The sequence below is a fragment of the Poecilia mexicana genome, unplaced genomic scaffold (assembly GCF_051168715.1).
Source record: "Poecilia mexicana isolate PSO_F unplaced genomic scaffold, ASM5116871v1 scaffold_10, whole genome shotgun sequence".
In the NCBI taxonomy this organism is placed as follows: Eukaryota; Metazoa; Chordata; class Actinopteri; order Cyprinodontiformes; family Poeciliidae; genus Poecilia; species Poecilia mexicana.
Genome location: NW_028263379.1, coordinates 23,865,589 through 23,994,904, shown reverse-complemented (window position 1 = coordinate 23,994,904; position 129,316 = coordinate 23,865,589). Strand labels below are relative to the sequence as shown.

Sequence of the window (129,316 nt, the reverse complement as noted above, 5' to 3'; positions counted from 1 at the left end):
ACTATTTAATAAACTCACCAGCCTTGGACTGCCCAACACACTATGTGAATTAATTGTTGATTTTTTTTTTTTTTCAGTAACGGATCACAAAATGTCAGGAATGGGAAGCCAGACATCGTCATCCATAACTCTGAACTTATAGGTGTGCTACAGGGCTTTGTGTTGAGTCCAGTCGTTCTTAGTCTCTTTACAATGACTGACACCTCCTACCATACACGCACGCACGCACGCGCACACACACACACACACACACACACACACACACACACACACACACACACACACACACACACACACACACACTCTTCCAACACCGTAATCAAATTTCCAAATGATGCCACCCCACCCTCAGGTGTAAATGCAGGTAGGAGACCCAACATCTGGTTGAATGTTGTACAGGCAATAACTTTGTTTTAAACAAGTGGTGTCCATCCAATTCACACCAGTGAGGATCAGACGTAGTTAAAATAGAAAAAAACAAACTGCTAGCCCTGTAAAGAATGCTCAGCAAAGGCTCTTTTCTTCCTGAAGCTGAAAATGGCCAATATGCCATCTCAGCTGTTGGAGATTTTTTGTTGGAGCACTACAGAGAGTATCACTGCTGTACCGAACCTGTTCTGGGTAATAAACACAGCACTACGGGTCACAAGTAGTACACTGCCACCCCTCGACTCTGTATCATGACCGGCTGCAGCAGAAGTCAAAGACTCTCGGCACTGCTGTAACTCACCTGAGGCGTTCACTGATTGACATTCTGCCATGAGGATAGAGATAGCACCTTTTAGATACATGAACTACATGGGTGAGGAACAGATTATTTTCAAGAACAATAACTTCTATCAGCCACACAACCCCATACTGATTAGTGCAATATGACAATACATGGGTTATGACACTATTTATCATCCATCCATCCATCCATCCATCCATCCATCCATCCATCCATCCATCCATCCATCCATCCATCCATCCATCCATCCATCCATCCATCCATCCATCCATCCATCGTTTCTGCTTCTCTGGGGTAAAATTCAGGGGGCAGCAGTTTAATTGATCCCCAGAGTCTGTGGAAACCAATGCTATTGCCCCCAAATTAGGGGTCTCTGCAGATGAGGGGGCTAAGCAGAGAGGCCCAGTTGTTTTTCTTACTGGATTTTTTATCTAGTAAACATCGTTCATTTTGTGAGGAAGCAGGAAATAATTTTAGTTTAGGTAACTGCAATGACGATAAAGTATTCTTTTTTTCCCCCTTATTTTCATTCTACGTTTGATTATTTTTCTCAACTCAAACTCAAGCTGCTTCAGAAGTGTCTGATACAGGATTCTCAAGACCTGTGATCTGTATTTCTGGTGTGTGCAAGCACGGTGGGATCTGCATCAGTCATTTGCTCCTGCATAGTGCGGCGACATGTACCAACCTTCACATACTCTCCCGAACAACAACTCCCAGTGGGGCTACTGAGTGCAGTTAGGAGGACTTGGCTGTCAAATCCTGCCAACTAACCCTGCCGAGGTCTCTCGGCTGGGGGTCTGCATGTTCCTGGCTGTGAGTTGGTTCTTTGACCCCTTTTTCCATGTGTGCAACACTTTTTATTTGTTCCCATTCATTTCTGTCACATGTGCCTCTGTCATTTATAGAAATGAGCACTGGCTGCATGAAGGCAAAAATGATAGCATTGGTGATGTATCTTAAAATCATGCTATTTGTTTCCAATGTCATTTCCTCCTCAGTACAAGAGCTTCTTATGAAACAAGAATTAAACAGTATGTATTTTTTATTTTTTATTTTTTACCAGGCTTCAGCTTCCGTAGCAAATGTCACCACCATAAAGACATCTATTATTTAAAGCTGAAGAGTAAGAACTCAGCACAATTTAGCAAATAAGATGATTCTCTAATGCGTGCAGTCTCATCATTCACACAATCTTCCCTGATTGCAGGGAGAAAGGTGGATGTTCTAAAAGGCTAAGAAAAGGCAACATGAGCAGCAGTCACACAGAGAGAAATTCATAGAAAATTAGCTTTCCTGGAACAGAAGTAGAAATTCCAACCAAAAAAAATACACTAAATAGTCCATCTCATCAATTGACAATAATGAGAAAACATCTTTCCTCATCTGCTCTCTGTTTTGCTTGCCTGTTTATTTACGGCATGTTTTTTTTTTTTTTTTTTTTTTTACTTTTCTTCCCCTTAGGAACACCTGTGCCTCTATTGACACTAAAAGAGACGATGGAAGAAGCAATGAGGGGTAGTCAGTGAGTTCAAAGCTCAATCATTAGAGCTGCAGAATGTGTGCCTACACAGCTTGCAGCTCATATTAAAGAGAACAACTGCATGCCTAATATTAAGGAAAAAAATAAATGCAATTCAACATCTTGTTTTTCATGCTAATTTACATATGCAGGCAAAGTGCTGCTGCTGCTGCATACAGATATATTGCTACTGGTGGGTTAGACTGTCAGCTAATGGTTTGGAGATTGATCCTAGTGTTGTTATTTGCCACGTAGTGTAAGAAAAGGCTTTTAATTAATAAACACGCGAACTCCATATTAGAGATAAACTATCGTACTTTATTAGCACCGGCATCTTGGAGAATGTTTTTCAGCGACTACTTAAGTCTATTTGTCAGAGTTTTCTGTAAAAATTTAATCTACTTCAACAACCAAAAAAAATGGAAGCAGTTTGTGAAGAGGACCAGTGTAGACTAGAAAGTCTACACTGGACCGGTGAGATTTCATAATCAAAGATCTCCCATTTTTGTTTTAAAGAAAGGTGTTTTGAAAACCTCATGTTCAGGGCGATGCTTTCCATCAGGATGATTATCAAGTCTCAATGAGGTTTGGACTGCTGAGTCACTCCTTGTTAACCCACTCGTGCACCTGCAGCACAGCCAATAATCATCTCCATCGTTCCAGTCGACACCAATTTTCTTACATTTTCTTATAAATTTTCACTGGAAAAACTGTTGAACTGATCAGGTAAGCTGAAAGTAGACGGCAGGTGGCCCTGCTGCACTGAGTCATGTAGAGTTACATGGGCAGAATATGGGGTGCATTTAATCATTTGGTCATTAAATTAATCAGTCAGATGAAAAAACTCAAACAAGAATTTAATACACCTGAGACATACAAGGAGATAAAAACACATAAGGCTGAGCCCCGTTTTAATCACGTTATAAAATCTCTGCTGAAATTGCTTGTCTGAGATAATGTTCACTAATGCCAGGTGATCATGCCCATTAATGGGACTCCTGTTATATCATGAGCCAAAAACACAAAAAGCAAAGTTTTAGCCAATTTTTGTCCTTCTAAAAAGACATATTTATGCTCATTTTCTGAAATTGTGTTGTAGAATTCCAGACTCCTTTCTCAGTTGTATTTTTTAAATGTATTGCGCAAATTAGTTAGAGAGTTGTTACACCACTCATAGTATATTTCAAGTTTTGATTCTTGGAGGAAGAACTGAGAAGAAATCAGGCATAATTTATCGAGATCTTTTTTTATTCTCTTTGATTGCTCTGTCGATGCAGGCTTCAGGTCTCCAGAAGAACCATGTTTACTGAATTTCTTTTTCCATTCAACTTTCAAAGTTGATATGTAATATTTGCAGCATAGGCAGAAATGTGATACCCGTGTTCCCAGCTGATTTAAAGATAAAAGCTTATTCAACAGGCTGCACGCCAGGTTGCCTTAGTTTATAAAGTTTTAATTTGATCTTTCTCCTTGTCTGTTTAAAGAAGTTTTGATTAATTCGATGTATGCAGTGAAATGGCTTGAAGATTTACTGGAAAGCTATAAAGCAAATCAGAAAATGTGGCCGTCGTCAAGCAACTCAGCAGGACCCTCTAGCCACCAAAAAGCGCAAAGATGCCCAAGAGCAAATGGATGTCATTTATCTCCGTTCAGGCAACATGTTTACAGTAATTTAAAAAAAAAAAAAAGCACAAAAAATACACTTCCTACAATTTCTTATCCCGGGAGGTATTTTTTTTCTTCTTTTTTTTACGATGCACCTGCTGAAGCGGGGATCCAGCTCACACCTACTGATACATTTAAATAACCCAATTCAATCAATTATGCATTGACGCGTAATTTGTGACCATTTGTTTCACTTTCTCACTCTTTAAATATATCTTTCACAGCTCTCGCGGCTCATTTAACCCTCCAACACACATGCAAATTACTATAATTGTCTCGCATCATTTGGACTCTTCATCATCTCGCTTTGAAAAGGTTTCTTGGTATCCAAATTACGCACATGTGACAGTTTCAGTTACAGGTCGCGCCCGCGTCACAAGAACAGAACAAATGCACATTCCGCGCCTCCCTGGCGCACTTGGACACATATCGAGCCCCGCATTATCAATTTACGGTCTACACGAATGCCAATCGCGTGTTAATGGACTCACCTTTCGCCGCAATATCTACTTTGGGAAACGAGTCTTCTCTCAAGAGTGGCGTGGAACAAGTGGTGTGAAATTCCCGAAGCTCCTCCCTGCCTGGGGTGCGCATCTTGTGGATCCACTGAGCGCTCCCGAGTCAGATCCAGCGGAGTCAGAGTAGGAGTGCGGCGCCAACATCTGTGCCAGGAACGGTCCGCTGGAGATCTGCCCAATGGCCGCGTCCTGTGTGGGCTTCCCGCACACCACAGTTTTACCCGAGGCGTTTCTCTCATCTTCATTTTTATTATGTAGACGAACATCTCAAAGTTTATTGCATTCGAGGTTGTATTTCTAATTGTGGTGATGCACAGTGTGGACGCATCCCTGACACCAACATGTCGTTATTTCATTTCAGTTTATGCTCATCGTCGTTCTGCTCCAGTCTGATCTCAGATGAACGGTGTTCAAGTTGATGTAATCATTTGTTTTCCATAACTGGGATCAAGTTAGTTTAAAGGAACCAAGGCCAGAGCACAGTTTGATTTCCCCTGGAAATAATCACCTACTCCCTTCTGTGAGCTCCATGACAACCTGGAAAAGATGAAAGCTGTTGGACCATTTGCCCTTGTTTTCAGTTTAAAATGCAGACATGAACATGTAGGGACTTCATCAAGGTGGCAGGTCGATAAAAGAACATTTGAGGCCCAGAGCTGCAGACATACTATTCGAACACAGCATGAATCTGAAGGATTGTAAATGCGTTTTGAATGGGTGTCTCAGTCTCTTGAGGACAATTTCTTTGTCATTTCAGTGTGACATACAATGTCTTCCAAAAAGCTTCATATGGTTTCACAGTTTGTTACATTACAACCACAAATTTCAACGACAACCACAAATTTAACATTTCAATTCAACAGATTTTGTGATGGAACTCCATCAAATGGACCAAAAGTGCCAAGAAAAACTTTTACTTCTCTCTCGTCCAACTAAAAAGGTGAAAGGTTTGGCATTCATTTGTACTCAGCCCCATTTACTCTGATATCCTAAATATAATTAATTGTGTGTGTGGCGTAATCTCAGTATAAATACAGTTGTTCCGAACCATGATTGTGGCGCCATCATGGTGTTAGTATGCTTGTCGTCAGGTTGGACAGGGAAGCTGTTCAGAGTTTATGTGAAGATAAATGTACCTAAATACAGGGCAAACAAAGAAAACCTGTTTGAAACTACAGAAGCTTTGAGACGGGGCAGAAGGCATCTAGCTGCAGTCAAAGATGATTCAAGTCAATATTGACTCAAGTACTCATTCTGTACTGCTTCCTGCCACAGTCCAAAAACATGACTTTCAGGTTAATTGGTTTCTCTAAATTCTCCCTAGGTGTGTGTGTGTGTGTGTGTGCGTGTGTGTGTGTGTGTGTGTGTGTGTGTGTGTGTGTGTGTGTGTGTGTGGGTGTGTGTGCGTGTGTGTGTGTGTGTGTGTGTGTGTGTGTGTGTGTGTGCGGGGGTGTGTGTGTGTGTGTGTGGTTGGGTTGTTTGTCCTGTCTGTCTCTGTGTTGCTCTGCGACACAGGGCAACACAGGCGGTGTCCAGGGTGTCCATCACCTCTCGCCCGAAATGTCTCGCTGGAGATAGGCACCAGCACCCCTCCCGACACCACTAGGTACAAAGGTGTAAGAAAATGGATGGATGGATGGATGGATGGATGGATGGATGGATGGATGGATGGATGGATGGATGGATGGATGGATGGATGGATGGATGGATGGATGGATGGATGGATGGATGGATGGATGGATGGATGGATGGATGGATGGATGGATGGATGGATGGATGGAAAACCGGCTATGATTTTCCTTTCACTTCACTAGTTTGGTCTGCTTTGTGTATATTCATCTCATCCAGTTGTTCATTGCACCTTGTAGCATGAATACCCATCCTGAGGTCTACCTCATGGTCACATGACTATGTGTCAGAGTTATTATTTTGTCACAACTACAGAGAAAACAAGAGCCTACAAACCGAAGAACATTTTTACTAAACTATAAGAGGATGTTTTGTATATTTGCTCTATAGAGACTAATTTATCCACCTTCCTGGAGCTGCTTAACAGACATTAAGTAACTGTTTGGGTTCAGGGATTTGAAGATGTGCCCAGTTCTCTCTTTTGCTTTGTTCTCAGAGTGCTGATAAGCCTCAGCCTTATTGATCTGGTAAGGGAGCCATTTGGTCTTAGCTTGTTGTCTTAATAATGATATTCACTAACAACTTCCACATGTAAATGAAGTTGTTTGATTCTAGAGGCTGTAGAACAGCAGGGGTTGTGTTGTGGCACTGAGGAAAGTTTTGGGTGGTCATTGGATCTTCTGCGTGTGACTGCAGCAATCTTTGGTAAACAATCATGGATCAAGCTAATAAATCTTTAGGCTTTTCTGAAGAAAATGTGTTATTATGTGAATTATTTTCTTTGAAAAAAAAAATCAAAGTGTCAAAAAAGAACCGACTTGAAAACTTACTTTCTTTTTAATGTAATCTTTTTTTTTTTCCATTTCTTATGTGTGATGTTGATGTTCTTTCCTCTGAGCTCTCTCATGGATCCATCCACAACATTTATATCTGAGAAAGGTCAGTACTTTTACTTGGTCATTTCAAATCGATAACTTTATTCTTCTTTAGCAACCATTTTTAAAAGGTTGCTAAAGACCTTTTGAAAGTAGTATTGTTGTTGAAAAATGGCACTTTCTTGGATTTAGTTCACAGACTGTGTGTGAAGGAACTTTCTTTTGTCACACAGAAATGCTTTAAATCTGAACCTATTATTTCCATCGGCCGTCTTGCTTGCTTATGTAATCTTTAGCATTCTGGACAAAGGCAGATATCCATGGTCGCTAGGGCCTGTAGTTGCTGTTTTTACTTGTAATATGTTTTTCTTTTTTAACAAGCTGTGCTGCTAGAATGGCCGTTGTTTGACGACCTCTACTGGGGAAGGTGACAATGGTCTTAAATGTCTGGAACTTTCAATCACTTTTTGTAACCTTTCCAAACCTGATGATTACCAACATCTTTTTACTGAGGTCCTCAGAAAGCTTTACTGCAGCCACGATAAACTTCCACAAAGCATTATGAAGGTCAGACATTTATGAGTCCCTGTTCTTTAATGTGACCGTCCAGAGTGTATTATCGCATTCACCTGGAAACCTTTTACTTTAGTTTCACTTTCAAATGATCCACCAGTCCCAAATGTTGCCTTTTTATATTATGCACAATAGAGCTAATAATTTCCCCCTATAAAAAAAAACAACCACCAAATGCACTGCTTTTATTTCTGTTGTTTTTAATGACTTGTAAAAGCATTTACACCCACTCAGCTTTTCCACATTTGTTTTAGTGAGAGGCACGTCACTTGTTCTGGATTTCTTTCAACAATGTAAAGAAATCTAACACACACTCAAAAGATTTGCGGAATGAAAGACTTACAATCCTTTTAACATATTCTTTAAGCTGCGTTTGCTTCTCAAATAAAGCTATGTTTAGGTGGACTTCCTTGTCTAATTGTAAGTAAAAATGTTATGCTACTATAGATGTCTTTACAAGCAAATGTAAATGGGTCATGATGTAACTTCTGCACATGAAATCTGATTATGTTTCCAGAGAATAAGTGGCTTCTCCATGTTTCTTTAAGCTAAAAGACAGATTTATAGTTCTCTTTCTGTGCCAAAGCTGTTCCTCCTTTTGCTGTCTGTGTTTTTCATGAAGGTTACACTGACGGCTAAACACCCTCTAATGCAGACAGATGAAAGTCTTTAAGTCTCAGGTGATTGGACATATTGATTCAGAGGGATGGATAGTCTGTGAAGTTTGCAAATTGGATTCCTGAGGTAAATGTTTATGAGGGAAGTCTCTGTTATGCCTCGGGACTCATTGCAAGAAGTAAAGCCGATCTTGTGTTTTTTCCTCTCTTCCGTCTTTGTCCAATTGAATTCACTTTTAATGGCAATAACCTTGTAGCTTCATGGAGAACCCCAGTGTCATCTCACTTTCAGTGAATTTCCAGGCTTTGGGAGGGAGAGAGGTTAAATTATAGTTAGTGGACATAAGACAGTATTTTTCATTAACTGCACTTTACAGGTGTTGAGCCCACTTTAAAAACCCATTGAACCTTTCATAAAACTGCAAAATCACTCCAAGTAGGACTTTTTTTTAAACACAGAAAAGAATTACAAAAAGCCTGTGTTCCAATTTGTAGATTTTTCTTAGACAGGTAGCTCACTCAGGTCTTCATACTGAGCTAACCAACTGGCTTACATCACTGACAATAGCCTGAAAGCCATGAGAGTTTCTGTTTTATGCACAACTTGGAGTTTTGGAGTCCATGAAAAAAAAATCAGCAATAAAAAAGCAGAGATATTTAAATTAAGCATTAAAGGAATAAACAGTGATTAATTACTTTTCTAGAAGACTTCATTCTTGTTAACAGTTGTGACAAAGCAATGTAATATTTAGCTAGATATAATACCTAAGCCTTAGAGTTTTGATTTTGGACAAGCTCAAATTATTCTTACCAAATTTGCTTTTACAATAAAGCTGTATTAAACCAGTTATGTTCTTTGTGGTAAATTAGCAAGATGTAGCAAGCAGTTCCAACAGTGTGTTTCGGGTATTATTTAAACCTTCACGTCCTTTGTACTATATGTGGTGGCAAAAAAATTTACAAGCATCCTTGTTCAGATCTGTTTCTAACACCATGCGGTTGTTTTAGACTTTTTAATTCTGTATATAGATTTAGGAAGGCAAGTTTTGGCAAGTAGCTATTTCCTTGGGAATTTCTCAGCTTACTTTTAAAAAGGCATGTTCCCATGGTTCCAATAGCTAATGTACTTTGTCATATTTGTACCCTGTAAAGCAAGATGTCATGGGTTCCTGATAAAAGATCCTGCATACCATGTAAAAAAAAACATAAAGGAAAGCCACAATAAAAACTACTTTAGTTATATTTATAGGTAAAAATAAAACAAACAAGAAAAACGTATTTTAATTGATTTTTCTAATCTATTACATGCTATTCTTTGTAGCCTTCCTATCATTAGGATGGGTAGATAAAATATATTGACATTATATATTTTAATGTCATATAAATTATTTTTCTTTTTTTTAAGTAAATATATTTTTTAAAAATCCTTTCAGCATTTTAAAATAATACTTTACAGTTGTCCTTTTTGCTTATTAGTTTGGAAATAAAACCCTTATGAACAAGGCACCACTTCACATTTTGTTATATCGACTTTCTATCAGTTTCGGCTTTCATAAAAATACCTAAACAAAAAATGAAAATATAACTGTAAGCATACAGTGTATTTTTGCTCTTTACAACTCATCATTTCGTGTGAGCGAAGCAAAACAGACGAGAAAGATAATAGATAAACTGTGGCTGACCACTCTCTGACTTCCTTCTTCCGGGGTTCAAATGAACCAATCAAACGTCGGCCTTCATCGTGCGCATGCTCATTTGTGGTTCCCCGAGCACAACAGCAACAGGAAGGAACAGCGCAGGATCAAGGAGCAAAGAAGGAGGGACATTGAAGTGTTTGGACCCACTTCACTAAACAGCAGACCGCGTAAGTTCATTAAAGTGTTGAATGTCCGCTTATATCGTTGTGACATAATAGTTTTGATAAGGTTTTTAGTTCGTTGAACTTCTCATGGGCGGCTATGTGGCTCTAAATGCTAACAGTCACTCGGCAAACTAAACAGTCTGAGCGAAGGCTTTTTACAGTACGGATCATGTGATCTGTCGCTTGCTATCCAGACTTAATCACCTTGATTTGAGTTTACACTTTAAATTGTTTGTTACACATACTCTGGGAGTCTGTTTAAATAACTGATAGCTGTAGTCGAACCTTTTTGCCACGAGTGCATGAAAGGACATGTAGCTATTTAATGTAATGTCTTTAGTTTACCATCAGAGTTTTTCTGCTGACAGAACAAAACCCAGATCACCACCCTGAGTTTCTTCTTGTTTTCTAATCTTTTGCTTTCACTTCCTCAGCCTGGAGAGGAAACACGTCTCAGCATGGCTGCTGCTCCTGCTGCACCTCCTCCCTCATCCAAAGGCAGCCTGAGGGAGGACCTGACCTGCGCCATTTGCTGCGACCTGTTCCAGGAGCCTGTCATGCTGTCCTGTATGCATCACTTTTGTAAGGCGTGCATCTCAAGGTACTGGAGGGGAACACTGGGTCCTGTAACCTGCCCACAGTGCCGCAAAGAGTTCAGGTCCAAGCAGTTTCAGACCAACTACCTGGTGGCAGCGATGGTGGACAAGGTTCGGTCCTCCTCTTCAGACACCTACATCAGGAATCTGGAGGTGACTTCATCGCTTTTGCTTTCTCCTCCGCCTGTGTGTTTTATCATCTGGCTGTCTCACATTAATTTTTAGATTGGTGTGTATTATATCTTATGCAGATAATAAATTGTTCCAAAGTAAACCTAGTAATGATCAGACATTTCCATTTGAGTTGTAAAAGTTTAATATAACCGTCTTCCATGTTTCAGTCCACATCTGTGTCTTATTGACATGTGCTTGACTCGATCAGGCCAAAGTCCACTTCCACTCCCTGTGATATCACTTGGTATGGCAGGATATTTCAATCAACCTAAACAAGGAGCATTGTGTAAAGTCACACCAAAAGAACCACCACTGATGATTTACAAATGTCTCACCTGGCTTACAGTGACCTTGTAACAAGACTTGACTGCCTGGATTGAAAACATTTACATTTTTCTTTTCTTCGTTTTTATGCATTATGTTAATTCATGTTGAAATCCCAGTAAAATATATTGAAGTCTATGACTATGATCTAAAAAAATGTAAAAATTTAATTTACATTTATTTAAACCAAAATCCCTGATTTTTCTTTTCAAACTGCAGCTGTGCGATGTTCGTTTATGTTTTTATATGCACAGCTGGTGCACTCTTATCATCTTCGCAGCTGATGGCAACATTGATTTCTCTTCCAAATCCACAGCACTTGGACTTTGTAATAGTGTGTACCACTGTTGCATTGGGTTAAGATAAAAAACAAGCATCTAGCTTCCTCTAAAATGCAAAGTCATGCAGTGTCACCATAAAATATAGCTTTAAAGGAATTTAATAGGTAGCGGTGAGGGTTCTGATTGCTCTGGCTTTCCTATCCCACTACATTACATTTTATAAATTAGCTTCTCCAGACATTATTTGCATATTGGTTTGCAGAAACAGCTGAGTGCGGCGTTGCAGAGCCATAACTCAAGGAAGGAGGATCTCCTCTGCACCATTCGCAAAGACAGAGACAAGATGGATATCATAAAGGTAGGCTCGACCGAACAGAACCTAATATTTCATTACGCACATTCAGTTGTGTTTTCAGCTGCATTCATAGTCTCTTATTGTGTTCCTCAAATGTCTGAGCACAATTCTGCTTCTCACATTTAACGGAATATCGGTTGTGAATAAGATACAAGTGCGATAAGCAGGTGAGAGCTTGTTCTGTGCTCTTGAGTAGATGAAAAGAAAACCTCATCAGTGCAAACGTCCTGTGGAAGTAAACAAAAAGGATATGTGGTGTTCTGATAAGCATAATCTGCATTTGTGTTGCCTCCAGAAGTCAATGAATTAGTAATTATAATCCACATTAAGGCTGCATGTTTAACCCTAAATATAAAAAGCTATGTGGCAGAGAACACTGGACATCAGCCTGAACACATCATGCCCCCAATGACGCACGGTGGTGAAAACGTAGTGCTGTGGGGAAGATTTTCTTTAGCAGCAACAAGTTAGCTAATCGGAAGTTAAGGAGGAATGGAGCTAAGTATAGTTCTACCTCTAAACTTGTTTGGTGCTTTAAAAGACTTGGTTTTGAATGGCCTAGTCAAAGTTCCACAATAATTCCAATTGAAAAAATGCTTTACAGGATTTGGGAAAACGAATGTTCATTGAAGTTCTCCAGTCTGACTTATTTTACAAAGAAGATTAGACAAAAAACTGTATTTACATGTATAAACGTTGTTCCCCTAAAGTCGTGCAGCAGAAACTGCAGTGGAAGGAGATTCATTCTGCATTTGCACGGTTCTACAAAGCATTGACCTCGTGGAGTTGAATAGAAATCCTGCCACACTTTTCCTTTTAAAGTGTTTATAAAGCCGTGAATCACATTCCTTCAGCTTGCCAATCATTTGTGCTTTGTATTGGTCCTTTAATATGGAATTTAAAATTAAATACTGCAAGGGCACTGTATTTTGATGTATCTAAGTCACTTGGCAATGTCAATGTTCCTGACCTACCAGTACTTTCCCACTTCTCCAGAGAGTTGGAGCAGATCTGCAGGGGTGTGTCAAAAGTGAGTTCAGAGCTCTGCATCAGATCCTGGAGGAGGAGGAGAACCATACGTTGGATCAGCTGAGGAGAGAGGAGGCGGAGGAACTGGAGAAGGTCCAGCGTCACCTGGAGGCCGCAGAGCTGGCTGTGAGGGAGCTGGAAGATAACATAAAGCTGCTGCAGCAGTCGAACATCACGCTAACTGAGGTGGAGCCTTCTCACTCCAAAGTCTATTAATTTTGTAAAGTTTTTTTTTCTTTTCTTGTTCTTAACCATAATTTAAAATATTATGGTGGAATAAAAAACTTGAGCTTGATCTAATTTGTAACTTTTCTGCCAGTGTGTAACATGCAGTTAATGTGATTTCTTTGGTTTCCTTCCTGACAGTTTCCACAGTTGAGGTAAGCATTTACTGCCGTAAGGTGACACAGTAATTGCTCCAGGCCTTTTAACACCAGTCATGTACATATTAGACTTTGACATCTAATTAATGTTATTTGATCTTAGACACCCTAATAAAATGTGTTTTAATCCTCAGGACCTGTGTGGAGGTGAACGTGGCACCAGATTTTGATGTCAGTGCCTTCAGCGGCAAATACTTGGCTCCGTTACAATACATCACATGGAGGAGGATGTTCAAGGCCCTGAAGCCAGGTAACTTCCCATCTGATGAGCATCATTAAACACAGACTGATACTGCAACTTTCAGAGGCATTTTAGAGAAACGGCAGTGCAGAAATATTCATATCTCATCAACCTTTTCCCATGCTCACATCATGATCATAATTATGTTGTAGAAGGAAATGGCAGATGGGTTTTTAATATTTTGAATAACTAAAAGTCAGAAATGTTTGGGGCTCATATGTCGTTAAACCCATTTACTCTGTTAGTCCTGAATAAAATCAGTTTAGTTTTAATTAGTAAGTAGATTCCAGCTTTGTGTAAATGAATTAATCTTACATTGCATTCACGCCAGCATCAACTAAAGGTGTAACAAATGTTGGGATTTTGGTCTCCAGTCGAACAGAGTCGGACTATCAGTCAGACTGTCGCTATTAAACACTGCAGAGTGCATCTGCATCTATAGTATTTTTCTTCCCTCACAATGATGTGTGTTCTTGTTTTTGGTCTACCGCATAAAATCTCCTCATAAATACACTGAATATTGTAGTTGTAATGTGACAAAAACCAAAAAAACATGAAGAGGTGTGAATTAATGTCAAGTCTTTATTTCAAAAACGACATTTGTGCCAGCTCCTGATGAATCTTTTCAACCCAAAGGTCCTGCTGCCTTAACGTTTGACGCAGAGACGGCACATCCCAGCATCCACGTCTCCCGGGACAAAACCGTGGCTGTCGAGTGCGATGCCATGACCCCGCAGCCGAGCAACAGCAAGCGCTTCGTCCAGTGCGTCAACATCCTGGCTTCCCAGGCCTTCCAGTCAGGGCGACATTACTGGGAAGTCGAAGTGGGCTCCAGCCCCAAATGGGACCTGGGCGTCGCCTCCGAGACCGTGGACAGGCGCGCCCGGATCAAACTCAGCCCCGAGAACGGCTACTGGACCCTGCGGCTGCGGAATGGGAGCGAGTACTGGGCCGGGACGCAGCCGTGGACGAGGCTGCAGCTCGGGTCGCCCCCGCAGAGGATCGGGGTGTACTTGGACTGCGACGAGAGGAAGGTGGCCTTCTACAACGCCGACGATATGAGCCCGCTGTGCTTGTTCAGCAAGGGGCCGAGGGGAAAAGTGTTCCCCTTCTTCAGCCCGTGCATCAGCGAGAACGGACAGAAACCTCACCCTATGAAGCTCCTCCACGGGGCTCTGTCTGGATAAAACGGTCGATACCGCTCAGCATTAAGAACCTGTTCTGTTCTTCACCAAAGACTTTGAAAGGCACCCCTGGCATTACTTCACTTTTGGATAATTTCTGTTTTTCTAAGAATTTCTACGCTGTAATTGTTGCAGGTTCACATAATATAGAAATAGATATAACATTTCCTCATAAAAACAAAAACGATAAATAAATATCAGGGTTGTTGTCTTTAGTGTCTTGAGGAAGAGGTTTCCTTTCCATTTTGTTTTTAAATCAGCATGAATGATCTGTGCACTTTACTTTGAGATATATTTGATTAAATGGCTTCCTCATGTTTTATGCACGAGTTTGAAATAAGTCGGTTCTGTCTGTAAGCTTCCCAGTTTCACAGAGCTGAACTGTAAACATTCATTCGTAGTCACTCTATGTGTCTAGTTTCAAACACAAATGCATGCGTTGTGTTTCATTGTTGTATACATGGATGTAAATCTGCTGATGCGGACAATAAACCAAGTCAAAGTTTCTTTTTAAACTGACTGCCTTTGATTCTTTTCAGCAGCTGCGACTTTGCACGCATTCATCACCTCTGAAGGGTAAAAGTCCTCACTACTTGAACCTATCAAGGATGTTATAAGGCATCATCAAAGGAGGCTGCACAATTGCATACTCCGCGGTTGATGGCAGTCCAAAACCATTTAAACCCCGAGACAGTGGCGGCTTGTTGACTCTGCTGCACCTGGACTGGAATTTGTGAAACGTGCGAGCCGTCGCTGACACTAGAGGAGCGAGAACAGGCGGGCTTTCGGGTTATCTCCACAAACACACTAGAGCACCGACGTCCTGTTTCCTCCCGTCAGGTGAAAGGTCAGGCAAACAGAGTGACAGTGTGGCTGTTTCTGAGGTTCTGTTTTTTGACAGCCCTCAAGGGCACGAGAAGCAGGATGCTGCTGCCTGCTCCTCTGAACGGAGGAGTGGCACAATGAGCCACACCAAACGGGGATTTGTGCTTTTTCCTGTGAAATGTTTTGTTAACTGGCAAAAGCACAAACAAAATTTGAACTTTTATTCTGTGGATCCTGTGAGGCTGAGATGTTTGTGCATGTACGCTTCCTTTGAACAAAACTAGCACTCCAGTGTTATCTTTAGAGTCTTCAAACAGAATTACCGATCAAATACAGATTTAAAAAAATGCATTTAAGTTTAGAATTGGTTGCAATACAGTATTAAAAATGAAATGACATCACCTTGTGGGTGGGTTATTTTCCAACTTTTTATGATATGAGCAAAAACATTTTACATCCTGCTTAGCTTTACCTGTCACTGACATGCATATCTGCTGTGTATTAGTCAGATTACCACTGATACTAATTAATAGTACCAAACATTGTTAAGTCACTTCAGCAACTCTGACTACTTGGGGGAAAAAAAAAGATTTTTCAAGGAAAAACTACAGATCATGCCCAGAGCTTACACAGAGACTGAATCAAGAAAAGACCAGGCTCTTTTAATATTGTTTATTCCTTACAAAAATAAGACTAACAAGACAAACCTTTTTTTTCCTCTACAAAAACTTTAAAAATGCAATGATTTGTTGTACTGTGGGATTAATTTGCTGTTTCTTGTACTGCATGGATTCTAGTTCAGAATTACAGTAATCAGTAATATCTGCATAGTTAAAGCCAAAGTTAAACTGAGACCTTTAGCACTACTCTGACAAACTAAAAATGTGACCCATTGTTGATTTTTTTTATACTGTCTATTTTAGAGTTTAACACCTGATTATTACCAATTTATAGCACCTTACAGAAATTAGGAAATATATGCACACCCAGTTCAAATATTTAGCCTCATTTCCCTTTATCATCTTCTAACATGTGTGTTTTGCTTAATTATGACCCAGATTTTCACATAACAAATTAATTAGTGTGAAACTTAGCAGCAGTCTGAAATTAAAATAGTGAAAGCCATCTGTTCAAATGTGACAACAGACAGTAGATCTACAAAACCTCCCATTAATAAATAGGCTGTGTGCATGGTGCTGGAATTGGTATAGTTTGATGCTAATTTTCTGCCTTTTGTACAAGTATATAGACTTCAGTTAATATTTGTTCAAATAGTGCAAATATAATATTTGCTTGGTAATATTTTGAATTGGGACACTTTGCATGAAAAAGTTTCGGACCTACTTCTCAAGCCACGGTTATGTCTTTAAATCTTGTCAGTAGTTGGGAGGGGATTTTAAACATGCAATGAGGGGTTCAAAACATGTTAGGCAACGTAAGTCAATTTATGCTGTAAATATGCACAATTTACTCTCATGATTGATTTTATGGCTACTGATTTTGTGAATGAAAAACTGAGCTCCCGCATTACAAACGCGAACTACTATATGGCTGACGTGAAATTTTGGCTGATGTTCTCAAAGCAAAACAAAACAAAGCAAAACGTTTACTGAGCGCCGCGTAGCTCTTCAAAGTAGCTCAGCGAAGTGGAGTTTGGCCCAAAGGTCCGTGGATGTGAGCTTCGCTGAGCTAGATAGAGCTTTACTTGGTCCACATCCTTCCTATCGTAGTTGCTGTGCGGAGCTGTGGTCTGTTTCCTGACCTGAGGATGGGCCGGATGGAGTGCTGGCACTTCAAGGACGGGTCCTTGAGTTCTTGGATGTCTCTCTGGAGCCGGCGAGATTATTTAACTCCAACCTTTTCATCTGACACAGCAGAGACATCCGAGCCGTCCTTCATGAGGGGCTTTGTTGCCGTTGTCTGGATGTGAGCGGCGTCTTATTAATGAGACCGTTCGAGTCCTCTTACGTGAGCATTATCTGTTTTAAATCCATAATGAGATTTGGCAAGTCCCTGGCCTGAGCTTTGCTCCACTATCAGCACAATTTGGGGTGTTTATTTTCCTCTGAAGCCGACGGCGCTCCGGGGCTGAAACCAGGGGAAAACATTTTAATTACAACCATTCAATCACAACATTGTGTTTTATGAACAGAGGTGGATTGCCTTAAGGGGTCTAGAGGGAAACACATGCCCACAATAACATGCCGTGATCCTCTGGCTCTGTGTTATTCCACACGCTTTGTGTTCGTCATAGCTGAGAATGACAACATATTCACATCTCTGAAAATATTTTGTTCTCTTTTGTCTCATTGTCAGCAGCAGTTTGATGGATGTACAAGGGCTCCCTCGGCTCTGAGGGCAGAGTTAGCAAAGAATCTGGGGTCAGTGGTGGTTTTATTTTTGTTGTAACAGTCTCCAGTCTTTAAGTGGAGATAGAGCACCTCGTTGATTTGCAGCATGTACCCCTGGCACTGGACGGTAAAGATGTGTGGGATGGTTTACACCGGCCTGAACCTGCATTCTGTTTCTTCTCCGCCAGAGGTTTGATCGAAGCTTATGCAAGATCTGGCCGTTAATGAACAAGCTGCACCTGACACTCCATCTCCAAAGTGCACAACCCTGCTACCCTGCTTTGTACTCTTGAGTGTACACTGGTTTTCAATTTGCAAAGATCCCTGCCCGTGAAATAAAACAGAGCTGACAGCAGCTCACTGTGGGGCCCTTCTGCTGCACTCTCGGTTGAAGGTATTCCTTTACACTCTGAAGACTCCCCTGAGGTGATGGATGTGTGGGTGGAGTGGGGTTAACGGGATCTGGACGAGCCTGGAAGATCTCCATGCATTTCATTGGAGACGCCTTTGTACCTCACTCTCTGAATGAATAACTGCAGGCTCTTCATAAAATAAGACACTCCCAAAACTCAGGAAGAATTTGTGTTCATCTTGTCTGAACAGATTAAGTGATCGCTGAAATTTGATCTGAACTGATAAGTGTTTTTTTTTTTTTTTTTTTTTTAAGAAATATAATTCACAAAATAGCATCTAACTATGGAAGAACATATTCTCATTTTGTACAATACAAGGAAAGCTGTGTTTTGCATGTAATTAGTCTCCTCTACAGTGATGCACCTAAATAAAACCCGGTGCAGAAACTGTTTAGTACACAGAGTCTACATGTGAGTATAGTTTGATGTTTGAATAAAAACATCTGATCTGTGAAGGTCTCAGGTTGGTTAGCAAACACTTTAGTAACACAATCAGCATAATTAGAACCAAGTAACTCAAAAGACAGGCCAAATGGGAAGTTATTTAAAGCCGTTTTTAATCATAAAAAAACAGCTAAATGTTTCGGCGTCTGGCAAAGCTCTGCTTAATCCACGGCTCTAAACTGGAAAAGTATGACATAGCAACAAACCAAGACATTACTACTAAAGTCACAGGTTAGTCAATGACAGCATTAATCCAAGAACCTCTGAAACAGTCTTGAAAGGAGACCTGAAACAATCGTCGTTTTACTCAGACAAATCTGGTCTTTATGGATGGGAGGCTGGCAAGGAGAAAGTTATTGCTTGAATGAAAGCCATAAAACATGTGGAAGAAGGTGATTTGGTCAGATGGGACCAAAACTGGACTCTCTAGAAGCAAAACATTGTGTGTGAAGGAAACCTAACACTGCACATCACCCTGAACACAGCGTCCCAAACTTTGAAACGTGGTAGTGGCAGCATCATGTAGTGAGGATTATGTTGTTTATCAAAGACAGGGAGGCTGGTCGAAGGTAATTAGAAGATAGATGAGACTAAAGACAAAAAACATGCTGTTTTTGTTTTTAGCAAAAGCGTGCTTTAATTTAGGTCAAACCTGTATAAGAAAGAAGTTTATACTACACTTGCCTACCTGCTGAGTAACACTTTAAGTGTTACTCTGCCTGACACTTGAAAGTGGTGTGTTTTGCTTCCATCTATATTGGGGCATTTGTTGGCACTTCCTGTGGAGACTCTGACTGCAATTCCCACAGAATCAGGATAACCTACTGAGCTATTCAGGTGCCAGGACTCCTCCACGTACCTTAAACCTGAAAATAAAATCAATACCAGCGGTTCTATACAGCTCTCAATGTGCTTTAATGAGACGTTTACTTTCTTCGCAGTGCGTGTAACCGCTGCAGGTCTTTCACACACAGAGGATGAGACGGATGGGATTTTGCAGGAAGGAAATTTGTCATGGATGTTAGTGTGAACTCCCCTTCGTCCCCTACCCCCAGTCTCTCTTTACACACCTCCTCTCTCCCACACTCCTCCAAATCAGCTTGTTTTATGAACTGAGTGGGTGGGTGCGCTCCAGTCACGAGCAAAGGAAAGGGAAATCATTGTAAATCTCATTCAGTACCTTGTGCATCCTTTTGACAAAAGAGGAAAAGGTTTTTTTCTTTTCTTTTTTTTTATATAAGTTTTTTCCATGTCCTTTCTTTCTCTGAGCACTTCGGGTTTTCCGACACAGAAGCAGCCCGCTTACACGCATTAGACTGACCGAGGTTCACCTGAGCGCACCACGCCTCCCTCCTCTCACTATTACGGATTTGCAATTTGTCATCCATTAAAATCACTTTCAAACACTTTCTAGCTGCATTAACAACAACAACAACAAAAATCCTACCAAGCTCGGGCAATTCTGGACCGGAGATCTGGAGATGAAGACAGATTTCACGCTTTTCTGCCGGACTTGGATTGGAATAGCATACGCCTCAGGTGAGCGACTCCACCAGAAAGACAGAAAGTTTGGCATATTTGAGCTAGTAGTTTAACTTTTTTGGAGCAACACGCATTAAATCGCCATGTTTTTAACCGTAGGATGTAAACTTTCCTTTATTTAGTCAGACTGCACTTTAAATAATAATTTTGGGAGGTATTGAATATTAGTCATTAAAGTTATGTATTTAATTAAAGGGTACTGTTTTGTAAATTTAATGTTCGTGAATTATAAAGTTAAATATTTCCTAAACATAAACCGGTAAAGGTAATCCAGACAACCCTCATTAATATATTTTGTGCGGAGTCAAGGCTCACTTATTACTTTTTTCTTTTTTTTTATTCCTAATTGAGAATAATTATCAACCAAACTGTCAAAAACTGAATTTAGGAAGCTTTTGTGTTAGAACAAGAATTCAAGTTTGCACTCAACTTTAACTAGTTTAGCAACAGAGCTAATGCTATAGTCGAGCTTGCTAGCAAGCTTTAGCTAAACCCCGAGTTTCCAGTGGATGATGCATTTTCTTTTCAGGAAAACATTTTACAGTTTTCTTAAAGTAAGTTTAAAAAGTTTAATGCTATCTCGGTAAAAAATAAGTGGCAGTGTTCAAAGTCAAATGGAGTTTGTTCACCTTACGGCAGTCGTCGCTAAAAAGCAGGACATTTACAATTTACGTCACCTCAGTATTAAGTAAGATTAAAAAATGTTTCTTTCTAATATGGATGGATAAACCAGCTAAGAAAAAAAGGGCTTGTTAATTAGTTACATATGCAATTAACTTAGTAGGTATGTTTTAAAACAATAACAATGAACAGTAATCTTTTTCGGGAACCACTAAGACAGCCTTTATAAATTATGTATGGCGTTCTTCACAGAATGAAACTCAATTAATAAGCAAATGTCACAAGTCTGCATGCAGATAGGCACTAGGGGGAGGTATGCTGTTGTTGTGTTTATTAGAAACGAAGCTGATACTGACTGATGTTGCAAAGAAGTCAGAGGGGTAAATTATAACGGGGTTTACTGTGGGACTTTTAAGACATCGTATGTTTCGCATAGGCCCCGTTTTTAGAGGCACATTTAGTGGGAGGGGAGCCCGCTGATCTGGACCAGACCCATTTGGGGGAATGGGAGGTGGGCTGAGGGTTCAGATCTGTTCATATCCTCCAGAAGTAGGAGTTTGATTTGCATGTGGGCATTGTTGTGCTCCAGTGGAAAAGGCATGCAAGGCTATATAATGCAAAACACATTCCTTCTCTTTACCCCTTTTACTTGCTCCCCTGCTTTACATTACGGGTGTCTGCAGTTTTGCTGAATGTCTTTGTTGACTTGTACGTTTTTGATTGCTGTTTAGCAGCTGTTCATAGGGAACAGGAGAGGGCTCTGTGAGGGGGGCAGTCAACATATGGCTGTTCAGATCATAACTCCAGCTCCTTTCTAATATCTCGGAGCTGCCATGGTGACTGGGATTTATGCAGTTAGAACATATATAAATGAGCTGAGGCCTTAGTTACAGTAGACGTTATGACTCTGATCGTTTTATGATTGGTTTTTCAGTATGAGAAACTAAATAAATATTCATAACATATTCTACTATTAATCCCAGCTCACAAGGTTATAATTTAGGAATAAAAACATCTAGAAGGAAAGAACATAATGGCTGTTACAGTTACAGTGTGGCACAAAAATACTAAAGCATCACACTGCCACCACCATGCTTCACTGTGGGAATGTGCTCACGGTGGGGTGAAGTGTTAATTTTTCACCACACATAGAATTTTGTATAAAAGTCAGAAGGTTCAGTTCTGGTCTTTTCTCACTAGAACACATCGCACATGTTGACTTTACGACCCACAGAGCGCAGATTGGACTTCTTGTGATTTGTTTTTTATTTTTATTATCCTTGTCACCGTTTCATTGTTCCCAGATTTTTGCAGGACATGATAACTAGTTGTCCAGTTTCTCCCTCCTCATCTGTGAATCTCTGCAGCTCCTCCCGAGTTACAATGGGGATCTTTGCTGCTTCTCTGATGAATATTCTCCCTGCCGATCCTGTCACTTTAGGCAGGCAGCCACGTCTTGATGGTTTAGTTGTTGTGAAATACTCCTTCCATTTTTGGATGAAACAAAGCTCTGCGAGGCACTTAAAGCTTGGTTGTTGTTCACTCTTCATGAGTCTATTTGTTTTTTAATCTTCTCTGAAGCCTTCCCAGAACAGATGTATTTATACTGAGTTTAAATTACACACAGGTGGGCTCTATTTACTACTTAGAAGACATGTGAAAACAATTATTTGCTCTGGTTTTTACTCAGTGCTAACAATGCAAAGAGGACTAACAGCAGATACAAAACACACTTTTCAGATTATTAAATCCTTCCAGTTCTAGCAGAAATATTATTGCGCTTTGAGTTGGTTTATCAAATAAAATCCCAATAAATTTCATTGAAGTCTGTGGTTCTAATGCAGCAAAATGTGGAAGTGTGTCCTGGAGGCAAAGCACTTTATATAAGAGAGGAACATTTTTCTAATATAGCCTCACAGGAAGACACCGAGGTGTGATAAATGGCTCACCAGAGGTTAGAGGAGTAGGGCATGTTGTTATCTAAATCAGAGGGGAAGACTGAGAGAAAGTGTACCGCAGACCTGCCAGATCAGACGTCACTGTCACATAAGGTGTAGAGTGGATATCATCTACACGTCAGCTACCAAGTTTTGGGCTTCAAGATGCATCTAGAAACATTTTCTACCATCTTCATATCAAACTTAGACTTTGCTTTAAATTATGTGGGTTTTTGAACTGTTATAGAAATTAAGTTTTGAGGAAATGATGACAAGATAGAGCAAGCTGTTGCTGGAAATTGGTTCATTTATCTTCTTAGTTGTTTTACAGCTAAATTGGCCATTTAGAGGACAGACGGCAGAGAAAAGCAAGAAAAAAAAACCAAGATGTATCAAGATGATGAAAATTTCTGACTAAGATGAAGGACCAGATGATGTTTAGCTCACGCTTTGCTTCCTACTGTTGATTTTTTTCTCTTACAGCAGAGTGTTTTCTGTACGCATACCACCGCTTGATCGGATCATCCCAGAAACCTGACTCTCAACTATCGGTGTTATTAGAGCTGTCAAATCATGGAGGTTGAGTTTTTACTGGCCAACATTACCCCCCTCCCGATATTCTCAGCGCTGATCTCAGAATTCAACCTCAGGACTCGGAGGAGCAAACTCATGATGTCTGACCTTCAATATTTTCTTCTATCAGCTGGAGAGCAGCTCAGACGGGGCTAGGAATGCTGCTGCTGCACCCTGTGGGAAGGTTTCGGCAGGAAAGCCCAAATAAACAAGGTCTCTGGTGCCTCCATTATCACTGCCAGAGTGTTTCGAGGGCCCTTGGGCCTTTGGATGCTTGGTCGTCATGTTAAAGCACCAACAACACCAACTATGACTGGAGAAGAGTGATAAGCTCCCTCAGCACTAGGAATTTGCAGGGGGAAAGCCAAAAATGTGTCAAACTAGGTGTTGGACAGTAGATGAAAACCATCTGTGGTGTTTTTAGCTTCATATTTCTGATTCCTCCTCGATTTCAGTTTAAATTTTTTAAGCCATGTAAATCAGGGCACAGCACAATGAGTGAGTCCAGGTGCTTGTGGATGAAAATATGCAATCAGCTGTGTTTCAGCAAATGGAGAAAGCCCCCTTTTTGCTTATAAATGTAAAAAAAAAAAGTTTCAGGGAGTTTGAATATTATAAATGGTTGTTTTCAGTGTTAAACATGGCTGAGAAAATCGAGGTGACCAAAAGTATGAAAATTAAGATATTGGGAACCGGGTTTCTCTGAGCAGAACGATCTAAAAGTAAAAGGGAAACAATAACAGAGCCATTTAAAGGACATTAACTTGAGACTGACTGGCTTGACAACTCAAGCAAAAATATTATTGTACGCGAGGAGAAGGATTCAAGATGTAATTGTTTTGACGTTGAGGGAAAGCAGAAATTAAGAACAAAGTAGATCTGAAAGCCAAAATTCACGATGGAAGAATAGTTACAGAATAAAACATGACAGATCTTTTATACTGAACTCACTATGAATATTAATAAAGAAGTGCTTTTGACATTAATTGTGCTAAAGTGAAACACCTGGTACTGGATGAGTTAAGAGCAGGAGAATCATTTTTACTGTTTTCATACATATAACTGACTTTATTGCATATTTTTATTTACATTTCTGTATTTTTCTTATTTAATTTAATTTATTTTTGATTCTATTTTTGCTTCTTTCTTTGTATTGTATTTGCACCATTACATCAGAACAGTTGCCTAGAGAACTTGTTTACTGGCTGTGGCAGTAAAATTATCATAATGTTTAATAATCACAATGTTTTATACAAATCTAATTGTACAAAACAATTAGATTTGATTCTCTAAACCATCAATCAACAGTAACAACTCCACAGGTGCTTAAAGGATATTTAACTATGGCTTTCTCAAACATTTCTTGACCTAAATAATGATAAAACCAAACGGATTTAGTCTGACACTCCCAGTATGTTATGTTTCAGTCTAGGTCTTCTTGCCCCCCACATATTTCAACCAGCTAGTAAAAAAAAAATCTAGGGGTAAAACTTGACAAGCCAGTTGTTTTGAAAAGTAACTTTTGTTTTCAGTTTTGTCTGTTGTCTAAAGTAAAGCCAGTCTGAAAAGGCAGTCCATGGTTTTGTTATCTCTAGGCCTGATGTCGGTATCAGCCAAAACTCTGCTGCTCACTTATTGACTTAACTCACAAAACACATCACTCCTTTTATCTCTGCAGTGGCTCTGGGTTCAGGTTAGGTGAAGATACAGTTTACACTGTTGCTGTTTGTTTTAAAGCACTGAATGACCTTGCACCACCCTCTGTTTCTGAACTATTGAAAACCCACCAGCCCGGCAGAAATGGCTGGTCAATATCTGCTGGATTTGTCTGATAGGAGTGGTCTGTTTCTGTGGCTGGCTGGGTTATGTGCCAGCTCTGACATGGTTCTGTTCATAGCCAAACTTAAGACCCATTTATTTATGCTGTTTGACTTTTAGTACGTTTATATTTTCTTTATTTATTACCTGGTTGTATTTTCTAGCTTTTTTAATTAGCGCTCTTTCTGTTTTATTGTGTTCTGTATTTACTCGTTTCATTTTGTGAAGCACTTTGGTAAGTTCAAGATGCAATTAGACACAATATAAATAAAGTTTGACTGATTTGAGTGAATATGTCAAATTGAGGTCCAGCATGTAGCATTGTTTCTACCAACAGGGTGTATATCTTAAATAAATAACTATTTTGTGCTCAGTGGTGGTGCTTTCAAGACCACCTCCCTCTGACAAACAGAAATCCTATTGGTAATTGTTTTTTATTTTATTTTATTTTTTTAAATATTAACTTGTTATATTTAGCACACTAGCAAGGTTTGTTTTTAATTAATCTCTTACTTACTAGTGCAACGTAATCCATATTTATCTGCTTATGTGAACAAAACAAAACAACCCAAAGACATAGCCCTTTCGTTTAAGATAACTCTGCAAACCAATTTTTGGAGTGCTGCAAGTTCAAAAGGTGTGAATACTTTTTAAATGCAATTAATATAAATCATTTTTACTCTCAAAGCTCAGAGAGGTAGAGTTACTGATCTGCACATGAATCTTTTCTCAGAATGTGTTTTTTCAGTTCCCAGAAAGGCAAAGAATTGGCCATCTAGTCTCAGTCATTTAGGTTTCATAAAGTTTTTGGTTTGTTCATGTAGATTGGGGCAGCGTGACTGCAGTCATGCTGTAGATGGTTTTAAGCTGATTATGACCAGAACATTCCAGTGGTTTTTCTATGTATGCGGACTGTTTACCTGTATTCAATCAAGCCGCTTTCAACGTGATTTGCCATTACAACTTGAATTAGCAACAGACCTCCTGCGCCAGAGAGAAAGCTTCCAGCAGCAGAATAAGCCGAGTTACAGTGCTGCAAACTCGTTAAAGAAATGCGTTTGCTCTTAGCAATGTGAGAGATGAACTCACATCGCTTCCTGCTGAATGAATTCACTCAAACACATCTCCTGGATACAAAGCGGTTGACGTTGACATTTTGTGTCTTGACTCTAAAACTTGCAGGGGAATAGGATAACAGAATTGTTATAAAACTTGAATTTGGGATCCAAAACAAGAGGTTAACTTTTTGAAGTTTAATGATGCAAGATGTAAAACACAATTCCAAAAAAAAAAAAAAAAATCGGCACAAAAAAAAAATCACTCTTTTATTGTAGAAGTTGTCTATTCTACAATAGGTAGTAAATAAATTACATGGCCGGACTTCTAAATGTTCATGCATTTGACTTTGGAAGGCAGACCTGGAGCCGTATAATCTGAAGACAAGCCTTTTCCCATTAACAGGGTTCTGGATCAATGTAGAAAAACAAAGTTGGAGAAGTTTGTTTCTGTACGATGGTCCAAAGTACTCAGTGCATGAGGAGATCCAGAGCTGGCAGACGAAAGGCGAAACAACAGTCAGACTTCCCAGAAGTGCTCTGTACATTCTGCTTAGCCTTATCATACGGGGAATTGAAATTCAGAAAGCAATCTGACACGGCAGAGGGAGGGTGACAGAAACAGACGACTCCTTACACCTGTACTTCTTGTTGTCTATAAAATAATACAAATCAATTGTACCGCTCGTAGCTTTGCTGTTCTCTCAGAATCAAACACAGATCCTTCTCTCTAATTACATCTGTCGGCGTCTGTAACTTACGACTCAGAGAGATTATTTCAGATTCATTCAGAAACATTTCAGTATTGACATTTCCCTCAGTTGCAATCAAAAAGCCCTTTATTAGGTCTCAGTTTTGCTTTCTCTTCTTTACCTTCTATAAAGGCACCGCCATCCTCAGAGCAATCACCATGCAGGAAAGGTTTAACCTATTGATTTCTTTCCCTCTTGTGACTCCTGCTCTCTTGGTCCTTTTAAATTCTTCTGGAGTTTCATATTGCAGTGTGCATAAACATATTGTTTTCAAAGTGCTTTGTTTATTGCTGGGTTACTAAAACCTCCCATCAAGGGAAACGACGATGCATTTTATACATAAATCTTTTGTATGCTGAGTCTTGATGAGAAGTGCACAAGCTGATTGTCTGCACAGACGGTAACTTGAAGCAACAAATATGTTGCGTGAATTGATTTTTCTTTATTGCATTCTGTTTTTCACCAATATGAGCCAATAACGGGACATTTATTGCAATTAGTGTAGCCAGACTGTTGAGGAACGTTTCACGGAGGACTGATCTCTCCGCTCGTGATCTGAAACTGAATACAGTCAAGCCGACACTCTAAAGTGACTTTGTTGCTTGGAAACTGGAGTCATTTAGAGTATTTATTAATAGACCCAACCTCAAAAACCCTTTAAAGTCCAGCTTAGTCTCAGCTGCGTACTTGGTGTATATAATTGCTCTCTACGTATTGCTGGGCTGTTGAGCTTGGTTCAAATGCATGGGAAAAAGTTTATTGGCAAAGCCTGAGGAAATTGCCAGCTTTCCTCCCTTTAGGCGTTCAGTACTATAATAGTTGACCCTGCACTCCCTAGTTTGCCTTGTTTTCTTCAGCATCTTAAGCTTCCGCAGTGATTTACCTCACCATGAGATCTGGCATGGCAGCAGAGGCTTATTTTATAGCTTCTGAAACGCTGGGAGTTGAGCAACAAACACAATGATTCATCTGCCAAGACAGTAGAGTTAGAAGGGAGGGAGTGCCAAGGCTATCTTTCATAGGCTGAGATATAAACAGTTTGGTTTATTTAAAAAAAAATCACAAGTACTGAATCTGAAACAGAATATCCTCTCTTTTCCTGTTTATTAGCTTACACAATGGGCTAGCATTAGCTAACTAATGCTGCTCTGCAGCACAGCTTCCTGGTTCAGGAATCAAGGAGTAAGTTCAAAAGCAACCCAGAAACAGGGCATGACGTTGAAAACTCTGAACATTTTGAAGCTGATATGGTTGATATGCATCTTCGATGTTGCACGGAGGACTGGAGTAACACTTGTGGAGTAGCGGACAGGGATGCTTGTCTCAGTCTTTAAGGAATAGGACCAGACAGTGTTTTCCAGCAATCAAGTGATCATACTTGAGAGAGACCCTAGCTGACATGGAGAGCTCTAATTTAGGAGGAGCTATAAGGACTATGTCAAAACCCTTGCTGGCTTGCTGAGGGGGTGATGGGAGCTTGGTTTTCTGATCCTATTTATGGTGCTCCTGAACAGGGTCTTGGGTTTTAGTCGTTGAGAGGAGGATGAGAACCTCAAAGTGTCAGTTTTTGTTTTGGCGGATGATGCGGCTCTGTTGGCATCGTGACCCTTGGTGTTCACTGGAGTGATTCATTACCTGCTGTAAAGAGAAAGGGAAGAGAGTGAGCTGCATCAAGTCTGAGGCCATATTTCTCAACAGAAACAAAGTGGACGGCTTTTTCAGGGTTAGAAGCAGGCATCTTGGTGTCTTGTTTACGAGTGACGGCATATAGACAGACAGACTGGGGATTCGTCTGCTGTAATGCGAGTCCTGCTCAGGTCTATCTTGGTAGAGAAAGAGTTTAGTCAATAAGCAAAGTTTTGATTTATTGGTCTGTTTATACTCACCAATGGTCAACATATTTTATCATGATTCATGTCTACGGATCATGGGTGAGGGCTTTGTCTAAAGTAGACTTCCTCTGTTGGGTGGCTGGACTATGCGGTAGAGATAGAGTGAGGAGTTTACACAAATGAGTTTGTATTTCTTAAAGAAAGTTGGAAACCTTTCAGAGATCATTGCTCTTATATTGGATATGTATAGTGTCCAATTTAGGAGCTTCTGATGTAATTCAAGTCAAATGGGTTGTGAGTTTTAGGAAAGGTGCAGCATGTTCAGATTGTCGAGATCTGCCACAACTTTCTGTGTTGAAGGGGACGAGTTGCCTCCATCTACTGTGAAGAATTTGAAGTATGAACTTTGGAAGAGCAGTGAAAGCCTGGAAAGGCACTGTTTTTACACATCTTATATTTTTTTTCCAAGTGAAATGTCATTGCCAGTTCAGACAGGGCGAATTGTTTACCAGAATGTTCAAGGGAAGCAATTTCTCAGTTACGAAAATGATGACAAGGTAAAATGTTCCGGCACAGAGGAAGTGACTGAGCTGTCCTGTGTGCCTGCGAGGAAGATACAGGAAGTTTTGGTCAGGGACAGAGGTTTTAAAACATAGGAAGCTGGCCCAGATGGCTTGTTGCCGCATCCTTAATTTTACACCCCTCCTCTGGCAGGATGTTGGAGATGCCTGTCCCCGTCACTACAAGTGGAGAGGACGGGGACGTGGTGGGTGTCATTCCCCTCTGTTTTAACAATGAAATCAAAGCTGGACTGCCAGTCAGGCCGCTGCCCGGCTTTGCCTTGGCCTTGTGTCGAGATGACAGAGGAAGCGGACTATTTTATTTATTCTTTTTTGAGAAAGCGGGTGTGTTTTAGAGCCTGAGGCAAGACGGCTCAATGTGCAGAGCACTGCATCCCATTTCACTGCAGATGCTCAGAGTTTTTTCAGAAAAGTTGCAGCCTTCACCATTTTCAGATACTGTGTTGCTGAAGTAAGCATGCAGGCATGGCTGCGCCCTCCAAGTCTGAATAAGTATTACAATTTTATTCAACCTGTTTTATTTTTAAATTTGATGCAGAGACATTTTCATATGTTGAGGATTTATGGCAACAACACAAACTTTTTGTGACTGTTTTGTGTCACTGCTTTATTCCCTTATCACATCTGCATACGTTTCTGAAGAAGCCTGCTGTTCATTCAAGGTTTCTCTTTTCCTGTCACACGATCCGTCAGAAGCACAAGCTACTGAAGAGTGATAGAAACTCTGATGCCAAATGTTTTTTGCTGTACATGAAAACGGGGAGTGTGGGAGAATCATCACTGTGATAAAGAACACAGGAAATTTGCTCGCTGATTTTCTTTTCATACAGGATTTAATGTGCCCCCGTGTTGCAGCCGCGAAGAAAGGAACTCTCCGCTTGCCGCCTTACCTTCTGCACTCGCAGCGCTCGCCCGCTTTCAAAATGCGTGGCTGTTAGAGAAGCTTTACATTTTTAAATGGCTCAAAGGGCTTCGTTGGCACTGACGTTTGACTCTTTCCCCCTTCTATGTCCCTGATTTATCATATCAGCAGGTGTTCTCCGCAGGTTAGAAAGGCTCCTTTCAAAGCTGCCTGAATGTGGCAGAATGATGAGTGCGAGCCGACATAGGAGAATAATCTGAATGCAAATGCATCAAATTTCAAAAAGGTTTAGATTTCTGATGAAGGCTTTATACTAATCCAGTTCAGCAGATGTTATTTAATTTAAGTTTATTTGGTAGGGGCAAAACACACGTCGATAGACAAACTGAACAGAACAGCAGTCCCATGATTGCATCACAGTGCATTTTAAATTGTACATCTAAAAACTTCAAGAAACCTTTTCCTTTTGGATTTCTTGGTGAAGAGTTGAATTCATGTTTATGTGAACTATGGAAAGTATTCCAGCATGAAGTACTTTTTCTGAAATACCGTGTTTGTTTTATTCCAGATGTAACTGGATCCATACCTTCCAAAGAACTTCTGCTTCATGTGTCCACACAATATTTTCCAAAAAGTCTCAAAGTTCATAAAGTCTTTTTTTTTTTTTTTTTTTCCACAAAAGTGAGGCAGACCCTTGTGTTCAGTTTGGTCAGCAGAAGTTGTCACCGCAGAACTGTATTTTATAGATGACATTCTCAGTTGTGTTCATATTGTTGAATCAATAAAACAGCTCTTGGCCTGTAGATGGGTCAAGAGCTCTGTATATTTTAGATGCTGTTCTGTTTTTTGTGTCCTCCTGGAGGAGTCGTCAATGTGCTCTTGGAATAGTTTTGGTGGACTCTCATACCTTCTGCGAAAGTTCACTGCTGCTCCACGTTTTCTCTGTTTGTGTTTCACTGTGGATCACTGAAGTGCCAAAGTCTCAGTAGGACTTTGTAACCCTTTTTAGTCAAATAGATGTCTCTGACTTTGCTTCAAATTAGATGTGTTTAGATCGTTTTATATTTTTCTTATCTTTCATCCTACTTCATGCTGTCAGACATGTTCTGTTGAACTGATTTAAGCCTGGATGTGGATGGTTACATTTAATTCAGCTTTCCAAAAAAAAAAAAAAAGACGGTGTCGTCAACCACAGATAATTTAACATTTAACCACAAGAATACATTTCTCCCAAAAAATCTGACTGATTTGGATAGTTTTCCCTCTAATGTTTAATTTACTCATAAAATTCATTTCATTTGGAAGATTTAAGTGTGACAAAAAAAAAATAAATTGCTCAACTCAAAGAAACCTGTAAGAGACCAAAAACTTTTTTAGCAGCATTGTACCCTAAGGATACATGTATTGCATCTCACAAAATAATGTCTTTTAGTTGTTTTGTGGTTGATTTTAAGTGTGTAGATGATTTTAAGTATGTATGCCTGGATGATATTTGAAAAGTCTAAACATTCGTGGAGCATTCTTATCCATTCCACTTTCATCTTTTAAGTATCTGGAATTTAAGGACTCGGTTGAATTTCTTATCAAATAGTTCTGAGTTGGAAAAAGGTTTGACCAAACATTTACATGTCGGTGGATAAACTCCTTGCGACTCGGCAAGCCCCATGACGTGGTGCACGCTTTGCAGCTGTGGATGCAGCAGTGGGAACGAGGGATTGAAACATGGATTTAGGGATTCCTGCTGCTATTTAGCAGCCACGGGGAAAGTAGAGTGGCGAGTCTTCCCTTTCGTGACTGTTGAGGAATTTTGTATTTGACAGGAGACAGCACGAAGCAGGCAGGAGAGGGGAAGACAAAGACGGATAAAATGTCATGCAGCAAAGATCGGGTTTTACAAGGGATGCTGGTATTCAACCAGGAATGTTAATCACTCTGTGGTTGTTATTTGAACCAGGAGGATGATAGGAAACTGATACCATCCTGCATCTGCGCTGCTGATATACGACATGTTTACACTTTTTATAATCATTCTTGCAAAACACTTGGATATGACTTTGCTTTTCATACTTCTTGGTATTCTGACTTATTGAGCAGAAGTCATGGAGCCGCTGAATATGTTCCTCTGGAGAACGTTGTATACCGGGCGGTCGTGCATTTTTTTAATTTTTTTACCCCCCTCTTCCCGTCAGCCGGGTATGGGAGGTTTGACACATCAAAGTGCCGCCTGACGCACATGCTGAGCAAACAAGCACAATTGTCCTTGTAATACAGGCTTCTGGCTCTCAGCTCACATTTGGCCCTTCCATCAGCACAGAGGCATGCAGCCCGGCAAAGTGTGTCTAATTCAACCATCCCTGCGCGATCCCCGCCATGTCCTCTGCATGTTTGAGAAACACCAAGCAAACTCTTTGTACCGTCTCGTCCTCATCTTTGCAACATTTTTTTTTTCCTATCAAAGAGCATTTCATTTCCTCTTTCCTTGCTAACGCTTCAGGCTAATGCTTTTCATTTCTTCATGTTTACTTGGCGCAGCCAGCTGGACGTGGCGCAAGGTCCACACATCCCTCCCCACAGCGAAAGGAGCTTTTCACGACGACGAAGGGAAATCACTTTTCCCTAGAGCTGTGTTAGATTTTTGTTAGATAGAGATGTGTTCAGTGACCTCTGATGCGAGAAAGGCTGTCACTGAAGAAGTTTTTGATAATTGTTGATGTCAGAATTTAATCATCTGTGTGCTGTTCAGAGTGTCACATCCTGGGAGAGAAGCTTTTATGAAGTCATTAGAGTCATTTAGAGCTAATAAAGGACATTTTGATACCAGTTACTGTTAATATAGCATTTCTTTCTCTCAAACCTTAAAAAAAATCAAACTTCTGTAAATAATAATAATAAAAAAAGACATGGGAGAAATCAGTGAGGAAGTGCATTGTGTTATCTTTGCTGTGCTGATTGTAGTTAGGGGCTAATCTCTCAAAGCTGGGGCTTATCTCTGCACCAACAGCTGGAATGCATGGGAAATGAGGGAAACCAAGCTCAACTACGTTTCTGGCTCACAGCCATGTGTTCACATTTGTAAGCAATCCAATCACTATTCATTTGGGAAACAGAGATATGGCAGAAGACTTCATATTTTACATTTAACCATTCTACAACCACAACCTGCAAAGTTGATTGGGATTTCATGTGAGATAACAAAAAGAGACAGATACATTGCCTTTTTTTAAAAAAAATAAAAACCTGAAAAGCATGGAGCACATATGTAATCATCCCACCTGAAGAACAATCAGGTTAGTTTCACTAGAAATGTTCATACTCATGTCTGACCAAAACAGACCCAGACGTCTTTCAGCAATGGCCAAACATTTTCATTTATGATGTGGAACAGAAACGTGTTTAGCAACCAGCTGCACAGCGTCCATCTGTGTCTCGTTACATTTATATCCAGTGGAAACAGGAGCTATTGTACTACAAATCAAAAGTTTCTGGGCACTCTCATCAAATTAAAAAGTAAAGCTTCAGATTCAGTTTATAGGGATGCTTGTAATAAAGGTACCTAAGATTTCTGAAAAAACATTTCATACTTTTTTCAGAAAATTCAGCCCTTTATTCATCCTTTTATATATTAAATATACAATTTAATGTGTATGAAGCTTCATATTTTAGATTTTACTTCTGTAATTAAAGACACATTTATCTTAAAGCTCCTTAATCGTTATTACCAAGGGTAATTAGTAATGATAAAAGTGTGGGAGCACTGTAATCAGGATGGGGTAAAAAATCTGAGACGGATATAAAATTAAGATTTGCTCACTATAGACTGAACTTTAAAAACTGTTAGTAGAGACTCATTAAATTAAGGAGTCTCAAAGCATTAAAATAACAGACATAAAGTACAACACCTGCTCAACTAAAACTGCTGAAAATGTCACTGAACTTGAAGGTCTTGGATAAAACGGCCCAGCAAACAAGAACTGAACATCTTCAGCCTGTTGGATGAAAATAACTTGTTCCAAGCTCTGACTTGGCCGTGCAGGGGGCCATGATTGAAACATCTTTTCTCTTTGTTCTGTTTTTTTTAGGCTGATGCTATAAAAAGTGTTCTCCCTCAAAATGCTTCAGTCTGCTGTGTATAAATGTAATGTCTTTTAGGGGTCAGGCCAGTTTTGCCTCTTCTTTGAACCACTTGGTTCAGAGTGTCCGGCTGAAACTATAATTTTCAGAAACAAAACCTCCCCAATAAATTGGGCCTGTGAACCTTTCTGAGGTCTTTAACATAAGTTAACTCAGCGATACCAGTCCTAACCATCCGCCCTGCCGGAGAAACGTGTTTATTATCCTAAAAAGACACGTTATCAGCAGTGAAACTCTGGACATGGATGTGTTTGGTTTTCCTTGGCATTCCTTTCACATTTCTGTACGTTAAACTGTATATTTTAGTGAGTCTGACAGAAAGCCAACAATTACTAATGGGGTCGTCATTAATTTTTGTTTTCTCAGACCATTTACAGAGCTGACAGATTTGCAGGCTGCAGAGTCTGGTGATTCACAGTTTGGAAATATAATGTAGACACAGTGTGGCACGCTGAGACCTCTGTCCCTGAAGCAGCAAAGGGAGAAAGAAGAATAATAATAAGAAGAATGTTCTTCTCTTCTTTCATCAATCTCAAGTGTCCAAACAATAAAAAGGTGGCTGGATTTTTTTTCACGCCACTCAGGAAGCCATGACTTTACGGAGCTTTCTTCCAGCATTTAAGAGGGAAGCCACTTAAGGTGACGAGTAATACAAGCGACACAAGGCCTTGACAAGTGCAGTGGCACATATCATCCTCAAACCATCCCTGGTAGCAGGACACTTCAGAGGTGCTAAGAGTTCAGAGCCACACATGCCAGGAGGTTACCAGCTTGAATGATGCGTGGAAATTTTTCTTCACTTTCTTCAAGCTTTTAGCTCCACTCTGTAAAGCCCCCTGTGACGGCCACAGATACTCGACGTCGCAGCTGAAGCAGAGATTCCCCTCTTGTCTTTCCACGCTTCCTCTTCCCTCTAAACGCACCTCCAGCATCTTGATGGTGGATCTCTCAGGGCTCGCTACTCAGCGCTGACATTTGAAAAGATTTACAATTCGCATCCAGTCTGTCGTTGCGTGATTTCTCAACAGATTGCGAGGGAGACATCCATCACCGGGAGCCAGCTACAATAGGTATTTGGCTTGCAGTCCGCCGCTCACTCTGCACACCCCAAAGGCAGAAATAATGTCGTTGCACATAATTAGGTCTGTCCTTGGGTTATAAACCTGAGTTCATGATGTGCAAATTATGTTATTAGATGTAATTACAATAATTCAAAAGTCATCTGAGAGTGTTTGTTGCAAAACCGAATAAAAATGTCACGGGACATTATGCTGGATCTGGGCAGATGGGGGTGCGTTTAGTGTTTTTGGCATCAGCAAGGCGGCCTTTAGAGAGGATTTAAAGGAAATGGTTGTTGCTGCCAACAGTCATGGCTGATAATTTGAAGTTTGACAAAAATGTTATCTAACAAACTTTACAGCGTGATGTTAGTTTTATATTTTGTTGGTTTTTATGGCATACTGAATTTCAAAGATCAACCTTTGATCTTTGAAATCAAAGATCAAAACATAGGTTTTGTTGCACCAAAACCTATGTTGTTTTGGTGCAACATAGGTAATCTAATGGAAATGTAGCTTCCTTGCAGGTAACTGTGAGCGGACAAATAATTATAAGATTTTCTCCCTTTTTAAATGTTATTTTGTGTGCACCAGAGTGATAACATTCCTGTCCTCCATCACACTTCCCCCTGAGCTAACCATTACAACAATGTAACTATGCCAGCAGGTCACTGCACACACCTGTGATTCTTTGACTTTTCCTTAGTTTTGTAGTTTATTGCATGTTTTCTGATCGGTCTTCATAGGAATAAACCCCGTGATGCCAATTCCCTCCTCAAAAAGATTTTGTGAGCTACTTATTGTGTGTTTGTATCAGTTTAATATTTAGTACATGTTTGGTACATGATCTGGTAACAGCTTGAACTTTTGAACATCCATTCCGACCTCATTTCTGACTTTGGTGCTGCTGCGTTGACTAAAGCTCTTCAGGAACTACATGCACTGACACTTTCACCTGCAATTTACAAACCAAATGCAGGTTAGATGCATGTTCCATCTGTAAAAGCTTTTATCACTAAGACGGTGCGTTTGCCTTGACTTTAAAATTGCATATTGTTTATACACAGCACACCTTCACTTTCAGCTTCTCAGTCCCTGATGCTGAGTCTGGATGCACATTCTGCAGCAAACTCCAGCTATGCAGATTTGTCTCCGTCTACTCTCACAAATTGGCAGACTCGCAATGTAAAGCTTCTCATTTTTATTACGTTGTAGTTTGGCATTTTCATTAAATAATGAATTGATTCTTCATTAAGGAAAAAACACCTCAGGTTCAGGCAAACGTATGCTTTCATATGCGCTTTTATAAATATGAACGCAGGCTGAAAGCAGAAGTTTTCCTTCTGCAACAGATTTCTTCTTCTTAAATTCGCCATAATCACGATGTTGCATCTCAAACCAGTAAACTGCAGTCACCTGCCGAGAGCCTTCAGCTGAGTTTAATGGCCCATTTCAAACACTAATGATCTCATGTTTAGATCTGACTATTCCATGATTGTGGAAAATTATCGGCACAAGTGTCGGAGCAATCCTCCAAATCCACCGAGTTAGGAGGGAGAACTGGCTTTAAGCAGGTATATAACTCAGAATAAAATCAGCTTGTTACCTATAGAAAACCACACGACGAGTTAGTAAGGTTGAAAATCTCCACAAAGCTTAAAGGCCCTGCAAAGTTATATGATTAGTCTACTTGAAGCAGGACTAAACATTTATTTTGTGTGCTCTTTTATAATATTTGTTATTTTTATCAGCCTTTTTGGCCCGCTGCGTCTCTCTGTGGGTAATCAAACTAATTTATCCTCCAACTGTGCTTCTAAAGTTCTTTTTATCGATCAGATCGTTGAAAGTTACACAACCACAGACTGAGATATTCACTTTGAATCAAAGTTTGTTGTACCTTGTACGGAAAGAAAGAACGCCATTCAATCTTTAGAAGTGAAGGTGTAGGAGGTATAGAGCTCACAGGTTTGCTGAAGGACATTTGTTTTTCAGAAAATAGTGAAAAGAAAAAAATGTCTGGATCCTTTTGTGTTTCTGAGATTACTCTGTTTAGGTTGATGGCTTTCTGCGGTGTGAAGGAAGAGGGAGTTGGATGTGGACAGTGGAGATGGGACTGAGGGTGGCGGCAGGTTCACATCAGATGTGAGACGATGTGTTGGGGAAACTAATTTGCATTTAAACCCAAGTTAAGAATGTCTGAGGCTGCGGGGGAAGGAATGTCCTGCTGGGCACCAAGCAGGGAGCAATCCATGCACTGGCAGCATTTCCTACTTTTACCTTCAAAATGTTTATTTTAGTGAGCAATATGTTCTACCTTGGTGTCTGTTTTTGGTGTGCATAAACACTCAGACTGTGAAATAGCTTTGATTTCAATCGCAGTTATACTTCCTGATGTTTTTACTCTTAAAACTCAACTGCAAATACATGCATTTGTTATGAAAGGAGAATCGAGGATGATCATGACCACAAAGACATGAATAAATATAAGCTGAAAGGATTCCAGTTTGCATCCCAACCTTGGCTCGTGTACAAGTTAATCGATTATCTGTCAAAGCATCTGACAGGGAAGTTAAACTCATTAAAGAGTGAAAAAGTACTTGATCACTCCTGTTTTGGCTTTTTTGTCATGCTTAAATGTCTGAGTTTGTTAAAGCAAATTTTAGTATAACAGATGTAGGATTTTCTGTCAGTTTTGAACCCTTTCATGCATAGCGGTCACTACAGTGGACAGCTGTCTAAAAGCCATTTTCTTGTGCTTCTTGTGGATTTTTATGTTATAAATCCACACACACCACTGAAGTGGACACTAATGCATCATAAAATACACCATCATCTACTGACCATCAGCTGTAAATGCAAGAAATTATTTTTGTTAAATCCAATATGGCCGACAGACAAAAAAGCATGCCGACCGACCCGGTCCCTCCTTCTACTGTAGACGACTCTTGCAGGTAAAAAAAATATTGTGACCTCAGATAACCCCTAAAGAACAATACTACTGATGTATTTTTCAATAACAACTTTGTATTTGGAGAAAATATATATATATTTTTTTTATCACCTAAAAAAAAAAATATATATTTTTTTTTTCACAGAATTTTTTTTCCTACCTTTTTTATGCCTTAAGAAAATAAAGAAAAAAATTGAAAAAAAAAACCCTGGCACAAAGGATCATAATTCAAGCATGAAAGGGTTAATGGAAAGGAAAAGAAATCTTCCACAAAATGTCATTTTTAGACAGTTTCTTTCTTACTGTTGAATCATGAACTTCAACCTTAATGAGGTAAGTGAGGCCTGCAGAGCTTTAGATTAAATTATTTTAGTTTAGTGTGACAGAAGACTAAAAGAGTAGAAATTTGTGATTGGAGGGAAAATGCTTTCTCATTGCACTGTAATTAAGAAGACACACCGAAACTAAAACAATTGTCACCTTAATTTTCTATATAATAAAGACTATATAGTCCAGATAAAAATGTGTGTTATTTAGAATAGTTTGATAGTGGCTAAGGATAATGTTATTATAGTTTAGTCACCTATTTAGCTTGGAACAATTCATCTCTATTTTTGAATGGTGTTGGAAATCGACAGCCAATGCATTTACTTTCTATTTCATTCACATATAAGACACATTTTTGCCTAAATTTGTATTGTTGCTGAGGACTTTGTACTCCATTCGGCAGTGACCTCTCCAAGCCCAGGGGTATTTTTGAGATTTTGTTGACTTGGAAGGACCTCAGGCTGATCAGTCTTCTTCCAGCGGGATCAGTCGTCACTGTAAACATGTTTGGGAAAATATTTGCACAAGAATAACTTTGCTCCATTGTGCTCCCCGGCCAGCAGGATGTGTTGGAGGATTTGGGTCTGTGTACAAGATAAGCAGCTATCCAGGTTTTGATTGGCAGCGTGCAATTGCAGAGTGTTGAGAAACCGTCCGTGCCTCTTCCTGCTGCCGGTGCCTCGTCCGTCGTCTGTGTTGCAGATTTTTCGAGATGAATAACTAAATTGTGTAAGAATTTGCTGATTCTAGTATTTGACCCACGCTTAATACCCTAGGTATTGAGAATTCATTAGATGTTGGCTTTGAGATAATGAGGATTCTGCTTCTAGTGTCCCGTTTTGAAAGTTAAATAAAGCTGGGAAAATTGCCAATGTGCAGTACATCAGTGTCTGCAACCATTTTCAAATAAACATAGATTCCTTTGTGGGGAGAAATGCCATCATTTACTGTAAAGAAAATCTCCCTGCGCACAACCACAGGGCCTCTCAATCTCTGTTATTGCTTTGTGTTTGTTTTCATCTCTAATGATATCCAGGTGGGGCATAAGTCATGGTGACACATTTATACATAATATGCTGTAGGTGTAGAGTCTTGCTAAATGCTAATACGGCCCTGCAGGGCTTCTGGGATGGCAAAAACATTATTGAAAGCCCACATTAACCAAGCACAATCCAGAGAAGTAGATGCAACAATAATGAATCAAGGCCAAATAGACTTTTGCGGCTGTTTTAGAGGCTATCCACAGAGCTGAGAGCAGCATTATTTCATCATGAGTGAGTGGGTCATGATTTCTCTGTGAAGCTGAGTGTTATTCAGCGCGAGGAGGGACTGAATGGCTTGCTGCAAAATCCCTCGCAGCTTGTAAATGTTGAGAACAGCGTGTCTGATTTCAGATTCCCGATGCGTCTCGGAGACTCGGTGGCCCAGCAGCAGCAGCAGCTCTCCGTCAAAAACCCCTCAGTCCGGACCGACCCGTGTAACGTGAATCTAACGCAGCTGCTCTGTTTGTTCCCACAGGTCTGGTGATTGGTTTGTCTATGACTCCGCCCACGATTGACAGCTCCAAAGGCGATCGTGTAATTTCTGTCAACGAAACACTTTCTCTTACATGCAGGTACTTTTTGTGAAGGTACACTCTAAATGGATTTTAGAATATATATGTATAGCTTATAAATCTACATTTCTGAGTAGCAATAAAAGTTTAAAAACTCATGAATAATTATGGATTTCTTTCAAATCATACTCTACTGTCTCACATATAGCAAATGAGCTGAACTTACTTAACAGTTTGTCCAGTAATTTTAACCACTCAAAGCGCTTTACACTACAGTCACATTCACCCTGTCACACACCGATACGCAGCCTTGTCCACATCGACATGTGGCAGGAGGAAGCTGGAATCGAACCGACGACCTTCCGATTACAGGACGACTACTCAACCCACAGTCGCCCCATTGCTGAGATATTTGGTAAAATGCCCCATAGCAGGGTAATTCTGGCTGCATATCTAACCTGCCTGAAAGAAATTATTGAACTCATTTAAATTGTTTGGTTTCCTGGACATAAAATTGGCTCTTGAGCATAAACCAGACATTTTCTTTTGGATTTAGGCGTGAGCCTTTCCAGAAACTCAGTGCTAGTCTGACTTATCTATTGCATGTTCTCGGGTTTGAAAGCCTCACATGACTCCAAATATTCACCTATGAAGTTCCCAGAAGAAAGTCGGCATTATGCAAATGAGATGTGACACTGCCAGATCATTAGTCATCATTTAATATTGGTATTAATGTAAGCTGAAGTATTTCTACAATCTTTTCTAAAACACAATTTTGAATAACCAAATAAAAAAATAATGACTTAAAAGCTCATTTAGTTACTAAATGTTCCTTGAAAGCATCTTGACTTGGTAGTGATTACTGGGGGTGCTCAGTGTTTTCTAAGCTTGTTTTTGTGAAGCTGATTATATCCTTCTGATGCATGGATTTAAATTCCCTCATGTAAATTTGCTTGTAACAACAATCATTTATCCTCATGAAATCTCAGTTTTGCTCTCTGCAGCCAAGCTGTCACTCCATTAACCATTTTATTCGAATGAAGGAGAAAAAAATCTGCTGCCTTTGGAAAGCTGGTGATACTTTTGGGCCTTTCCCAAAGCATGCCTTAAATACTTGTTTATATGTAAACCTCTAATGGCACTACCACAGAGAGTCCTCCAAGGGAGGGTATCGATTTCAATTTTGACCATTTATCCTCCGCGGTGTGCAGTTTTCTTGGCTTTAGATAGATGGGCGTTATTCGCACGGGTCTAGAAAATTACCCTCCGGGTATTTTCACAGAGCTCCATCATTTTCAGTGTTTTATCCAGTCATCACATTTTGGCCCTACCCACAGATTTTGGCCATTTGCGTTTGATGTGGGCAGGTGATGAAAGCAGAGCTATCAGTTTTCAGGGAGCCATTATGATCCCATGCAGCCCGGCTCACAATGCCTTCAGGTTAAGATAACAAAATCTACGTGACAGAGAGCAAAGCGAACAGTGGTGTGCAGATGTATGTGAGGATTTCTTTTGGACAAACAAAACAACATGCACTTCACTCACTGTGACTGTTGCAAAAGCTTAATTAGAATCAGTTGGTTCTCATATTAAAGCAATGATTTGTGAATAGTTATATCCTAAAAGTTATGTTTTTGGATGCTCTTTTTCCCAGGGGACAGCGCACTCTGGCCTGGACTTGGCCGGACGAAACGCTGACTGGACAGGAGCTCACAGATCGCCAGCAACAGTTTCAGACCACCGGGTCACTCGGTCAGAGGACGATCTTCATCAGCGAATGTCCCGGGCAGAATGGGCAGCAGTACTGCAAGAGGCTGGTCCTGCATGGTGCGCAGGGCAAAGACACGGGCTACTACCGCTGCCATTACAAGGACATTAAAGAGGTCATTGATGGCACCACTGCTGTCAGGATTTACGCTTTTGTCAGAGGTGAGCCACACTAACTCAGCACAGGTACACACCCCAGGGGGACTCCAGAAAGTTGCTAAATGCGTCTCCACCAGAGGTGTAACGAGTCCTGACATGAGGTCTGGCAATATCAAAATGTCCAAATATTTCTCATGAAAGTGAAATCTAGCGGTATCTAGTGGTAATTTAAGTATGGCAGGAAGTAATCAAAGAGTCAGAGAGTAAATATGGTGCTGGCTGTTAATGCTTGAATTATTAAAGAAATTCCCAACACCTTTACATCTTTGTCGCTCAGGATTGTAGAAAAACTGTTGACAGATGCAAGATACCTTTTCTTTATGATCTATATCATCTTTGCACAGAGTTTATGTCTTGGTTTAAAAAAATCAGTTAACTTTTTGCAATGTCTTAAGTTTATCTTCCTAAAACCTATGCATATGTGAAAGGGCCAGTAAATTTATAGCGATGGATAAACAACACACATGCTCCAAGCTCTCTCTTTGGTAAAACCTAATGCTGATTCCTACTACAAGGTAATAAAAACAAGAATGTGGTTTTTGGGTTCAGTGTTTAATACTCATGTTTCTTTCTCATGTAATTCAAAGGTAATTGTCTGAGCAAAATGCAAGATAATTATGACAATTACATTTTCTGTTTTGACATCTTACGTCTAGCCATTTTTCTTTTCTATTCAGAAACAATAATCCTTTTTTTTTTTTTTTTTTTCCTAAGGATGTAGTTTTCCCTCCATGACGGAGCAGAACCTCAAGCTATTTGCTCCGGTTATCTTTTGGTGGTCCGCAGGAAAACTGGAGCTTCATTGAAACAGAATATCTGTTTGAATATTACTCGTATATTACAATATCAAAGCCACTGCTGTATTATTAAAACTGGAAGTTGTTGAGTTAGGCTCTGTAACATCCTGGTTGCTGGCAGTATTAACATTTTCGGAAATTAGAGATTTGAAGCCTTTGATAAAAACAATAATAATCCGTCTATTCAGGGTTTTTTTTTTTCCCTCACAATGATTCGTTGTGCCTTATGAATTTCAAAGTAATCAAACTGATAACTGCTCCACTTTTTTCTGCCAACAGCTTTTTTCTTTTTTTTCTGCCGCTTTCACATCGTGTCACACAGATGATTCACAGCCAAGATTTTAGACTTGAAACCCGGCTTTCGGGGCTTATCTCTTTATTTTGCTTTGCTCTGCGCGCTGTGCCAGAGATGTGCGAGGTCCGTCAGGAATAAACAAAACGAAACAAAAAAAAAGAAAAACAGATGATTGTCATGTAGGGATGCCCCGCTGTCCAGACCGCTCATGTGAAGCGCCTGTTTATCCCCACCGACAAGGTGCCAAAACAGCTGCCGCAGATCTAACGAGCGCGCTAATCAGAAACAGATGTAATGGCAGCAATAAATTAAACCCAGCGGGTGGTGGGATGAGAGGCAGCGCACATGGATTCAATTAGCCTGGCAGATGTCCATCATGCAAGCTGTCTGCACTGTCTGATGTCCACCAAACTCTCACACTCTCAGCTTCTTTCTGAGCAAACTCAGAAAGAAGCTGATCCCTAGCTAACGCAATCGCTTTTATGATTTATAACATTAAACTAACGTTAGAAATTATCTACCCGAATCTATGATATTTAGTAAGTAAGGTTGTAAGTCCTACTGTTCAGATGGTCATACAAAACTAAATTCAAACTTTTGCTTTGAATCGACATGTATGAGTTGATTCAGCTGACAACCTATCGGATTTCACCGAGGTGACGTTCTTGGTCAGACCAAAGTTTTAAATTATTCTCCTTTTGAAACTTGCATGTGATTTCAGCTGTGTGCCGTCAAACATTTCTGAGCTGAAATATTCATCATCTGCCAAGCTCTGGGTATGGGAGTGATCTTATTTAGTGGGTGTTTTCGTATTATCTGCAGGCATTTATGGTGCCATCAATAAAACGTAATCTCCCAGCGTGCTTTAACTCACGCGGCTTGCGGAGATGATGGAGTCAGCTTTGACTCGGCTCTCCAGCGCAAGTGCCAAACAAGAGTTTACTCGTAGACAGTGTCTTGTTAGAGTTTTCAAACTCCCCGGATATTTTTATTTCTCACAAACTTTGATGTATTTTACTGAGATTTGATGTGATTGACCAAAACATCAGAAAACTATTCCATCCATTTGTAGTCCATAGTCACCAATCCATCACAGAGATTTGTGTACACTATTCTTTTAATTTAATGCAACTTTACCTAATGAGTAAGCAGAGTTCACTGGTGTGCGGTTCATTTATTAAGAAGTTTTGGTGCATGGTCACAGATTGGAAATGTGACCATGAAGTGGGACGACAAGCAGCTAAGGTCCTGAGGTCAGAAGTTGAAACCCAAAGCTGCACCAAGGACCAAATGGACGCCGTTTATGGGGCTGGTACTCCACACACTTCCCCAGCTGGTGTATCAGAAGATAATCTGTGAGAATAATAATATGAAATTAATGCTCAAAGATGCTCTCTGTTCAGTTTGACTTCACTGTAATTATAGCAAGATGAAAATCCTCACCACACTTTCCAGATTATTTGTAAAAATTTCACCCACCATGTATAATTTTACTTTCTAATGTGTTTAAAATCCCATTTTTAAAAAATTCAATACAAGTACATCTCTGTGTACATAACAAGAATCTTATCTTAGTTGCTCCCTTCTTTTAGAGAAAACATACAATGTTAATGCATGCCTTTAGGCTTAGGGCCTTGTTCCTCAGAGAGCCAATACTTTGATGCTTTAACTTTTCTGTATGAAAACAAGGAATAATCTCACCTAATTTTACACTGTCAAACAGCTCTGGGTTGTACTTTTTATCTTCAATTTGATGTCACCGATCACAGTCATTCAGGGTTTTTTTTTTCTTTTGGACCACATTTCTTCTTCTAAAGATGATGGTTCCCATTATCCAGCTTTAAGTAATGTGTTGAACATCTCTATTAGTAGTTACTGGAACCTCCTTAGATGTTTTCTCTGCTTTGACATCAATGATTAGACTAACATCCTCTCCATGACCTCAGAATGCGTCTCTTCACATGGTTGTTTAATAAGTTAGAGCCACTCATTGCATCAGACAGGGTTAAATAAAAAAAAATAAAATAAAAAAAAACTTGCTGCCAGATGGAAGAAAGTTGTCCATGCAGTAAGTATCCAACAGGAAGCTCATATATTTTTTCCTCAGTTAAATTCTGGTGACATCATTTTTTTTTTTTTGCCCAGGCAGTGTATGAAGTGCTTCTATTGAGAAATAGGTCATTGTAAGGTCCTGATTAATTTTAGGATCCCTTGTAGCATACATCCTGATTACATCACCAACTGTGCTGATTGGAGCCTAATTCTGGCTGTTCACTTATCGTCAAGTAGCTTTCTTCTGCTACTGAGAAATCTCACATTTTTCCACTTACGCCGGTAATTTCTTTTTCCAACCATTACACAGATGTGAAAAGATTATTCAAAGAGATTAAAAATTAGCCTCTTCTTGGTGTTTCAACTGTTCTCAGATCGTTTCATGAAAGAGGGTGAATAAGGAAACCGCAGGTGTGCTCAGAAATCGCTGGCTCTCCAACTCATTTGTTCGTAATTTTTTAGAGTTTAGCCTTCGATGTGACAGAAGAAGAAACTTGTGGTGCTGACTTTGGTAATCCAAAGAATTACTCAGAGGAAGTGCAAAATCTGATGCCCAGTTTTGTAAAGCTCTGACCTGCACATACAGATTATCTTTCCAGTCTTTGCTTAAAAGCAACAAATAATATTTTTTGAACTACCACAATGGCATAACATTTACAGCATAATACAGTGATCCAAATCAATAATGTTCCCTCAGTGATATGTGCAAAACTAAACCCTTCTTTGATTTACCAAACAGACTGTAAAACATAACTCTTAACAGCTGATAAAGAAGATGTGCGGCATGTCACCAGATTTTCTTTTCATCAAGATCATTTCAAATTAAATAACAGCTGCGTCTGACTTCCTGTTTGTGATGAAAAAGCTCTGATTTGCTTTTGTGTCAGATTGTTAAATAATTTATTCATTTATTATACTAAAGTGGGAGAAATGGCATCATTATGTGTGAAAGATTTCTCCAACATCTCAAAACAAAGACAACCTGATTACAAAGTTTATGTTTTAAATTGACTAGATTTGTGAAGCACTTGCATACTGACCTTTCAAAGCACTTTGAACTAGAGTCGTATTTATCAAGATGCACCAATTCAGAAACCAGCACTTATGTCAGTAGGCAATTTAGTGTTACATCAACATATTTACGGCAGAAAGTTGAAATTGAACCCAAAGTTCAGATATTACAAGAGAACTACTGTAACATTGCATCCAATATGATGTTTTTGCACTGCGAATTATTAATGTTAGAATCTCAAGCCCCATGTATTCTGTTTCTGCTTAGAGCTTCATGTCATTTCAAGTAGTTTTTGATTATGTGGTTAGATTTTGTTGTTGTTGTTTTTGGCCTAACTTCTCTCAGCAGTATGAGATTTTGTGTGATGTAAGCTGGTGATACGATGCCTGAGATCTCCTCAAACACTTTCAGCTACATTGAGTGAGGCGGTAAAACAGAAAAAAAGAAAAAAAAAAGAGCCAAATGGCAGAGCTATTTTCCTGCAATAGACAGCTTGGGGTGAAACTGTACCAGGAGGGATTAAACCCTTTGACTGCCTGTCTCTCAGCTGGCTTCTAATAGCGGTTTTTAATGCTATGTGCTGGATGGAGGCAGACTGAGCCTCTGGTAATCGTAATGACCTCCATATACCGCCCGTCCACCGGGTGGGACATTATCAGGCCCGGGGAGATCTGTGTGTCCGTTCACAAAGTTACCCCAGTAATAGCTGCCATTACCCCAGCTGGTGTCAAGATTACCTCTCAACAGCTCCATGTTTCTGTTTTCCACCAGACCCTGCGCAGCCCTTCCTCATGAGAGGCGGATCCGGCAGCGAGCTGGAGACCATCTACGTCACTCGCTCCGCCACGCATGTCATAGTGCCATGTCTGGTCACAATTCCTGATCTGAACGTCACCCTGCAGTCGGTATGCTTCCACCTTTTGTGTCACCCATTAAATCTGTCAGGTGTTTATAACATCAGAAATGTCAAATCTCTCTTCATTTTTTTTTTTTTTTGATGTTTTCATTCACAGTACCCTCTAGGTTTGGAAACCAGGGGAATGAAGTGGGACAACAAGCAAGGCTGGTCCATTCCCAGATACTTCATTGACAGCACGCCACTGATCATTGTAACATGTACAGCCGCACTGGAAGGCAAACGTTACTCTTCTGACAACTACTACATTCATACTACTGGTAAAAATACACTACAAATTATGTACGGGCTAATATGAAATTCTCCTAATGGCAATTATAGTATAAAAAAATTACCATGGTTTCACTGTATCATCGGATATTTATAACGTTATCTATACCACAAATATTCGATGAAGCAAAATAGTTTATTCTGTTCAGATTGAGCATTAAATAAAATATAGAAGAAACACCTGCTACATTTTTAGTGGTAATTATACGTTTTTCTTCTGAAACAAATCCCTATTTTTCATTGATCGGTCAGGCTATTTGCTCCAGCAGAACCTGCAATCAGCTGCTAAGCACAGTATTAGCTTTAGAACCTTAAAACGTACATTTTATTCAACTCAATAAATCAATTTTAAAATAACTATATATATATATATATATATATATATATATATATATATATATATATATATATATATATATAATGACTCGTGTTCAGTCTCAACTTTAAGCTGAGATTTCACTGTCTGTTTTTGCTGAAAGAGAAATTAGAGGGGAAATCAGAGGTGGTGCTAAACTTACTGCTTCGTTGCAGAATAACTGTGTGCCACTGAGTCACTCAATTATGTCATAATTCAGAAAATGTCAAGACTTTTATTGAATCATGCCATTTCCTCAAAAACTACTCCCTTCTCTAAGTGGGACATAAGCAATTACGCCAGCAGAATGTGACAGGAAAAAAAAAAGAAGGGAAGGGAAGTCATGATCACATTTTAGACATCTGACTTGATGAACTTTTTGCTGAAGTTCCCTCTCAATGTGAGTGAACTTTGAGGACCTTGGCCTGAGGCACTTTTCTCTGCAGTGGGAGATCATTCACCTCTTTCTTCAGAGGAGGAGAGGAAAGTCATACCCCGCTGCTGCCAGCCAAACATAATAGCTGCATCAGTCAGAGGAGAAACCGAGTCTTCACTCTGTGCACTAATGGGGTGTTTCAAACAATCAAGCAATCACAGTGTATTGCACAGACATCAGCGTCATTTCCACGGTTCTTTTTCAGCTTCCCTGGCCAGTCTCCAAAGCTTTCTCAGCTTCCCCCCACTAGACTTTACTCTATTCTACTTTGATTTCTCCCAGAAGCAGCTTGTCAAATGAATGGAAATAGTGCAAAGTTGTAACGGACCGGCCTTTTATAGTAGCACGGCTTCTTTGGTCCAGAAGAAAGTCATTTCCTCCGGGCCCGTGAGGAGGACGGAAAAAAGCCACTGACGATGTCACAGTGACCTCTCCCGCTGCCTCGTTCCCAATTTTTTTTGTTTTTCTTTTTCCCGGACAGGAAGTAAGATTTACGAAGTCAAGCTGTTTCCTGAGGAACCGGTAGAGTTGATGGTGGGGGAGGCTCTCACCCTGAACTGCACGGCGACAGTGGAGTTCGACACCGGGGTGGACATCCAGTGGTCTTATCCCGGTAAACAGGTACCCGGCAGACGCTGCAGTCAGAAGCTGAATATTTCAGCTGGTGCCTAATAATACCCACAATGTGCTTCTCCTCGACAGACAAACAGCTGGGCGGAGACCAAGCCCCAGCGAGAAGCTCTGTCTCATGCCACAGAGGCGGTTCAGGTCCTGACCATCCACTATGTCAACGTCACAGACACTGGACCGTACGTGTGCACTGTTACAAGCATGGAAAGAACAGAAATTCTCCAGACTCAAGTCGTCGTTCATGGTGAGCAATGCAGAACACATCACTACAACAAACCGGTTTGTTTTAAAGGCTTCGAGATTCCAAGACGTTTGGTAATCTGTGAAAAAATACCTAAAATTAAAACTCAACAAACATGCTAGCAACTCAGTGAAAAAGTTTTAGAAAGATGCTTTACCTACAAATGCAAAATGTTGTCTAAACTGTAAGACTCTTCTGTTGCCTTTCTTTGCAGTGGTGGATGAAAATATGTGAAATTAAGCTTTGGCATTGACTTTAGCATGCAACATTTGATCTCTACCTCCTTGAAGGTGCCATATATGTTTTTGTACATACCCAAAACATTACTTAATCGTTACTGAAATGCCATACCAATGATCCAACCATTTTGCTACAGTATGCAGAAGCTCCATCTGCACTTATTCACTCACCTTGCCATGCTGAAAATGATGTGTTTATAGAAAACTTTGAACATTCATCCCAATGTGGCCATGGGATACATAAATATAAATGTCACAGTAAGTGTACATCTTCTTTGCAGAGCAGCAAATTGTACATTTTTACGGGCTTTTTTAGAATATAGATAAAATATACAAAGAGGGATGCATCTTAAGCAACACACACATGGCAGGTCTCAATTCTGGCAAATCAAACTTGATTTCATCACATTTGAATCCATGTGAAAGATTTTTTTTAGCATTATATGCTGTAAGAATATAATCTGTAAAATTACAAACTTGGCCTACACCAAATAAGGGGATCATGCAATTCCAGTGTTATTTTTGAATGGCACCAGTCGCAATTAGTCCATGTTATTCAAATTCATCAACTCTCCACATGTGTCTTACAGCTGGCCTCTGGAGCAGCATACAGGATGGTGTTTAGTTTTGATATGCCACTTGGAATATAATAAGCTACCAAATGTTACGGTCCAAGAAGTCAGTGCAGTATTGAAAGTGCGGATATTGGTAACGCAACAATAATTTTGATTAACTATACTGTGGATCCCTCTTCCTTTCATCGTCTGAGCTTTCTACACATCACTGCGTTGCTTTTCCGTGCAATCTTGTCCTGTTACTTGGCACCGGATAAAAAACAGAGAATCATAAATAAGAAAGCAAATATCAGTTCTTAAATTTATTCTCTTATTTAAATGCATGTTTCTTCTTTATGTTATTGAGGTGAAGCTTCATGCTTAACTCTTACATTTGATTTCATCATAGTATTCCACATATTAACAGCAAATACTATAAAGGTAAAATCAAATGTAAATGTTTTGCATCATTCCACAATTTCTTATCGACATTACAAACTTGTAATGAAAGATGAGTTCAGTCAAAACTCGTCATTTGTTCTTTTTGTTGCGAAAACAACAAAAGCAGAGGTCAGTCGTTGATCTCTGGAAAGCACACTGTCATTTTTCACACAGGTCTTCAGATTTATTCACAAATGCTGATGAAAGACTTTGCTTTCGAACCAAAGATGTGTTGAAGTGTGAAACCACAGCACGATGTGAGAAGACGTCAATAAAAAACATTTGAAAAACCGGTCCACCGGGGTGAATGCCAGCCATTCACACGTAAAGTTTTTAAGGCCAGAAGTGCTTTATGTAAAAACTGAATGTCCTCAATTCCAGAAGGGCCATTTATCAACCTGGACTATACAGATGGGCCTGTGGTGGAGGTAACCGCTGGCCAGAAGTCCTTCAAATTACAACTAAACGTCTCTGCCTTTCCCACACCTGAAACGCAATGGTAAGATAAGCCACTTTGGTGTGTTCACAGTAAAGCAATGGGATATTTTCAGAAGCACAATTAGCCCTGACATGGCTGCAATTTAGAGATTAACTGAGGGGCAGAGCACCTGAGGAGCAGTGCGTTTTGTGCTGAGGCAAGTGTGTGTGTGGCTTTTCCAGGTACAAAGATGGCACGCTGATAAACCAACGGGCGGAGTTCAAGACAAAAAGGATAAGAATGCACTCTAACCACGCTTTGGAGATTAAAGATGTTTGTCAGGAGGATTCTGGTCTGTACACGGCGGTGCTGAAAAACAGTGTCGCTTCGCTAGAGAAGAGGCTAAACATCACTCTTGTTGTCAACGGTATGCACCTGCTGTTTCACTTTCTTCAAAAGGATGTGTAGCAGAGGCCAGTGCTCCTGGCATTAAACTTTGATTTCAATTGGGTTTGAAGTTTATTAGATACTGCAAGGTCACAGAATGATGAGGAGACTGAAAATTAGAAGTTAGGAATTTATAAGACCAGAATCATTGAACATCAATTCATCCCAATGAAATTTTAATAAAAAAAAAAAAAGATGTATGTATGTATGTATGCATGTATGCATGTATGCATGTATGCATGTATGCATGCATGCATGCATGCATGCATGCATGCATGCATGCATGCATGCATGCATGTATGTATGTATGTATGTATGTATGTATGTATGTATGTATGTATGTATGTATGTATGTATGTATGTATGTATGTATGTATGCATGCATGCATGCATGCATGCATGCATGCATGCATGCTTTTTTAATGACTTTATTGTGTTTTACCAAAAATATCTTTCAACATCAGAAGGTAATGTAATTTGTATTTTGTCATTTCCTAAAATTCTTCAGCAGCTTAGAACCAATAAGAAAACATTTTTCAGCTTTAAATATTTAAAGGGACAGTACATAATTTCCAAATTCAGATTCTGAGACATTTGTCAGCACCTTTATAGTTTAGAGCTCTTTGTCATATTTTAACATGTCACTTTATAATGATGCTTCAGATGGCACGTTTTTTTTGTTTTGTTTTATTGTTAGACCACCTATTCAAAGTAACCTTACTATAAATAAGCATCAAATGCAAAATGATGGTGGTGGAACATGCATAGACAAATCTACTCCATTAAAATCCAGACAGTCTGTATTTATACAATTGATTCTTTATTGTCTGACTGTTAATTAGACTAAACTTTTCTTGGTTTATATTAAGTTATTTTGTATTTTTGTACACTCCTTTTATTTGCTATAGGTCTATAAGAAAAAACATGATTCTAAAAATCAGTCACAGCTGAAATCAACAGGTCCGACCTCAAAGAAAACCGAAAATTGGTATCAGACATGCAGGAAAAGCCTTGGAGAAATTCAGGCTACCGCTTTCTTGTTTCCTTCCACTGTGATTTTTCCCTATCGCTGGCCTGTTGGGTTTACAGATCTGCTCTCCTGTTTTTCAGTTCCCCCAGAGATTTATGAGAAAAAAGCAGCTGCTCCCTCCAGTCCTTATCGCATTGGCAGCAGCCAGACGCTGAAATGTACTGCCTACGGACTCCCTGCACCCAACATCAGCTGGCAGTGGAGAGCCTGGGGGCCCTGTGTCGTCAACAGCACTGAAAAACGCCGGTAAGAAACACTTTTGTCCTCATCAGAACAATGCACATCACAGATATATACGCTCTTTAAGCAGTTTGGGAGAAGGGGACATTCGAATTGTATAAAATAAAATTTTACGGGGCACGGATGCGTGTTAGAACGGCACATGAACTACTCAGGTGTGCTTTAGTTTGTCATGGTGATATATAAATTTTTAGAAAAAAAAAACAAAACATAAACACACGCAGACTTATCACGAAGCATTGCTCCGGGTTTTTTTTTTTTTTCTTCCTGCCTCTATCTCCACTGAAGGGCACAGCATGATATAATAGATTTTCCAGACAGACCATATTTACTTTTGTTCCTATTTCTGTAAGCCGCCGGGTTTTGCCTGCTTCTATTTGAAAGTCCTTCAGATAGCTATACACCTCCACCATCTTCCCCTCTAGGCTTAATTTCTGAAGCTTTCGCCGCTCTGACCTTTCTGAGCCACCGAGCGATGATGGCAGTATAGATACAGACATATGGAAACACAGAAGAGAAACACGTTTTGTTAAAATTAAGCTTAAAATGCCCAGTTCATGTTCTTTGTCATGCATGGTGCATTTAAAGTAACATTTCATGGACAGTGACTGATGTATTTATATTTTGACCTTTTGTAGTGTATCCGAATTGAATTTTATTTTAAGTGTGATGTAAAAAAAAAAAAAAAAAAAAAACTGCCTTGTGTCGCTACAGCTTTTGACTACCGCACTACGAACACTACGATGATTTTGAAATTAGCGGCTTCTTCTTTATGTACGAACATAAGCCCAAAAGTTTAGACTTTTTAATTAATGTTTTTGGATGCATTAATAGTTTGACCTTTAGTTTCTGAGTAAGACAGAAGACCTTCATCTCTGCGAATGATGAAATTCAAGCTGTACATTATGCAGATGAATTGCTGAGCGTAGCATCAATATTGGATTTGCCCAGTAGGAATTGATTTGCAACCACAAGCTATGAATAAAAGGTGCCAAGCTATTTCCATGTCATTAAATGTTGCAATTTCAGCTTATTCTACTGCTAAGCTATTGAACTTTTCTGGTATATAAAATCAATTAGTCAATTAATCTTTTCTATTAACACTGCTAATTATTGCATAAAAAGGGTTCACTGTCATTATACAAATATTCCACAGTTAATTAAAATAAGATTTTATCTCATGATTGGCATTCGCTGTAGGAAACATTATCATTATTATTTAGATTTAATGGTGCACTTGATTTGTTTTGGAAGTGGAAGCTCTTGTCTGGGATTATTGCCACATTTGGCAAAATTGCAGGTCAGACAACCATTGAAGTTTTCAATTTCTTTTCAGAATAACACACCTGTTACCATTTCATGCCGTTAAACACAAACATGTTCACACATGGAAGCCATACAGTGTGAATATGTGTGACTTTAGTTTAACAGGCAGAACCTGTCAGAAGCGCATCACAGCATTTTGTTGTACATTGCAGCAATAGTGGTTACTGAACTCTGGGTAGGTCAGCGACCTCTGACCTTTGCAGTCAAAATTCCGACTTCAAGGATCTTGTTGTAATTCCATCGGGGAAGTAGAAAAATCCATCTTTAAATTAGAAAGAGCACCCCACAGGTGTCTGTGTTATGATAAAATGTAGGGGTAAATAATTTAACATCTTCAATGAAAGAAAAATAAGGATTTATAAAAATAATTTTAGTTTGATGTAACCACCGTGTTTTATATGTATTTTTTATCAGGAGATGGTGAAACTTCTTACAAGTTTCACCATCTTGACTGCATGTTATATTACTATTATTGCAAGTACCTTATTCCCAGGGGTGAAAATAGTTTTATATGTTGACACGAAGCTACTATTCTTTTAAGAACAGATATAAACATTTGTTTACGAGTTGGTTTAATAGTTAAAATACAAGAGAAGTGATAAACCAACAGACTCACAACCAGTTTACAGGAAAGCATAGAAATGGACTCATTTATGTCCTTCCCGGCTATCAGCAATGTGGGCTGCTGACGCTGTGCTGCTGTTGGTCTCAAGCTCTCAGTTACACAGAAAAAGCTGGAAGACATGACGTTCTGTCTATTGTTTATGTTTCCGCACCGTACAGAACAAATGTGTTCGAGTGGGTCGTTTACAACACATCAAATATGGAGCGGCAGCATCATTTCTTTGGGATCATCCTTTATTCTATTTCTATGCTAACGTGTAAAATTATTAAACCAAAATTATTTCTTTGTAGCTCTTCTCCAAGCAGGCAAAATGTCTTGTCACAATTTACAACAACAGCAGCAGAAAATGTTTGTAAGTTACATTTGATTTTACTTTTAAGATATTTTTAAGTCAAGTATGATTCATAATTTTAAACCTGATAGAGTGATGAAAAACCCAACTTAAATTAATGGTTTTAATATACCATCATCAATCTAAACTTAATATTTAACCATTAAAATCCCTATTTTAATCCCTAGCCTCCTGAAATATACCCTTCTGAAGTCCGTCGTGGCGCCTCGAATGATTAAGTGATGCAGTTGCAAAGGGTTAATAGTTTGAGTCATGCAGAACTGATTTGACCGTTTCCATAGCAACGATCAGAAGCAAGACATTCCCCCAGAACTGCAGTGACTCCTGGGAGCTATGACCTCATCTATGACATAGATCAAAGAACATCTGAGGTTATGAATGCTTGGATCTCAAAACAGGAGGATATATCCAAGCATCTCTTTTACAGATAGCACCGTGTTTAACAAAGATTTTGACAATGCAAGAGTTCGCAATCCCCGTCAGGTTTTTTCCCCTGGGTTTTGGAGCAGGATATTTGGTCACCACAGGAGTGAGAAAGCTTGTTAACAAGCTATTTCCTGGGGTCACTTTTGATATCACCAGTTACAAGGATGAGAATGAGTACGATGAATTTGACTCGTATCTCTTCAGACCTTCCCCGACTGTGTAGTAAACTTCACAATCGGGGAAGTTTACTGCACTGCCCGGCTGGGCAGCTTGCTGTGGACTTATCAAGAGAAATCTATCCTAGGGAGCGATTTCTCGAATCTTAAAGAACAGACTTCCCCGGCTGGGGAAGTTTGGATTGACAAGGAGACCATTGACTCCAAAAGTCAATGGAGGTAGCAGCTTAAGAAGGGAGGTCCAGACTTCCCTCTCCCCAGCCACTTGTTCCATGTCCTCTGGGGGAAACCCAAGGCATTCCGTCCAGGAGGCATCCTGACCAGATGCCAGAGCCTCAACTGGCTCCTCTTGACGTGAAGGAGCAGCGGCTCCACTCTGAGTCCCTCCCAGATGACCGAGCTTCTCACCCTATTTCTAAAGGAGAGCCCAGACACTCTACAGAGAAAATCCATTTATTAATTAATTTAATTAGATAATTAAATTAATTAATAATTAAAGTATTATTTAATAATGATAAATATTATTATTCTAATATGTATTATGATAATAATAATAATAATAATAATAATACATTTATTATTATAAATAATAGTATTATTATATAAATTATAACATTTATTATTTATATATTATTATATAATTTGTAATATATATTATTTATATATTATATATAAATAATTTATATCTATATATATTAAACACACTGATTGTTTTTTAATCATAAAAAACACAATCAGTGTTTTTATAATTAAAATAACACTGATTGTTTTTTTAATCATAATAGTACTTTCAGTACTATTATGATTAAAAAACAATAGCAATATTATATAAAGTTATATAACACAAAGGGTAACACTTTATTTGAAGGGGTGTGCATAAGACTGACACTGTCATAAACATGACGTAACACCTGTCATAAACATAAATAAGTCTTTATGAATGTTTATGACAGTTGTCATGAAGTGTCATTCGGTAAATAATGACACTTTTAATGCAAAGTTGCTCTAAAAGTTGCATTGAAAGTCCATTAAAAGTGCCAACTTTGCATGATTTTGTAAATTATGATAATTTAATGCAAAGTTGGCATTTTTAATGGACTTTCAATGCAACCTTTAGAGCAACTTTACATTAAAAGTGTCATTATTTACCGAATGACACTTCATGACAACTGTCATAAACATTCATAAGGACTTCTTTATGTTCATGGCAGGTGTTACGTCATGTTTATGACAGTGTCAGTCTTATGCACACCCCTTCAAATAAAGTGTTACAAGTTATAGTATAACTTTGTTATTATAATTTAATAACATAAGAAGTATATATATATACACACAATTTCTAATTTGTGTGCTTTGGAGTTTCTGTGTTGATAAAATTTTTTGCGAAGCGATAAAAGCTGTGTAGCTCTTGCATTGCTACAAAATAAAGCTGCATTTCCCCACTGGCTGCAAAGTTGACATGTTGAGATGTCATGAGACCTAATCACTGGCTGCATATGCACCCACTGATTCTTTACAGCAGACAGCCACTCCTCTCTCTTGCAGGTACTGCGTACCCCTGCTAAATCTTTTAGGGGTACTCGGTACCTGAACGTACTGCCTACTTTCACCCCTACTTATACATTGAAGTACCTTGAACTGAGTACTGTTCAAGGTACTTTAAGGTACTTTTATACAGCCATCTGGGTCTGTATGTAGGAAAGTATTATGGTCTAATTACAGTACTTTTATGTTGAGGGTGCCAATATACTGACGATAAGGGCAGTTCATATTATAACGTCCTAATGATAGCACTGATTTCTTAAGTCATTAGAAATGTTTAGGTGTATCATTTTTGATGATTATTTAGGCAATAAAGTGAAACTTAATCCCATTACCTTCTTCTAATACATTAACGTTGCCTTTGGGCAAGAAAGCTAAAATATTCCATTTCATGTTTCATTAGCTCTGCTACGATGTTCACACTGTGGATCGCCACGATACAAATGGTTTTTTCCATTAGTTGCTAGGAGACCTGCGATAATTGACTTGTAGGATAATTTGAAAGTCCAACTTGGGCAAGAGGGGAGGAACAAAAAGTCCTATTTTAAAGTCCATGATGTAGTTTGATGTTTCTGAATTCTTGCCAACTGGTTTCTCTCTGTTGCACATGTCAATAGGAGGAGATGTCATGAGGTGTGTGTGTGCTTCCCTCCAGAGTGCAGCAAGACAGGAAGAGCGGGAGCGACAGGACGGCAGACTGTCAGAACTGGCAGGACATTTATTCAGAAAACACAGTGAATGACGTTGAACCTGCTGAAACATCTGTTGAAGTGGTGGATAATCAAGAGAAGGTTCATCATAACTTTTTATATTTGCTTTTTATTCAAATTCCAGACTGCTATGTTTCTGTACTTAAGAAAAATACATTGCATGTTGAGATTTGATTAAAAACCTAAAAATAACACTAATTGTTTTGCTATTTTGCTCAAGTGTCCAGATTTCTGAGCTCCAAAACAGAATAGCTTACCAGTCAAGAGCCATTTCCACTGTAGAAATATTTAGAACAGACTTCCTTTGCAGACTTCCGTTAGGAGTTGTTATAAACACACATCCAGACATGTGTGTGTGTGTGTGTGTCGCACATACACACGCCTGCACGTTTACACACCACTGCTATTAAAGGAAATGGCCACAATAATGCATACTCATGCTCACACATATAAACATCCTATTTCTTTCAATCACACCAGATTTGGTTTGCTAGTTTTTTTTGGCCAGTCAGCGATAAACCTGGTCTAAATCCAGATCACATCACATCACTTCCTTTTTAAATTTGCACTCTTCCTCAGCATAAATCCAACTCTTCACTCCGTTTTTCTCTCCTAATAGATCGTGAGCAGGATTCAGATACGCAACGCCAGCGTCTCCGCCATCTATAAGTGCTCTGCTAGAAACAAAGTGGGCAAAGATGAGTTCCCCATCTACTTCTATGTGACCAGTGAGTATGCTGGGTTTGGTGTCTCTCACACACAAGCACACAATCAGTTGGTTTGATGAAATTATTATTATTTTATAACCTTTCATAACCGTGTAGCCTGCTTTAAATCAATTTTGTCCAATCCATTTTGAAAATCATGTATTTTAATTCTTTGCATCTTTTAGCTTCACAAATTATGCAGTACCTCATGTTGGGGCACTGATGTTTGTCACTGCGAGATATTAAAAGTTACTAGTACTTTTGGAGGGCTCTGTGCACGTTATAACCTGTAACACGTTAATGCCAAAGAAATCGTCTTAATAAAACTTCCCAGAACAAGGTGAGCCTCCACTGTGAGCGTCCCAAATTACATTCCACTGCACCATTTTATTGAGATACTCCAAACAAAGACCATTTCATCTGCGTTCTGTGGCTACGAGCCACTGGAAAAACTTCTGTAAGCCCTTTTTATGTATTGTTGCAATTCAGATGGCTTGGCTTTACAGGCAACTCTTTCCATAAATGCATATTGCAAACCTCTCACTGCCCCCCGTGTCTCTCTACCTTGAAGCCATTCCTGAAGGTTTCAGCGTGGATGTTCGTCCTTCTGAGAATCCCCTGGAGCAGGACAAAGTATCTCTGTCCTGCAGCGCCGACAACTACACCTACGATCAGCTGCAGTGGTTCCGCCTTAACCCCCAGGCTCTGCAGGACCAGCAGGGCAAGCCCCAAGGGCTGGACTGTGGCAGCGTGCACCACTACGCCGAGCCCCTGCCGGCCGAGCCGTCCTTCCAGCCGCACTCCAACAGTTGGGTCCTGGACTTCACCATGGAGTCCGTGCGGCTGCAGGACGAGGGACACTACGTGTGCAAAGCTCAGGGAAGACGCGGCGAAGAGAAACAGTGCCTGTTTCGATACATCTCCGTCAAAGGTGAGCAAGAAAAGCGACAAACGCAGAGATGCACACAACAGCAGGAATGATTCAGCCTAACTGGAGCTGCTTCAGGTTCAGCTCTCAGCATTGGGGCTTACACAAGGGTCATAGCAGTGAGAAGCTGGTACTTAAATGCCGGAGGCACGCAATTACACCTACTCACTAATGCCCACGCACCTAGGTACCCACATCCACGCTTGACACAGGGAGCACCTGGTGTTTTCACGGAACAGATATGTGCTGACAGAAAATACAGTAGAAAAACTGAAGGCCAACTACTCCTCTGTTTATGCAATTACAAGGAGATTAACACAACTCGACATTGTGCATTCTGGTTTGGTTTTCTCTGCCCTGTATGTTTTGCACACTTATCTAACGTGCCTCAGAAGCTTGACCCTGACCGGAACCGACCGTCAAGCAAATAATTCTGGCCCGTTTCTGCCCAAATGTCAGGTTGTCGAGCCTTGGGCTCGGACCATAAATCTAACCTGTAGTTGCGATCGTGCATCTCTCCGTTTACCTTCGCAGCCCTGGAGGCGCCTCGGTACAAGCGCAGCCTCAGCAACCAGACGGTGAACGTAACCGAGTCTCTGCGGATGGAGTGCGACGTGGAGGGCAGACCACTGCCCCGCCTGTCCTGGTTCAAAGACAACCAGCCCCTCCACCAAATGTCAGGTGAGCAAATTTACCCACATCCAGCAGAGCCACCAGCTCACCTGGCAAGTCACACCCAAACAAGAAAACAAGAAGACGGTCTGATCAGATGAGATTAAACTTACTCTACATTCAAAATACTGTGTGGTGAAAGGCAAACAAACCATCTCTATGACAACACAAGGTGGGCGCAGGAAATGTTGATGGGGAAGAAGGACGGAGTTAAATACAGGGTAAGGAAAGGAGTTGAAGCAACAACCCTAAGCCATGAACCAGAGCTACGACTGAAGAGTTTGTATGCAAAGATTTTGTTTTTGGTAAAAGGGTTCAATCAAAGTATTGACCCCGGGAGAGCCGAGTTAGCATCCAAGCCACACTTTTCACATTTTTACTCAAAAAAACAAACAAAAAAAAAAGAACTTGGAAAAATATTTGTCTTCCACTTGAAGAGTATGCATTTCTTTATCTTCATTTCTCACCTACCATCCCAATTAGGTGCATTTACATTTGCAGTAGCAATACGACTAAACAGCAACACTGCATGTAAGAATACAATTTCAAGAAACCGGATTAGACAGAATTTTAATTTCATATTTACTTTCACTCTAAGAATCTCTCATAAAAAGGTGAGTGGGTCAGCACAGGTTTGAGTGACAGCTAATTTTCCGAGTTTGCTCTGACAGGCTCCTAAGACGTGTAGGTTGATGGAATAATAAATGAGAGCTTCTGCTCGGAAGTCCAGACCTCTGACAAGAATCTTTATAAATCAAGAAAAATCCTGCGAGGGGCGAGAGAGTGGCAGCGAAGCCGTTTTCCGCAGAATGTGCCAGCGAGGGCCACGAATCGTTCTCCATTTCCCCCACAGGGATCCAGCTGCATGATTCGAACCGCACGCTGAGTATCCAGCGGGTCACAGAGGAGGATGCTGGACTTTACACCTGCACCGCCTGCAACCAGCGAGGCTGCGTCCACTCCTCAGCCGCCGTGAGGGTCATCGGTGAGACACACACACACACACACACACACATGCACAGATAACTCTCGGGTGCACTCAGGCCTGAAATCACCGCTGCGTCTGACCTCCTGCCTCACACACGGAGCGTGCCTGGTTTTCCAACTCTCAGACCTTTCACTGCTGAAGTTGCTTACTCCGACGCACAGCTCTCCACAACCACATTAAAGTCATTGACTTCTGGGGCATTTTGTATGCAGGGTGAATAATCTAATGGGATTGCTGGAAGTGCTTCCAACACAAATACCTGAAAGGAGTCTGCTCAGCACACTGATTTCAGCACAAGATTTAATGTCGGAGAGATGGGGGCAGATGCTTTGTACTACAGCACCCCCTGTAGGTGGCACAGAGGAAGGACGGCGGCAGGAAGGTTATTGTAAATAATTTTTTTCTCCCCCCCCTTTTGAAAAGGTTCAAGCGACAAGGCGAATGTGGAGATAGTCATCCTGATTGGGACAGGAGTCATCGCTGTGTTCTTCTGGGCTTTGCTCATCCTCATCTTCTGCAACGTGAAACGGGTCAGGCGCCGCCATTTTTCACCCTCTGTGTTTCGTTCAGATATTCTTTTTTGTTGTGTCTTTTTTTTGTCCTTTTTTTTAATTGTTGCTGTTCATAAGCAGTTTTTCATGACACACGATTCAAGAAGAAAAGGCCTGGGTGAAAAAGTAGACTCAAATTAGTTTTCATCAATTTTATTGGGCGCTGGATTTTATTGTTACTGGATGAAAAAAATGTCCTGGCCTTTCGCAAGTGCCATCAGGCAGGGGCTGTAATGTGATTTACAAACCGTTTAAAGTCCATCATTCAAACAGTAAAGATTATTCACAAAGGACCTCCATCTTAGATTCTACAAATTTAGTATTTTAAATGTCCATGGCTGAATTGTTAGAAAGAACGCCTTACACATTTACTCTGTTTTGTTTTATTTTCCCTCTTTTCTCCAGTTTTCTGTCTAATTTTAATAGCAGACAAAATAACCCGAGTAAATAAAAAGAGAAGGTTTAAGGTAAAAAAGCTACTCAAGCAAGCAAAGCCTTATTGGAGCGATTATGAGCATGAAAGAAAATCTGTTTCTTCTAATAGCCCAATTTAGTTCCAAAGCTTCATTAAAATGCCAAGCTGGAACGTTGGGAGAGCTGCATGAAAGCTGGTATCTGCAGGACTGGAGATTTGGATAGTGGACGAGTTGACGTGGGAGTGGAGGAGGAATGACTGGCATGCTTACTGGCATACTGGTTTTTGATGGACGAGGAAGTGGGCTGAGCCCATGGATTGCATCATTTCTGTTTGACCGTGTCTTGTCTTCCCATTCGAAGCATTTTGTGAAATGTTTGGACCTGGTCAGTCTGTTTGCAGTTTTATGTTCAGTTCTCTTTCAATTTTGGATTGATAATAACCAGAAGTGGACTGGAGTTTGTTTGGAGCATGTCTTAGACTCATAGTATCTCTGAGTTCAGCCCAAAGTGGCTCTCAAATTCACCACTAGTTTTGGCTTATTTTCACATGTTTTTTTTTATTTTATTTTTTATTTGGTGTCGTAATTTGTTAATATGTAATGGCAATGAGGAGTCTCTTGTTTCAATTCGTTTGATCTCAGATTATATTAATTGTAGAATATGGTAAATACCAGATCATTATTATTATTTGGTCAGAAAATCCAATAACTGGTTTAGCTTTTTGACCTTGTTGTAAACTATCCTCGATCTCACCAGCAGATAATCTGCTCTAAATCAAGCTGCTGTTCAAACTGTTATAATCAGTAAATCACAAATGATTGAATCATCATCTGATGTTTTCTTGTCGCCTCATAAAAAGTAAAAAAAAAGAAAAAAAGAATGAAATTATGTAAATGAAATGGCACAGCGCTGGTTATACAAACAGGTATTCCCTCGGTGGACTTAAACCATAATTACATAAATCATCAGTGATGCTCTATAAACAGTCACAGTGACTAACGGCTTGACGTCATGCATGAGCAACAGCCCACATTGTCTCTCTGAGGTTTTCTTGTATAACAAAAAACATGTTTTCTTTCATGTTATAACATTAAGCTTAGGAAAAGTTTTCACCTTCCCTCTGCATTACACTTCACCACTGTACTGGACTCGTACCTGCTCTATAAGATATTGGACTCATTGTTACAAACATTTCCAGGTATTGTCATGAAGAATTTTAAGTCATTTTAAACGGTGAGACAATCTCGTTTTTGAAACCACGGCATTCTGGCTGTAAGTCGACACTTTCTGTCTTTTCTTGCTCGGCTAAATGTTGGACTACTTGATGCTGTCAAACAAAGAAAAAACATAAAACCTAAATGCAAAGTGACATCTTTTAGCTTGTATTCTTCCCGTCCAACGTTCATCCTGACCTCTGACCTCCTTGCCTTACAAGAACCGTGTCCCTCTGTGAACTGCAGGTTAACCCAGCAGACATAAAGACAGGCTATCTGTCAATCATAATGGACCCTGGGGAGGTGCCGCTGGACGAGCAGTCGGAGTACCTGCCCTACGACTCGTCGCAGTGGGAGATCTCCAGAGACAGACTCCGACTGGGTGAGCAGCTTGGGAAAGGAAAAGTCGGACAGAGGGACGGATAGATGGTTAACAAGGCATGTGGGAGGGAAGGGTGTGTGTGATGATGTACCCAGGGATGGCTGAGCGTTAATAGATGGGAGAAGCAGAATTATTTTTCCATTTCCAGAATCCATAACAGCATGCATTTAAATCACAGCCAGCTGTGCTGAGAGCTGCCAAGTGGAGTGCTAATGTTCAAAATGTGTTCATTTCCACAAGAGCTTTTTAAAAACGCCCCAAGGAGAAGCATCTGTTTCACAACACAATCTTATGGCAACACGTTGTTTTTTTTTTTTTTTTTTTTTTCCAAACGCTGCAATCGATATGATAATTCCTCCTCCTTGTCTGTTCTGCAAAAATGTCCCGCCACAACTATTTCCTTAACTAGCATCATTTTTCTCTCTGCTTCAATGACACAGGAAAGGTTTTGGGCCACGGCGCCTTTGGGAAAGTGATGGAGGCGTCGATCTACGGCATCAGCAAGAGCAACAGCTTAAACACGGTGGCCGTCAAGATGCTAAAAGGTGAAACTCTGGGTTCAGTGTGAACCAAATGTACAAGCTTTTAATTGTGAATCGTGCACTGTAGTAAGTCATTGATACACAAATAATGGAAGCACATTTAAGCTGTTGAACTGAAGTACAATGTGTGTGTGTGTGTGTGTGTGTGTTAATTAGGTTTGGTGAAACGTTTAGACCTACAAATTCGATAATGTTTCTCTTTGTGGAAAGCCTTTGGTTCCAGCTCGGATGTAACTGTTGTGGTTCACTAGATAAACCCTCACCTAATCCACTTTTGTCTTCCAACGACTTCACCTACAGCTGCAAGGACTTGGGGGGTTTCAGACAAAAACAGGAAGCATGGCTTGAGAGCGGAGCCACTCCGTGTGAATTATGGCTGATTACTCATAAACTTTACTCGTCCCCAGAAATATGGGCTGGTCTGAACCGTGCCTGGATCGCGGCTTTTACAGGGGCCCCCGGAGAAGCATTAGAAAAACGTGTGAAGCCGTAAACAGCTTCAAAAAGGAGATTTCAGAGCCGAGTGTTAATCAGCCGCACCTGCAGAAAATCTCCGCGAGCTTGTTAAAATAATTGTTCAGGCTTCCACTGCGAGAGCGCGCGGAAACATCGGGGGGGAAAGTGTAAATGGAGGTGCAGCGCAAAGAGAAAAAAAAGCACAGCCGTCTGAAATGAGTAAATGTGCGCGTTTTGCAGACGGAGCCACGGCCAGTGAGCACAAGGCTTTGATGTCGGAGCTAAAGATCCTGATTCACATCGGTAACCATCTGAACGTGGTTAACCTGTTAGGAGCCTGCACCAAACCCAACGGTGAGTCCTGACATCACCCGATTTATGTTTTATTTTTGTATAAAAACCACATCCCATCAGCAGTTTTGAAGTGCCTTGCAAAGTTATTCATATTTTATCTCACTACAGCCAAAGGCTGCAGCATATTTTACTGGGATTCATGAAATGGGCCGAAAAAGAGTAGTTCACAGCTTGACCATAAAGTTAAAACGTTGCATGTTAAAAACCTGAAACTGAATTTGCCTACGACCAAACGTGTGTCGTAAAATGATGTGAGTGAAATGATTTTGCTGCCTTAATTTCAGGAATATCTTTTTGATGTTGTTAGCATTAATTCCACTTTTTATACCAATAAACCAAAACAAGAAACAAAAGAAAAACCCTTTCCTAAACCTGTACATCAGTAAGACATGTGGAGCGCATTATTATTATTATTATTATTGGTGTACGTCTGAAAATGTTTACCCTAAACAAAAGCAGCCTAGTAAATAATTTCAAGATGGCGGTGAAAAAAACTCAAGCTGCAGAATGTCTGAATATGCTAAAGGAAAAAAATCCAGCTTTTTTCTACACATAATTATTTGACAAGTTGTATTTCTGAAGTTTAACATTATGACTGAACACAAACAGTGTGCTCTGTCAATCTGAAATGTTAAACCTTTCACCGGGGAATATGTGAGCGCGTGTGCACGGTTATTATGCAGCTATTCGCGTGAATAATTATCATCCAGACGCTCCCATCCTGCCTTTTTATATGGTTAAGAGAGAGTTAACCATATAAAAGTCATTGAACACCAGATCCTCCCAGACGCTGTTCAGAGAGGTGGACTGTGTTTCTAAGAGTCCATAAGTCCTCAACATGGTTTAGGTCGGGGCTTTTTTCATTTACTATTTCCTCTTTAAGAAACCGCACCATAATGTTGCCCTGTGGACTTCTCGAAAGGTGCCGGCTTGTTTCTGCGCCTCTGTTTAAAGAAAGTGTCTTTTAAAACTTGCCAGTGGGGTTAGGGTTGGATTTTAAATCAATCTTCATTGATTTAGATTTTTTTTTCCTGTCATGTCTAATAATTACGCACACTGTGATCTATAGTAAGTTGTTGGTTTACTGAATTATTCATTTAGATAAATATACATCCCCTCGTATGCTGAAATCAACTAAACATCCTAGTAAATGAAATATGCATCAAATTTATGCATAGCCAAAACGCTCACTCGTCTCATTATTATGTGCACAGAAGTTGTAGGTCAAATCTGAGTCAATTCTGTATGTAATGTTTCAAACGTCTCCATCAACAGGTCCACTGATGGTGATAGTGGAGTACTGCAAATATGGGAATCTCTCCAACTTCCTACGAGCCAAGAGGGAGTTCTTCCTCCCCTACAGGGTATCGGAGCGCAGCAGCCACTGAAGCATTCTCGGCATTTCTAAAATCGCTTCTGCTCTGATTGTGGCTTAACCGCTTTTCATGCTATATTTACTCCGTGTAATATTTCCATCTAGGCTTTGTTTTCCCTTATGTAATTCTTTTTTCTTTTTTTTTTTTACAGTTTCAATCTGCTCCAACATATGTAACTCTTTCAGAATTGATTTTTTTTTTTTTTGGGAGATGAATCAACAATCTGTGTCCTATTTAGGACCGCTCACCAAAAACCCAGAGCCAGATGAGGAGGATGATCGAAGCCGGTCAGACGGATCAAAGAGCTCGGCGGACTCCTCCGGCTTCCTCCTCGCCGCTCAGCAGCCCTCGGGTTACATCATCCAAGGCGTCCAATCAGAACCAGGCGGCGGAGAAAAGTGAGTCAGCTTCGCCTCGTCAGAGTTATTAATCGCACCACTCATAGTTTCCAAATAAAGGCAGCTCCACGATCTTTTCTCTCTCCAGTGGAGGACTTGTGGAAAACCCCGCTGACCATAGAGGACTTGATATGCTACAGCTTCCAGGTGGCCCGTGGGATGGAGTTCCTGGCCTCCAGGAAGGTTAATGTCGCCGTTACGTTGTGGGAAAAGGAGCAAACGAGGCTGTGTGGAGTAGATGGATCAGGTTGAAACCATCTGTGGCTCATCCAGTTCTCTCACTCAAAGAAAGAATTTACCATTCTGCTTATTTTTTCTGCTCAATAACCAGTTATGTGGTTATTGATTTAACTTTTTAAATGAACTTCAAATAAAGATTGTAGCAATGATGACAATATCAAAGAAAATTCACATAAAATTAAAGATAGAAGTCATGGTTCCAATAACAAAGTACATTTGAAACAGAGCTCAACTTGTGATAAATAAGACACCAATTTATTAACCAATGACTGAGAGGTCACATTCTGAAAAATCTGTTTTTTTTCTTTTCCCTTTAAATGCATCAGAATTCAAAGTTCCCTCCACTTTTGTTCCCAAAAGACAAATTCTTTACAAAACCTCAGGAGTTTAGTGAGGAATATAGAAAAAAAATAATCCTAATTAAAACTAATTTGCACAAATTAGATCATGTGTGTGTTGTAGCCCAAAAAGGAAGCTGAATTAACAAGAACAGGGAAAAACGGCATCTATTTACTAGTTATATAGTGTTAACTTATTCCATATAGTTATCTATCAAATGTAGTTGCTAGTTAAATTACAGATTTTGCACATTAGACTTTTGAAGAAATATTAATAAATAAGTTTAGGGTGTCGTTAAAGTGCCAGTTACTGATTCAGTTTATTTGTGTAGCACCCATAAATGGATCAGCAACATAAAATCATATGCAGAGTCAGGAAGCATCAATCTAATTCGTTCCAACTTTACCAATGCAGGAAAGTTCAGGTTATGATCTGTAAAATGTTTTCTATCTAAGGAAATCCAGCCAATACATTTTAAGTACTAACCAGAGGTTCAGTTTGCACAAATTCAGTCACTTGATCGCAAAGTTACAGGATCAGTTTGTTTTTTATTTTTTAGAAAAATTCTAAACTTTGAGAAAAAAAAGCTAAGATTAAAGTTAAGATTAACCCTTCATCTACAATTACAATTAATCAATAACACAGTATTATTATTTCTTCTATAAATAATAATTATAGCAATAATTAACAGCAAATTAAATACTAAAAAAAATGGGCTGACATTTTTGAGCTAATTTTAAATCAACTAATTTTCACATTAACAGTCACAGGGTTTGAATTAAATTGGGATGTAATTTATATAATTGAATAGCTGGAACCAAACACCTAACACACACTCTCACATCCGCATTTATAAAAAAACAAAAAAAAAAAACAAGAACGTTTCTCTTTGCCTACTTAGATTTAAAAAAAAATCCCACACTTCAGTGGAGAAACAAGGTGGGAGACAATGCACTGAAACATTTCCATGCACCTGTCTGCAGAATACTGATGTGTGTGTGTGTGTGTGTGTGTGTGTGTGTGTGTGTGTGTGTGTGCGCGCGCAGTGCATCCACAGAGATCTGGCGGCCCGGAACATTCTCCTGTCAGAGAACAACGTGGTGAAGATCTGCGACTTCGGCTTGGCCAGAGACATTTACAAAGACCCCGATTACGTCAGGAAAGGCAACGTATGTCTGTCCCGCCGAGCGCCGTTACCTCCTGCAGCTGGACGAGAAAATACTTTGTGTTGTTGCGTTAAACCACCCACACGATGATTACATTTGAGTGTTTTTGCTCCCGTCGTTGCTCCATCTGCCTCGGCGGCCTCTCAGGCTCGCCTGCCTCTGAAGTGGATGGCCCCGGAGAGCATCTTCGACAAAGTGTACACCAGCCAGAGTGACGTGTGGTCCTTCGGAGTCCTCCTCTGGGAAATCTTTTCACTCGGTAATCTCAGAGTCGGACCACACTCGAGGACCGTCGTTTGTTATTCATTCATATCAAAAAAAAAAAAAAAAAAAGCGCAAACTCTTGCAGAAGTGGGCTTGTCTCTTGACATGCTAATTAATGCGCCGCCGGCTTTCCCCTTTGTGTGCACGCAGGTGCTTCTCCGTACCCGGGGGTGCAGATTGATGAAGACTTCTGCAAACGGTTGAAAGATGGCGTCAGAATGAGAGCACCGGAGACGGCCTCTCCTGAAATGTAAATATTTCTTCCTCGTGCAGAGGAGAAATGGGCTTTCTTTCCCTGTCAAGTAGGATTTATGAATTGGAATCCCTCTAATTTATCAAGCCAATTTCTGGAGCCAAGTGTCATCCAGCTGACGGGCACGCCGAGGAAATCAATCAGGATTTAAGTTTGTGTTGCCAAGTTATAGGAGGTGATGTGCTGTTGTTGTGACTGTACTGCCCTCTGCTGGCAGATACGGCATCATGCTGGCCTGCTGGCAGGGCGAGCCTAAAGAGAGGCCAACGTTCCCTGCTCTGGTTCAGACCCTGGGAGACCTGCTGCAGGACAACAGTCTACCTGTAAGCTCTCCTGGATCTGCAGCAACCAACCAGAACCTTTTGCCCGCTGGTTATTACGAAACGCGGTGTTGAAGTTCCTGTCCTTCCCCTCAGGACGGGAAGGATTACGTCCCCCTGAACCACTCGCAGAATTCGGAAGATGACGGTTTCTCGCAGACCTCATCTCGTCCTGCGTCAGAGGAGGAACTGAGAATGGCCTGCAACACTCTGCCCACAAGGTACCGATGCATCCTGCACACACGACCAGCTGGGTCATGCAACGAAACACCAAATGACGGCACGTTTCAGCTTTGTTGCAGTTTCGTAGATCATCCACCTTACTTAACGGTGGGGAAGAGCAACTTTTCTAAATGTTTCCTGTGTTTAACACCAAACCATTCTAAAGTGTTGGTCTCTCCAGATGAAAACACACAATTCCAGTTATATTATCAGTGGAAAATAGCAGATTCCAAACATTTTTACTTATGATGGTTTGACAAAAAAAAAAATAAATCCAAATTTATCCTGATAGGCCTCCTAAACAACCTGTCAGCAGGTAGATTAATCAGGTTGGTATCGTATTTCTCTTTTGTGTTTTAGTTCCATGTGGACATTTTTTATTGGAAAGCATCTGTTTTTTTTAGTTTTTTTATTTACTGTGAAGGCTGCTTTATACATACAATTTACTTACTTTACTCACATACCAGTCAGTCACTCGAAGTGTCTCCTTATAAAAAAAACTTTTTAACTGAGCTTGGAAGTAAAGTACATGTAGCTGGCTGTTATCTACATGTCTGGATTGATTTACTTCTGTAAATAAACTGGATCTGTTTGTCTTATAAAGTCCTTTGAGACAACATTTGCCGTGAATCAGAGTCATATAAATAATCTGGAGGGAATTAAATTAAATGTGGTCTGTACAATAAGATTCTTTTGGCTTTTACTTACTTTTTTTTTCCTTTTCTGGTCATTATTTTGCTGAAGTTAAATCAGTGGCAATGGTCATGTCTTTTCTTTTTCTGACTCAAATGGTGTCACAAAAGTGAAAGAGAAAATCAGATTTTCTCGGGTGAAAGCCATTTTTTGTACGCTGGTGTATTTTTAAAACGGCCGACATTTTTCAGAAATCTGATAACCTATTTTTTGCCTTTTCGCTAAATAAATGAAATCATGGAGAGATGGAAGAAACAGATGTGCGCACCGACTTCCAACTCGTACTGGACATACATTAATACATTAAATCTTTTACTTAATGAACACCATTACTGTATAAAAATGACCTAGCATCGATCATAGAGTTCCCACAAAATGTCCCCTAATATTGCACATTCATTGTCACTTTAATTCATATTTAAAAAAATATAATCTAGTCTAATGTCGCTGACTTAGATTAGCGTCGATAACTTGACGTGAGATTCTGAGAAGAAAAAGTTGGAAGGTGTGGAAACCTGAATAAATGTAACGTTGGTTTGATCCTTGACTGGTAAACTAAAAGAACTAAATGTATTTTTTTTTAAAAACAGTAGAAAATGTTCTGTATTATCTTATTAGGATTATTAATTGTTTAAATTCATCTGTTTAATCCCGTAACCTTCTGTTAGGCGTCAAGTACAAACTGTTTTTGTCTTGTTTGACCTGCGTATGTCGCGGTTTTAACCCGAGGAGCTTTTCTCCGCTTCCCGTCCAGGTATTATAACTGCGTTCCCTTCGCCGGCTGCGTGTCTAGAACATGCCAGCCCAGAGTCAAGACATTTGACGATATGCCCCTGGGGATGAATTCACAGAAACCTCCACAGGTAAGCTCTTTTATTCTCTTCTTACTTACTGAAACCAACTGATGACCTTTTTTTTTTTTTTTTTTTTTATTTCTGAACAATTTTGGTCTTTGGGGATTTTTCTCCTCGGACAATTACCGGCAAGGCGCCGCTTTCCAAAACTCTACCTAATTTACATGTGGCCCCTCCCTCCTCCAGGACAACCAGACCGACAGCGGGATGGTTCTGGCCTCCGAGGAATTTGAGAGAATCGAGCACAGCCACCGGGGAGCCGTGTTGAAAAGGTTCGTCACTCAAAAGCTGCGCTCGGCGTCACCGAAAGCGGAAAGCGACACGCGAGACGGGTTTTGAACGCGGCTGTTTAGCGGCAGCGTTTGACGTTTTGGGGTGATGTGTGCGCTCGTCGCTCGCCCAAATGACACCATTTCACCATTTCCACATGTCGACACGAGAAAACATTGTTCCTCGGCAGGAAGAGGCGGAGGAGTCACTCGCCGTTTCATGTGCAGCGAAACCAGCTCTGCAGAGAAAATATGCACAAACAGGCTCTCAATCTACGTGTGGAAGCAGACGACAGTGTGACTCATTTAGACCTCGGGGCCCCATTTTTAGTCATGTTTTGAGAAGCGCTTTTCAGAAAATATTTGAGAAATGACATCAGCTGTGAGCAGAAATGAGGACATATACAGGACCCAGCGACTTCGAAGAGTGTAAAAGAGGATCTTGAAGACAGTTCCTGGCTCCCAGAGCTAAAACGGGTTACTGTAAGTCACACAGACGATGTGTTCGGTTCTTAATGACACTCAAAAAGCCGCAATCGCACCTAAGTTTGTTGAGTTTTCTAGCAGCTCTTTAAAGCTTTCCTAAATGTAAATGATCAAGCAAGATTTAAAATATTATTTAATCTGTGAGGGCTAGGGGCTCTTTTTAGGAGCGTTTCTGCAAGTTTTTGTGCAAAATCCTCTTTTAATATTTTCAGCAAGTTTCAAAACGTAACTACTTTCAGAATATGCTATCTATTTTTGTCAATGTTCATATAGGTGGAAAATGCTCACCTCATTCTGCAAAGTGGTGGTTTTGTCTTTTCTAAAACACATTTACAAATACATTTCAGTTAGTTTTCATAATGAAACATCTGATGTAGTACAAAACGGTTTTCTGTAGCTGATTTGTAGCAGAAGAGGCTTTTTGAAAGGAAAAGGTTGCTGACCCCTGACCTAAATCATCCTGCAGTAGCTCCAAGTCTCATTGTTCTGCTAGATCAGGGGTGTCAAACTCAATTTCACCGAGGGCCACTTCAGCATATTGGCCACCCTCAAAGGGCCACATTGACGGTACAAATCAGGAGTGCCCAGCTGCAGTCCTTCAGACTGCAACTTTTAGATGCATCCCTGCTAAAACACACCCCAGGCAAAAGGTTGACTTCCCTCATTAGCAGCAACTCAGTTCTGTAGAGCCTTATAATGAGTAAATGATCCAGGTGTGTTAGAGAAGGAACGCATCTAAAGTTGCAGATGGTAGCTCTGGAAAACTAGACTTGGGCACCCCTAGCATAAAATGTATGAAAATACAATGTTAAAAATAAATTGAACACCTCATATTGTTAAATAACTCTTTGGAGCTTCTGGTTAGGAAGCGCATTCAAAACCTTTGTTTGAAATGGCACGTTAAATTCAAGTCTCCATTACAGACCAGAGAAAACTAAAGAGAATGCAACTTTGTGTTAATCCATTTGAGGAGCCGGTAGTTTATCTTGTGGAAATAAATGACGATGCAAAAGTTAATTAGATTGTAACATGCGCAGTCTGCTGCTCAACCACTGCGGAGGCAGTTACGCTACGCCACTGCGAAGAATTAAAAACCGCTGGGAGAAACTCATCCAGGGGATTTAACAAATGGAGCCTTCTGGGTTCACGTTACCCAGGAGAGCCGCTCTGGAGGAGCTGCAGCTGCAGATGTGACATCTGTCCGTTGCGGAGAAGCGAGAAAAAAAAAATCCTTAAAGCGCACACCGGACCCCGCAGGGTAAAACACTCAGAGTTCAGTTGATCTGTTTGGATCAGACAGATCCAACTGACTGATGAATTAGCGCAGATTTTTCTGCAGATGGGAACCAGGAGGAAGTGCGTTCAGACCCCAGCGGGTGAAGTGATGCTAATTTAAGTGAAGTCCCTAAATTTAATTTATTAAAAGTTATTGGGGCCTCAGTCAGTGGTTTTTTTGTCACTACGGAGAAAAATGTAGATGCATTTATCTGCTTAATCTGTGATGGGATCTGGATTCACGGTGAATATTCACTAAACCGCATAAAATGCGGCTACATAGCGATGTTAATATGATTATAATTTCACGGATAAAAATAGTACAGGGCCAATTTTTTTTTTTTTTTTTATGTTGTCGGTCAAGATAATGGATGACAAAATAAGTCTAGCGCCACCTGCCGCCCTGACACCAACTCACACACATCTTCATTCACATTCTTACTTGTAGATCGATTTTTCTTTTCTTGGACGTTTTGATGTTAGCTTGTCGAAGTCTCAGTTTTATTCGCTGGTAAAATCAATAAGCAGCTTAAGGTGACTCTGCTGCTCTCTAGTGGCGAGAAGCCGTAATGTTGGCTGGTAACAATCGGAATGCATTATGGGAGATGTAGTTTGTCGTCAATTCTTGCTCAAAACCTATTTTAAGTCAATCATGGACCTATAAAACGCTGGGGGGCCACATAAAATGACATGGCGGGCCACATGTGGCCCACGGGCCTTGAGTTTGACACATGTGTGCTAGATGAAACTCCACCACAGTCATCAGTCTTTTTTTTGTCGCCTCCAAAACATTTTGTTCCAGGATTGGTCTGAATTTATCTTCCCACAGCATGATTGTGCCACTACTGTGTCTTTACTGTCTTTACAGTACTTGAGTGACCTTTTTACCAAATATGTCAAAGCAAATTTTGGATACTCTGCTACTCTGCTAACTGGAGGCTGCGTTGCTCAGTTACAAACAGAGGTGGGTAAAGTCCGAGCTCTGACCTTTGTTGCCGTCTCCCCCCAGTCGAATGAGCAGCACCAGCAGCACGGAGCCGCTGACGGCCTCCCACTGCTCCCTGGGTCCGAACAGCGGCAGCTCCGGACTCCGTCCCAACTTCTTCAGCCAGCTGACGGGACAGACCTTCTACAACAACGAGTACGGTCACCTGTCTGAGGAGGGCTTCTGTGACTTCTACTCGTCTCCAGGGACCGCTTCCTTGGCCTCGTCAAATGTGTAATGTCATACCACCGAAGAAGACCTCTGAGCAGGTAACATCTCGCTAGCATCGACACGAGCGAAGACCTCCTGAGCAGAGCGGGCTTTTCATTCCTCCTCAACAAATGGACTTATAGATATGTGCCTGAAATTCCTTTAACCAGCCACTGGGTGGCAGTATTATGACAAAAATGATAAATCATTTTCTATACATACATTTATATTTTTATGTTTTATATGTAGTTTTCCTCTCCTTTTTTTTTTTTTTTTACATGTTATGACTCACTTAGTCAGAAATAAAGACAATTTATCCCTTCTCGTCTCATTAATGTGACTTTTAAAGTTGGATCATCTCATTGCGTTTGATGCAAGGTTTTTTATTTCCAGGCACATTCATAGTGCGGACCCCGTGCAGTGGATCAGTGGATGAAACATATAATTATGCTCTTTGTGTCATTCGACGGAGGTGGGCCACATTTGGATCGACGCCACCAGTAAGAGGCGAAGTGACGGAGGTAAACAGAGGGATGTAGGGCGACTGAAGGAGTGAGTCACGCCGAGCACCTCTTATCAGAGGTGGACGTAAGCGTGATGATGGCGGCAAGAGCTTAAAGCCGCCTCACAGCGTCGCGTCACCCAGCGACGGGCTGCAGGGTGTTGGCTCGGCCTGTCAGCCGAGGGGGAAAATGAGCGCCGTCCACAAAGTCCACCTCGGGTCATTTTTACATGCTTATGGAGGAAAATATACTAAAAGGTACCATCTACAGCATCTATGAGTAATTGTTAAAACTCTCTGTAAAATCAAGCCAGTGTTTTCTTTTTTATATATATATATATATATATATATATATATATATATATATATATATATATATATATATATATATATATATATATATATATATATATATATATATATATATACATATACATACTCTACAGCAATCTTCTCAGTGTGTACAGGAGGTATATCTCAGTAAGTTAAAAGTACCATTCAAAACTTAATTCATCTCAGTGATTCAAATAAAAAGGATGATTTTGTACTGAATCATAACATGATAGTTTCGATTAGAGCAAAAAGACTTTTTTTTAAAATTCAGAACGTTACATAAGAGCAGTAAAACAGGTTGGCCTTCTGTGTCAACGTGGCAGAAAGGTTGATCTAATAGAGGCCTCCAGCCTGTTCACGTTCCTGGTTCTGGTGTCTCCGCTAAACTTTAGATGTTTCTCCTTTTCCCCGGTAACGTGCTACTGAATTCTGGTTCAGGAAGGAAAATTCAAGCTCCTTTCTCCTGCAGTCTGTCATTTACAGAGATACACACCTGTGTCAGAAACAACTAATCGGAATCAGGAGGAGGGTTTTAGGGCCGTCAATCATCCTCATGCATGCGTTGCTCGCACCCTCCCCCCCTTGCTCTCTGCTACACTGCAGCTGGCTCACCACCATGGAGTTTGCTATGAGTGCTATAGCCGTAGTTGGCGTGGCCTCTGATGACCGTGGATGAGCAGTTTTTCGGTAGCAGTAAGTTGTTCCTCCACCATTAGCAACGCAAACAAGAGCATGACTGACGGCGCAGAGTTAGCTGTAGATCAGGAGCGGTGTATTTTTACAGACAGCAATTGTAGCAATGGGAGGAGGTGGATGAGTTACGTCTTTTCACAGATCATGAGTTTGAATAAATATGTAAAAAAAAAACATTTGTAAGAGTTATACTGCTGCTTTAGCCAGATTTTTTTTTCTGGCTATTTCTGAACGGCTAGCTTCTTCAGCCAAGACTTTCTTTTGTATTCTTCTTCTGTATCTTACTCTCATGAACAGTGACTGAGCTGGAGCCATTTTAAACTGTTCAGCTTTAAACAGTCCAATTATTTTTTATCAACATTGAATTTCAGATAAAAAAATAAAATCTGAAATTCAATGTTCACTTCTTGTGTCGATTCGCTTACAAGATTTTCTTACTGAACTGAATAACTTTTTATTGATAATCTAATGTATTGAGTTGCGCCTGTTCATTCAGGCTTTTCAGTTATGGTTCGTTGCCAAGAAGAAGATAAACGAAAGAGAAACAGAATCCAGAGTTAAATCCTGTGGTCCCTTTACTTGGGCAAACAGACACCATGACAGTCATTTGAGATGAAAAGGGAAAAAAAAATGGCTGTGAAAGTAGAAGAGCAGGCTCTGCTGGTCTTATCGTGGCGCTAGATCAGAGATGAGTAACAACTATACAACAGAAGGAAATAAAAAAAAAAAACCAGACATTTTTAACAATAACTCTCTTAATGTATGATTTACAATCATTTAAATCATCCAGAAAAACTACAAACTACTGTTGTTTAAGCATGACTGCTGAAGAAATAATTGGTATAAAACGACCCCCCGAACCAAAAAAAAAAAAAAGTAGTGTAAGAAGAAATGTGAAGGACAAGTCTACAGAGATACAGAAACAATAACACTGAAACATTTAACAGCTGATGGTTAACCATAAAGGCACAGACTGAAAATATCTGAGACGCAAAAACCACATTTTTGACAAAGCAAAATAACACTTCCTTCAATTACTCATTGATTTTTGTAGTGATTGGTTAAAATGGAAAGTATTCAGTGATTCAATGTATGGAGAGGAGGGCGATGGCACCAAGTTTTAAAACTAATCTCAGAGCAAATATGAGCCATTTTAACACCATTTAAAAAAAAACTAACAAAAAAAACAAAACAAAAGGTGAGTTTCTGGCACATCTTTCCCCAACATCAATCCCAATGGTAACAAGAGATTCCCTCTTCTCTCCTGACACCGGTGACGGTGTCAGAAGACATGTGATAGTCAGAATGCACACGTCAGCAGCAGAAGTAGCATGGGAGAGGATCTTCAGTAACGGAGACGGTCAGGTAGCCTGGTAGTTACATCGTCCGGTTGGAGACTCCTCCTCATCGGTCAGTCTCTGGGTTGTTTTCAACCAGAAGCGGATTTAGCTAACAGGCTAGCAACTTTGCCCTCATAAATAGAATACGAACTGGGGTCGAGAGGCAGTCCTCATGACATCTTTCCGATCTGGATCTTCTTCCACGCCTCGGAGGCAGTGAATATACAAGAGTCGATAATCCCGGCAACAGTGAACGTCCCTCCGACAATGGCACAAATCTGTGGAAAACATCGCTTTGTCAGGATCGATACAAGTTTCAAAGGCTTTTCTTTTTCTTTTTTTTTCCTGCATAATTTGGCCCAGAGTCAGCCGGTCCTGATCATATTCGGTCAGGATGCATTACGCTCACACCAAAGAATGAGCGGGGATCTGGCAAAAGGCTCCAGGGCTCACAATCCTTAGCCATGAGTCACGATAACACTGAGCACACTCACATCTTAAACCTGCTCAGTGAGAAACCAAAACGACACAAAAGGCAAATAAAGATGCAGGTCATCGCATCAGTGAAACCGATGAGTAAGAAATCAACCAGCAGGGAATGTTTCTAATGAGTTAAATGTGGGAAAGACAAAAGCAGAGGAGGAACAGACGCAGTCAGTTCAGACAAGTTTGTTGCATTAAACGGACGGAGCAGCTAGAGTCAATTCTCTCTCCTCTAAAGTATCACTTTCAGGCTAAAATAGGCCTTTAGAAACTTGATCCAGGAGGAAATATAAGACACCAAAGGACATAGGTCAAAGGTCATAATTCCAAAACAAATAGCTCAAATACAGAAAACTGCAGCACTGAGCGTAGATAGAGACCTGGTAAGAAAAACTTGTGTGTTTCCATTTGACTTCGTAGTTTAAACACAGGAACGAGTAGAGGGTGTACTTTCTTTTTTTTAGCTTCACTTTACGTAACAACAGGGTTATTACAAATAACCCTAACTGGTTCAACTAGAACCAGTTAATCCAACAACTGGTTGTAGTTGTTGGATTAAGAAGAGTTTACGATTTTCTAGATATCTCCTCAGAAGTTCATTTTAGTGGCTGTAGTGGATCGAAGTTTTGGGAATCCACCCCCCCCCCGCCAGTGAAAAACTTTAGGCAAAACACCTAGAGTTACACTCGTCACGTTTTACTGATCTTTAGTGAGATAGCTGCAGAAAAAAAAAAAACCTTTTTGTTTATGGTCTTACAAACAGTGAGCCTCGTGTTCCTGCAGGACGAGGATTTTTAAAGTCGAACAATTTTATGCCTCATTTCCACTGAGTGTTACGGCACGGCCAGTTGCAGGTCGTTACACTATTATGCCTCTTTCCATTGTAAAAGTAAGAAGAAAAATTTAAAAAAAAGGAAAAATGTCACTGCTTCGAACAGGCACAAGACATACCAGGGCATCCAATTGTCCCAGAAATAGTATGGTTCACTGGGCAGGTGTGGTCAAACCCAAATACCTAACTTTACGAGTCAAACTGGTGGTGGAAATGTTGTCATGAACACAGCAGACCATAAGCTGCCCACCAAACCAGGACAAAACATTAGTTTATGTCTTCCAAAAATTAACTGATTGGAGTCAATGGTAAGATTCTTCAAAAACAGATGCATTCTGAAAAATGTTTAGCATTAGCATAAACAAAAGAAATCACCTGATAAAATATCCAGACAAATTAAAAAGTCTGAACATTCATTTCCTTTGGAAGCTTCACTGCTTTGCTGCGTTGTTGGTGCCACTGAATACCAAGTTACATAGTTTTGAAACCAATAAAATTATCCATCATTCTGCTCCTACTGAACAAAAACGTTCAATGAAAGTGACCTGAGCTTAGAATAATGCAGCGCTGCCCCTCCCCAACCTGTAGCTTCTTGCAAGTTTTGAGACATATATTCCCAGCTCACTAAATCTTTGCATCGCTTATTTACTTTTTCAGATTAACTTACTACATAGCGACATTTTAAGACACAGCTGGAGAAACTATTTGGTGGTTGTAGATGCAAACAGTCATACTGAACGACACCAGAGAAAGAAAGTATTGATCATTGTTTCAAATCTGAAATAGAAGTAAATACACATCAGGTCTTCCACCGTTTAAAACACGGGTAGAAAACTGAAAAAAAATGAAAAAAATAAATAAATGTTCTGCCCAGCAGACGAAGGGAAATTCACTGACCGTCGTGATGAAGCGATAAAAAGGCTGCCTCCTCTCTGTGTACTTGACCGTGATTGGACTGAGGTCATATCTGAACCAGATCGCAGGGATTATTCTGCCTGTGTGGCTGTAAGCAACATACTCCTGTGGAAAAAAAGTAAATAAGTCATGGAATTAGATCAGAAATCATTTTTATTATTAATAATAATAATAATAATAATAAAAATGGTGCATCAGTGTAGAACTTTTAATGACTCAGGACTGAGTCATTACATCAGAACCTGGACAAATCCAACTCAGAGGAGGTAAACCAGAGGAGGCCGCTATGTGTTCAGAGGGACCGATGACGGAGTGTTAACGAGCTTAGATAAAAGTTAATCTGTTAACGCACCCACTCAATAAATCTGATCATATCAGCGCGTTTGGCCAAAACAAATGTCTGTCTGACTTGACATTTTCTGCCTCTGTTGGCTGTTTATTTATGCTTTAAGATGAGGTAAGGGAATATTTTCCTAAGGCCCTCATTTCCCTGTTTCACAGTTGACCGACACTGTTGTTACTCTATACTCTGAAGCCAGTTTTCAGTCAACACAGTTCTAGGAAGTGTGTTTATGGGTTTGTTGACATCTTAGGGAGAGTTTCCATTCACTACAAATTAACCTTTTCTTCCAGGTGAGGTGAACGCGGCAACACATCCTCGAATGAGGCGAGGGGCCGGATGAGTGAGTCATGCTGTGGGGATCCTTTGCTTTAGCAGACTGTAGCGTATTTTAACATGACTTTTATGCAGCACATTAAGTGTAAAGTGGACAGATATATAATCAGTTTGTCTTAAGATGATCTTTATTCAGTTCTTACCACTTTGGTACACCGAAATCAAATCCGAATACCTAAAAACGGTCGACCCCGTGTCTGATTTAATCGAGTACGACTGAAGCTGTTCTCTGAAGATCTACAAGACAAACGATTCAAATTGAATTTATCGGAAAACAAAAGCATGGATACAAAACCTTGTTTGCTACGGTGTACTGGTAGGAAAACCTCCGTCTGCCCGATAAGTCTTCGTACACAGTCGGGACAATCTTCAGTATGTAGTCGTGCGACGCCAGTGCTGCAACAGAAAAACGCTTCGTCAGCAGGAAAAAATATAAAACATCCTTTTTCTGCCCCCCGAGAGTTTAAATGCTGATGTACTTGGAAGGAACATGAGAGGTTTTTATGTTCTACATTTTGTGTTCGCTGCGTGATTCGAGTTTTCCCCTGTTAGGTACTTATTTCATTGCCTCACTGGATGCAACATGATTAATTTCACACGGCGGCTGTAATAAGCACACGGGCTGCTGGAGTACATACGGTTAGACGACAGGCGGTTTGCCCCTCCTAAAGCATTAAAGGCTCCTTGGACTTTTTGCACCTAAGGAGAAGAGAGAGAGACAGTTTTTAGTCCTGATTCTGTTAATCCCCTTCAACTTGTTGAACTTCTTCGTGTGTGTGTGTGTGTGTGTGTGTCCGTGCGTGCGTGCGTGCGTGCGTGCGTGCGTGCGTGCGTGCGTGCGTGCGTGCGTGCGTGCGTGCGTGCGTGTCTCCTAACTTGTAGCTTTTCTCCAAAGGCCAGCTTGTGGATGGTGTGAGTCATGTCAGGGCTTTGAGGCTGTGCTGTCGCACCGTGTGTTGACACATGGAAGTTCCCTGGTACCTGCACACACACACACACACACACACACACACACACACACACACATACACAGGCCTGGTAAACTGACGTGTGTTCCTACACATCCACCGTTTCTTTAACTGATGATCATGTCTGAATGCATGCAGACTCTATAGGAAACTCAAAGCTCTTTGTCACTTCGCTTCCCCCCCACCGCCACCAAATAGTTCAAACTATTTTGAGCTGTAGAGCATTAATCATGCAACTGTTGGGTTAATAATTTTAAAGGTAGTGGAAAGACTGACGCAAGGCGATGAGGTGAGGTGGAGCAAACTGGGCCGCACAGGTCTCAGACTACTCTACACATGGATGTAACTAAATCCCAGGGATCATTTCTCAATTTAGACCGAGGAAGGAAGAAGGAGGAAGGAGGAAGGGTAGGAATTCAATGTTTCACTCAACTTCAACAAAGATATACAAACAAATAAACTATCCTTTCATTTTTTTTCTCCTTATTTTCTCCATCATAGATTATGTTTCCGAAAATGGACTCGATCCTTGGCCCTAGTGGGTTTTTCTTGTATATTTTTTCCTGGAGAGAAAAAAATATACCCGGAGGCTTTTCTTCCGTTTGGGATGTTTTGCATTACACTGGCAGCTAGTTGCGCGCTTTCGACAGTGAAGTGCTAAACGGTGCTGTTTATGTGAACTTAAAATGTTAATTTATCCACCCACCGTCGTCTGCTTATCTGAGACTGGGTCTCAGGCGAACGAACAGGTCCAGGAAGGAAACCCAGACATCCTAGAGCTCAGCGACTCCTCCTGGCTTATTTTGGGGGAAATTAAAGGGTTCTCAACCCATTCGCTCAGTTTCTAGTATCTGGGATTTCATGACCACTGATAAGGATCATCGACCAGTAAATGACAGCTTTTTCTTTTTGACCCCGATCTTTTCTGGTTACCCATTATGCGTGTTTGAACAGGTTACGATAGGTCTGTGGGCTATCGCATTTTTCCACAAAGTCATTGTTAGAAAGTGAGATTTCTATTCAGTTCTGTCCATCTTCCAAATCTTTTCACTTTAAATCCAAAGAAGCTGCTGCTGGCCACGCCTCCCGACTCAACGTTCACACTCGCACGTGAAAACAGAGCGCTGTTATATAACTGTACATCTTTGAAAAGCAGAAGTGGAGCCTCTTGCACAACCACCGAGGATGAAGCAAGTGGTTTCAGAATGGCAAGTCAACAAAAAAACAAAAAACAAAAAAAAAAACATGTATTTTCCAGTAGCCATTGTACAGCACAGACAGCGGTAAAACCAGCTGTCCAAATGTGCTTCAGCTTTTCCACGGTTTCTATGTTACAAGCTGGAATTGGCTGAGGTTGCTAGGTAACGGTGCGGTCTCCATCGATTGTGACTCAACAATTGGGAGGCTGTGGAAATGGCTCATTTCCACATCAGACACCAAAAAAGCTTCACTTATTGCCAAAAGGTGGATGGTGTATTTTTTTTAAGCACTATTGCTTTTAGAACCCCAAATAGAGGTTTAAAAATGTGCATAAAGTCAATTTTGCAAAACATGCCCACTTTAACACAACGGTCCGGAGCATTGCCTGCATTACAAAAGACACCCCAGGCTCTACCATACCATCACTAACAAAAAAACAACAATATACTTCAACCCGTAACACATAACCCAAAGGGTGCAGTCCACCACCGCTTACTGTTGAGAGCAACACCCTTTGACTCACAGAAGCAGATTCACACTCTGTTATAAACCATCCCAGCACACACGCAATATGCAAACATCAAAGACGAGACTCCCAAAGCTCCCAAACCATCCCGCCTCATCTTCATCGCAACCCCTCAAGATCCTATCCATGAACGCCACAAGCAGGATCTGCTTTCCATACGTGCCGGGGTAGATTTCTGTCCTGTTGCGACTTGGCCCTGGCTCCTACTGGAAACAACATTGGTCAAAGACTTGTCCCAGATTCTTGTTTGGTTCCTGAAAAGATTCCTGCATCAAAACTGCATCTTAAGAGCATAACTGTATTCAGATCATGCGCCAGGCTGCTCTCCACAGTGCGACGAAGCTTTACTTTGTTGACGGTGAACTCGCCCTCGAAGCGGCAGCCCTCTCCCTGGTTCAGAGGAATCTTCATGGAGTTGTCTATGTGGCCGACCTCATGGCGTCCCATTTCATCCTGGATGTCCAAGCCCACCACTGGCAAAAATAAAATAAATAAATAAAAATCACAAACAACAGACATCAGGAGGCAATTAAAATGTCTTTAGGAATATAGTTACTTCAGTTTAAACTTGTCAATTTGTTCATTTTGCGTTCAGTTTTCTTGTTTTGGAAGAGACGAAAAATACATGCGAAAAATAATCAACTTTATTTGCTTTGTGATGACAAGCAGCCATACTTGTTTTTGGTTATGGTGAAAACCAAAAACAACAAATCATCCCTTTACCCATGTGCTTACACACTCAGTTGTCAAAATAAGCACTTTTATGTTGTCAACAACTTTATACTTTGGACCCAAAGAGGAAACGGAATATGTCATTTATTTTTTTGGAGGAGGTTTGAGGGGGTTGGGGGGGGCGAGACTGCTTAAACTGATCCTAGAATAGACTTTATCTGGAGCTATCATCATCAACAGGGAGGAAAAGGGGGGAAAACAACGCAGGTATCACTGCAGACAGTGACCCACAAAGTCAATACGAAAGTCCAAACATCATCGCACACACTCTGCTTTCTGTGATTTTCCATCCAGACTTTCAGTCCCCCTCCTCTCACACTCCCCCTCACTCTGGCTCGTGTGTGTTGGCACACTGGCACTGGCCACATTTTCAAGCCTTCCTGACGGCCAGCAGCGAAGCCGGAGAGACGTGCTTAATCTGGGCTCCACACGCCGCCTGTCTGACCTTTGACATTCAAGACAAGTTACCTCTGCACTCTCTCCTTCCCCCACCACCACCACCTCCCCTTTAACTTACTCTGTTTATTCAGATCTCAAAATAATGCGGCGGACAAATATAAGCGAGGGAGATGTGGGGGTTCTCCTTTTAAGACCTGCAGGACTGGAAGGAGGCTGATTTAAAGCGGATCAGGCTTTAAATAGGGAACACAATCCATTTTTCCATGAAGTCACAAACGAAGACGAAGCGGCCCGGAAAGGTCAGTGTCGACCGAAGATGTTTAGCCAAGAAACATATTTCCTTTAAATAAAAAAAAAAAAAAAAAAAAAAGTATTCCATGACGAAATGGGTTCTCTCCGTTGAAGTAAATTAGCAACGGATGACAACCTGTTTGGAGGCCTGGAAAGTGAGCTGATAAAGTATTAACTCGCAGCGAGCCAAGCTCAACAAAGCTCTGCGGCTCTCTTCGCGGCCTGGTGAAAGGACAACTTAACACGGTCACGCCGGTGTTTAAGCCAGACTCTGGCTTTAGGAAAACTGTTTTCAATTCTAAAATACACAAACCCAACACACAAGCAATCATGGAGGACTTTAATTAGAAACAGCAGGCTTTGTTTGGGCATGTGGGGGAGCGAGACCATCTAAAGTTATGGCCGACAGCTGTGGCTCCGTAAATCCAGAGCCTCGATAACAGAATCCAGGATTCAAGCACTTATTAGCGCTGCCATCTTTGGGGGGGGGAGGAAAATCTTGAACCGATTGGGGAGTTTTCTGCCCTGCCTGAGCCTCGCTGATATGTCGGCGTTCGGTGATGGGCATAGTTTCTGAGGGGAGTCATGATGAGCGAATGTGAAGTGACTCCCCTTTTATGCTGGCACGCTTCGGCCCCGCTGCCCGCCCACTTCTCTGGCGTCAGAGAGCAGCAGGCTGAGGCAACTTCGAGTCAAACGCGGATCAAAGCGGAGCAGCAACAGATTTTAAACTGAAACGGGCTTCGGATCAAACGAGACCACCACAACGCTTCAATTAGGCAGCTAGAAATATACACACAGCACCGGTTAGAGGCTCACCGGATACATAGATGCCTTCGTTTCAGAATTTGGTTCACGGGTTTGATTTTACTGTGGATTTTCAAATCTACGCAGGTCACGATATTACGTGCCAGGGCTGAACTTCTTATGCCAGATCCGATTTAAATAGATTTTTTTTCTCTCTCGCTTTATTTTCCAAAAGATAAAATATAAATTCAAGGAAATATTTTTAAAAAGTGGATGTTATCTCAATCATCCACTGAGTTGTACAGCAGAGCATTATGGTTTGGCCATAATATAATTTTGCTTAATTATGAGAACATAATCATAATATTAGCAGAATTAAATACACAATTTTACCAGGACATCTTAAAATTATGAGAATAAAATTGTTTCAATGACAAAAAAAAAAAAAAGGTTGGATAATTACTTAATTTTTCATGTTGGAGTTCTCAAAAATTATTACTTCATTCTCCTAATATTACGACTTTATTCTAGCAGTATTAAGGCTTCATTCTCGTATTGGTTCGACTGCATTCTTACAACTTTATTTTCATGAAAAAAATAAAATAAAAAATCAATCCTGATATTTCATTACAGGAAATATGGCATGGAAAACACGCTTTTCCTGAGCCACTAACAAGCCTCTAGATCAGGCCAGGCTGCATATTCAACAGTTGCTTCAGTAGAAATTATATGCTTATAATTTATATCGTTTGCTTTTTTTGGCTTAAGCCTGACTCGAAAGTATAGGTTGCAAATTTCAATAGGCTTCCAAGGCCAGTTCACTCTAAAAAGCGAAACATTACCCTAAGCACTCCAAAGCTTGTTTTTATGCGTTTGGGATCATTGTCCGGTGTCCAAGTTTTGATCTCTGCCTCATTAAAGTAAAGTTAAGGAATTTGGAGCTGGTCCTCTCTGGCAGTGAAACAGACCCACAGCATGACGCCACGACCAGCATGTTTCACGGCTGGTAAATTGTTCTTTGGTTTTGAAGGTTGGGCCGTGTAGCTCCATCTTTAGAGGAGATTGCGTGTACGTCTGTGTACAATCTTCGCCGTCAGAGACAGTTACTGAGCAATGCTTGCATCCTAGAGAAAACATCAGCTCAAATGCATCAGAAACTAAGACATCCATGCCTCTGGTGAGTACAAATAGTTTTTTCTGGCAACACGATGTTGTACTCATTGCTCCATAAAATGAAAAGAAAAAGACCCAGATAAAACGTTTTGATCAACGTGAGAGAAAAAGCGTACCAGCAGAGAGGATAATGCAGAGAAATAGAGAGGTGTGAATTTGTAAATACTCACAATCACAGTGTAAGTTTGGCAAACTGATGTTTAAACTCACATCTATCTTCCCACCACTGTCTTTATCAGGGTCATCCACATACAATTCATTTACACTACAAGGGGAGGGAGAGAGACAAAAAAAGAGAGACAAAGTTAGATACACGACAGTGAAAACGGGTTGATTTTCATTAAAAAAAAAAAAAATCACAAAGGATTTTCACAATGATTTCAACACACATCTCCTGCTGGAGCAGCACACAATTAATCTACGTCTAATTTCCTTTCGTGACACCTTCTCAATGTCAGCTCATCATTGCACACTGCTGACGCATGCGAGCCAATTTCCTGTGAGGGATATTGTCTCTGTGCCCTGGCCGCAGCGCCGGTCGGTCAAAGGACAGAACAACGACAGCCAGCCCTCGGCATTCATTATTAACTCGCCTCAGACACAGGATGTTACGTACATTTCAGTGGCTATGAATCCCGTCAGCTCGGACAGGAAGAGGAAGAGTATGAAGACGCAGCAGAGGATGGATACTGTGGGAAAAGAGAGACAAGGAAGCACTTCTCAACACATGTTGCTTTTTTTTTTTTTTTTTTTTCACTTTAATGTCAAGTTACACCAGCCTGTGAAGGAATGATGCAAACCCCAATGAGCCAGAGTAATAAGGTTGTTTTTAGAAATGGCTGACCTCAGCTATTGACATAAATGAATTCACAGCAGTCATAAATTTATTTTTTCCCCCTTAAACAGCGGATTTACTGCCTGTTTTAGAGCTGTTATTACGCAGGTTTTTAAAGACCATCCTACACTCATTACCCGTTGAATACCAGCACACCAGGCAGCCATTACAGCATCCTCTTTCTCAGAGAGGTGAGCTCACGCTATTCTTTATTGAGAGCTACAAAGCGGCTCATTTTCCATAAACAAACTTAACCCAAATGTGGCCTAAATAAGGGATCTCAACCCTAAATCAACAGCTTGCACACTGAGTCAATAAAAAAACAAAGTTTAAAGGGGGGAAAGCAGCAACTTCATGTGTCAAACTAATGAGCCTCATAAAAAATGGTTGTCATGAGTTTCCTGAGATGAATATGGAAGTAATGGATCTGTGTCGGCGCAGCTGTGGTCCGTCCTGTCTGGCGAGATTCTCAGTCGGCAGGTGAGGCGCGTTTACGTGGCAACTGTTTCCAAGGATTCCACAAGCACATGACCCTGCGGTTGGCAGGGCGTTGCGTCCAAACCCCGTCACCGACGGAAGAGGCTTTACATAAGGTAATGTTTAGCCAGCAAACACAAGGGAGTGTCACCATGACACATGGGTTACCAATTCAAGTTCATCAAAACACTTGAAGTAATTCTTGCCCTGGCTTCAAAGGAGAGTTGCTGCATGTTGTCTGGGATTGTTGCAGGCTACAGTAAAGAGTTACTACTGGGGCTTAACCGGGCGGCAGTGGAAACACTGACAAGTCGAAAGATTTACAAAAACCTGCCATGACTGGCTTTCGTTCAAAAGGTCAGATCACACACATTTTCCGAGCCGTGACAGTAAGCCCGATAAATAACCAGGCACTTCTCTAAACACATGCTCCTGTATGAGACACAGACTGAACCATAACACTGACCAAATAGGTTGTACTGTATGTATTTATATAATTATGTTTCACATGATTAAACTTGCTTGTGGGCTTGTTCACGAAGAGACACGATTCAGCACTTTTAAAGCTGGTCTAACACAAGTATCAAGCTGCAGTTTTCTGGGACGATTGTATGTCATTAACATCCTCCATTTCTCTAACCACAGCCACCTCTTTTCTTTTCTCCTCATCTTCATATTTTCAGAATCTGGCCTGTATTGATATCTTCATCTTTCCGACGCAACTCTGATGCCCCTCATATAATATGCCAGTGGTTACTATACTTTCTCTAAGATCCATACGGGCGGACAAAACTCTAATCATTCTGTCGTTTTCTCTGGTTTACAACCACTGTTACTGTTTTTTTCATAACTAGAAATATTTCCAAATAGCCTTTTTTTTTTTTCTTGTAAGGAAAGTAAGGGTGTACCAGTGTTCTTTAAGCCAGCTGTCAAAGGGTTTCCAGCAACAGGTGGACGAGGGGCAATACAGCATTACATTATCACCAAAACAACAGGAGAAAATAGTAGTCAGTCCAGGACTTTCTCTGGAGTCTCATTAAACTGCAAGAACACTGTAACGGAAGATTTTAGCAGTTTTAAAACATGAACTTTTAAAAGTAACAAAACAAGCAAAAAAAAAACAACAAAAAAAAACTTTGGTATCCATCAGTACTGGTAGCCAACATAAGCTTAATCTCATTTATTCTCATACCACTGGGTTACACTAGCTTATTTTGTCCTTGCAGCACGGACAAGCTGAGACAGAACAAACAATGCACGGAAAAACAAAAAGCCACGGTAAACAATTTGACAATACTTCCAAAAATAAAACTGCCGAGACAAACACAGATCCATTGTTGTAACATAGCTATACCTTAAAACATAATCCTAACGAAACGTGAGCCTCAGTTTTAGACAAACAGAGGCTTCAAATATTTGGCTTTAGCTTAAAAGTCAAAGTATGTGCTGCCCTGTCTTGAATGAAACAATAACAGCTCTCTAACATTTGAATGAGTCCATGGCCCACACCCTCAGACAGTGGATGGAGACAGGAAGGGAGTCCACCGTCCGCAGGAAGGACTTCCATGAACTTCCTCTCTCTCTGGTGGAAATTGATGCATAACCAGCTCCCTTCCTCTCTCTTACATTATTTGCTACAATCAGTGCTCGGTTTACAAAGGTAGCTCAGTTTATCCGCTGTCATATATTTTTTATTTTTTTATTGGGGGATGATGCATTGTTCAGACTCCTGCTCCCATCAGCTGACCAGCAAAACACAAAAAGGAGAGAGGCGCCAAAAATGTGTCATTGGCTCTATTGTAACCCTACAGAGCGGTGAATAATCAATGTAATCTGTGACGGCATGATGAGTTATTGATGACAAGGAGGGGGAAAAAAAACACATGACCCAACAAGAAGAAGCACTCAATCTTCCACTGATTACTTCTCATGTGCTTGAGGCAATGAAAGTCCACAATCATTATCATTCCCAGCATACTTAGTTGTCCTGAAACATGCATTATTCCACACTTACGCAGTTCACAGGGTGGGTAAACCTCTGCGCTGATCAGACAGGCACCAGCTGGCAGGCGCCGCCATTAAACTGTTCCTCAAAAGCTCGGCAGCGTGCCGTGTTTCCACTGAGCTTTTATTGTTTCACTAAAAAGATCCAAAGTCCAAAGGTGTCCTGAATACTTCCTGTACAGTGCAGCTGGTATTATAGAGCTACTATCAAATAAAGTCTCTATCTGGAGGCAGGAAGTGACACTAAAAAAAATACATTAAAACCTTAAATAAACAGAGGCTGTATTTAGAGATGAAGCACTAATAATATTTTAGAAAACTTGATGATGTTACAGTGCAAGGCTTTCCTCCGGGCTTTTGTCTGAGTGTGAGAGTGTGTGTGTTTGTTTGTAATACCTTGTTGGGACCATTGTCCTGACATCATACTACATTGTGGGGACCAGGCTTCGGTCCCCAAAAGGGGAAATGCTGTTTTTGGGTCAGAGGTTAGATTTAGGACGACGGTGTGAGTTGAGTTTTGGTTAGGATTAGGGTTAGATATGTAATGGTTAGGGTTAGGATTAGGATAAGGGTAAGGTTTAGGCTCTTGAAATGAATGGAAGTCAGTGGAAAGCCCCCCACAAAGATAACCACACAAATGTGTGTGTGTGTGTGTGTGTGTGTGTGTGTGTGTGTGTGTGTGTGTGTGTGTGTGTGTGTGTGTGTGTGTGTGTGTGTGTGTGTGTGTGTGTGTGTGTGTGTGTGTGTGTGTGTGTTTCAGAGCTTTAGGTAAACTGGTGTTAATTGAAGCTACCTTGTACCTCCACAGAAGATCAACCACTTCATAGCAGCATGTGGTTTTTAGATGGGAATAATCTTTCTGTGTCAAACTGTACCATCTTTGATGTTTCTCATACATTAAACTAAGTAAACCAGTTGTTTATATATATATATATATATATATATATATATATATATATATATATATATATATATATATATATATATATATAACATTGCTGCTGTTGGTCATGTACTGGGAAAAAAATTAAACAAAACTTTTGAAAGGTCTTCACCAAGTCTGATAACGGAAAACAATTCTCAAGCTCTTGTTAGCAAAATAATATAAAGATGATCACAGGTGGTGTGTGTTAGGAAAGTCATTGAAAAGGAAGGGCAAAATTTAAACACATCTGTTTCTTCATATAAAACCCTATTTACCCTAAAAACAACAGACGCACTCAAGAACAGCAGCAAAAAGTTTGTCTAAAAAGCTGTGAGTATAAAGACATTTGAGTTTGAGTCTATAGATTTGTGTAAATAAACAATTTAATTCATTTCTTTCCATTTTAAGTCAATTTAAGCAAATCTGCATCTACAATTCTATGTTTCCCCCCCTTTTTTCAACATTTTATTAAGAACACACGTTAAGTGTTCAATTGACAAATTTCCCCCCCTAATGTTGCTCACAAAACATTTTAAGTTTGATCACACCAAAGTACTCTGCATTACAGGTGACTAAGTGTTCGTCTTGGGTTAGATATGAATGTGAAAATGAAACAAAATAGTGATGAATTTGTCTTAAAATGATATGTCTTATGTAAGCAAGACGGGATTCACCACAGGGGGGTTTTGTTATATGACGGCAATCACTCATATTTGACTAAGGACTTTCCTGATAAGGATATTAACTGGACGCCCTTATTGACTATATATAAAAAATATATACTGAAAATTTTTTAAATGTAATATTTGTACATAACTACCATGTTTTTGTCACACATAAATTTTAAAACTCGCTCTACTTATGCATTGGCTGATATAACATGAAAACACAATTCAGTCATTTCACTGCAAAACATAAGAAATTCAGGTCATACATTTCAAACATCTAAATTGTAGAGGATAGTCATTAAGAGTCGTTTTGCTTTCTGATGTGTAACAATTTAGGTTTAACAGAAAGATCACAGCCAAGTCCACCAAATGACTCATTCAGCCGCCATGTGACAGTAAGCGTCATCAGTTGCCTGAAGGTGACACATTACAGAAAGGAGCGTCTTTCCAGCTGATACAGTCTTACGCTGTGGAATTAACTGAGTGGAGAAGCAAAACAAAAAGGTCAAAGTTTTGACCTCTTAAAAACTGAGTTCACTCCAAGCGATCCCAGTTCCACAGACATCACGTAAAACCACTCTGTGCAAAATGCACACGACATCTTGCAAAAGCAATATAACGTTTTGAACCCTCACACACATTACAGACAAAAACTTCAAGGAGTTTTATTATGATTTTATCCGATTGGCCAACACAACGTTTTACTTTATTGTGAAGATATACATTTTCTTTTTCATGTATTAAAATTCTGAAAAGTTTGGAAGGCATTTTTATTTGCACATTTACTCTGAAACAACAATGAACTTGAATGTAATTTATTTTTTTAATTAACTTGGATAAATGTAATGTGTCAACTGTTGATTTTTGTGTTTTTATGATGCACTTTGAACTGCCTTGTTGCTGCAATGTGTGAATTTGCCACTTGATGAATATCTGAGAGGTGTGTTAAGAGAGCATGAGTGAACACACAACGTGATGAAGACCAAGGAACACAACAGACAATCGCAACAGGTTAGTTTAAAACACAGTTCGGTAATAAAATAATATCTCCAAGAGCTATTGGTCAAGCACTCTGCATTGCTGGTATTTATAAAACAGTGACGAGAAGAAAGACAAATAGTGGATACAACAAACATATGGAAGAAAGAGCAGCGTTTGAGGAGAGATTATTTTAACTTTTTTGGCATCATGCAAAATTGTGTGCGTCAGAAAACACCATAGCAGTAATAAAACATGGTGATGGCAGCATCATACTTTGGGGACGGTGGTCAACACTGATGTGAAGAAGAGATAATTAAAGGATTATTTTGAAAGAAAAAAATTATGGCTCACGCCCTCTATCCGATCTATCTGAGCTTGAGCTATTTTGCAAAGAATAAGAGGCATATTTTAAATTTGCAAACTTCTAAACTTTTTAGAACAATGCTATTCTAAAAAGCATCAGCTCAGGGTCTAAATACAAATGCAGGACACCTTTTTTTTTTTTTTTTAGATTTTTATCTTTCCTTTTACTTTACAATCATGCACTTTGTGTTAGACTCTCGTGTAAAATCCCAATAGAAAACAATAGATGTTGTAATGTGACAGAAACAATAAAAAAAAAATATCAAGGGATGTGAATACTTTCATACCAGGGAGGTTCAGTACAAATGTGGGCAGATGGTTTCATATATAAATATATATATATACATAAATCAACATATTCTACATAAAAATCAAGCACTTTAGATATCTGCATGGAGGCCTACTCACTGAAAGCTCCTGTGTAGGTTGGCTGGGTGAGATCTTTTGGCACTTTCCTGTAGATATCAAATCTAAGAGAAAAAAAAAAAGAGAAACAAAACAGGGAAAGGGGAGTGAGAAAAAAAGAACTTTGCCAAAGTAAACAGTGCGTGCTGAGAAAAGCAGCACTTTCTGTACCCATTTTGCAGTGCAATATTACAGAGGAGAGGTGGAATGTTAGCTCTGGACCATCGCCATCACACGTAACGGACTCCGACCGCCAGCTAAGACTGGAAAAACGTCAACCTTTTGAAATGGGCCTCCTCGGTAAGGGTGCCCTTATATTACGATCTATGCCACAGAGAGCCAAGCACAAACATGCAAGAAAGTATTTGGTAAATTAAGCAATAGGGTTGTTATCTTCCATAGCTTCAGCTTTAGGTTTGCTGTTGCATCTTTTCATGAAAATACAAAGCACAACGTTTTGGTTGAAATCGTTTTCGCCTGATCCTCTTGTAACATACTGCTTCCCATTTGGAGAATTAAAAAAAAAAAAAAAGTAAATAAATAAAAATATGCAACACAAGCCAGAAACTATTCCCATCCAGGAGTTCCAGCACATGTCCTTTTTGGGCAGTGAAACGCGTTCAGTCTCAAACTCCATCCCCGGCTGCACACACCCCACCCACGTACCCACCCTCCCTTCTCACGCTCCCTCTTTCCTCTTCTCCCTCTAAAACAGACACATCTGTCCACATTTCTTCCACTGTCAGCGGCCAGAGAAGTGATCCCAGCTGATGCAATGCAGGGCGGAGAGGAAGTGAGAGAGGGAGGGCTTCCTGTCCACCAAGGACTTGGCTGTTGCTCTTATTTTCGCCTGTGCTTTCACTTATTTTTTGATTCCCCCCCAACCCCAGGCCACAAGATATGAAATCATAGTTCTGACACCTTATTCTGCCCACTTGGTGCCAATAAGCAACTGAACAGGATGCAGGAGGCAGACAGAGTAGAAAGGAGGTTGTGGGGCTCTCAGCGGCTCATCGTTGTCCAAACTAAAACGACTTTGTGACTGTCGAGCCGTAATGTGCCGAGGAAATTCTGTTTCATTTCATGAGTTCCTGAGACAACTGAACTCATCAACTCTCTGTTACTGATCTGGTTTTAGGTCCAGAGTTGCACACCTTCCTCTGGCTTTGTTCACAGGTGGGGGGAAAAAAAATTAACCCAAGGTACCACTTTAGCAAACTACTTCACATGAAAACATCACAACAACAGGCAAAACATGGGTTTCTCGAAGACAGTGGTTGTACGTGTTGAGTCAAACCTTTAGAGTTAAAAGACAAATCAACAGTCGCTTTAGTTGTTAGAATATCATGGACTTTCTTAGAATAGTTGAGTTTTAGCAACATCGTAAGGGCCTGCTGCTGCAACTTCAGTTGCAACAATCTTGAATGAGTCATATCGGTATCGAGACTAAAAACTTGGGACATCCTACTAGTTTCAAAGTCAAATGAGAAAAGGGATTTGACTTTCTCCGAATAATGGGGGGTAGATGATAGTAGAGGTTTCTGGATTTTCCTAACCTCAACAAAAACCTTGTCATTTCCTGCTCAGACTCCTAATTACATTATGATGAAACGGTGAGAAGAAAAAAAAAAAAAAACAGTTCACTTTTTTCTTCTTCTCTCATTTTGTCTCAGTCGGGCAGCTGTTTAGATTAGCCGTTATGTTGATTACTCAGAATGCTATACGTAGCAAACAGTAACACAACACATAAAAACAGAGCTCCTACACTGTGGCTCTTCAACTGCAATTGGCGAGCAAAGTGCAATCAATGCTAGCAAATTTTGTACATTTTCATTACAAAATTTGTTGCCTTATCGCGCTGATACTCAAGGTTTTGAGAAATTTCTTTAAAAAAAAAAAACCATGGCTGCATGTTTTAAGGGCCTGACCCCGAGCAATGACAGCGCCGCAACAAACCAGACAAATGACTGCTGCCGAGTCGCCGCTGCAAACGTAAAGGCCGTCTCCTTTCGCTGTAACAGCATCTGCATGCAGACGTGGGTATCTTTAGCAAGCATCTTCCCAGAGCTAAATTAAAACCGGAGCGAGGAAACAAAATCGCACTCATCCGGTCACTGGACACCTGGGGTAGAGTCTCGACGCTCCATGTGAGCTGTAAATAGCCTCGGACCGATGCGCCGTGGACGCGCCGAATATATTTACAAACAAGATACACTTAAAAGGTAACAGCTTTTAGCAGGTACAGCATCACGCGTCTAAAATTAAACAAAAAACAAAGTTTCAAAATGTTAAAGAAAGTAACTAGACTACTTGCAGTCTGAAAGGATAAAAAAAAAAAAAAAAAACAGAACCACAGAATTTTCTATTATTCAGTAGTTCAGGAGTCTACATGAGCTTTACCATTACTACATAAAAGAATGTAAACGTCACATCAACATTGTTGTAAAATATGCCATTTCACCGTTGCTATGCAAACATTTCGCAGTGGAAAACGTCTAAATGCAAATATTGCCAACACAGAGGTCGGACAACGCACCTGTTTATCTCTGAAAGAGGGAACTGGGCTGAGTTCACATGTGACACTCAACATGGAAACCTTGAAAATCCACCGTTGAAGGCCAGGAAGCCGCATGTGTTCTCCAAAAGATAAAGAGAGTTTTGATGGCGTGCTAATATATCTGTTGAATAAAGGACGAATTTGGACTTAAGGTAAATCAGCCTTTTAACTTTGGTGCTGAGGTGAATTATGTAAACCGTTTCATGAAGAATTCAGGCACATCTGTTCGGTTCTGGTGCTGAACTAAGGTTGTTTAGACATATGTGTTGGCATGAAGTTGTAGCAGAGTTTTAACAACTTACAGTTTTGCTGAAGCACTAAATTTTCCACTATGCAGTTTTTTTTTAAATTAAAGCTCTTTTAATAAAAGGCCACATAACATTGTCCATGCGTTTTCTTGTTGTTTGAAGACTTGAATGAAATTGCTTTGTGACTTTTTTTTATTATTATTTGGCATCAAGAGATAAAGAATCAAAGCCGTCATGACTTGAGAATTTCCCAGCGTTCACGCTTGTTTCAGTTCACACGTGTGTGTGTGTTTTATTTTTCACATGGTTAACGTGAGCAAACCTTCACTGATAATACATCAGCCACAAGGTGACATGAATCCGCTTTGAATTCAGCGACACATCGGTGTGGAACTGTCTCAGCTGTTCAACCACATCCAGAGGAGAAATTAAAAATCCAACTACTGGGGAAATATGTTAAATTTAAAGTTATGTTTGCATTTTTGCCATCGTTCCAGATTTTCTATCCTGCATCTCTCCGTTCTACATGTATTGAGCCCGTTTTTGGTCAATTGGTGCCTTACCAAAAGACACTGAAACATTGAACAAGGTTCCTCTAAAATATTACACCATCATCAATAATCAGTAATTTATTAGATCAGACCTTTCCCATCACACACTGCAATTAAAGTGACTTCTGACATTACCAGTTAACCACAGACTTCATTTATCGTAACTCATTCTTCTTCTCCATTCTAAATTAAAACTACCTGTACACCCAAGCACATTTACAGTAAGCTTCGGCTCCACACTGCCAATGCGTCTAACCCGTGATGCAAAAGCTGCGGTGACAGATCCTCAGTGGTTTACATGTGGGTGAAATCTCTGGCTTCGTACTAACCTTTGGCTGACGTTTGTATTTTCCTGAGTTACAGTCAACAGCGTTTCCTTTGTGACATGTCACGGCTGAATCCGTGAGGAGACTGACATGTTTTGTCAAAGGTAAGGACACGGCGTACCAGCATCACTCGGTTAAAAGTGCTAAAAAGAAAGCGCGAGGCCGCTTTTCAAGGAAAAGGTCTTACTAAATAAACCTCATCTTGAGTATGAGTCACTCTTAGTCACTAGTTCATCCTCTCCTTTAGTTACACATAAATGGACACTTAAGGTTGTCACATAGTATAATGGCCTCATTGAACGGTGTGACTTCAGCTCTCTGTGTGCTGAAGGTGTACGTCAAAGGATGAGGCAGCCGTCACGGACAATATAAAAGGATTATTTAAACTTAAAGAAGAAGAAAGAAAAACACCTAGCATTCTCACTGAAGCTCTAAAGGCACAGTGATCTAATCATCACTTTGACAAACACATAGCCCCATCATCAGCTGAGCTCAAGCTAAACATCCCTTCTGTCAACAGATGACACAAGTTAACAGTCTATTAAACTTTAAAGGAAAAGCCCTTAGATAATCAACAGGTTGAGTCGCTCCATTATTTGGGATTTAAATATCACAACTAGGCATGAGCTGGTCGGACGTGTCACCGTGAGATCGTTTTAAAAATAAATACTAAACTAAAAATATTGTTATATTTAAAAGAAACGGAAATGTGTAAAACGGACTATATATTAATTTAATTGCAAAACATTTCTACTGCTGCAAAAAGACCATGTTAATTATTACAGTTAGTAGTGTTAAATAAACACAATACGCTTATTGTTAAGCAAAGGTTTAGAAGAAGCAGCAACTAAATTTAATGGAAAGCCTCCTGATCAGAGAAAAATTACAATTTTATTTTGTCCTGTTTTTTTGTTGTTTTTTTTACAGATTCACACCTGGGAAAAAAATTTTAATAATTAAATAAACCTAGTCAAATTTAACAAATGTACAATGTACATATATTTCATGCTGTGATAGTAGTTAACTACAAATCCAAACATAAATTGTAGGAATATTTCAAGTTAGACAACACAGTTTCTTTAGTGCTACCCAAGATGTTTTTAAATGGGTTTCAAAGTAGAACAAATAAAATCTAGCTACAAGGTTTTCCCCAGGAAACCTGCAGAGCCCTGTGGTTGGATGCCAGGGCAGTCATTCATCCAGCAGCCCGTCAGGCTTTTGAGTTAAAAAATTTTCAAAGTTGACAGAGAATTTAAATATATCACTTGATAATTGTGTGTTATTGAAAGATTGCAAGATTAACACATGAACACCAACTATAAAGTCTTAAAAAATGCAAAAATTAAAAATAAAAAGATTTAAATAAATAAGCTATGCCTAACCAGGTGGGGGCAGAAGTGAAGCCTGGTGGCCCGCCAGGCTTATAATACAGGGGGAAACCTTGTGAGAGTTGGAAGTAAAGAAATGCAAAGTACAATATTGTCTCTCTTAAAGTGTTCTCGTGCATTTTGCATCCCTGTCAGTTGGCCTTAATAAGTAGGGACAAAATGTAAAAAAAAAAAAAAAACAGTTGCAATTTAATAGTTACTTCTTTTTTAATTCACTTTAAAGGCCAGTAATGACTTAGTCTGAGATGCACGTAATTGTGCTTTATTTCTTAGAAAAGACATGGTCTTTTGGTGTTACATGAACTTTAAACATTGCAGCTCTTCTCATATAATGCTCAAATTTGCCTGGTAAAAGTGACAAAATAGAGATTCAGATGGCAGCATATCAGCGCACATTATACACCATGCCAGCATTACATTATCAACCCCCTGAGAATAGCACTGTTGGTGTCGGAGCGTGTTAAATGTGTCCGCTGACGCTGTATGCTAATTCAGCACCAACTTCCCTTAATTAGCTTCAACATAAAAGTCTTTCTTGTGATCAAGATTCAAGTGCCTTGATGATGATTATGAGCTCTTGACACTTTGTACTTGTCAACCATCCGGTAATGATTTCAGGCATAAAATTAAACTAGAGGACAGCTGCTTCCTGGTAGCCTTATTTTCGGTTTTTGTAAATACTGATGAATGTAATTTGCATCTCTTCTGGGATTCTTATTTTTGACATTCTTGACTACTTGAAAAAATATTAGTCATGCCTTATGTCTAACTACCTTGAATATTTTTATGTGTACCTTTATTCCTACTCCAGTACAAGCAGATATCAGTCTGTTTATGGTTATCTCTCAATTAAATGTCAAAGATCGCCTTTGATTTTTAAGTTCTTAAACTTTATGGCTTTGACAACCACATATACAACATATAGCGGATAAGCAGAATTGTATATTTTATTTTGTAGCTTGGGATACCAGCGGTCAGTCAGAGACAAATCTCGAATAGCATCAGTTATATGTCTCATTGTGTGCTTAATCAAACCACGATATGGACTTTTGGGAATGAAAGTTACCCGCCTGTATGGTGTAAAATACAGTAATGAAACATACATACTCTCTCACACTTATGACTAACACTGCATATGTGTGGAGCAAGCAACACCTCGAAACAGTTAGTCTGTTAGTCAATCAAGACATTTCCAGTTGTTGTAATACAAGCTCTTGGTCGGAATTACACTCAGTTTGAACCGAATATCCCATAAACTCCTCCCACATCAGCCTAATGCGTTCCTTTTCTGAAGCGATGTCCAGTAAATTAATCACAACGAAACTGTGATGTGGCTGAAAATGAGAACAGGTCATCAGTTATATAAACTGTAGATGATTACCAATTTGTCAAATAGTCATAGAGCTAAAATGAGCAAGAGACTGTCCACATATACACTTAATTCACACATTTTGTACTAAATCTGTACCAGTGTGAAAGTACACAAAGGTTTTAAAAGTTACAGTTTCAAAGATTTTTAATTTTTTCTCTCATGGTATCCATTCCTTTTAGAGTTTATTTAATGAGTTACCAGAGTACAGAGTAACAATGATTTTGACTCCCTAAAAACATTTATGGTCACAAAAACACACTTGTCATAGCCTGGAAACTAAAGGAGCACCTCCTATTACTCTTACTTTAAAAAATAATAGTCCTGAAAAATTTGTAAGCTGCAAGATGTATACTTATCTCCCAACTACAACAACCTGACTATGGCCTGACAAACCACTTACGCATTTGTTTAACATACATGTGGCTCAAAAGGGAACACTTTACACAATAATTGTGCTTTTGGATAACTACTACTAAATGGGTGTATGTACCATTATACTATAAATATAGGGTAGAGAGGTGTAAATAAATTCTGATAATGAGTTTTTGGTATTTATACTATGAGTGTGAGCTGCAAAAATAATATCCGCTGAGAAAGGTATCTTTTACTGAGTTTGTAAAGGGTGGCAAAAAGCAAATATCCTGTATTGTGTTTTAAATAGGGTGTGGCATTGACAGCTTCCACAGAGTCCACTTTACAATGAGTGTGACTATTAGCTGTTGCCCAAGTATCACAAGATTAGCTGGATGCAGTGTTAATTTGTCAGTGATGGTTCTCATTGGTGTTATGGAGCAAGTATGACAGAGACATGTCACAACTTTGTTGTTTACTTTGTGTTTACACGGCTATTGAAACCGGTTTCATATCTTCCAGCTGGATGAGGAAATTTGCACATGCGCAGGCAACAATCAACAGAAAACCTCTTGCAGCATACCTGAGCATCACTCGTTGGAGTCGAAAATAAAATATAGGGTCACAATTATTTTACTCGCAAACGCAAAGAGGACAACTGAAATGGGCTTTTCTGTATGTGCGGTGATGCATTCAACCGTTAATTCATTTTCAAGGATCCACAGATTGCAAACATCAACACAGTCCTTTCAAAACTAAACCCACGCAAGCAAAAGCTCCCTACTCACCTCCTAACATCGAAAGCCATGATGCTTGGGCGTTTGAAGGGGAAATTAGTGAACAATTATTTAAAAAACAGGCGGATTTTTTCAGCTTTCTTCAGCGAAACCGGCTGTACATCTGAACCGGTGTAACGTCAGCTTAGGACGCTTTGCAAAACCTGATTGGCTGAGAGCTACTTCCTGTTTGCTGTGATTCTGTTTCCTCCGCGCGTGCGTCATCAATGTGTGAGCGTTGCTATGGTTGCTTCGACTCAAACTTCACAAACCGCTGATAAAGTTAATACAGCTGTATTTCAAAGAAGGTTTTCGGCAGATGCTATCGCTTTCGGCGTTTGGAACAGGTATATTTTAAGTAAAAATGACTTCAGCGTCTTCTCAGTTAATATTTTAAAGAAATAAAGCGCAATAAATTTAATTCAAAATAATATATAGGCTATTATTCAACCAGCGTAACTCGTTATAGCACTTTCGAAATTTGTGGGGATTTTGGGATAACAGTTACAAACCTCAAACAGTACTTTAAATGTCTAGTATTCTATAAATGAAATAAAGAAATTTAAAGAAAACCTTGAAATCTTTAAATAAAAAAAATACAAAAATCAAATACTGAAACTTAAACAAAAGGAAAACCTAATGTCAGTACTGAACACTGCGGAGCAAACAGTATATTTGCAGGGAAAATGTCAACAGTACCCAAAGGCACAGTTGAAAATGACCATGTATCTTTAAAACAGGAAACAAATCAAATGTTTTTCAACTAACAACACATGCTAGAAAATAAGTCTTTAAACTTTGTGAAAACATTAAACCGTTCTTAAACTAAAGGAGAATTTATCTTCAACGTGTAGCTGAATTATTATTGTTGTTGGGTAATGACTTGTTAGCCCACAATGTGCTGCCCAGTATGGTAAAGCTGGTTATTTCAGTTCCTCCTCACACAAGCTGTGGTTTCAGTAGGAAATCACTTGTTGTGGCTGGACGTAATGTTTTTTTCTCACAGTTTCTATGGCATTCCACTAAAATTTGCACCATTTCAGTTCTGAGTTTTGTGATTGCAGTAAATTTTCCTCATTGGTCTTAGCAAAGACATTTAAACCCAATGTTTACACACAGGTGTAGAAACTGCAATCAACACTTAAACAGATTATTTGATGACAGAATTCTTAGTTTAGTAATCCCAAAACTTTTTAGCAGTACGCATATTCCAGTACCAATCGAGTGGAATGGATTCTTTCATGAAGCGATCGTAATATTTTATTGTAAATGTGTTTGGATCCAAACGAATGTTTTTCAAATGGTTTTTTGAAATTGTACAACAGCAAGTGACACATCCCCTTCACACATATGTATTGTGACGCCATGAACAGCTGTGATAACTTTTTTTCTGATGCATTTCCTCAAGTTGCGATCGACATAAAACATTTTTTTTACGCTGGTACAGATGGCAAGATATAAAACAACCAAAGTTTGTTTTGAACGGTTATGAGTATCAATTGTATAAACAAATAAATAATTAAATGCATTCCCTATACCTGGCCTGTATGACAGTTTTGGAGGCCCCCTGTTTGTTTTGGGGAGACAAGCAACTGCTTTGTTTGCTTTTGCCTTGGGCCAGTTCTACCCAAATCCAGATTCACAGTGTAGCAGAAACAAACACAATTAAAGCTACTAAGAAACTAAGGCTAGAGGTTTAGTAATATTGTATTGTGGACAATGTATATTTCGGTTTCTGGCTTTAGTGACCAATGTTGCTGTCCAGGAAATGACACGCTGTGTTTGAAAATTGCATATGTCGTAGCGAAACAAATCCATAAACTCAGCAGAAAGTGTTATTTTTGCCACAACAAGGAAACAAAGAATATAGGTGTCCCAAATTTACAAGTCTGTTATTAAAACTTAGCAGGCAGTACATGCCCTGTGTTTTCCCAGTGATGTCTCAACTGTTGCCCGTAGCTACAATGACAGTAAACAGGCAGGGGGTGACAGCAAGTGACAGCTAGGCTGGACTGCAGGAAATGCCTCTCCGTCATCCGCTTTTTCACTTCCCTTTCTGGTCTCTAGTTGGTTACAAGCCACAGCTAAGAGAACCAAAAGCACAGCGACAACACAGGTTCAGTTTTCAGAGCTTAGTTTCAGTATCCAGACACACAGTAAAAACTTATGCACCGTTTTGTGTTTCAACATTTACAAAAATAAAAGAATAAAGTCAAGACAGGACCAATAATCTGACAGATGTGTATGGTTCAGTAAACTTATTGTATTAAAAAAAAGAAAGCATGTTCTGTACCTCACTGAAAAAAACAATGTAATACTGACACAGTTTGCAAAAACACAGTTTGGTTTTGCATTATATGTTCACTCCAAGTCATAACTCTCTTGCTGTACTCTTCCTGATTCTGGGGGTTTTTGCGTTGGCCGTTAGAACAAAATGTTTGGGTACAAACTGTTTTCAGTAGATCTCGGGCCCTCCTCCCTGTATAGCGTGTAACATTCTTGCTTTGTAGCATGTGCCTCACAGTTGACTCATCTCACGAGAGTGTGAGGTTTAACCTGCCAGAGAGTTTTTACACTTGGCTGTGGTTGGTTGACTTTCTGTTCAGTGGGCCTACGCTTCCCCTCTTCCTCTGTACCATAACAAATCCATTTTCCTTTTTGCTTGAATAAACAGAGGGCCAAACCAGCACACATGTGTATTCCACACTTTCATGTTGTAGTAAAGTATGAATGACATTATGGCCCTGCTTGGTAACTTTAGCTTTAGCTAAAAGACATAGAATTTCGAAGCTGGAAACAACTGTCCTATTTAGGTGTTTGCTTGGCAGCACAATCTTTCTTTCCTTTTTCTTTTGCAAACTTTTGTTTGAGGACAAAAGGCAACACGCCCGCCTTGTCAACAGGTCAACAATCATCCTGCTTCTGCATTTTAAGACATGAGTGTTGCCATAGTCTGAGTCAGCAAACCACACCAGAAAATAAAAAGGGTTTCCCACACCGATTGAAATCATGTTTTTTTTTTTTTTTCATTCAAAATATGTTTTCTCTCGTCTCTGGGAAAACAAAGAAATACCCCACATATCCATTTTACAAAACAAAACTACGAGGTCAAGACATCTCCATCTGTCATCGCCTTCCTGGTATACCAGTGTTTTGTTTCTCGGCACCTGGAAATTTACTGGACTTCAGATTTCTATACCGTGATTAACTTTTATGGTTAGCCTTCGTTCTCGCCGCATTGAACACTATGTACCACAGACTAATAAAAACAAAGAATAAACTTTTATGGCACCCATGCCAGATATTTACTTATTATCTTGTTATTTGTCAACTCTCTACTGAAGAGGCAAAATAGGAATCCAATTAAATACTAAACATCATGGAAAGTTTGGCAAATTCCTTATTTGCTGACAGATCATCAAATTAAATGAACACATAAATTGAGACAGATAAATTGAGACAGATATTGTAAATGATAATATGTTGTAAACAAATAATCTAGATTATAAATGCACTGAAACAAACATGAATGTTCATTTTCTTTTTAATCTGATAAAATGTAATTAATTATAAATATTGGTACCTTTATAATATAATATAATATAATATAATATAATATAACTGATATTGTAGTTAAGATTTGTGTTTAATTAATCATTAATCTAGAAAAGCAAATTACATCATAATTAGACCTACATGTGGAGTATGTAACTGGTTTTCCTATACTGTTAACATTTAATATACACATGGGAACTTAATTGTATCAAAAATAATAAATATATTTTTTAAAGAAACAATATTTTAAACACATAAAAACCAGGAGTAACTGAAATTCAGAAAAAAAAATTATTTACAGTCTAAGTGTAAAAATAAGAAATTAGCCAAAGTTCAATGCAAATTTTATGTAGAAAAATTAACTAAAAAGAACACACTCTAAGTCTTAAATGAACATTTAAACCTTAGTCAGTTTATTTGACAATTCTTTGCATACTGCCATACAACAAATTGAGACATAATTCCTCTGGGTTTACAGTGAAATACTAGTCACTACATAGGCGATTGAAAACCCAAAGAGATAAATAAAAACATAAACATGCGAGATACATAATCTCAGCAGTGGTTAAGATTCACCACTGTTAACTAATGTCAAGGTGGGAAAAATAACAAAAGCAACAACCCGAAATTAAGCAAAAATGACACCATTTACATAATTCAATTGAAATCCAATGTTTCTTAAATATATTGCTATATATTGCGTGTCATTTGTCACAGAGAAGGTACACAAAAACAAAAACAAAAGAGAGAGAGAGAGAGAGAGGAATCTCCGCGTGCCCGCGTACGTGCAGTACGTTCATGTAGAATTATCGCGCATGTGCGCGAGCCCTAGTTGTTGTGCCCTCCTGCACTTTAGAACCATCATGATGACGTCCGCGCGGTTGGCGGGACGCCCAGAAAGGCGGCGCTTCTGACGTCAGTGGCTTCTCATTCATGGACTCGGCTCATATATAAACAGCTTCATACGGCTCTGAGGCAGAAGTCTGACTTTGAAACGTTAAATGTTTAATCTCGGTCAATAAGGAACTAAGCTACCCGGAACTACTCAAGGAAGAATCGGAACACCAAAGTCAACTTTAAAACTTTTTTTCCCCCCTTTCTTTCTTTCGAGCTTTACCGTCTTTTTTTTTTTTTTTTTTTTTGACATAGAAACTAACCGGAACAAAGGACTCACTCCAAAGAACAGAATATTATTTCTGTAACTTTGAGCTTGAATAATTCTGCCGTTGAACCTATATGTATTTGGATTTGACACTCATAGCCCGCTGTACTACTATGGTGATAATGGAAGTTCCCACCATCAACTGCGCGTCCCTCCGGTCTCTAATGGAGGGCGACGTCCCGGGCTGCCTGGTGCTGGACTGCCGCTCCTTCCTCTCCTTCAACGCCTCTCACATCTCCGGCTCCACCAATGTGCGTTTTAGCACCATAGTCCGGAGGAGGGCCAGAGGCGGACTGGGGCTGGAGCACATCGTGCCCAACGAGGACACCAGGAACCGGCTCCTGTCCGGGGAGTACCAGTCCGTGGTGCTGCTGGACGAACGGAGCACGGACCTGGGCCAGGCTAAGAAGGACGGGACGCTGATGCTGGCTGTTAATGCGCTTTGCCGCAGCCCCTGTGGAATCAGGGTGTTTATTCTCCAAGGTAAGAAAATGTTGCTGGTTAGAAACACATTTAGGCGCTTTCCTGTTACGAAGTGCAGCTGTCACCTTACCAGCTGCTCCTGTTGTAAACAGAGCTCGAAAATAGCCTGCATGAACAGTTGTCACTCATAAATAAAAGCATGTGCCTTTTGTGCTAAGCTTCAGATTTTTAATAATGTGTTTTGTTCTATATTTCCAGGTGGATTTGACAGTTTTTCCTCTGAGTATCCAGAGATGTGCACCAAAGCTTCCCCTCCTCAAGGGCTCAGCTTATCACTGAGTGCCAGAAATCCAGAGAGTGCAGACCCAAACTGCAGTCCCTGCAACACACCTCTATATGATCAGGTTTGCACTTTAAAAAATAATAATCATAATTCTCATCCTCCCTTCTCTCCTACTTCCTGTTTTACTGTTTTGGAGATGACTTATGGTTTGCTTATTTTCTCTGTTCTAATTCAGGGTGGTCCTGTGGAGATCCTGCCGTTCCTGTATCTTGGCAGTGCTTACCACGCTTCCAGAAAAGACATGCTGGACATGCTCGGCATCACCGCCCTGATCAACGTCTCCTCCAACTGTCCCAACCACTTCGAGGACTCCTTTCTGTACAAAAGCATCCCGGTGGAGGACAACCATAAGGCCGACATCAGCTCCTGGTTCAACGAGGCGATAGAGTTTATTGGTGAGTGCAGGTTTTGCTAACTAGTTCCTGAGTTGTTAGCACAACAAACTCCCAGCCTGCCCCAACCTCTGTTCCCTCCCTTTTCTTTCCCCCTTGATTCGCTTGATTTGAAATCTTCAAAAGTTCCCTCCAAAACCCAACCAGCTGGCTCCCTACTCCAGCACAATGGCGGTTACATCACAGCCACCCCTGAGGCGTAGAAAGAGGGATGTCCTTTTTTTTTTAATAATGAATCGCAAAGCGGCAGCCCCAAACTAGTTTTGCAGTTTGGGGCTGGCTGTGCTTGAATAGATCCCCGCCTTCATAGCTCTTTTTGTTCTGACTGAACAAAGGGCAATTTCTCTTCACTCACTGTCAGCCTTCCTGCCACTTCAATACCCCCAGCAGGGGTCTGTTCCCCTCTTTTGTCCATTCATTACGCCTCCTTTGGGAGTAACCCCCACTGGTTCACACCCTGCAAAGCTATTAACTGTGTTCCTGTTTGCTAATGAGCGCATTTAAAAAGAAACTGAAAGTGCTGCAAAGGCGTTTTTGTCCTCGTTTCCTGTTAATAATGTAGCCTGATCCATTTGTGTGTAATCACCTTTGGCTGTTTTGCGGTGATTCTAATTTTCTTCTATGGTTTTTTTCTCTCCAACCAGATTCGGTGAGAAACAACGGGGGCCGCGTGTTCGTGCATTGTCAGGCCGGCATCTCCCGCTCTGCCACCATCTGCCTCGCCTACCTCATGCGCACCAACCGCGTGAAGCTGGACGAGGCCTTTGAGTTCGTCAAGCAGCGCCGCAGCATCATCTCCCCCAACTTCAGCTTCATGGGCCAGCTCCTCCAGTTCGAGTCCCAGGTGCTGGCCTCCTCCACCTGCTCCTCGGAGGCGGGAAGCCCGGCGATCAGCAAGAGCAGCACCGTGTTCAACTTCCCCGTCTCCATCCCCGTTCACGCTTCGTCCGGTCAGCTCGCCTTCCGCCACAGTCCCATCACGACCTCCCCCAGCTGCTGACAGAGGTCCCATCAAAAAACAAAAAAACAGACTTTGTTTGGACTCAAAATACCAAGTGACTCCGCATGGAGCACTTCACATAAAGTGATCCATTTGTCCGCTTACGGTGATGCTGGTGTCACCAGACAGAATGGGTGCTGTAGCTTCGGGCCACTTAACCTGACTCTGCTGGCCAATCCTTCATAGCTTGACCTCATCATTTCAGAGCGAGCTTTAACAACTACCATCAGGCAGTATTCACGCTTCACGTCCTTAATGTGAAAACCATCCCCAGTTGGGAGACGCTAAAGAAGAAGAAGAAGTCCTGAGTATTCTTTCTTTAAAAGACTGATTTCTTGTTTTGACGAAGGCAACTGCTTTTGATAATCACAATCATTTTAAACAAAACTGAGAGGGCTATCAGTTATCTCAGGAACGCTTTTTTTAAACCTCTCGAATCTTTTCACTTGTTAAATAAAGAGGCAATGCAAACCCTTTGCCCGGTAAGGCATATGATTAGAAATGAATGTAACTCATGCTATTAGTAGGTGTGTCATAGAATCTACCTGTTTGGTTGTGGAACAGGTTTATAATTAGATTATAAAACTTTTTTCCTTTCGTTTTCTTCTTCTTTTTTGTTTGTTTGTTGCCTTCCTCGATATCACTGACGATCACGACGTGTTGGGTCAACCGACTTTGAAATACCTCATGTTTTTGTACTGTGTACTGCAGCGCTGCGACGGAACCCCAAAAACTACTAAAACCGGGGGACCAATCGGTCTGTTTGACCGTGTTCTGACATATTTATTAACTAAATTAATATATTTCTTTATAACGGCTATTTTTACAGATGTTTGTCAAAGAGTTTTTTTTATACATGTTCAATAAATTTCATTGAGTTTTTGTACTCAGCTGAAGATGTTCTCTTGTGTTTCTTTTATTACGGCTTATATATTATGCAGATGTGTGTGTTTTTTTTTTTTAAATCTCCATTTTAAAAAAATCTTAAACTAATTGTGAAACAAAACTTGTCCATTGATCCTCTAGCTAAAGCATAACTTTCACGCCCCATCATTTAAAAATAACACTGCAGATACAAAGAACGCTAAAACAAATAAATAAAAAAACTTCACAGAAACAAATGAGACGGGCTGTTGTCGTCCCCGTTTTTACGAGCAGTTAAGATAATTCTCTTTTGTGTCACGCCAAAAGTCCATGACTTGCAAGAAAACAGGAAGTCATGGCTGCTAAAAGTTTATCACTTAAACTGGATGTTATCTTGAGTTTATTACTTGAATGGGATATTATCTTGTGTTTTTCATTTTAAGGGGCGGCTAAAAGCGATGGACCTGTATGTCACGTTACATTTAAAGCTTAAGGAAGCAGGACATTAGTGAATGCCAATTAAAGGTTTTTTTGCCCTTTGTGTTACACCCAATAAAAACTACAAATCCCAAAAACGCTTTGAAAATGTTTTAGTTGTGGAACTCCTGATAAAAAATTTTCCACTAAGACCGATTTTTCGTTCTTATTTACTAAAATTAAAGGTTAGATTTATTTTTTTAATTTTTTTTTTTTTTTTTTTTTACAATTTATACATAAAACCTGTTGCACAACGAAGAGTTTTCTTCATTTCCTACAAAGATCAAAGGCCAAAACGTCCTTTTTGTGCCTCTGTTCCCTGTTGATGCGATGGAATCCCATCATATATCTGCATGAGGATTTCACCAAAATAAGAGGCATGATGTCATGGTGTCAGCCATTGTTTGGGCCACACTCCGTCTCTGTGAACCCATCTGAGTCCGGGCCAACAGCAGGAGGCTCAAAAAATCAGTTAAGCACCCCCCCTCCCCCTCCCCCTCCCCCTTCGCCTCCCTCCTTCTGCGGGCCACAATGGAGGCAGCTGCAAGGCGTTTGGGAAAAGTGTGACAACCAAAGAGCATTCAGGGCTCAGTCAAGCACCGGCTTGTGTCCTCTGCCTCCACATGTTATGGAGGAGGCTGGGGCTCAGTGAATGTGAAAGGGAGAGCAGTGTGCTTGGGTTACAAATTAGCTAAAAGATTGGCTGTGACCTGCCGTGTGGCGTGACATTTAAAATAAATGAATGTTGCACTCCTCAGAAACGATACGACTTTTACGCAAAACAGCCCTTTGCTGTTATGGAGAGTTTAATTTTGATGGAGGAAAAAAAAAAAATCAATTTCGACATGAATACATAATCAGATTACCAGAAACATTTGTTGTCGACTGTAACGAGATGCTCCCTGACAAAGGACTTTTTCAGCTCCCCAGACAATCTGTAGCTTTGGTGACATATGTGTCCCCCCTCCACCCCTTGATTCTCCGTCCTCCAACCCCCCCTTCCACTCCTCCAGCTGCCTTTGTGTCTTTAGATTTCCTGCCTTAAGAAGTTGGCAGAAGTTTGTGTGAAAGTCATTAGGGATGCTTTATGATCTGATGTTAGTGTTTCTCGTGTATGTGACAGACTCTGTTGTCAGCAAGACAATTTCAAAGAGCGCAACGACCGATCCTTTCTATATGTTTGCTTCTACCGCGTTGATTGTTGGGTTGTTGTCCCATCTGTATCTGTCTCACAGAAAAAGGAACAGCAGCTCTTTCAAATTCAATGAGGTTTCAGCTGAAATAATCCTTCGTGCAACAATAGTTTCCTTATCTGTCAGACACGACACCCATGACTGAAAGAGAAACCCAACCACACGTTTAATATGCAGCAGTGACACTGCAAAAATTCACACAGAGCGCGTCCAGGTATTATTCACAGCGCTTCACTTTTTCCACATAGCTATGTTAAAACCTTATTCCAAATTGTAAGAAGATGAGCTCTTCCCTCAACATTCTACACACAAATACCCCATAATAAAGACAGTGTGGATTTTTGTGAGGGGGGAAATTTATTAAAAATAGTAAAACAAGAAATCACACTTCTATTATGTATTCACTGCCGTTCAGCCATATCATTCAAAATTAGCATGTCTCCACTGCTTGTCCTTCAGATGTTTCTGCAGACTACATGGAGTCCACCTGTGGTGTGAATTCAGTCGATTACACTTGACTTGTGAAGGTTTCCCACTTTTAATAATTTTACAAAACATTCAAAAGCTCCCCCGCAACCCCCCACTTTGTTGTAATGTCATAAAGTTTATGTGTAGAATTATGTGGGAAGAAAATAATTAAATACAATTTGGAATAAGGTTGTAGCTTAACAAAATGTGGAAAAAGTGAAGCGGCCTGAACATTTTCCCTTTGCACAGTAACTGAATGTCTTACTCCTCCTTTTAACAGAGAAGTTAGTGCTGCATGTTGGGAAAATGTTGTATGTGCAGCATCTTGTTCAAGTATTATCATTAATCCTTTCATATATCGTTACATTACAGTCACAAGCTTAGGGTTTTATTTGGATGTTATATAATAGACTAACATGAGTGGAAAGAAAGACATGTTAACAAAATATGTGACAAATAAACACCTGGAAAATGCACATTCAACCACTTGAATCAGTAGTTTGTAGAACTGATTTAATTACAGTGGCTGTACCAGTTTTGGGTGTCATGAGACTCAAATTTATGGTCATTCTTGTTCACAAAACAAGCAACTCTTCACTGGATAGGCTTGAAGTTAGGTCTGGACTTTTGTTTGGTTATAAGCTTTCATTTAAAACTGTGGTGTGCAAAGGTTTTTGTCAATTCAAGTCAAAAGCCCTCAAGTCAAAAAAATATAGTAAAATAATCACCAAAAATTTGATTGTGAACTGTACATTCAATATTTTGATTAAGAAAAAAAAAAAGTCAGATTCTTTTGTAGTTGTTCCAAATTGCCTGTTAGTATTTTTTTTTTTTAAAAACATCCTTTTCTTTTTTTTTTCTTTCCACTTTTTATCACAGCAGGGCCAAATTGCTTTTAACTGCAGTTGGAGCCACACAAAATCAGCCCATGTTGCACTTTGAAAAGTCCCGATCTAAACCACTGCATCCTAAGACAGACACTTTAAAACGGGATTAGGTTAAAGTGTATTCATGGACCACAATGGTTCAGTCAAAGCCTAGACCTATGTCCCTGTTAATCATCCGTGGCATGACTCACTTCTCATTATATCTGATTCAGTTTGAGCTAATTTGCAGAAGGGAAAGTAGAGAAGACATACCCGGTTGTATGCGAAATAAATGTGGTTGTACAAAATGTTGACTCCAGTAGGCTTTTCACGTTTATTTGTTGAAAAAAATCAAGATAATGTATGCATTTCTACAAATAGAGCTATAATGTGACAAAATGTGTAAAAGCTGGAGTTGTGTAGATACTTTTGGAAGCCACCGCATATTAACAGCCAAAAGATATTTTTATCATAAGCCTTATGATGGGGTGGACCTAACTTTCGCCATGCTGACCACAACATACACCCACGCCTTAGAATAAACAGCCAGAGCAGCATGTAGAGGCAAGATAATAACGCAGCTCAAGCAAAACGGCTCTGGTTCTCAAACTACAGTCATACTGTGGTTTTTGCACCTAAAAGCCAGATAAGGCCACGAAGAGCATCATTTACAGTCAGTGCTGTTTATTTCCTTGTTGTGTTTGGTTAATCGGCCATCTTTAGTCTTCCTGCTATTTTCATCTGTCAACACGTCTCAAGTCAGATGAAAAAAAGATATGGCTGTTTTTCATTTTTCTTTTCTTATGGCCGTGGGAACAGAAACTGTGTGAAACAAGTAATGCTGCTTAGTGACACCGTTGCGTTTACCAATGCTCAGAATAAAAAATTAAAAAAAAGAGCCATTTGACATTTTATGACAAAAAAAGTTTGTGTTTAAATTAAAATGAATACCAAGTAATTTAAAAAAACATTTGCATATAAAAATCGGAAGAGCATAGGGTGGGCAGAAGTAGATCTGCCTGTTGCTGGTGGTCGGTCAATTTCCCAGTCTCCACTCTTTCTTAAAAGTTGTTTTTGTGGAGGGCATGATTGATCGCTGTCCTTCTGACAGATCGTCCTACCTGAGCTGAACTCTGCAGCTCCCCAAAACTTACAAATGGCCTTTTGGCTGCTTCTCTGATTAATGCTCTCCGGTGAGTTTAGGTGTCTCGGAAGGTTTTGATGTTGTGTCATGAGTTTTCCTGTTTTGGATGATATATTGAGATGTTCGAAGCTTAAGATGTAGCTTCCTAACTCGACTCTGCTGTAAACTTCTAATGTATTTTGCTGCCATGTGTCATATTTGCTTCTACTTCACAGTCATTTGCTATGTTGTGTAAGCCTGCTGCATAAAATCCCTCCAAAATGCAGTAAACTTATATTTCCACTGTGATAAAAAGTGAAAAAAAAGAAAAAAAAAGAAAAGGATGTTGATAAATTTGTCCCGGCATGCGCATGACTTTCTAAACATTTTTATTGAGATCCTTTTTGGTTGCAATACTAGAATAACATTCTGACTTTTTCAGTGTGATTCTACTGAGAGACACTGGGTAATTACACCTCTGCGCTACATTATTACCTTCAAACTGGATTAAGCTTAACACACATCCTGAGTGGGAAGATTTAATCCCCAGATTGATGTCATACGGGACTATGCACGGGGAGTAAATCTGTAAGAGGATTGTGCCGGTGACGGAGGGGAAGGCCTTTGTGACATCCAGAGCCAAAGAAGCCTCTGAAACTCTGCGATGGCCTGTTATCTTCAGATCAACACCTAGAGCCTGTTGCCCCACATTTCCAAACCATCCTTTGGAACTGCTTCAAAACCCACAAGCTGTCAATTAAAACATGCCACAGCTGCCAAATCCCAGTCGCAGAGCTTTGGCAGAAGAGAACTACGGACGTTGTGACTTTAATAAAGAGCTGCTTGTATTGATAATATTCTGCGCCCTGCTTCAAGAAGTTGGACAGGCTGCAGTTGCGTGACAGGAGCAGCAGTAAGGGCAGATCTGTGGGACGATAACCAAAGATTAGTTTCAGGAATGTCGAGAGATTACATGTGGCAGCAGTGAAGTGACCCGTTCCTTTCTAGCTGGGCTCACCTTCCTTTAGCACTCTGGTCTGGAATGTGAGACAATGGTGGCAGAAAAAATGTGTCCGCTCTAAGGGTGAGCACAGTTCCTATCAGATCAGCCGTTGTTTGTGATGGTGAGGCCTGATAAGTCGCATTTGTCATGCCTCATTGTAGAAAGGTATTTTACTCGTGCACGTAAAAAAAACAAAAACAAAAACAAAACAAAAAAACACTGTTTGAACCTTTGTTAAACTTAACTGCAGCAAATCTTCAAATTTTGTGATCAAGTAAAGATAACTTTGAGGAAAATTAAGTTTAAAGGCAAAAAACACAAACGTCTGTCTCGAAACTGCCAAAAGCAAACCATCGGGACGATCCTGAAGGATTTGGGGATTGATAAAGAATCCCCAGTGGGACACGTTTTGGAAGGTGTGCGTCTTGTTGCGCTAGCGTGAAGCAAACACAACTTTACAGAAAAACATAATATTCATACAGAAAAGTATGGTGGTGGTAGTTTGATGGTCGTTGCTGCTCTAAGAGGACATGCCACAACTCAATCCACCAAAAGTCCAGAAAGAGGGCATCTGGACATCAGCTTAGGAACTTAAGCTCCAGCACACTGGGCTTGGAGCAGCAGAATGATCCAAGCACATTGGCAATCCATCCATGAACGGCACAAAAGGAGGGTTCGCAGTGACCAAGTAAAGCTTTAAGATTAAATGTGACTCAGATGCTGTTGTTCTTAAGCCATCAAAAGTAGCTACATTAAAACAATCCTGCAGACAAGTGGACTAAAACTCCCCAACAGTGCAATAAATAACTCACTGCCAGTTATTGCAAACATGTAATCAGATTGATTTGGGTAGTTTTTTTTTTTGGTTTTTTTTGGTTTTTTGTGGGAGAGGGGTTGTTTTGTTTTGTAATAAATTAAACCATCCATCTAAAACTGCTTTTGTATTTACTTAGTTTCTTTCTGATCTGAAATATTTAAATGTGACAAAATAAGAAGAAATCCCAAAAGAAGGAAATGTTAACAATAACATCACTGTAAATCTAAAAAGGCAATAGTAGGAATCTTAAACACATTTCAATCTTCAAAAAAAAAAAAACCCTCATATTTTCAAGCAACAGCTGGGAGGGGGAAAAAAAACAACAACATCTGAACCCTTTCAGAGCTTCCTTCGCTCCTCACAGTCTGAACAGAGCCTGTAATTTTCCACTCGCTGCAGCCGCGCTGTTGCATTCACAAGCAAGAGGTCAGATCCTGTATGGAGTATTCTAAGAATGTGTGGCATCCTGTCTTCTTATAGCAGCCGAACTTTGACTACATGATGTCATCCCAATGGGGTAAACATATGTGGAGACATAAATAACAAAGCTGTTGACAGATGTATTTGATTCCTTCAACAACTCAGATGCATATGAGTTTTTGTTTTGTTTTGTTTTTTTGGCTCACAGACAACTTTTCATGAGCGCCAAGACCGGTTATGCCAGCTTACTCACTGGTCTTGACCTAGAAACTGAAAAGAAAAAAAAACAAAACAAAACAACAAAACGTAGCTTAGAAAGTAACTAAACCACTGCCCTACTTAGTTCAGAGGCATTCTATAGATATGACTAAAATTCAGAGGGATTAATGACAGGAACAAAAATATGTCTTGTGTTCTGGTGAATATGGAGGCACTACAGCATAAATCATGCCTGAGAAAAGCCTTGAGGAGAAGCACGGGACCTCCGTGCTTCTCCATCTCTGAAACTCTAACAAAGAATGGTTCATAAGCTGCAGAAATCCTCCTGACTTGAATAAGATGATGTCCTTGTTTCTCTTCGAGCATTACTTTAGGTGTTTTTTCTCCCTTTAAAAAACTCATAGCAAGTATTTTTTTTATTTTTTACTGTTTTGCTGGAGCAATGGGAGAAGCTGCATCTCATATACAAATAGTTCATTTGTTTCTACTAGTAATACAACTTAAAAAGTTAAACTCAGAGCATTATTTCAGATTATTTGAATAATTATTGCTTGCAGCTAATGGAAACCCAAAATGGAGTTTAACACACACAAAAGTTATATATATATATATATATATATATATATATATATATATATATATATATATATATATATATATATATATATATATATATATACATATATATATATATATATTTTTTTTACATGAGACCAGGAATATATTTGTATTTTGTATTATGTAAAATTCTTATTTTGTGGAGATATAATATGTAGATTCTCATTAGCCGTACGCCATAATTATTCAAAGTACTCTGTCCTACTTTTGAATTTCTGAATTCAACTTTTAACTTATACTCTTCTTTGTTGCGTCTGATAAACATCTGACTCCCAGTCAGTAGATGACTTAACGCTGAACGTCACAGGGCTTACAAAAAGAGTTTACTGTTGCACATTTTTGAGACATAGTTGCGCAAAATGTATTTTTTTTCTCCTTTAAAGCTGATCAGTGTTACGAGCCAAAACAGCAGAAAACGGTTTTAAAGGAAACACGTGTCATGTTTATGACAGCGTTTCGTCTGGTTTTACAATCTGCTGCCTTTATCTTGTTCAAAAATGTTCAGGTTGTACTCATGGCGGTCGTCCGTTTTCTCAGTACGTGTGGCGTTTTTAAAAATGACCGTTTTCGTCAGCGCAACAGTCATGAAGTCTGATGTGGTGGTACCAGCTTTTACTTCATTTTTTGCTCTTATTCACTGGATGAGCCAGCCGTGAATCACTGAAGATCACATGTTCAGTATAACGTGAATCATCAAGGCCATCCATTAATCAGGGTGTCTCATTCTGAAGCAATTTTAGTGATAAAATGATTAAAATATTAGCAGAGAGATTTTCTAACCCCATTTTAGGACGTACGTGGCATTTTACGGTGCACTCCTTCATCTTCCATGCATCTGTTCTCAATTGATTTATTAAAATCTGATGAAAGAAATAAAAGTAAATCTTTTGGTCATCTAACTCTCTCTCAGTAGAGATGTTAAACCTTTTTCTAGTACGTTCCAGACGGGCCTCTTCCTTCCCACTTTCTCTCTGTGCCTGTGAGGATTTACAGCACTGAACTCTGTTTACCTTATTTTGTCCAAGTACATTATGTGTGAGCGCCATCTCCTGGAGAACACTCTGTATGTTGTGTGGTCTAGATTAAGAAGAAAGAAAGCCTAACAATAATGTTTAAAAAAATCCTGTTGCTGGCTTAAAAAGAAAAAAAAAAGAAAAAAACGTCAACACAAGTCAAAATGCTTAAACTGCATTTATTTATTTGATTCTTGGCTTCCAAAGACTTGATCCAAGTTTCAAAGCCAGATCCTGGCACTAAAGAGGTTTTGAAACGATCGGCGCACGACTGCCAAAGACAAATCAACAGACACCAATCACAAACAGACATGAGTTGAAGCAGGAGATTTACAAATTCACCTATATCCAGTGATACAAGCTATTTTTTCTACATTAATTTCATTTTACATTTAAGCTTAAATTCAATAATGAAAACCCAGCAATTTCAGTTAAAAAAAATAACCCAAAACAAAACAAAACAGCTGAAGTGAGCTCAAACATTGCGCTTTTTGTTAATAAGTAACAGTGCTGATAGAGGACCTCCAATGAACACGCTGCTTCAGGGAAACGCTTCACTTGATTCAATCCATATTTACTAAAGACAATCATTACAATAAGGCCAAATCTCTCTTCAAAGACTGTTTGTGATGTGAGATGCATAAAATTAACAGTCGTAAGGAAAAATAAGGGCGTCTCATTTAATATTCACTTCTTCGCTAAGAAGCGCTCACGTACTGATGTCATATCTTGCTTTATGCACGTCTGGAAAACAAAGTTGTCTACAGTAAGTTTAACATTTTTAAAAGGGTTCCTGTTTTGCATGCACATCGTGGTTTAGATCACCTCACATATTCTCAGTAAGGTTAAGGTCTGGGATTTTACTTGAACCTGAATTTTTTTTTTATTTCTTTTTTTTTATTCTTAATTCTCAGTCAGTCCTACTGCTATGTTTTGGGCTGTTGTCACGTTGAAGGGGTCCGGTTCTGATTCAGTTTCATCCAGGTTCTGATGCATCTGATGCTAGATGATACTTCTATCTCTGTCTGTCTGTCTGTCTGTCTGTCTGTCTGTCTGTCTGTCTGTCTGTCTGTCTGTCTGTCTGTCTGTCTGTCTGTCTGTCTGTCTGTATGTCCCATGCAGGTAATTTTCCTATCCAGACATCACAGTTTCCCACTCAATTTTCAAGGACAGTGTTGTTATTATTCACGCCCACTCATGTTTCTTCTTAGAAGCTGTATTGTGAACCTGCTACTCAGGTCAGCAGACTGTGACCATGTGAAAGCTTAACGGTCCTCTGTGTTTATCAACCACACAAATACACGCATGCACACACACCCACACACACACACACACACATACACGTGTCAACGTCTGTCCCCTCTCAGGTGGGATTTCATTGGACAAACGGCAGGTAGCCGTGGGCACGTGCCTCTGTTTACACACCTTCGAATTTCAGGCGGGATTAGTTTTAGAAACAAAAAGAAAACCAAACTGTGTTTTAGAAGACCAGGCGTCAGAAGACAGAAAACGCTGACCGTACGAGCTAAACATTTTTCCAGAGGACACACGATGGGAAGCTGTGAGTCTTCGAGTTATAAGTTTTCGTCTGTCTCCTGCAAACTCCCTTTTTCCAACAAACAAAAGAAACCTGCCAACATCGCAGATGGTAATATGCATTATTTACCTTTCTTCCTCTGTTTTAAAAGTAGCAATGTCGTTTTACTGCAAGCATTTAAATAGTCGAATTTAGAAGCTGAAATCAAATTATGTAATTAAATAAATTAAATTTAATTTAATCTTTATTGATGCACTATATAAGAATATGAACCGACTTAGAAAATTAATTATACATCTTGATTTTAAATTTTAAATTCATAAACTTTTGCCAATTTTGTTGGGATGTTTTTTGATCAACATCTGCAGACTGAGATCTTTGCTGTTTCTCCTTTGCAAAATAACTTAAGCTCAGTCAGACTGGATCAGTAAAACCACTAAACACAATTTTGTCACATATTGAACTTCACTCTGTGCTTTACTGAGGCATTGTAATACATTAAGATGCTTTCATTTTAAAAGGGGTATCATGGATGGCCATTTTTTGTTTTAGATTTGTATGTTATAATGTTTTTTTCCCCTCATCTAAAACATGGAGTGTTGCTTTGATTCTTCCATTCATGTTTGAGAAATCCTCTAATAATCTCCATGGAAACCATTCAGGGATGCCTACACGGTTGCTCTCACTAACCGCCTTTTTCTTCAAAGCTCCTGCTTGGAGCTGCAGTTTCCAATCCAAGCTCACAGAACAACACAGCTTCCCCAATCAGCTCCTCCAGACTAGTGGCAGCAGCACTTAGCTCGAGTCTGCTGAGCTCAGCATACATCATACAGTCTACAACAACCGTATGATGTATGAAAGGCCTTGTTGTGACGACACTATGAAGGTAGAGTCACTTAAAGAGACAGAGGCCTATTTCAAGGCTTCAAATTACGAAGTCAAGTTTCTTTTAAATCATGTTTAACATATATAGCATTTTATAACAACTTATGTTCCTTAATTGTGCTATAAGATGGCACTATGTGCCTCATGCTGCATGTTTACCCAGTTCACTGTAGATCTGCTTGTATGGGTCCCGAACCTCTACAGTTCAGTGCTGTTGTTTTCAACCTAAGACTGCTAAGATCCACTCCACAGTTTGAATACTTAATCTTGATAGCGTCAGAGCTGAGCTACCTCATCTATTCTTTCTTTGACTTTGTTATTTTGGCCTGAAGGCAGAGAGGAAATGCCTGTCGCTCATTCACTGCTGAATCGAGCAGCCGTTGTGTTGCTGTGAGTGGGCTACAGAGGCCATGTCAAAACTTTCCCAGACCCCTGTAGACTGATGAGAAAAAGACCAAATGCGTATGAGAATAGACAAGGAAGTCACTGGTCAAGAACCAAAATAATCCACCAGAAAATAAAACAAACAAGAGCCATATTTTTTCCAAGACTTTGGGAGTTTCCTTTATTATCTGTTTCTCCCCCTTTCCTGTGTTTTTTTTTTGGGGGGGCTCTAGTGTTGTTGGTGCCCTTTATAGTTTAAAGTTACAATGTAAGAGCTTTTTTTTGTGGCTTTATATCAGTGCATTGTGCTTTTCACTGACTTATGACAACAAAATAACATAATATCTTAGAATAAATTCATGCTTATCTTCTGTAGTTTTCTTTAGCTCAAAGTAAGCTCTGTGGTCTGTTCAAGTTTTTCCAGAAATAAACATTGCTTTGAGTCCTCCTGGGACTGACAGATGACTCAAATAAATGTTTAATGGTGTTCCATAGATGTCCCATAGATGGCGCCCCCGAAACACAAAATAAGAGTTGGCCACAAGAGGGCTCTTTACTTCAGGAGCTGACAGGGCAAGCACAGTAATAAATTAATGACTTCACTGGGTATTGTTGCCAAGATGAGCAGCTTCTTTTACTATTTCTTCTTCTGCATGAGGTCATGAAGCGTTGTCTTCATTTAAACACCCGTTGTCCAAATGTAAACCTTCGGATGTGCAGAATGTAGCATGGCGAGGACGTGTTTACTCTGAGGCTTCACCTCTCGTGATTGCGTCATCTTTGCTCGTCCAACATTTGAGGGCTGGCCGGTGCATTCAAAGTTCTCGGAGGAGGTGTTTGTCCGCCGTATGCTTGGCTCTGTGTTAGCAAAGTTTGGCCCTTGTTTCTGAGCTGTGAGGTCACACACACGCACACACGTGCACACACACACACAGAGGATGGGGCGAGGGAAGTGCCGCTTGCAGAAATTCATCTGGAGTCTTCTGATTACAGTTCAGATGGTTTTATAGGTGTAACCTGTTATGAAAAGGAAAATGCTGTGCACGTCCGAGATTAATTTGCCTCTCAGAGTTAAAGAAAGGAAATCGAATATTTACCTCCGCCATATTTTTTTATGACCATTTCAGGGTTTAAATACTTGTTTTAGAGAGGGCCAAAACAAGACACGGGAATATTGATCGAAATGAACTGAATCCTAAAAGTGCTGATAACTAGAGAGACAGATTAAATATTTCATGACCCATGTTCATAACACAGCCATTCAGGTGCTGGTAAATTTGTCCAGATAATAAAAAAAATAAAATAAAATCTGACCAAACATCAGTTTGTGTTTAAATATCTCTATTCTTGCACAGTATTCACCTTAGTATCTGAATTATTTCACGGGGTGAAATAAGACATGGTATGACTGTAAAATTGTGCCGTAATGCCAGGTAATATTTCACACAGTACATAAAAGATGCATTAGGCGTGGGGCAGCTTTTTGTAACCTTGAGTAAAAAGCCTGCAGTGTCATTGTAACACAGTGTTAACACATGAAACTGAGACAAAACTGAAAATCAATAACTGTTTCCACTGCTACTGCTGCTGCAAAAATAATATTTATAGCAATGATAATTATCCGAAGGTGTATTCATTTTTATTTTGATGCTATGCCTTAAAAATTTTTAACACATGCATAATTTCATAGTTTTCAGATGAAAATATAGAACATTACCTCTTTTTGACATTTTGCTCGTCAGAGAGGTTATGCTTTATCTCTTTCCATTCTTTTCAGTTCTTTTATTTTTGTAAGTTTAACCAATCTCTGTGCTGGGTCAAACCCATAACATAACCCAGTTCTGTTAAATCAACAAAGGTCCAGATTAGGTCCAGAACTGCTTCCCATATTGGGCAAAAAAAGGAAGCTGTAACAAACTTGATAGCACACTTTTGTTTTTGCTACCGCACATTGCTCCTTGCTGTTGATAATCCTCTCGGGGATCAGACATACGATAGGAAAGGAAGTTCTCATATTTACAAGCTCCCAAAATAGGTCCGTCACCCAGCACTCTCAGTATATCAGTCGCCTCTCTGAAAGCAGGGGCCCCCGCAGAAGTTTCCCACAAGTCGCAGGCCAAAGTCACCGCAAGAGAGCTGAGGAGGGGAGAAGAGGGTCAGGGAACTGGAAGGAGCGGCAGAGATTAGCTCTAAAGAGGAGCGAAAACAAATAACAAAGCCCTCGTGTTGCACAGATGTCGGGAGTTGTGTCAAACAAAACCCACCCGATCGCGACCGGTTCGATTGGCAGTGGTGGGAAATGTAGAGCAGGAAAAGAGACACAGATGGACGGAAACACTCAGCAGAGTAAAGGCGATAAAACGTGAACAGAGTGTCTGTGAAACTGACCCTGAGGTCTCGTTGGTCCAAGTCAGACAACAGGGTCCTGCAGTACCCATGCTTGTCTATCATCTCCCGTGTCCTACCTGCTTCAGGGTGTAGCTGTTTACCTGTTTGAAGCCGCATGCTGTGCATTTTAACTTGTCAGAGAGTCATGAGCTCGGCTTTCAGAGCCGGCCTTACACAGGCCATCCGAGGCACTCGGCTTTGATGTCTGATATGGAGTCTGTTTCTGCTGAGAGCGCGCAGATAGTAGATGGCATCTACGTCCCACATTTGCTAGACTTTCAATTTGACTTCGCATGCTGGCACTGCTCCTCCTAGATGGCGTGAGATTTATGGAAAGAACAAATACACCACGTTCAAAAATCCGTAATTTTGTTATGAAATCTTCTAAGCCACACATTAGGAGTAGTTATTGTGTTGTACATATCAAGATTTCATCTTTTTTTTTCTCCAAATGTTTTTATTAGAAAGCCCGAGTTTACTCCGAACGAATTACATCTGCGCTGAGTGATTTTGGGCCGCCTCATTTGTAAACCTCATCAATCATCTGTCTCCGTTTGCAATCAGAGGAGGAACAAAGAATGAAAACGATTATAATTCTGTAAAGAGGACTTTTTATTTTTTATTTTTTATACCCTAAAGATAATGTATAGAGTTTTGTTTATTTTATCACCGGTCCCAAGACGGTTCAACCAAAAACAAAACTGGTCTGAATCATAAGTAAATAAAGGCAGCTTGGCGCTTTGGTGCAGTCAGGCTGCTGGCAAATCAGTCATGACAGAAAGATTGTTCGACATGGATTTTGATCAGATAGAAAGCTGTTAATGTTCTCTGTTTAAAAGCTGTGTTTACAGTGTTAACAACCAAAATGGAAGGAGGTAAAGAGTTCATATAAAAACGTTATGGACCAGTTGCTGTTATCAAGGTTTGCCAACAACTCGTAGATTTTCAAGCCATGGCAGTTTGCTGGCCAATTATGAACAAGAACTCCACAGTCAGTGAACCAGTTTTTGGGACCTTTAGCAGTGTGGACACCTGATGGAAAATACAAGTAGAGTCTGCATGCAGCTCATCAGCAGAGGGAAGCATGAAGTGCTCTAGAATGTGCTAGTAGACAGCTCTGTCGACTGTGGACTTGAGAAAACACAGTGGACCGATACCAGCAGATGACACAGCACCTCAAACCATCACTGTCTGTGGAAGCTTCACTCTGGACTTCAGGCAACATGGATTCTGTGTCTCTCCAGACCCTGGGACTTCGGTTTTTCAAATGAAATGCAGAATTCACTTTTTCCTGAAAACAGGACATTGGATCTTGCACACCAGTCCGGTGGCTTTTCAGCTCAGCCCTCTGATGTCGTCTCTGGTTCAGGAGTGGCTTGACACGTGGGACATTTACAGCCAGCGTCTATTAATCGTCTGACTATGGTTCCTCTTATGGAATGAATTTGAGAGACAATCCTCTCAAGGCTGCAGTTCTCCCTGTTGCTTGCGCACCTTTTCCTACCACTCTTATTTTTTTTGTTAAAAGACTTGCATACAGAGCAAACAGCTTCTTCAGCAATTGCCTTTCATGGCTTACCCTCCTTGTGAAGGATGTTGACGACCATCTTCTGGACATTTGTCAACTCAGCAGTCACAATCATGGAGAAGACTGCATTTTTTATTTTTTTTTTTGCAATATACAAATTTTGTGACATGTACCATTAATGCGGTAGATATACGAGGAGGCCGATTTATGTTGCTCTAACTGGGGATGGATGGCGACTGTCTCCCTGGAGACGTAGACTGAAACTAACATTGCCTCACTCTCTAATTACCAGGTGGGGAGTACACCTCAGCTGAGACCCTTTGCAGAGGAACAAACAATGGCTTTTATTACATGGTGCTGCTTTGTTCTGAAATACTGTTGCTGGCTGAAGACAGACGCATATAAAGGGCTCCTGTGGTGGGGGGACAACGCGCCGAACAGCACCGTGCATCTGTTGGACTGAAATGACAGGTAGATTGTTGCAACAGAATTGCCATTTTGCTGAAAATAACTTATTCAGTGACAGATGCCAGCATGCAGTGACCGTGCTAGCGACATTACCTCCGCTCAGTAAACCTAACCAAGGTTTCCCCATTCAAAACAGTGAGCTGACCTGTTCCCCTTCATTAAAATATAAGCTGAAAGAGCTGCAGGCCTTCAAATCGCCCTTGACACACACATACACACACACGCACACGCACACACACACACACACAAAAAAAACAGTAGGTTATTACTGGACCGAGTAATGCAGCTCTGCCACAGGCCTGAATGTCTTTTTAATTCGAGTGACTCATGCACTCGGTGCTTTGGAAAAACAGACTTGACTTATATCTCTCCAAAGCGATAGTTTGGATGTCCTTCTTGATAGACGCTCTAGTAGAGGACGAAGTGCTGCGAGATGCTGAGTCCACTTTAGTGCGATCCTACATTTTTATGTAGGTTATCTATGTTGGGAGATGGTCTGTGATGTTTTCAAAAAGAAATAAAAATATAGATTCATCATCTATTTAAATTCAGAACCCTGCAAAAGTGTGCACAGCCCTTTGGATTATTTTTCTTTAATTTATTTTTTTCTTTAAACAGCCCCAGAATTTTGACAAACATTCTTGATGAAAATGATGAGAGGAAGGAAAAAATCATAGCCAGCTTGTAGGTTGAAGGTTAAAATGCAAAAAAAAAAAAAAAAAAAAAAAAAAAAAAAGGAGAAGAAACAAGCGCAAGTTGAAAAACAGTCTGGTTGTTATATTTTTAGTTCATCAGCTGATCGTAACTTTAGGTGGATTTGTCAAAAAACCCAAAACAGAAAGTGTCAAAAAATAGATTCACGAGTGACTAATCCCAGCACTCTTGCTGACCCTGTCATAAAGTTGCATAAATGTGCTTGATGTCTCCTTTAGGACCATCCTGTATCTTAAATTTTGATGCGAAATAGCCAGTTAACAGGATGAGTTTATAATTTTAAACTGATCAGACGGAATGACAGACAAAACTTTAAGGAAAGTTGTGGGCTTCCTCTATAGAAATAGAAAGCCAGTGCAACACACCAAAGCAGCCTCGCTGTCATAGCAAAACCACGCTCCCCGTCGCGTTGTCAGCCACACACCGCTGACAACTAGACACACACCCCCAGTTGACCAAACTTCCAGAACTCAAAGCCCCAAAGGGGCCTGTTAATGAAACAATGAGCCGAAATCCTAAAATCCAAACGACCCCTCAAAACCCAGAAAGACATCTCCTCTGAACGTCCCCAAAGACCCGAAACCCATTCCGAGCCCAGAACGGATAATCCACTCATCCTCCAGGCCCCAAACCCCGATTTCAAATCGATAACGTCACCAACTATGTGGCGTTGATACGTGTTGTTAAATAGTGCATTTAAAATGCAAGATGGGGCGGTGGCCAGCACATCGACCGCTTCAACAGTCAGTAGGCAAAACCAGTTCACCCCCTCAGCCCTCCCATAAAATCCTAAATGTCTACACGCAACATTTGGGAATGGGCACAGCCGGGACCAGAGGCGAGGATGATCAAACATCTCAAAACTTACAAGCTACTAGGTGACCCTGCATGCCAACATGTCCAAACACACCTGGATTAACCTATTCCTGGATAAAAATTGCTTTTGTTCTTTACCTTCCAGCATCACAGAAAATTTCAGTGAAACACACACTGACTTTAAAAAATAAAAAAAAAGTGAAAAACATCTGGTCAGACTGCAACAGATGACCAACACGTATCCAGTTTAAACTCTGTGGGAAATCTGGAGCCAATCAGCATGTGTTTTCTCCCAAACTGCCAAAAGATAAGCAAAGACAGCACAGCAAATTAGTTTGACAAGTTAGCAATAATTACAGACAGGATACAACGGTCTGTCTAGCTGTCTCTGAGTGGAAAGAAAACAAGCCCTGAAGGACGTATTCTCTTATGCAATGTGGTACCTGGACTCTTTCCCTACATGGTCATTCCTTTAGAGATGTGGTACAAGCTGAGCACATACAGACCAACAGCATAGAGCAGGATAGCTGGCGGCTGCAGCTCTTGATCATCTTTCACTTTGTGGAAACTGCTGAATCTCACACAGACGCTTTGTCCAAGCATGAAAGGCTGTTCAGATGTCGTTATTAGCTTACAGTGATAGCACAGCGTAATAATAGCTAAGGCATTTTGTGTCATAAACCTCTGCGACCTCAGTGGGTCACGGAAGCGTTTGAAGTCAGGCTCTCTATCGCCACACAACCTTGCGGTCCGTAAACATTTTGTTACCGCTAGCAACATGTACGTAATATTTAGCTTTGGAAAGGATCCAAACAAGGCTCTACTGTGCGGATACCAGCCGTGGGATTTGATAAAAGCTTAAAATAAAAAGCACAGTAAAAGTAGAGCACAGTACAGTAGAAGACAAATATCTGCCACTTTTCAGGAACATTAACCTTGATAAATTGCTTCTTTAACTTTAGTGCAAAGTTATTTTGTGTAATGGACACATTAAAAAGACACAACAACAACAACAACAAAAAAAAACAGAATAAAAGCGTGAAAGCCCATAACCAGATTTATTGTTAAGTGCTTCCCCCCCAAACCCAGTCGCATTTCTCTAACGAGTTTTTGGATGCTTTTCTGCTGAATATTTGCGAGTGAAGCAATTTGGAGGTTGCAAACTTTGAGAGCCCCTGAGGCAAATTCTGACCAGCCTTAAATTGCTTGGGAAGTAACTTCCTTTTGAACAGTATCATAAATTCTAATGATGTTAACGGGCTTAATTGGGTTTTTCTTAACTATAGGTTTGTTGTTTAATACAGACCACAAAAATTCACTGCCTTCCTGCTGTACAGCCAGCGGGATTGTCGTGAATATGGCGCAGGAGGCCTTTACAGCTCCAGCAAAGGACTGTGGCTGAGTAACATTTATCTTTTTTTTTAATAATATTATAATGAAAACATAATTACATCTATTAGTCTCCTTCCATATTCACATATACTCATTACTTAGGATAATACCCTTTTATAATTACAAGCTCTACTTCTCTTTAAACAAATATTTCAAGATATATTAAGTGTATAAAACTTAACTTTACACATTTTAAAGCTAGGCCTGTTTTCTTGGGCCAATGTTTCTTTCTGCAGTGTTCCTGACTGCTGTTCTGGGGTCAGTCTGGAGCTGCGTGTTTTGGTGGAACGTGACAAAGAACTTGACTTGAGTTTCAAAATGGCTTCCCGTCCCACCTCACCCAGAGGCTGAAGACCAGCAGGAGACTCAATTTGTCCTTTAACATTTATCTGGCGCCAGCTCTTATAAACAGACTGGAGATTCTTCAAATGCTTTTTATTTATTTTTTCCCCAATTTCAGGGCTCAGTAACAGGAGAGTTTGGCACATTTTCTGTAGTGGAGAGACTGAGTTGTAAGGTTGTGAAAAAAGGATTTGCTTCTGCTTTTTGCCACAACTGAGACATCCAGAATGCCTTAATATCAAAGATGACAACAATAAATTCAGTTTAAAATGCTTATTTCATTTAAGAATATATTGAATATCCAAACCATCTAAGTTAAAGCATGAATTAGCTGAAATTACCCCCATTCTTATTCTCTTTTAGAAAGCTGAGTCATGTTTAATTGCATTACCCGTAGGATCACTTATGAGGTTATTATGAATAAATGAATTAATCTTATATCATTTCCTCACCAGAATAATAGCTGGTTGTGTTGCTTTGATTCTTTTGTACATGTTTGAGAAACCCTTGAATCTCTTATGCATAACCAAAAAATATAAAAACAGAAGAAAGAGGAAGGTGAGTGAAGAAATGCTGTTTCATACACTTGAGTCTTAGGACAGTAAAGAAGAGGATAAAAGTTGTCCGTGTTGTTCTGGGCCAAGACTACTTCCTGCATCTCCTTCGGCGGCGCATCCGCTCCTCATCCCCCAGAACGCCGAGACAATAGAACAGATGGAGGAAGAGTACCGTCCATACATCTGGTTGGCTGCGTTGAACGGACATTTTTAGCTTGTCTCCTACTGACAGAGAGGCCTAAAACAACACACCGAGTGGAGCCGTGAAATTTTCCACGTTTCGCCGTCGGATAGTGAGGATTTCACTCTGCACGGCCGGGTCATAAAATAGTTTACTGACAGTCTTGCGTCTGCTCTCCACCCAGAGTCCCTCCTCTGTTTGGGTAGCGGGGATCATTTATATGAGGATTTGACATGTTACATAATCTCACGCCTTAGGCTCTTTTGCTGGAAAAGCCTTCAAGGAATTTCTCCGTCTCTGTCTGTGAAAATGATTATCTTTTAAGACACAGTATGGTTTCTTTTCTTTTTTTTTTTAATCATCAAAAAATTGCAACAGTTGCTCATTCTTTATTGGTGTGTTGCTGGCAGGGTACATTTAAGGACCATGTTGAGCTGAAGCACCTCGGTTAAATTGCTTCCTGCTGGGAGATGGGGTGAGATAAAAATATGTACTAAAGAAATTGTTGTTTCTAAGAGTTGTTAATTGTTTTTAAAATTTCATATAATTTTCGTCAGTTTATCCCATCAGCAGCTTTTGGCGATATATAATGTTACATTTGCATATGAGGCCCGTGTGGATAAAACATTTATAGACTAATGAAGTCTCGGTGTGATTACTCTTGGGTTTTGTAACAGCTCCATGTTATCTGCCTATGTAAGTTTCATGCAGATCAAACCAATTCATATACAGGGCCAAATTAGAATCTGATCAATCCAATGCCAAGTCAAGATCAATTGATTGTGTGCCACATTGGTTTTGTCAGTATGGGCTGTTTTTTTGCTCTGCTGTGAGCAAAGGCCCAGATAATACTACTGCAGTCAAAACAAAACCGAAGCGGGTGCAGCAAGCACGTGTTAGCTGGGAAGCTCCACATGCATTACTGCAGTACAATGTTTAACAGATCAGCAGCAACACACAGATGTTGACATTAAATGCTTCAGCCTGAAGTCCAGACAATAACCCAAAGCAATCAGTTAAGGAGGTAGAGTCCTTAACTGATTGGACTCAGCACCTCCCATAATCTCTGGGTAAATACTCCCATAATCCTTTTTTTGTGAAAGGAGTCTTGCAGCACTGAAATAAAAAAAACATGTTATTTCAATGACAAAGCTTTAGATTCCAAATATAAAAGACGGTCAGACTGACAGCTGAAAACAAAGCTTAAATTGTCATGTTTTTATAGTTGCAGAAAGAAATGTCTTAGACAAGCACCATTTGTTTGATTCCTGTTTGGTCATTTATTAAAGAAATGAGAAAATGATGAACACAGAAAATTGAAGCAGTGAGCATATCTCATGTCTCTTTATTGCATAAGCTGGCGAATGAGAGCCAAGCTGAAGCACGTTGTCTTCTGCAGGCCTGTTTCGATTAAGCTAAATTGGATGATTCTGTTTTGCGCTACTTAGCGTTTCATTGTCAAAGCAAGAAGCCATAAGGCAATTTGAGAGTTACTGGTAAGAGGATAGTTATGTGTGCTCCGTGGGATTTTTGCATCATGTAACATTTGCAAACAGGGAATTCGGTTATTATTTTGGAGGAAATTTGTGGAATTAAATTTCTGTTTTGACCGTCTAACGTTAATTTTAGACTTTTTAGATTTTCTACAAGTTACACATACATATTCTATTTTAAAAACCAGATTTTCCCATTTACAAAACTGCTAAAGGGGTCATGAAAGTCTAACTGTTCTGTAGAAAACTTGCAACCGAGTCCCGAAAAGTATTTTGTGTATGCAAATTCTTGTACAACCAATAACAGAACTTTGTCTATATTCTTGAAACCAGATTAAGTTTTTTTTTTTTCTACAACAGGTTTAACCATACCAGAGCTTCCGCTTGTACGTTTGTGGTCTTCACGGACATTAGTTCAAGGTGTTATAATGGAAAAG

The 129,316-nt window shown here is 40.0% G+C and overlaps 4 protein-coding genes across 5 annotated transcripts; 3 read left to right on the top strand and 1 right to left on the bottom strand.

Annotated features, from left to right (window-relative positions):
- The first annotated feature begins 9,855 nt into the window (after positions 1-9,855).
- trim105 (tripartite motif containing 105) lies at positions 9,856-15,072 on the top strand. Its single transcript, XM_015010843.2, has 7 exons — positions 9,856-9,993; positions 10,425-10,739; positions 11,628-11,723; positions 12,717-12,935; positions 13,116-13,129; positions 13,267-13,382; positions 14,010-15,072. The coding sequence occupies exons 2-7, from the start codon at positions 10,449-10,451 to the stop codon at positions 14,558-14,560; spliced, it is 1,287 nt and encodes a 428-aa protein (XP_014866329.2). The 5' UTR covers positions 9,856-9,993; positions 10,425-10,448; the 3' UTR covers positions 14,561-15,072.
- Positions 15,073-19,410: 4,338 nt separating this feature from the next.
- On the top strand, positions 19,411-74,522 carry flt4 (fms related receptor tyrosine kinase 4). Its single transcript, XM_088009689.1, has 30 exons — positions 19,411-20,129; positions 40,148-40,244; positions 41,839-42,113; positions 47,038-47,171; positions 47,280-47,442; positions 48,725-48,864; positions 48,946-49,117; positions 50,730-50,847; positions 51,009-51,193; positions 52,324-52,489; positions 57,586-57,721; positions 58,260-58,368; positions 58,919-59,278; positions 59,810-59,956; positions 60,801-60,932; positions 61,359-61,465; positions 63,364-63,499; positions 63,940-64,044; positions 64,738-64,851; positions 66,127-66,215; positions 66,466-66,625; positions 66,714-66,808; positions 68,251-68,373; positions 68,518-68,629; positions 68,785-68,884; positions 69,105-69,210; positions 69,304-69,428; positions 70,877-70,985; positions 71,163-71,248; positions 74,016-74,522. Exons 1-30 carry the CDS (start codon positions 20,072-20,074, stop codon positions 74,227-74,229), a joined length of 4,173 nt encoding a protein of 1,390 aa, XP_087865815.1. The 5' UTR covers positions 19,411-20,071; the 3' UTR covers positions 74,230-74,522.
- A 1,759-nt stretch (positions 74,523-76,281) lies between these two features.
- Positions 76,282-100,417, bottom strand: ergic1 (endoplasmic reticulum-golgi intermediate compartment 1). 2 transcript variants are annotated; one of them, XM_088009688.1, is made up of 11 exons: positions 100,251-100,417; positions 92,673-92,734; positions 86,628-86,700; positions 86,456-86,533; positions 86,182-86,276; positions 83,018-83,142; positions 80,852-80,956; positions 80,614-80,674; positions 80,271-80,371; positions 79,282-79,404; positions 76,282-77,347 (listed from the first exon to the last, which is right to left on the bottom strand). In XM_088009688.1, exons 1-11 carry the CDS (start codon positions 100,268-100,270, stop codon positions 77,240-77,242), a joined length of 951 nt encoding a protein of 316 aa, XP_087865814.1. In that variant the 5' UTR covers positions 100,271-100,417; the 3' UTR covers positions 76,282-77,239. The 2 variants fall into 2 exon arrangements, with proteins under 2 accessions (XP_087865814.1, XP_087865813.1); XM_088009687.1 differs by lacking the exon at positions 86,456-86,533 and having other exon boundaries at positions 100,251-100,415.
- A 4,334-nt stretch (positions 100,418-104,751) lies between these two features.
- dusp1 (dual specificity phosphatase 1) lies at positions 104,752-108,009 on the top strand. Its single transcript, XM_015006780.2, has 4 exons — positions 104,752-105,438; positions 105,637-105,782; positions 105,897-106,116; positions 106,758-108,009. Exons 1-4 carry the CDS (start codon positions 105,030-105,032, stop codon positions 107,111-107,113), a joined length of 1,131 nt encoding a protein of 376 aa, XP_014862266.1. The 5' UTR covers positions 104,752-105,029; the 3' UTR covers positions 107,114-108,009.
- The last annotated feature ends 21,307 nt before the right edge of the window (positions 108,010-129,316 follow it).

Coding starts and splice junctions, on each gene's coding strand:
- trim105 (XM_015010843.2), top strand. CDS start 10,449: ATGGCTGCTGCTCCTGCTGCACCTCCTCCCTCATCCAAAGGCAGCCTG. Junction 10,740..11,627: donor CCTACATCAGGAATCTGGAG/GTGACTTCATCG, acceptor ATTGGTTTGCAG/AAACAGCTGAGTGCGGCGTT. Junction 11,724..12,716: donor ACAAGATGGATATCATAAAG/GTAGGCTCGACC, acceptor CCACTTCTCCAG/AGAGTTGGAGCAGATCTGCA.
- flt4 (XM_088009689.1), top strand. CDS start 20,072: ATGAAGACAGATTTCACGCTTTTCTGCCGGACTTGGATTGGAATAGCA. Junction 61,466..63,363: donor TCTTCTGCAACGTGAAACGG/GTCAGGCGCCGC, acceptor TGTGAACTGCAG/GTTAACCCAGCAGACATAAA. Junction 64,852..66,126: donor AGCCTGCACCAAACCCAACG/GTGAGTCCTGAC, acceptor CTCCATCAACAG/GTCCACTGATGGTGATAGTG.
- ergic1 (XM_088009688.1), bottom strand. CDS start 100,270: ATGGCTTTCGATGTTAGGAG. Junction 83,143..86,181: donor GCCAAACTTACACTGTGATT/GTGAGTATTTAC, acceptor TATTTTTGCCAG/TGGTGGGCTTGGACATCCAG. Junction 80,372..80,613: donor AAACCGCCTGTCGTCTAACC/GTATGTACTCCA, acceptor TTTCTGTTGCAG/CACTGGCGTCGCACGACTAC.
- dusp1 (XM_015006780.2), top strand. CDS start 105,030: ATGTATTTGGATTTGACACTCATAGCCCGCTGTACTACTATGGTGATA. Junction 105,439..105,636: donor CAGGGTGTTTATTCTCCAAG/GTAAGAAAATGT, acceptor CTATATTTCCAG/GTGGATTTGACAGTTTTTCC. Junction 105,783..105,896: donor ACACACCTCTATATGATCAG/GTTTGCACTTTA, acceptor GTTCTAATTCAG/GGTGGTCCTGTGGAGATCCT.